At 37.3% G+C, this 144,179-nt stretch overlaps 1 long non-coding RNA gene and 1 pseudogene across 1 annotated transcript; one reads left to right on the forward strand and one right to left on the reverse strand.

Annotated features, from left to right (window-relative positions):
- The first annotated feature begins 29,239 nt into the window (after nt 1-29,239).
- On the forward strand, nt 29,240-106,878 carry LOC148130542 (uncharacterized). Its single transcript, XR_015749867.1, has 3 exons — nt 29,240-29,432; nt 33,322-33,430; nt 106,731-106,878. It is a non-coding gene; the product is annotated as an uncharacterized LOC148130542 (long non-coding RNA).
- A 23,368-nt stretch (nt 106,879-130,246) lies between these two features.
- Nucleotides 130,247-130,338, reverse strand: LOC113411756 (U6 spliceosomal RNA; annotated as a pseudogene).
- Between the last annotated feature and the right edge of the window lie 13,841 nt (nt 130,339-144,179).

Raw genomic sequence — 144,179 nt, forward strand, 5'->3', positions numbered from 1 at the left:
TTGCTTGTAGTAAATAAGCATGGTATATTTAGAACAGAGATGGGGAGTTCTGGGAGTTGAAATCCACAAGTCTTAAAGTTACCAAGAAAGACATGCAGTTTGTTGTTCAAAAAAGGAAAATAGTAGAACAGGGGTGTCAAACTTGATTTCATTGAGGGTCACATCAGGGTTGTGTTTGACTTCAGGGGGCTGGGGTAGCTGTGGTCAGAGTGGGAGAGGCCAACTCGACATCACTCATATTGGGGGCCCCTGTGGTGGCCAAGTGCTAAGGCACAACTTCCCTCAGACCCTCCCTCACTCTCATTATTATCTTTCCTTTCTTCCTTCCCTCCCTTCTTCCTTCCTTTTCTTCTTTTTCCTTCCCTCTTCATTCTCCTTCCTTCTTCCTTCCCCTCTTTCCTTATTTTTCCTTCCTTACCCTCTTCCTCTCTTTCCTTCTTTTTCTTTTTCTTTTCCTTTCTCCTTTCTTGTCCCTTCTTGCATGCTCAAATGCAAAAAGGGAAAGATTTCTCCTTTTGTTTTCTTTTTAGTTTGATTTGCTAGCCCTCTGTTAGCTAAAATAAAGCTGGGAGGCCCTGTGAGCTCTATTTTTGTTGGCAGAGGCATCATGGGTTGGTCCTTTACTGTTTCCAGGGCAGCCCATGGGCCAGATATAAGCATGAAGTGTTATAGAGTGTTATTCCTAAATAAAGGATGCTTATGTCTAAATGTAGAAACCTCTTGCATTGTCATGTTGCACTTAAAGAAAAAGTGCATTAGTTCACGGATTAATGAAATATCTTGATCTGACAAAAGGCATTTTGTTCTTATCAACTTGAAATCATATAACTGAATAGTTTTTAGTATATTTTTTCTCTAATTAGGCAAGTTGTTATTAGAGAAAGCATGACTATGAATCATGATGAATATTTTATTAAATGGTTGCCCCAAAGTTAATGAAAGTGTGCTTAATTGTATCTGAAATGAAGTGAAATAAAATATGTATGTAATGTTCATTTTAAGAGCACAATCAGAATATGCTAGGATGTTCAATCTTTAATCATAATAAAAACTCCATCAGGTGATGATAAATAAATGTGCTCTGAAATAATTATAATGGGATTCTGGAAACTGGCTTGTCTCTTCAGTAGCATTTTATGAATCTATTAAAATATGCCAATAGCATAAAACATAAAAACAAAACATTAAGAAGTTTTACCAAGTGGCTAAAAGTATGTTTGGTCCCAGTGAATTAGATATTCCGATCTGATCTTGCGTATTCAACAAAGTATTAATGTTAAGTACAGCATTCTAAAAGAATTTTAAGAGGATTCAGTTTATTGCACAATAGTATAGCATACTGCAGTATTCTCACATTGGTATAATCGTCTGTAATCATGCAAAATGGGGATTTTACAAACTATAATTCCATACCTCTAAAGGGCACCTGGTGGCCAATCTAAGATAAACAGTTGTGACATATTAATACTAAAAAAATTAAATGCAAATGTAACTTGTGGGACAAGTTATTGCCATTCAACATCTCATCTCTTCCTTACGAAGTATATGCTCATAATTTAATTTGTTTGAAGAGTATTGTCTACTCTTCAGTTAGGGAGACCAATGACTTCATCTCCCACTGTTAAAGTACTGAAGTTTGCGGATGATACAACAGCGATTGGTCTCATTCAAGACGATGATGAATCTGCATACAGATGGGAAGCTGAACAACTAGCCTGGCTGGGACAATCTTGAACTGAACACACTCCAAACTGTAGAAATAATAGTAGATTTTAGGAGAAATCCTCCTATACTACCACCTCTTACAATCAGGGGAGGGATTCTACCGGTTCTGACCAATTCTATAGAACTCCTTGTTAACTTTCTAAGCAGTTCGTAGAACCAGTTGTTAGAAGAAATCTCCTTTTGTTTTTTTTTCACCCTTACTACATTCTTGGCAGTATGCCTAGACTTACTGTCTCCGAAGGAGGTTTTTTTTCTTTCTTGGTACTTTCTTAAAGGGGAAGGATTGTTTTAAGCTTTTTACACTGCTGTTGGGAAGAAATACTCCCTGGAAATACTCCAGCCTGCATGCAATGATCAGCACTTTGAAGAAATAATTGAATAATGAAGCAGAGCTGTGGAAAGAAGTTTTTTAATGACAAGGAACCAAGATGAGCCATTCAGCAAGGCTTCTTGGCTAGCTAGAAAGATTGACATTCAAACATGAGTTTACATACTCTTTCTGAGTTTTGGTCTAAAACTGGTTTTTGGTGAAGTTTAACTCTGTGCTTGGTGATGTTTAATCCTGTGTTTATTGCTGGGATAATTTTCCCTATTCAGCTTTGTTTGGAAGGAAAAAGGTTAATCTCTGTTCCTGAAAAGAAACTGGGTTGAGAAATCTGGCTAGTTCCTGTGTCTATTTGTTCTGGTAACTAGTTTAACAAGCAACAGCTACTAACAGCAATTTGTATTGTGTTTGAATTTTTTCCTGCCTCATGGTTTCTTTTTCTATCTGGGGAGGGGGCCTTCCTTCACTGCTTTAGTGGTATCTGGCACTGTCCTTTTGGGGTATACTTCCAAGAGGCAGGATACAAGGATGGCACTGTTTTTGTGTTTTTTTACTGCCTTTCTGGGGGGCATGTGAGCTTCCACTTTTGAGGTGAGTTTCTGTTTCTGAGTTTCTACTTCTCTTTTTAGGGAAAATATTCTGCCTTATTAGTATATCCTAAAATATTTCATTTTCCTAGGAGAGGGTGGGTGCTAACTTCCTACAAGCAAAGAAGCTTTTTGTATTTTTGTACAGGTAATCCTTGACTTATGAGAGTTCATTTAGTGACCATTCAAAGTTACAATGGCACTGAAAAAAGTGACTTATGAACATTTTTCACACTTATGACTGTTACAGCATCCCCACTGTCTTGAGAGGCCAGGCGAGGAGAAGTGCCCCTGGCGTGAGTGACATCAAGTTGGCCATACCCACCCAGTCACATGACCACCAAGCCATACCCACCAACTAAGCCACACCCACAGAACCAGTTTTTTAAAAAATTGAATCCCACCCCTGCTTACAATACTAGACCGCACAGTATCAATAGTTCAGACCTTCACATTTCTAGATTCTATAAAATCTCAAGACTTAAAATGGACACCTAACACCAAAACATCATCAAAACAGCACAACAAAGAATGTTCTTTCTGTGCCAACTCAGAAAGCTCAAACTGCCCAAGGAGCTGCTGATACAGTTCTACGAGGAATCATTGAGTCTGTCATTTGCACCTCTGTAACTGTCTGGTTTGGCACTGCAACCAAACAAGACAGACACAGTTAGTTTGAACTGCAGAAAAAAATATTCCTACCAGTCTGCCTTCCATTGGGGATCTGTATACTGAGTGAGCCAGAAAGAGAGCTGTGAAAATATCCTGGACATAAACTGTTTCAACCTCTACCATCAAATGATGCTATAGGGCATTGCATGCCAGAATAACTAAACACAAGGACAGTTTTTTCCCCATGCCATCACTCTGCTAAATGACTAATTCCCAAAACACTGTCAAACTATCTTCTTATGATTATAACTTTGTTGCTTGTATGTTATGATTTATATTGTTTTATTTAGTATCCTACTATGATTTATATTGATTGCTTATTTAGGATCCTATGACTGTCACTAAGTGTTGTATCTTGTTATTTATGATTTATGTTGTATCTTATTATAATCATGATTTATCACTTTAATGTATACTGAGAGCTTTTGCACCGAACACAAATTCCTTGTGTGTCCAATCACACTTTTCCAATAAATAATTCTATTCTATTCTATTCTATTCTATTCTATTCTATTCTATTCTATTCTATTCTATTCTATTCTATTCTATTCTATTCTATTCGTAAACTACAGAACAGAAAATATACCTATTATGTGCACCTTTATCTACATACTTCTAAAACTCCCATTGTCATGACCTTTAACTGAGCAGTTTTTGAACCAAGGTACCTCAAATGGGCTAATGTACAGAATGTGACCAAATGCTATGATACCAAGGAAATGAAATTTGGGGAAGTTGTTGCTGTTTCATTGTTACTGACTGTTTTGGAGCTGCTGGACTACTTTTGCAGTCCCATGATCTTCATTTTTAATGCTCTGTGATAGGTTTCAACCAGTCTCCCAATCCCTTATTTTTGCCCTCACCTAGCAGAGGGCACTTACCTGCCTGCTAGGAAGGGCAGGGAAAGGCAGGACAGGGCACAGAAGGGAAGGGAAGGGAAAAGAAGGAAAGAAAAAAGGAAGGAGGAATAGGAAAGAATGAACCACAGTGTACCTTTTCTGGCCCATTACACACACACACCGCACACTTTCCTGATTCATAATGCCTCCCTGTGCACCTTCCCTGACACGTGCAGTCCTTGTGGACTGTCACATGTGCTCTCCTACCTTTGCCATTTCCTGTTATCCTTTTTTATTTATTTTATTTGGTTTGTCAATTGCTTACAAGATAATAGGTATAAGTAAAAACATAGTTTTGAATACATGGGGATGGATAAGATGCTCCCAATTTTGACCATTTGTTGTGTGTTTTACAGGAATGCTTCTATCCAGTTATGCAGGTGTCCAGAGATACCGTAAGATTTTAGTTTTAAGAGTAGTTTGTCATGTACCACTGAATCAAAGGCTTTATAGAAGTCTATGTAAATTGCGTCTATTGCTTTGCCCTGATCGAGTTGTGTAGTCCATATGTTTTTGCAGTGTAAGAGTTGTAGATTGCAGGATAGTTTTTTTCTGAAACCAAATTGTTTGTTAGAGAGTAGGTTGTTTGTCTCTAAGTGGAGGATGGTGGATTGATTAATCATTGATTCCATGACTTTACAGGTGACGCAGCATAAAGAGATCCTCCCCTGATCCACACATCTCTTACACACACATACACACACACTTCACAATCTATGCTCCTCCCTGTGTGCCTTCACCAACTCATACAGCAGCTCTCGGGAATCCCATGCACCCTTCCTGACCCTACCCTTCCCTGTGTGCCTTCCCTAATCCACATAGTGTCACATTGGGCACATCTCCATGTACTTTTCCCAACTCATGTCACTCCCACATGCAACATTCCTGATCTGCATGGTACCTCTCACATATTCTCAAGCACCCTTCCCTTCCTCTACCTCCACATGTGCCCTCCCTGACCTGCTTGGTACTTCTCACACAGCCCCTTGATTTCATGTGCACTTCTTGACCTATATCACCCTCTGCATATCTTGCTCAAGCCACACAGAACCTCTCACACTCCCTGCAAACCTCACACAGTTTTTTCAACCCAAGTTGCCTTGACAAACCATGTTGCCCTATCTGACCACACAGCTTATCTTGAACACATCCACACACGCTTCCTGATTTATGCAGCACTTCTTACTCACCCAATATACAGTAAAATTCCTAACCTGCACTCCAGCATGCCACCTCATTCTCCTCTCCATTCAGCAGCAGCCACTTACCTTTGCCAAGTAAAGCAAATGGGGGAGGCAGCAGGAAAAGGAAGGGAGGAAGGAGGGAGGGAGGGAGGGAAGGAAGGAAGGAAGGAAGGAAGGAAGGAAGGAAGGAAGGAAGGAAGGAAGGAAGGAAGGAAGGAAGGAATGGAGCGTAGATTGTCTAGTAATATGCACTCTTAATAATAATACTTTTGCCATTTGTCCCCTTTCCTCTCCTTCAATGTATTCTGCTCAGGATTGTAAAATATCAAGGCAGTTTTAATAAAGAATTCTTCTTTCATTCAAAAATTGAATCCCTCTGGCATTAAATTACCTAAAGCTATTAATAATTTAGTTCTGGATCTTTAAATAGGCCTTATATATTACACAGAGGCCAAAACGTGGAGTCAAATTATATATAATGAGGGGTTACTTGATTCACAATATTGTGGTATTCATTCTGCTTGATGTCTTTGAACAGAGAAGTAAATTTTAAAAAAATTGTCTGGCGGATATCTTAGTATCAACCTCATAAAATAGTATTCAGTGTAAGATTTAGGAACAGAAGTGTCCATCTAGTCATGTCCCTGTCTCTGTTATCAACCAGCAGGGAATAAGGCATTGAAATTTCTCCTCAACTTGAAGAATTGATATTTATTCTCTGAAATTCATCTGGCCAATTCCCCATTGACAAGGAAATGCTTGGTCAAGTTCATTTATTGTGGAAAACAGTTCAGCCAATTCCTTTTCTGTTTTCAATTGATTTGTGGACAAGAAGAAAATATTGGCAAGGACAGCTGAGCAAATAATTCAGAGTGAAGAATTTATTTGGCCCATTGACCACCTTGCCTTGTTTGTAAAATGCTTACAAATAGCTAACAAATTCCCACAAAATACACTTGGCTTTGGGTATGTCTACATATCCTGTATAATTTTGTTTAAATCAAAGCCATTGCATTGAAAATTGCAAGTATGGAAATGAAATCACAGGACACCAGGAATTGCTTTCTTTAATTTTTCTTCCATTAAAATTATAAGATAACAATGAGTCTTCCAACTCATTAATATGGTAGCATAAGACTTTGAAATATGGGCAAATAAAACAGCACATTTTTGTGTGAACTACTATCATTTTCTGATTCATAATACCTCCCTGTGCAAGTGGTGTGTGTGTGTGTTCTGAAGGTGGTGTGTGTGTGTGTGTGTGTTTGTGTGTGTAAAGTGTATACCAATCAAAATCTTGCTTAGGGAATAATGGTTGGCTAAAATTATTCATGAAGAAATGATTCGTCGAGAAAGTCTATCAATTCAAAATAACACTAACATTTGTATGATAACTCAGAAGAATTGTACCTGCTGCATAAATATTCCAAGATCTCAGTAACTTTGATTAATTAAAAATAAAAGTTACAATAAGTTTACTTTGATTTTGCCTTGGAATTTGAAACAAAATTAACTTACTGCATATAAACAATTATCTTCTATTTTTTCTGTAAATCAATATTCAATCCTGTTTCGGTGGTTTATATACCTACTAATGTTGTATTTGATTAATTAAATTGTGTGTTTGTATTACAGTTTAAATTAAACTAAATGATTTGTTCGCCCATGTCAAATTACTTTTTGCAAGGTGTCCTTTCCCCATTTGTCAAGATCAAAAACCAACCAACAATTATTCAATTGGTATTTTCATTAAACACATTTCTTCGGCAATATTTGTATTCTTTTTATGATCAGCAGATGTGTTAATTTTGGTTGCATGTTATTTGGATTTTTCTTGCATTCCACGTGTGCAGATGTTCAAAGTAACAGAAGGTAATTGTTTATGAGAAAGAGAAAAGAAGTTTTCTTTAAATATAAAAAGGATATACCAAGGAAAGCAGGAATCCCAGGTAAACATAACTGGTAGGTTTTCCAACTCAATTTTGAACATTTTCATTCACTAATTGACATAAGGCAAAAGTCAATCCAAATTCTTTTGTTAATCATATTTGCTTAACCGCTGCCTAATTTCTAGATATAAGAGATCTGTTCAATCCAGGAGTTGATAAAGATTAACAGAACATCAAGGAGCACAGGAAAGGAGAGGTTTTCTTCTGCTTTAATCAAAATTTAAACCAGAATTTTTCAATCGTGGCAATTTCAAGATGGATGGACTTCAGTTCCCAGAATTCCTCAGCCTGCATATCTGGCTGGGAAATTCTGGGAGCTGATATGTTTAAATTGCCAAGCTTGAGAAACACTGATTTAGTCATAGCCATAGCATTTAGACTTATATACCACTTCATAATACTTTATAGTCCTCTCTAAGCAGTTTACAGAGTCAGCATATTGACCCCAACAATGTGGGTCCCCATTTTACTGACCTTGGAAGAATGGAAGGCTAAGTCAACCTTGAGCCCATCAGGAGGAAACTGCTGGCAGTCAACAGAATTAGCCTGCAATACTGCATTCTAACCACCACAGCTCTAGACTTTAACTGTAATGTCTAGTGCATCTCACTTACTGTATAATAGAGTTATTATCCTATTATTTAATTATCTACAATTGTTTGATTTGAAGCATGACAATGCATTGATCTGTAACCAAAGAAATAGGACTTTTGTGTGAAGATGTGTTTTATATATTATGACTGCAATCAGAATCTAAACAAAAAGCAGCTATCTAATTCCAGGCGATCACTTTACATTTTATAAATTATGTAATTCAAAGAAATTGCAGGTTTGTTCAGAGTTTAGTCTCGGGAAACAACAATAAACAATTACCAAGAGTGATAAAAAAAATGTCTGAGTTTTCTATTATACTCTGACTGTATTGTTTAAATGATGGTATTGCAAATATGATCTATCTCAAGCTTTTCAACAGTTTCCCTTATAAATCATTTTAAAGGAATTTTATTTTTCTCATTATAACCTATTATAATTATATTTCATAAAACATGCTTACTATATAGAATCAGTTATTTTATTTGAAGTTGGGTCTACAATCTATTCATATAAAACTGCTCAAATCAGCTAGAAACAGGATAATGAAAAGCACTGCATAGAAGCATGGATTTTAATCCAATGTTGTTTCATCTGCCAATAGAATACAAGCTATGCGTTTCTTTTTTCTTTCTTCTTTCTCTTTCTTTCTTTTCTTCCTTCATTCCTTTCCTCCTCCTCTTTCTTCTTCCCCATTCTTCTTCCTCTTCCTCCTTCTCCTCCTCCTCCTCCTCTTCCTCCTCCTCCTCCTCCTCCTCCTCCTCCTCCTCCTCCTCCTCCTCCTCCTCCTCCTCCTCCTCCTCAATAGCACAGTCAGCACCTTTGAGGCATGGTCCAAACTCAGCATTATACAGTGCTATTAGCTAGACCATTATTTTATATACTTCTGATTTTAGGCAAATTGCAGATCCCTCCAGTGACCTATTTCAACTGCAGCCATGCTGCATTCCCTCTCATGCACACTGTCTCATTAATACCATCATCATTTTCCAGATAGGAACCTAAGTGATGGAATGTTTTGTTTTTACTAGATCTTTGCCACTGACTTGGATGATGGAGTGATTGTATTAGATTCTAGAAACTCAGTCTTGTTGACATTAAGATGCAAACCAAATTGGTTAAGACAGCTGTTCCATGTCTGGACACAATGTTTCAGTTTTTCTCTGGTGGTAACTGTCAGCAGGACATCATCTACAGAGAACAAGGCTCAGGGTGCACTGTGATGTAGATCTTACATGATGTTATCCATGATGACAGTGAACAGCAATGACAATAAGGCTGAGCCTTGGTGCACACCAACTTTCACAGGAAAGCTGTCGGAAAGGCAAGTGACACATAATACACTGCTGCTTCTATTAGCATAAAGCATCTGGGCCCACTTTGTTTTAATATTTCTGTATCCTTACATGTTGTTATAAATATGTAGTATATACCCTTAAATGCCTTTCCATTTCTCTCTTACACACAAACTCACTAATATTGTAAATCATATTTATATTCTGCCCTTGAGGTTGGCTTGATGTGATATAAATGCATCTCAGCTGTATTGGGGTGCCACTGGAAGAAGACAAAAGGTAATCTTAGATAAAGTGTGCATATTGCTACTAAGATGTGGAAGAAGCTGTGTACGAATTAACAGAGAGAAATGCTACAGCATATACAGGGGAAAGGGGCATGGGTGCATGTGAATGCAAGATGATCATGTGGCTGCAGCTCATCGAAGCAATGTGGTAGCACTGAAATAGCCACAATTTTGCCATATTTCCATCAGATGGGAACATGGACACTAGATTTTAGATTCATTGTGTATATAGCATATTTGAGGCAGTCTGGTTCAAAAAAATTGTTGCTCCAAATTGAACATTACAAACAAATAGACACAAGTTTTAATATTATATAGATTACAAACTTTGTCTTCACCAAGTCTTCAGTAGCTGAATATTTTCATTTCAGACCAGATGAATTAACATTAAAAAAGTAAATACACACACAAAGAAGTCTGCGTTCCCATTCTTCTATGTATGTGTTTAAAGATTTGGATCATCTAAGAGAACAATTTCTCCAATATGATTTAAATGATTTATAGCATATTCATAGTATCATGCCATTATTTCAATTATATAAACCCTGCCCTTATTATTGTTACCTTATTGCTGTTATTTTGACAAAATAACTTTTACAGGAGAAATAATCTTTGAATGAGTAGGGTCATGGAGGAGGAAGAGGAGGAGGAGGAGGAAGAGGAAGAGGAGGAGGAGGATTTAACTAGAAAAGAATAATAAAACAAATGGCAAAACCATGAAGTGATAAACAGGATAAAAATAAAATGAACATATATGTTTCCTTTCTGCTTCTCTCTGAATTGTGATTTGATACTAGGTTTGGCACAGTATTAGTAAAAATATGATTGCATTTGCTTGATATATCCAAACTTTAGGGCAATTTGCATGTCGGTTCGTAAATCCCATTATTCTTCATTATAATGACAGAACATTGACATTTTTAGCTTATAGAAAATAATTGCAAATTGCAGTTGGTCTCAGTTGCAATCATACTTTAAATTTACCTTACTATTTATACTCCGGCTAGTAGACAATTTTCATTGGCAATCTGTATTTCTGAATAAATGCATCAATATGCAGTGTAATCATGCAATTTGAACATCCAAAATAAGAAAAGACTCTGAAAATATTTTAGAAATAATATTTTGACTATTTATAATATGTGGGTCATTTTACTGATAGTAATGCCAAAGTAGGGCTATTATTTTTCATAATAAAAATCATTCTACAGTTTTTAACAAAAGTTTTAAAATACCCATAATATGTTTATATAAATAACAAATCACCTTTAGATTTAAGCCCTTTTAAATTAACACATTAGAACAATAAAAAGCCTTAGAATTAAAAATAGAAATCACAAGGCCCCCCCAAAACAGATTTTAGATAAAAAGTGGGAAAGATTATATACTAGCCATATAACTGTATAGGAAGAATAGTTTATAATTGGGCACTTACAGTATATCAAAGAGACCTTGTTGGAAATGTGCCCACTAACTGTTAATGAAGGAAAGGGAGCTCTGAGTTATTAATTGAACATGAGTTTCTAAAGTTAAGGATTGGCATGAATGAATGAATGAATGAATGAATGAATGAATGAATGAATGAATGAATGAATGAATGGAATTCCCTTATCTCCCAGAATTTAAACCTGCCAGAAACCACTATCCTGTGTTCTCTTCATGAGAAGTATATGTCTGAAGCACTTGTAGACAATCTCAAGTCCTCCCTTTGCCCAGGGAAGTAGTAAAAAGGCTGCCTACTTGTTGGTTCTTCATTCACTGTGGTAATTAGCTCCACTTTTTGCAGAGCTGGCTTAAGTCTCTCTTTTCTTTCTCTGGAAGTCTGGACTCAGATTTTTCCTATCTGCCTTGACTGTGATTCTTCTTCCTATTTCTCAAGATTATTCCCCCTGTTCAACAGAAGAGGCGAGACCACATACCAGGCACTGGGACCTATTGAGGTATACTTGCTGCTAAAACAGAACAAAATTCTGGAGACCATCCAGTTTATAGGGCTTAAATTTTGAATCAAAGCTGGGAAATAGAGGTAACATGTATTTTTTCCAGCAAGTTGGGATAGGATAGAGGACAACATCAACCATTTTCACATGCAGAAGTAGAGAATGGCCCATATTCAGAGGTGATATTCAGCAGGTTCTGACCAGCTCTGGAGAACCGGTAGCGGAAATTTTGAGTAGTTCAGAGAACTGGCAAATACCACCTCTGACTGGAGATTTTACAGTATCCTTCTCCTGCCATACCCACCAAGCCATGCCCACAGAACCTGTAGTAAAAAAAAAAATGAATCCCACCACTGCCCATATTGGCAAATGCCAAGCAGAAAATATGGATCTACCCTTTGAGTCTTTTATTATCTGAGAATGCATCTCCTGTTTGGCATGGGAGGAAAATGTATAAATGAATGTAATTGTTATACTGGTGATAGTCCACCTTTGCTATCAGACGCCCTCCCCTTGACTTCATGTAGATATTACACAAGAGAAAGGCTTGACTATAATTTGCATACTTGACCATAATTTCATAACCAACCAACTAGAATTGCTCACTCAAGAAGGATAATCATTATTATGAATCAGTGTCCTCCACTGTCAATTTTAATGTCAGGAGGACACCATGACTAATGCTATTGAAATATCAAAGAGGTTTGCAGAAGGATCAAATTGTTGCATTTTGAGTAACCTACTCTGAGCCACAAGACTTATCAGTGTAGTCTCTGTTCTATGCCCTGCCCTGAAGCCAAACTGAAAGTGTTTCAGACAATTCCCTGCATTCAGGGTTTTATGCAAGGAATTGGATTTCTAAGGGACAAACATTTTTCATGGAAGTACTAATACTAAATCATCAAATCCAATATATTCCTTTTTTAGTATTTCTTTTCCTGTGAAAGAGCACTGCATAGTTCCATAAGCAAACATATTATCAGCAAACATATTATCAAATATCTCTTTCCCAAAGCATTGGTGATTGGAAAACCATTATAAAACAATTAATTATGAGTGAAAGAGAGAGCTCTTAGTGGCAAGACCATACAGCCTTCTTGTGGAACTCTGGAAAGTTCTTTGCTGGGAAAGGGGAAAACATATATCAATTTTCTACAGACACTCAGCCCCTCCAAGTCCTGAAATCAATAATAAGGCTTTGTGAGTGTTTATACCATGCTTCTCTTGAAATCTTGTTTGATTGCTATAACCAGATATTTCCAAACCAATTTGATTTGGTTCATAATTGGGGATTTGATCCAATAGATGGATGGAATTACCATAGATGTCCTAAATGATGTGTTTGATTGTATAAGCTTTGGTGGGGCGTGCGTACAAGAATTGCAGAAATAAACATTTAAAAGAATTTTAAAAAGCAAATCTATAAAACAGGGGTCCTCACCCAATGAGCCACAGCCTACTACCAGGCTACAGCCTGTTCGAAACCAGGTCATGGGAGAGATAGGAAAGCATGTGTGCATGAAGTTCTGCTAGTGTGAGCAGATGACACTTGTGCTTACTCATGAAACTACATTTGCATGAATGGAGCTTTGCATGCAAGCCTCCTCTGCTCAGGGATGGGATATGACAGGATTTACGAGGTTCGGTGATTTATTATGTGCTTCCCTGCATGCTGCAAGCGCGTTCCTGTAAATCGTCATCAGCAGCTGCCTGCAGAGAAGCAGCCTTTGAAACAGTCCTCTTTTCCTGCTTTTTTAACTGCAGCTGTGCCTCGTTCGGCAGCTGAAGTTGAAAAATCAGGAAATAAAGATCAGGTAAGAGCCCAGGTGGGCGGGTGGGCAAAAACATCAGCAGACATAGAACTGGTTCTATGTCTGCTGCTCTTCAGAGCTACCGGTTCTATAGAGGTGGACAGAATTGGTAGAAACCCACCCCTGCCTCTGCTCACACAAGTGGAGCTTCATATGTGACCACAAGCACCCTCTGATCAAACACCCACCACTTGCATGAATGGAGGTCTGCATGCAAATGCAGGCACCCTCTGCTCGTGTGTGAAGCTCTATTCGTGTGCATGGAGGGAGCACATGCCTGCTGCTCGCACAAATGGAGCTGTGTCCATGCGTGCACCTGCAAATCACATGCCTCCCTCCATGCTGGAAAGGTTGGTGACCGCTGCTATATAAAAAATCAGAAAAACTGAAACAATTTAAATGCTATTCAAAAAGAAAAAGAAGATTTTTATTTTTTCTTCCATTCACAGCATCCAACTTTGGAGCTTACATTTCATTTTTTCCCCCCATTATTTAAATCCAATGCTTCTGAGTATAGCTATTGTTATGCTCAAAACAGTGTTTTCTAAATTATAAGAAAACAGATCTTTCCTTCTTGACAAAACAACAGTAACGCACTTTCTATTCTTTGCTAAACAATCTCTTAACACTAACACTGTTTAAATATCCTCTGGCAGATGCTGTCAAACTGATTTCAAAGTGGTTACATTTTCTTTAAAAGATGCATTAGGTTCCATTACTAGTTGGCCACATACAGAATATTGGTGGAGATGTCAAGTTTCCTTCTAAGACTGCCATGTTTAATATTTTTTCCTGTCCTCTGTGTCCAATTATATTTGACATTTCATATAAAATTCAAAGCTGGAATGTTATAATCTTTTGTGAGTTAATGTGAGATGGTGTTAGGAATATGGATTACAAAATAATTTAATACTATCACCTGCATTTCAGATATCATTTTCTTCTGTCTTTTTATGATAGCAACTTCCTGGTGGACGGATATATAATGTATTTGTTTATTGCCTTAAATTTTGTAAAGTTATGTATCAAAGACCATGACATGTGTTGGAAGTTCGTAGCTATAGCATGGGTTATGTGCAATTTTCCCTTTAGACCAAGGGTCTTCAAACTTGGCAAGTTTAAGACTTGTGAACTTCAACTCCCAGAATTCCTGAGCTAACATGACTGGAGGAGGAATTCTGGGAGTTGAAGTCCACAAGTCTTAAAGCTGTCAAGTTTGAAGACCTCTGCTTTAGACTACTAAGAAAATCAACAGTAATGGCAACGAAGACCTTAAAGGAAACCAGCTACTTTTTTTTTTGCCTCCTCTCCATTATATGTAGTTTTATAAATGTCTTTACAAGTCATGTAAAGCTGCATATTCATGTCTGTACAGTTATGCAACATTATGGTGACATTTATGTTGTATCAATTTTGCAGACTCCAAATGACTTAGAAAAGCCCAGAATAAAATCAAACAAAATAACAAAAACAATCACAAGTCAAAAATCAACATCAGCTGGGCTACTCATCCTGGGCTTCTCATCCAGGATATTATAAATTTAATTCCGTTCTTCTGTCCCAAGAGTTTCTTCAACATAACTTATCATAATGGAAAGGTCCAACTTAGCCTAGGAGTAGAATGGGACACACTGTTTCACAGGAGAAAGTTCACCGATTTCCCAACTGGCAGAGAGAGTACTATACATACTAGATTAGATTCTACCTAAAAAGGCAAAAGATACCTAGGCTCGAAGAGATATAGAGCTTTAGATTTTATAACCACCAGCTTGACTTGGAAGTGGATTTGGCAGTCAATGCAATATTAGAAAGCCAGGTGAGTATAGTGGTTAAGGTGCTGGCCTAAAAACCAGGAGAACTGTTAGTTCTACTCCTACCTTAGAAAAGCCAGCTGGGGCAGTCACTGTCTTTCATCCCTAGGAAGGACGCATGATAAACCTGAAATCTTGCCAAGAAAACTATAGGGACATCATGCTTGCAGAGAGAGAGAGGGAGGGAGGGAGGGAGAGAGAGAGAGGGAGGGAGAGAGAGAGAGAAAAAAAAGAGAGAGAGAGATCCTAAAACAAAGGTATCTTTATAGCTAAACACAACTGGTTTTACCCATTATCAGATAAAAATTTCATTCTCCCCCAGGATGGTCTACATGGAATTATGAGTTTAAGAATAGAAATTCCCTTGGTCTCTAACCTTATGTATCTATATTTTTATGTGTTATTAGAGGAGCTCATATACATATTTTCCCCCAAAACAAGTTTTAAAAGACTTGTAGATTCATGCATAGCTCCAGCTCAGTAGAGAGTACCCTCCCTCCTATACAGTCATTTATGAATAGTCAAGACAGACCAAGTTACAGAATAAAGAGAAACATTTCACCAAAAGATAAATTAAGCCCTTGGGCATTTAATTGGAGGAACTCAGGTTCTGCAAACTGTAAATAATAGAAGTGTACAGGACTTAAAAAGCATCCTTTGCTGTGGCAAATATTCAAGTGAAGCTCCAACACCTTCAAAGCATTCTGCATGTTTTTTTAAAAAAAGCCGATTTTTCCAATTGATTATTTTTAAAATATATATATATAATTTGACTGATGCTAGTAGTAATAAGTAACTTAACATTGTAATTACTTGTTCCTATGACCTTTTTCAGATTTCAAATATTCTAACTCCTATAAACCAGGCTACAGCTATTTTTCATCATAAAGCAAAGGGCCACATAGTGATTGGATTAATCTCTTTATAGGATTTATTTATGTGTGTCATTCTTGTTGATTCTAGGTCTATCTCCCACAGAGTTCTAAAAAATAGTTGAGTTGCTGTGTGACTGTACTATTTAACTAGCACATGTGGGAGGTCTTAGGTTATCTCAGCAATGTACACAGTGTTGGGCTAAATCACATGGTTAAATCAAATGGACATTCTTTACTGTATAGTACTGAACTGTACAGTACTGAACTGTACAGTAATAAAATCCAAAAAAAAAAAAACATTTTCCAAAGTTTTCTTTTCTCCAAGTTTTGTCTTGGTTTTGGTTTGTTTTTAAAATTTTCAGTTTCTTTTTCTGATTGGTTTTGAATCAAATTATATTATTGTAAGATGGCAGATGATATGGGATTGTAGGTTCTCTTCCATACATATCTTTCCATGCTTTATAGCCTTCCAGGCTTCTCTGTTTTCTGAACTAAATAAAAATTCCATGGAAAGAGTTATTTTCATGGCATCTTCATTTGAGATTGAACTGAGATTGGTGAAACAAGAAGACTGTGAATCACAAGAATGATTGTACAGTGAAAACAAAACCCTAGCCCCTTGGTCACCATGAAGGCAAATGGAAAACCCTGTATGAGAATGTTGACATTAAAAAAAATCCTCGAAAAAAAAATTCTGTTGAAATAACTGGGACTTATTTCTTAGTAAACATGTACAAAATTGCTCTGTTAATCTTTTTTTTTTTTTTCTTAACGCCACCTGGAAACTGTTGATGGATTTGTGATGTATCTTAATTATTGTTTTTTTTTTTTCTGCTCCTTCTGTGACATCTATGATAGCAGAATGTGACCTTTTCATTATGAAATTTCAAACAGTGTTTTCACAAGAATGCAAACAACATTTGAAGCAATTCTGTTAGATACGGGAGAATAGAAATCTTGCACTAATTGACATTTCAAGTCAAATGTATAACATGTCTAAACTGATCATATAATGTATATCTATTTATGATGTGATAAAGTTTTGCTGAAATGTATTTTGAAATGATTGGTGTCAAGCAATTTAGGACTGTTTATCAATATACTTAATTATCAAGTGAGGCACACAATCCTAGGGTTTGTTTACTCCAGTTACAATTATTATAAAATGACTTAAACTTTGTTTTACATACCTATGTACACACAGAGACACATAAAGAGAAAGAGAGGGACACAGAGAGATGTTTGTCTCTCTATTCACCTTAAAGGAGAAAAAAGTGGAAAGTGGAAGGAAAGAAAAGAGGACAATGGCCAGAAACAAGATGAATGAAATATTTGAAAAAATAGATGGGACTTAGATTCACTAAGTGGACACTAAGAGTTTATATTAACTTCATAGCACCTAATCAATCAAAATGTAAACATTCCACTTTGTTTGTTAAGGCCTTCAGAAATACACTAGCTTTTTTATGTTTCACCCACATATGCTGGCATGATTTCTTTTTTTCCAAGATAGCTAATTTGAGATATGTAATGGGTGTCCTGGATAGTTGAAATGATCTGATATTATTTTCTTATGGGTTTCAGGAGAATGCACTTTTTTCAGTTACTACATACTAGCTACCTTTGTCATACTATTAGCACCAGTGCTACAGGGAATGGAAGAGAGGGACTTTTGTTAAAGGTCAGAGAGACAAGAGTGTTCTTTTGGATTGCCTGAGCAAAAGTGACTAGGCAAAAAGGCAAAAGGGGCAAGACAATGAGAGGCAAAGAAGTATTCCAGACATTTCAATACTGACAAATGAAGTAATGATATCTTATGACTGATGATGAAGAGCAAGAGGAATGTGATGGAAGTTATGAAGGGGTCTTAGACCAAACACACGTGTCCTCTACTTCAAAAGAAAAGACAGATTAGAAATAACAAATATTGCTATACAGATCATAAGATATGATGTTGGTCTATGTGCCACTGCTGCCATTACCACCGCCACCTTCACAGATGCTGGCTTGTTCATCGAAAGGGACAAGAGACTTTGGGTTGACAACAATAAAGTCAAGAGGGCCCAGGGAAAAAATATGATATCCCTAGATCAAGAATTTGATGAACTCTGTAAGAAGGGCGAAACAGAATGCATCTTCTCCAATGGCTGTACGAATGCAACTAAAGTTATGGTGACAGCAAACAGTTTATTTTTATTTATTTATTTATTTATTTTATTTTATTTATTTATTTATTTGATTTGCCAATTGTTTACAAGATAATAAGTATAAGTGTATACATAGTTGTGAATACATGAAATGGGTACATATAAGAAAAATAAAAGAAGAATAAGAGAAACAATAGGACAGGGACGGTAGGCACGTTGGTGCACTTTATGCACGCCCCCTACAGACCTCTTAGGAAAGGGGTGAGGTCAATAGTAGACAGTCTAAGGTTAAAGTTTTTGGGGTTTGGGGAAGAAACTACAGAGTCGGGTAGAGTATTCCAGACATTGACCACTCTATTGCTGAAGTCGTATTTCCTGCAATCAAGTTTGGTGCGGTTAACTTTGAGTTTGTATCTATTGTGTGCTCTTGTGTTGTTATGGTTGAAGCTGAAGTATTCATTGACAGGTAGGACATTGCAATGTATGATTTTATATACCATGCTTAAATCAGACCGAAGACGGCATAATTCAAGGTTTTCTAGTTCTAGAATTTCAAGTCTGGTGGCATAAGGTATTCTACAACGAGTAGAGGAGTGGAGAACTCTTCTTGTGAAATATTTCTGGACTTTCTCAATTGTGCTAATATCAGATACGTAATGTGGGTTCCAGACTGATGAACTGTATTCGAGTATTGGTCTAGCAAATGTTTTGTATGCTCTGGTTAGTAGTGTGATATTACCAGAGAAAAAGCTACGTAGGATTAGGTTAACAACTCTTAATGCCTTTTTGGCTATGTAGTTGCAGTGGGCTCTAGCACTTAGATCATTAGAGGTGAGTATTCCAAGGTCCTTTACAGAGCTTGGGTCATCAACAAGATCTTGACTATTCAGCTTGTATTTTATTTTCTGATTTTTTTTGCCAATATGTAAGACAGAGCATTTATTTGTTGAGATTTGAAGTTGCCATTTGTTTGACCATTCTGATACATAGTCAAGATCTTTTTGTAGGGTAGTAGTATTGTCTGTGGTATTGAACAGCTTTACATCATCAGCGAAAAGAACGCAATTGCTCTTAATATGATCACAGAGGTCATTTATGTAGAGTATGAAGAGAGTTGGTCCTAGAACACTGCCTTGGGGGACACCACTATTGACAGGTACAGAATTTGATAGGACGCTCCCAATTTTGACCATTTGTTGTCTGTTTGCCAGGAATGCTTCTATCCAGTTATTCAGTTGCAAATCAAATCAAATAAATAAATAAATAAATTGATTATTTTTTGCTTAACTAGATAAGATTCATGCACAAAAAAACTTTAATTTTCGTAACAACAAGGTGTAATTTTGGAAAGATAAAGTTAACAGTATTTGGGTTACAAGAAACTTTTGTGTGGTATATGATTACATGTTGAATTACCAAGCTAAATGTAGTACAATTGCAAAAATAAAAGCAGATTTGAATTTTTGATGTAAAAGCACATATTTTTAGATATGTAAAAGCACATTTTTTCAATGAAAAAAATTGCAAAAATTAATTTGTACCCCACTAAATGACATGTCAGTTTAATTTGTACCAATAAAGAAGAATATTTACAGCTCAGGATTGAAATGAGGTATCTTTCTGTTTTCTTGCAGATGTTTCATTACTCAAACTAGGCAACCTTATCTAAGCCAACCAAGGAAAAACCCAAATTATCAAGTAGCCAAACCTTAGTTTTGGATTATGAAAGTATCTATCATCTGTCTGTCTGTCTGTCTGTCTGTCTGTCTGTCTGTCTGTCTATCTATCTATCTATCTATCTATCTATCTATCTATCTATCTATCTATCTATCTATCTATCTATCTATCTATCTATCATCTATCTATCATCTAACAAAAATTGATCTTTACATTTCTTTGTTAAAACGAGTTGTAAAAAAGTAACAAAAATCCAAAACAACCCTAAAAATGTCCAATGTGCTTTAACCATTTGCCTCTACCCTGTTTCTCCAACAATACGGCCCCCCCCAATAGGAAGTCCCAGCATGTTTTATAGGCATGAAATGAAATTAAGCCCCTCCCCCCAAATTAAGGCCTATATTAAAACATGCGAAATGGGGGGAATGGTGGGGGGGGCTTGCCATTAGGAAGTACTTTTGTTGCACACCCAGATATGGTGCTGCCTGCGTTGACCCCGATACGAAGTGCCCCACCAACGCTGAGGTCAACATCCAAGCCGTCGCCGCCTGCCCGAAGATGCAAGGGGGGGGAATTAAGTCACCCCCGAAAAGACGGCCTAGCCATTTTTTCGGGGTTCAAAAAAAAATAAGACCCGGCCTTATTATATGAGAAACATGGTAGGAAGTCACAGATACACTGGTAACCCTACAGTTTGTCAACATGGATGACATCAATCATCTATCTATGAGTAATTAAGTACTAATGGTTATAAGTAGCAATTCTATTCCTCATTGAAACTTATTTATTGATTTATTTATCAAGTTTAGGCACCATCCATCTCACTAAATGATGCTAAACTGACGTTTTAGACATCCTTGCTTGTGAATAGCAATAGCAATAGCACTTAGACTTATATACTCTTCATAGTGCTTTACAGCTCTCTAAACAGTTTATTATGTCAGCATATTGCTCCTAACAATTTGGGTCCTCATTTTACCCATCTCAGAAAGCTGAGTCAACCTTGAGCTTGGTGAGATTCAAACTGCCAAATTGCAAGCAGCTGGCAGTCAGCAGAAGTAGCCTGCAGTACTGCATTCTAACCACTGTGCCACCATGGCTGGTATGTGAGTGACAATTAAATGGATAGTTGCAGTCTCAGCATTCAATATGAGAGTTCTGATTCACTTCACTTTTCTTTTAGGAATCAAATTCATTCTTCAGATCATTGTAGAGCTGTGTAGTGCTTCAGATTTCGTTTAAAAATATGTTTGGCTCTAAAAATGTACAGAAGTGTGCATATATTAATTTCTGCAATTGTTTAATAAAGCTGGTGCATCTTCTCTTTGGAAAAAAATGCTTCTCATGAGATTTTGTGCTTTGTGTTAACCTAATGATAAGGAAATAGAATAAGGGGTATCAACATATGTATGCCAAATAGAGTTACTACAAATAAATTCCATGCATTCTGCAACATATCTTGGAATCAGATCCTTCTGAACTGATATTTCATTTCTTTTCACACTTCTCTTCACTCAAGGAAGTTATATTGGTTTTGTGTGGATACATAGATTTATTATATTTTCTTATTTGTTTATTTGCTGTTTGATTTGTGTTGCTTTGTCTTGGAATTTCTGAGTAGCTGACATATGATTCAGTTGCTGCTTGTTAGTATAGTTTCTTAATTATTACTTATTTGTGTTTTTTACATTGCTTGAAATGCCAGGGGTGGCAAACAATATTTAAAGGCATATACAAATGATTGGTTGGTTGGTTTTGCATTTCAAGTCCTCATTACTTGTGCAGGTTTTACCATAAATCTATCACTCTCCTGTTCAACTGTAATTTTGCTTAATCCCTCCAAATGCTGCCTAAATGTGTGTTTTTTTCAAAGTAGCATGCAAATGCCTCTTTAAGACAGCCAAGAACTGCCTTCCATTTTGGAAAAGAGTGGTGAATAATTTAGTTCTGGACCCAGCACTAAACTTTCTGGGTCACTGCAGCACCAGGTAGATGCTAGGAGCATTTTGGTTTTTCCCCCACACATCTTAAACAGAAGCAGAGCACAATTCTTCACCTATGAATGCATAGCCTGGGGATTATTTTAACATCAGCCAAGGAAATAAGAAAACACAAGCTGGTCAAGAGTACTTCATGCTGTTATAGCAAATTTCTTCAGAAATCAGTTGAGATATGACAAACATTTGCTTCTACATCAAAATTACAAAAGTAACTGGTTTCTACATAACCATGATTTGATTGTTAAGCCCAATTGGAATATTAAGTCTTCTCCTCTGCCTCATGGCTACTGCAAGATTTCACATACTAAAACTACACTGAACCATCAAGAATATTATAAAAATAAAACTCTATATGAGGTTGAGTTGTCTCATATATTTCCTTTCTACCTTTGTCTTCACAATAGTTACATAAGTTGTCATCAGCTTCTACTTTGCCCTTGTGAAATGTTTTTGATGAGAGGAGTTCAAAAACATGAGCAGTACAAGCTACCAATATTCTACTGATATTGAGCTGACTCTAAATTGTTCTTTTAATAACTTTTGAGTGAGAATGCTTTGGCCTTTCAGTCAAGGATATTTCTAATTCTGTTGGATTTACTTGACATTTTCCTAGGATTTTGGGAATTATGAGAAAACTAACTTTGACAATAAAGTAAAGTTTTTGACATTCACATGGTCTCTGATGAAGCAAAGTAATGTTATTCAAGAACAATTTTGTTGAGATTTGCATTCACATGCTTCTGCATGAGTGGGAAAAGTAAAGAGCTGAAATTCACAGTCCATTGTTGTCTAGTCTCCATATCGTGCAAAATAGAAGTTTTCCTAGAAGATGGTGAATCCTTTCTGCCATGCCTAGGGCTACCGTATCTAAATTTTTACAGAGTCAACCATTAAATGACAACCAAGAGATTCAGAAAACTGTAACTTTTTGAAGACCTCTTGTGCTAATTCAGAAGATTGGAATTAATAGGAACTACCCTAACTATGGGAGTACAGGAATTCTGTTTTCTTTCATGACTTTTCCAAACCTTGAATGCATTTTTGTGTATGTTTAATATTTTATACATATTTAGTTGATGTTCTTTTGCATCATGTATGTCTTCCTGTTTTGCTAGATAATTATGAATGTGGTACAAGTTACTTGCTTTAAATTTCTCATCAGGTGGTACTTAGGAAGTGCTCTTCTCTGTAATTTCCCAAGCTCTGTGGAAAACCAGCAGGTCCCATTAATTAATAGAACAGAAGAGTGTCATTAATTTCCCCCTTAATCAATTAATACACTCTTTATTACTGTTACTGTTGTAGTTGACCTGATTTGGAAACCAAAGGTTCTTTCTTATGTGCATTTGAATGCAATGTATGTCATGTTCTTGAAATATCACTCTAAGCCTTGTGTTCAAATACAACATTTTTTTTACATGTACTTGCCATCTTCATAAATGGGGGGGGGAGAACGCGGTAGTGGCTTTTACTTCAATGAAGTTTTGAATATGCAATTTCTTAAAGCAAAATCACAAAGCAAAGACTACTATTAACATTACTAACCACAGAGAAGCAGCTGTTTCACCAACATAATGTGTGTTTGTGGTAGATTGGATTCCCTCAAGATATTCCTTTGCTCTGGCCCAAACTGATTCTAGGCCAGGGGTGTCAAACTCATGTTTTCATGGTGGCATCGCATGATGTATCAGGACTCTCCCCCCCTTTGCTAAACTTTGTCAGCACATGATGCATCTGGCCCATGGGCTGTGAGTTTGACACTCCTGTTCTAGGCCATCAAAACAAGCAGGAATTTGTTCTTCTGAGCATGATTGCAGAATTCATTTGATTTTTGCACTGTGTTTGTCTAATTCTTATAGTAAAGGTATTAATGCATTTACACAATTGGAGAGTTTATCAACTGGCATCTTGAAGATTTTGACACTAAGTGGGTTCCAAGGTCACTTAGTTAGTTCCCCTACCTAACAAGGAACTAGAAACTAAATCTCATTCTACTCAAGCATCTTAATGCAAACAACAAAGTACTATAAGCAAATCCTATTAAAACTTAGTATTTGACTTTCAAACAAAACTTACAACAAAAAACTTATTTAGCAATGTGCAATGCTCCTAAATTAGCAAATATATTGTCCCCTTAATTCACATTTACTGTTGTTAAGATAGTGCTTTAAAACTTCCCTTAGGAAATTATGAAGTAAGTATTCTGAAATATATTTCTGGATTATTACCCATTATGTTGCATAGATATGTTGCTAGAAATCTCACATTCTTACTCCCTACAGTTAAATTTTATAGTTAATATCTACAAGCCAGCAGAGTAACAAACATATTTCTCCAGTTCATGTAATTTTCTATGTCTTTGACATGGTATAAGTATAAGAAGCATAAGATGCATCCAAACAATTTTCACTTTTAATTCAAAGATGGAATTAAAACCAGATGTGGTTGCTATTGATTCAATTATCTCCTAAACTATTGACAAAACAATTTTCATTTGAACTTTTCCTAGCCTATTGTGTACTCAGCAGAGTAGAAAACCTTCCTTTATCTCTTCAATTCATTGCCGCCTCCTTGAAAACAACAAAAATATTTATAGCTAAAAATCTACTTATTACTCAAAGTGAAAGAAAAATAAAATGTCACCTCTCTCATGGAACTCATCAATAACTTTATTTATAGAAGGAAAACAATCTTTGAATTACACCATCAAAGTGCTTAGTCTGGAATACAATGTTGACACAGTTCTTGTGATAATACATTATCTATTTTTTCATAGCATAGGTAATTTTTTGTTTCCATTATCCTATCTTTAAGGACACATTTTCCTCTTTCTTTTCTGCTCCTTCAGATATGATAAGTTGCTTGTAAAAGGAAACTTCATGGCACATTTATGATTATTTTCAAGAAGATAAAACTACTATATAACCTGGTAATTAAAAAAATACAACTGCATTTGCTTAATTCCCCCATTTACCCCCAGTGCTAGATAAACTTTTAGTGCTGTTTTCCAAATATAATGATATATTTTCAAATTTCAATGCATTAGCCCAGTGGTTTTTTTTATCATTGTGGTCATATCATTAAAAGTTTTCCCATTGAAATTTGTGAATTTGTATTGTACATGTATACCTTTTTACTGTAGATAAATATTTGAATTCCTTTCATTGTGAAAAATTTATCACAAGCTCAATAGCAACAGCACTTAGACTTACATATTGCTTCACAGTCGTTTACCCTTTTTCAAGCGATTTACAGAGTCAGCATAGTTCCCCCAACAATCTGGGTCCTCATTTTACCCACCTTGGAAGAATGGAAGGCTGAGTCAACCTTGAGCCTGCCTGGTAAGATTTGAACTGCCAAATTGCAGTCAACTAGCAGTCAACAGAAGTAGCCTGCAGTACAGCATTCTAACCACTGTGCCCCCGTGGCTCTTTAAAGAGTATAACCTCTATGATCATGGTTTAGCTAGCCATATTATCCCTCTCCCCCACTCTTTTTTCTTAAATTATATTTTTATTACTTGAAGAGATATTGGAAATTCTTGAAAGTTTGCATCGATAAGTTTATTTTATAAACTACTCTCTGATGAATGCTTTTTCTTTCTATCATAAAATAACTATTAGTTTCAATTGCAACCATTGAACTATTTATCTGGACTTCATTGCAGGCATCCCATCAATGTAGCAGACCTTATGGGAGTGTACTACAGTGTACTATACTTTCAAGCTGTCACACATGGAAAGAGAACTGGTTGAGACTGAATTTCAAAGGAATATTCAGCCTACAGAGCAGCAGTTAGTCTCAGTATGTGTGTTTGATTGCGCTATTGACTTAGAAGTTAAATCAACAATAATAAAAGAGTTCTTGTTACCCTCGGGCTCTCTGTTTTATCAATACAATAATGCCACATGGTACTTTCAGTAGGTTAAAATAGGAAAAGGGAGGGGAAAACCCAAGACAAAGTATCAAATAAAATAGGATATCTAAAGATTCCTAAAGAGCTGCAATTCTCAGGTAACACGGTAAATCCAGATAAAGTTTAAGCAGAGTTTTGATATTTATATTCTGTCCATGTGTTATACAGCCAAAGAGAATGAACAGAAAATAGCAATTTTCTACAAAGTAGCTGAGAAGGCAGCAGTTTGTGCTTTTAAGGGCAGTCCACTTACTTAAAAAGAAAAGAATTGTGAAACTGTCCTGCAGAAGTTTGCAGGATACTGCATACCAAAACAAGTGAGAGATTTGAGAGCTTGACTCCTAGTTACTAATGGGACCTTATAATCAGGGGTGGGATTCTACCAGTTTGGACCAGTTCTATAGAACTGGTTGTTATTATTCTGTGCATTTCGGAGAACCGGCAAATCACACCACTGGCTGGCCCCTCCTCACCAATCCCACCCAAAAGGCTTCCCTGAGGCCCAGTCAGGGGTGGTATTCAGGGGGTTGTGGGAGGAAGAAGTGGCCTGAGAGCAGAGCTGAACCTTCCTTAGGATTGAAGCTTCTATTTTTCAGTGCAGACTCAGGCAGCAGATTGCAGAAAGGTAGATCTGGGAGTGAAGCTGTGTTTCTGCAAGCAGCTCAATCTGCCTGCCTGCTTTGCATGATTTTGGGTAAAAGTTGCTCTTTTTTAAAAAATAAAAAAATCAATCTTTACATGTATATTTACAATATTTACATACAAGCCACACCCAGCCAGTCACATGACCATCAAGCCACATCCACAAATTAGGCCATGCCCACGGACTCAGTTGTTAAGAAATTTGAATCCCACCCCTGCTTATCATATGCTTTTCTTTGCAATAATACCAACATGATTTGTCATCTTTTGGGAGGTTTTTTTAATCCTCTAGTTTGAATTACAGTGTTAGTCCGTACTTAGGATGTCCTATTCAAATGTTTAAGAGATTTGACTCTCTAAACCCACATAAAGTGAATAAAATGTTACCAGCTGCTAAATTCCATCTGAACCCTTTCTCCCTACCTGGTTCAAGATTGTAGTTTCTTATTGTGAGCTTTTCTGTGGGATGTACTGTCAGATTTTTTATAGAGCCACATGAAAACTTTAGTGCTCCTGTTGAGACTCTCCCCTTCTCCTTCTCCAAGTGCCCATTTCATAAATCACATGCTCTACTGGATGTCAGACATATCACCAATACATTCTAAAATACCCTAGAAGGAGCCTATCCAGCAGAAAAGCTCTGATTGGAGATTGGAGGTTGGGTTTCAGCCTTCTGATAATTCTCTCTTTTGATTGTTACCAAGGAGAAGAGCTGCCTCAAAAAGAATGCTTACCTTTTGTTTTAACTTATAAAAGCTGATAATGCAGCTGAGCTCCTGTGGATAAGGAGCCATTGAAACTACAGCTGAGATCCTGCTACATTGCATCTTCTATTAGGACTCACAGAGTCAATTTATAACACCTCACCTAATAAAATATCTGGGAAATACCGATTTCCTTTTTGTACCACAATGGTGTAGCTTCTCTGAAACTTTTGGTCTATGCAAAATTAGGCAGACTCTGACTGCCTCTGATAACCTATCATCAATTGTAATATATTATTTTGTCTGTCTTTTATTTTTATTTTTTTTCTTATTGTTGTTATTTTTATGCTTTTATTTTAATACTGGTCTGTGACCATAGTAAAAAAAAAAAAATTGAATTTGAGAGAACAGCATCAGAAATGGCTCTCAGATAGAAAGGTGCTTTGGTGGAATTCGTTATTTATATTTTATTTAATAGAGTTATTGCTTGTTTGAATATCAAGGGTGTACTTGTTGGACAAAACTAGTAACAATCTATCCCAATCAAAGGGCAAAATAACAATACTGTATTTGCAAAAACACAAACAGCATGCTATAGGCCTGAGTAGTGCAAACTTATCATATAGTATACCTATATATATAGTAATGGCTATAATAATGTTGCTTAATATTTGACAGAGTGAAGGCAAAAATAAAGAAATTCTTTTCCACATGTTCTAAGCATACCAGAAATGTCTACATGTGTTAATTAAAATTATGGGAATTACAAAATGGTATTAATTATTTACCCAATAGGGAGATTGTTCTAGTTTCCTCAATCAATTTTAAAATTTATTTTAATTAAACTCCAGAACTTTGCATAAGAGCTAAAACTTAAAGTAATAATTTGCATTAGGAGCCTGAATTGCATTTTCTCCACCAAACTTCTCTTGGATTCCTTTTGCTATAGTAAAATAGTAAAAATACACATTACCTAAGTGAAAAATCAAGCTGCAACTTCTTTTTTATATTACCTATGAAGAAGGACATAGATAAATGCTTTGTTTTGTTTTATATTTTAATTTTAGCATGATTCTCTTCTAATTTGTTAAAATTCTAGACCTAGAAAAAGAAATACTTTTGTATGCAGTAGGTAAACCAGAAATAAGTGTGTGTATTAAACTTCTTTTATCTTGACTATACGCTGAACATTCCTATACTGAGAACATCAACTCTCACAAACATTCTGTTTTAGAACAGTAGAAGTATTCATGCTTTGTCCTACCAAAACACAAGACTGTACTCATTACATCAGGCCTAACTCATTTCCTCAAAAAACTTCAACCAGGGGAAAGACATATGATATTATCAGGATGAAAAGTCTAGATATCAATTGCTTCTGAATTTCCAAGAAGCACTGAAGTGATTAAAGTAACAGAAAGTGTTACATTTCCTGGCCTTTGAGCTAATCCTGTAGGATCTCTTTTATATAAGGCAGCTTGTTTATGTCTGGAGTGTTTTATAATTGTTATAACTAATATTATTTCACAGTATCTCACCTTCAAATATTGCTATATATGTATTTTGCTGTTTATGCAATCCTTCAAATATTGCTATTTACTTCTCTGATTTTTTAAAATGTGCCTTCTCCCTGTCGACTTCATATTAAATAGCAAAAAAAGAGATACTTAAAATTAGTGTGACCTTCTCATGGCATGACATACTCATTTTAAAAGGGCAGTTCAGAATTGTTGCCAAAGTCGTTTATAGCCAAAGAGCTGCCTTGGGTTTGACATCAGATACTGTACACAGCCTGAGAAAATGTTTCAGCATCTGCTATGTGGAAACATTTCATGCAACTGATTTTTAATATGACTGTTTTTCCTCAGAAGAGCATTTTTGTTAAGTCGCAGGAATGAGACACAGGACACCAGCATGATTCCAAGTTGTTTTTACTTCTGTCTAGGACTGAGGAGCAAGAAACCGCGGCAGCCCTTCTTATAGTCGGGCTGCTCGCAGCTGTGGCCAGTGATGGCTCTTCGAATTTCCCACTACCACGGACCGACCAATTACAGGTAAGTATGCTAATATATAACACCCCTCCCCACCTGGTCCAGTCCTACCAATCGGAGCCTCACCGGCCATACGTAATCACATAGGTAGGCGGGGCTTTTATGGGTTATACCGGACCTGCACAACTCAGTCTCCATTTGGCTCCTGAGCTGTTCGGACAGATCTGCTGTTCCCCCCGTCCGTCTTTTTGGAACACCCTGGAAGGTTGAGTCGGCCATGCCGCTCCTGCCAGGAATTTCCTGGCTGATTGAGTCAGTCCGGCCGCTCCTGCCAGGGACTGCTTCCCCATTATCCTTCAGGGCCTGTTCCTGTCTTCCAGACCTGCCTTCTTCCCTGGTCTTAGGTACGTGTTTGCATTTCCCGACCGGGGCTAGTGTTAGTATTGGTTGTTGTGTAGTTGTCAGGGTTCTGTTATTTCTGTTCTTCGTGGAGGGTCTCCCCCTCCCTTCCTACTTGTGTTTTGTCTGTTTGAGGGCTCTCGCCCTCTTCTCTGGTTGTGTTTTGTTTGTTTGAGGGGTCTCCCCCCTCTTCCGTGGTTCTGCTTGGGTCACCCTTCGTGATTCTCACTCTGAGCTGGTCAATGTGCCTCCTCCAGCTTCTCCCATCTGTGGTGTCTATCCTGTACAATCGGGGGCCCATTATTTGAGTTACTTTTGCTGGTATCCACAGTGGTTCTCCTATGAGATTTTTTGCATAAAAAATCCCTGTTTTGAATGTGCAGCAATTACTGGAGGAGTCTGCTGGTTTTTCTGGGCTATATTTGGTGTGTAGTCTGTCTAGGGGTAATCTTAGTTTCCTCCCCATTAGTAACTCTGCTGGGCTTTTATTTGTTGTGGCACTGGGTGTCATGTGTTGAATGGTTAGTAACTTATCAATCTTTTCTTGTGTGTCCACAGGCCCCAGCTTTTGTAATGTTTCCTTCATGTAACGTACCATGCATTCTACCCGTCTGTTCATAGGTGTCCCAGCGCTGTTAGTGCATGCCTTATCCCCTGTTGTGCTAGAAATCCCTTGAATGTTGTTGCTGTGAATTGCGGCCCGTTGTCGGATACAATCAAATCCAGCAATCCATGTGTGGCAAAAAGTTTCCTGAGCTGTCTAATGACAGCTTCTGTTGTAGTGGAGTGCATGATGCTTACCTCTAGCCATTTGGAGTAAGCATTTATGACTATTAGAAATGTGTGTCCTTTGGTTGGGCCTGCAAAATCAATGTGTAATCTGGACCATGGTTCCCTTGGTGTTTCCCATTCGTGTTTTGGTGCTGTGTGGGGTGTTGGCCTCTATTCCTGGCAGCTTTTACATGTTGACACCCAATCCCCTATTTCCTTATCCATCCCTGACCACCATACATAACTCCTTGCCAGGGCTTTCATTTTTACAATATCCGGGTGTCCCTCATGTAATAATTTTAGTATGTGTTTCCTTAATCTGTCCGGTATGATCCCCCGATCTCCCCATAGTACACACACCTTAAGCATTGAAAGTTCTGTTTGTCTGATGGTTTCATCGCTCTCTGTTTCTGGCCATCCTTTTCCTACCCAATTTAAAATTCGCGCCAGGATTTTGTCTCTAGCTGTTTCCCTAGCGATGTCTGCTGCTGTTACGGGTAGGTTTTCTAATGTCTCTATTTGAAGGGTCAATGTGGTTGGTGCTGGGTCATCTTCTATGTCAGGTAGAGGGCAACAGCTAAGCGCGTCGGCATGATTTATGTCTTTTCCAGGTCGGTAAATCAGTTTGTAGTTATATGCAGCCAGGAATTCTGACCACCTTGTCATTCGTGGTGACAGTATATTAGGTGTAGCTTTATTTCCTGCAATTATGCCCAGGAGTGGCTTGTGGTCTGTGATTGGTGTGAAAGTTCTCCCTTAGATATATTCGTGGAAACGTTTTATTCCAGTGACAGTGGCCATTGCCTCTTTGTGTAGTTGACTGTAGTTCTGCTCTGGCTTTGACAATGTCTTTGAATAGAAGGCTATAGGTGCTTCTTTCCCATCTGGTAGTACGTGGCTGAGTATTGTGCCGACGCCAAAAGGTGATGCATCACAGGTTAGTGGTTATTGGAAGTGTCTCGCTGTATTGTATTAGTACACGGTCTGATGTGATCAAGTTTTTTTATTTCCTGGAATGCTGTTTCTTCTCGTTGCCCCCAGGACCAGGTTGCTTTCTTGTCAAGCAACCTGTGTAGTGGTTCCGCAATGGTTGCTTTCTGTGGTAGGAATATATTATAAAAGTTCATGAGTCCTAAGAAAGCTTGTAGATCAGTTTTATTTGTGGGTCTGGGGGCTTCCTTGATTGCTCTGACTTTATTTTCAGTGGGGTGGATTCCTTCGCTGTCTATAAGGTATCCTAGGAATTCAACTTTGCTGGCAGCTAATTGGCACTTCTCCTTTTTTACTTTTAATCCTGCCTCCTTGAATTTGCCTAGGACTTCCCTTGGGCAGTCACGTAGTTGTTCTTGGTTCCTGGCTGATAAGTATGGTACCACCCCTTTTATCTCTTGCAATAGGCATTCAATTAAGCTCTGGAATACCCCTGGGGCGACGCTGATGCCAAATTGTAGTCTGTTGCATTTGAATGCCCCCCCTGTGTGTCATGATTGTCTGGGCTTCTGCTGTTTGGGGATCAATGGGCAACTGTTGGTACACCTACACAAGGTCTAGTTTCACAAATATCCCCCCCCAAGGGAATGTAATAGATGCTCTACCACTGAGACCAGGTATGCGCTTTGTTGGAGCACATGGTTAAAGGTCGCTTCGTAGTCCCCCCAGATGCGCACCGACCCACCAAGTTTAATTGGTGTAACAATTGGGGTTTCCCACTTCACGTGGTCAATTGGTTCTAAAACCCCTTGCACAATGAGTTTATCCAATTGCCCATTGATTTTCAGTTTTAGGGCAAAAGGAACCCGCCTCGCCTTTAGTCTTATGGGAGCTATATTTGGGTTTAGATTAAAGGAAATTGGGGACCCCTGCTACTTTCCCAGTTCACCGTCAAATATGTCTCAGAATTCTTCCATCAGATTGTCTTCCCACTCTGTTTCAGTTATGCTGTTTATCCCTATGACTTCGATTCCTAATGGTGCAAACCATTCGAGTCCCAATAGGTTGGGTCAATTCCAGTCGACTATGGTTAGTGGAAGGACTCTGGTGTATTTTTTGAAGGTTACCTTGAACTGACCGGTACCTACTACGGAGATTTTGTTCCCCTGGTAGTCTTTTAGTGTTAGTGTTTGTTTTTTGAGTTCTTCCTGGCTCATGTCTGGTATCAGTCTTTTTATGGTATTCCACAATACCATGGACAAGTGTGAGCCTGAGTCCACTTCCATCCAGCACAGCTGACCTTCTATGGAGACCTGGACATATACTTTCTTGGCATTTGTCATGTTGGAGTGTCCGATGGTCACTGTCTGGTGTGTTTCTTCCCTTCCGTTGCTTGTTTCTTTCCCTTGCCTGCTTCTGTTGTCTTGGTTCCAATGGCTCCCTGTTTGTCTCTCTCTCTCTCAGGGGGGGTGGTGTTCCATCTTTGTCTAGGGCCATAGTTCTTTCTTGCTTGGCATGCCTTAGCAATATGTCCCCGCCATTCACAATGTTTGCAGATTGCATCTAGGAAATGGCACTCGGAACGTGGATGGTTCCCCTCGCAACCGGCACAACGAAAATCTTTCTTTTTTCCATTCCAGTCTCTTCTGCCCTGTTCTGCCCGGAGTTGACTTACACCTTCTTCTTCCTTGTCATCTTCCAATGGGCACTGCATTGCAACAAAATCGCTCTCTCCTTCTTTTTGGTCGCGCCGATAAAATTCATGTCTTCTGATTAGGCAGGAAATGGTTGGTGTGTAGTGAGCCCTCAGTATCTTTCCAGGTCCAGCCAGGCCATCATTTTCATGTCGGTGGGTGCCGCTAATGCTTTGGCCATCTTAAATACTGAGGGACCACAATGGGTGAGAAAGACAGCTCTCTTCCTGTTTTCTGATACATTATGGAGGTTGCTCCCTTCGAAGAACATGAGGAATCAGTCGACGTACGATTCCCAATCTTCGGTTGCTGAATTGAACGGTGCAGGTGGTGTCTTGTTTCCGGCCATTTCACTTGGATGCATTGCCGGTGTTCATCGGTCGCCACGTGCTCACTGGTCCCCTTTGTCTCAGAATCCCACCTTCATCACCAGTGTTAAGTCGTGGGAATGAGACTCAGGACACCAGCATGATTCCAGTTTGTTTTTACTTCCATCTAGGACTGAGGAGCAATAAACTATGGCAGCCCTTCCTATACTCAGGCTGCTCGCGGCTGTGGCCAGTGACGGCTTTTTGAATTTCCTGCTGCCACAGACCGACCAATTACAGGTAAGTATGGAATACATAACAATTTTCATTTTTAAATTTTTAAATAGACTCTATGATACTGTAGGTTTCAGATCTTACTCTGTTTATTTTCTTAAATTTTTTTTATTAAGGATTATAATTATACAGGTTAAAATATATAAATGAAATTAGAAAATGCAGAAAAAAAGAAACATATAAAAGTAAAAATAAAAAATAAAAAGAATATAACAAAGAAAATAAAAATTAAATAACTTTCCCTTTGTCATAACAAATAAAAAGCAATTTTAATAAGTTGTCACTGTTTAAAATGCAACAGTCTCTTCAGCTCATATCACATCTATTATCTATAGACAAATCCTTAAAAACTAATACCACTAAGAGCTACATATTTTAATCTATTTTAATTTCTTAATCAGATAAGCCAACTTTATATTCATTCATTTTAGTTTTAACAATCTAGAATTCTGGGAGTTGAATTTCACCATTCCTAAAGTTGCCACGGTTGAGAAATACTGATCTAGTTCTTCAATCCCTTTAAATATGTCCTAGATTTGTTTTCCTCTTCTTCTTTTTCTTTCTGACTAAGTTTTTAAAACTTTAAATATAGGAAAATCCAATATAGGAAAATTATCGAAGTCACTCTTCTGGTTTGCTATTTATGTATGTCTTTTAATTATTAAAACTTCAACCTGTTTTGTCTGTATATTCAAGACCTCACCTTTTTCCTCATTATTTTTGTAAAGTTTTAAACCCATGTTTAAATTTATTTCCATCTTATCCTGTAAAATTTGTTCTTTTCTCATGACAATTGTATACCCATACAATGTATTTGTGATAACAGACATTCACAAATCTCCTTCACTATATCCAATAATGAAACATTTGCTCCATTCTGTATTAATATATCTAATAGATGTTCTTCTCTTTTAATTATAATCTTTACTTTCTTCTGACATATTCTCGTGTCCAACCTTCAACCATCCTATCATATTTCTTTTCTGGAATTCAGAATATCAACTGTTTCCCACAGAAAAGATTCTTTCAATAAATTTAAAATCCCAATTCAAATCCATTTACACCAGTGGTGCCCAACCTTTGGACACCAGGCACCACTTCTGTGGAGAGCAGTTTGTTGCAGATCGGCAAGTAGGATTTCACATGCTGCCTTAATCTGGTATGAGTGTGCATAGGGCTTTACTCACTTGTGTGGCCCAGTTCCTGGAGGGCCACGGATCGGTGCCAATCTTTGGGCCAGTAGTTGGGGACCCCTGATCTACACTAATCCTTAGAAAAACAAACATCTCAGCATCATGATCTCTATTCCAAAGAAGCATCTTGGTTTATTTTTGAAGGTGTTTTCCTTTTCTGAGCAGTATTTACTCTCTTTTACTTTGTTGCATTGCCAATAAACTTTGATGTTCAAGAGGTATTCGACTTTTTGTTAAAAAAAAAAAAAAGGCAGAATAAAACTCTGCTTCATGTAGGTGCTCTGGTGTAGATGAATAAATGGTCAAGCTATATGAAAATATATCCCAGTCTTGATGTTCCCGGCTTACATTGTTAAATTAATCTCTTCAACCTGATTTGGATTCATCTCCTGGACTGGGACCATAGCAGTGTCTTACAGGTTGCCATAAGTGTTTCATCATTATTTTCATGCATGTATGACATCTATTTGCACACTATTGAAGTACGGGTAGTTCTTGACTTGTGAGCATAATTGAGCCCAAACCTTCTATTGCTAAATGAGAGAGTTTTTAAGTGAGTTTACCCAACTTTATGATCTTTCTTGCCACAGTTGTTAAGTGAATCGCTGAAGTTGATGAAGCTATTAAGTGAATCTGGCTTCGTCACCGATTTCACTTGTCAGAAAGCCACAAAAGGGCCTGGAACACTGCAACCATTGTAAATATGAGTCAGTTGCCAAGCATCTAAATTTTGATCATGAACATAGGGCAGGGGTGGGCAAACTTTTTGGCTCGGGGGCCGCATTGACTTTTAAAATTTGACAGACGGGCGGGTCAGCACAATATTTTTGGGAATCGCCCCCCACCCTTTCCCCCTCTTCTCCTCCTTCCCTCCCCTCAGAGGCCCCCTGAGTCAGGAGTTGCTACCGCCGGCGCGGCTACGCACGGCTCCAGTCCCGCGCTGCCTCGGGAAGGAAAAAGGCAAAAAGGAAGAGCCGCGGCGGTGCTTTGCAATGGCAGCAGCGGCACTGGAGGCTCAGGCTCAGCGGCTCCTGGTTTTGCCTTTTCCTTTCCAAGGCAATGCGGGACTGGAGCACAGGGGCTGCGCCGGCGAGCAACTCCTGACAGCCCCAGCCGGACACCTGAGTGGAGCCCGGGCGGAACTGCCTGTTGCTGCTGCCGGAGCACCGCCGGGTCGCCTCCTCAAGCAGCCCACCCGCCCGCCGGGCTTCCCTCTGCTACGCGGCTTGGGGCTTCAGGCTTAAACTTTGCATAGGGAAAGTTTGCAGGCGGGAGCGTCTTCCCGCCCGAGGAGCGGGAAGGGTTACGCCTGGCAGGCGGGCGGGCGGGCTGCTTGAGGAGGCGACTCGGCGGTGCTCGGGTTTCCCCTCCGCTGTGCAGCTCGGGGCCAGGCGCGAGCGCCCGTGAGGAAAAAGGAAGCCGCAAGTTGCTGGGAAGTTGCTCAGGTGCTGGGAGCAGGCTTTAAAGTGCCGCCCGAGCAGGACCGCCGAGCCGGGAAACGGGGCACCAAGGCAGGGCAAGGCTCACCAGCAATGGCCTAGCTTTAGGTGGCTCCAAGCAGCCCACTCCAAGCAGCCCACCCGCCCGCCGGGGCGGAACCTTCCCGCTCCTCAGCCGGAAGACGCTCCCGCCTGCAAACTTTGCCTCTGCAAAGTTTAAGCCTGAAGCCCGGAAAAAAAAGGGGATCGGGCGGGGACTCACCTTCGGAGAGGTCGCACTCGAAGGTGATTTCGAACTCCCAGCCGAGGCCTTGCAAAGTTCTTATTTTCTTTCCTACCCCGACAGCGCTCCGCACTGTTTTGCAGCTTTGGGGGCCACGCGGCGCAGGGCAATACGCCATGCCCAGCGATTTTTTTTCAGGGGCGGGCCGGATTGGACAGACCAACGGGCCGGATGTGGCCACGGGCCGTAGTTTGCCCACCCCTGACATAGGGGATGCTGAAATAGTTTAAGTGTGATAGAGTCAAGTCTCTTTTTTCAGTGCTGTTGTAATTTTGAATGGTCTCTAAATGAACTGTTGTAAATTGAGGACTATTTGTATTAATTTTTACCCCTTGGATAGCTTTCCTCATTTGTTCAGGATTGTTGATTATGATTAAGCTTGGAATCAGTTAAATGTTATCCCTGTTTCTTTAAGAAATACTTACCCATTCATAAAATCAAAATTTGACAGCATGACTGCAGGAAGATAGAAGGAAAAAACTCTCTTCCATTCCTGATTTTTAGTGTGTTCATAACATATCAGAGGATCGACCCATGGGAAATATAGTTGCTGTTGAAGGGAGCAGAAGTATATTCTGCCTTTGGCTTGTCTTAGAAATTAGCTATTTCTGGCTTTGAAACTAGATTGTATTATTCTTGAAGGTGAGCCTGGGAAAAACTATGAAAATAGTTCATTTGAACTTATATTTTTCTAGTAAATCTTGCACTTTTTAAACTGTACCAAAACAGATTACGTTGTTATATATTTTTGATATTTTATCAGTTCATTTTGACTGTTTTCCCTGTTTCCTAGAAGACTGCAGCAATATTGATTGAATCAAAGAGCTTCTTCATTGCCTACTACATTATTAAACTTAGAAATGTCAGATAAGACCTGTCAAATTGATTTGAAGAATTTCTTACTTGAAGGATTACAGAATTTATGATGCCAACCAGTAAAAAGATGATGATTTGTATATTTGATTGTTTCTTTATATAACTATGTCTTTACTAGCTCTCATTATTAAAGGCATTGCATACAAATAAACAAAAACACTATTTGGTAATTCTCTAATTGTACTTTTGATATTCACTTGCCAACTTATTATTTATATTTATTTATTTATTTATATATATATATATATATATATATATATATATATATATATATATATATATATATCCCAATAATTCATAAACCACAATAAATTCCTGGTTCAAATCTCCCTTCCCTAACAAATACAGTGGAACATGTATTGCCTTAGGCAAACTGTCACATGACTCTGTAGGAAATATTGTGGTTCTTTTGTTGTAAATTCAGTTCCAAATTGAGGAAGATTGATGTATGCCATTTGAGCACTTAAATGCTTCTTAGTTGTCCAAGACTACAATTCTATAAACATTTACTTGAAGTTAATCTGATAAAACTGAATAGGGATTTTATGCTATTCAAAAGAGGATGATATTACTAACAAGCTAACTTTTTAATATTTTCAATAAATATGCCAAAAAAAGTTTAACAAAAGCAGGATGTGGTCCAAGGTTGTGAATATATTCTTTTACACAAGCCAAAATCAGTTATAGTGACAGAACATAACATATGCATACTATATCTACAATTCAAGGCCAAGACTGTTGTGCTATCCATTTCTTTAAAGGAAAATGTCCCAATGAAATGGACACAGCATTCATCTTAAAAATGGATATGATAGTGGTCCAGGAGTGTTTCAGCAAGAACTGAAATAACAACTGCCTATTTACATGAAACCAACTGAATCAGTTGGGTAGTTAGCCTAAGACATGATGCACCATTCCTTCATATCCTCAGTAAAAAGCATCACTTATTCTGAGCTAAGATATTTATATGACCCATTGAGTGTATAAAATGTATTTGCATTTGCTATGAATAACTCATGGGCAATGTTTAAACACATCTCAGTTTGTTTGGAGTACTCTTTCATTGGCACTTATCTTCTAGCACCTGTTGATTTCTATAGGATTTTGGAGAATGTGAAAAATTATATTATTACTCTGAAAAAAAAATACACTACAATATTTTAGAAATTTTCTCAGAAGCAAGTCCTAAGAAACCTAAAATAAACATCCATACAAAATTTGGCTTAATGTAGCAAGAGGACGTTCAAGTTCAGCAAATACCAGGGCACAAATTCCCTATTTTCTTTCAATATAAATATCTCTATTTTTTCAATATAAATATCTCAGCAACATTCCCTTGTATATGGTAGGAAGGCTGCTACTACAGAAATAATCAAATTCTCCAATTTGTTTTTTATGGAATAGGAGAAAGAAGAAAGGTATGCAAAGCATGTAGTATGCTTACAAGTACAGAAATGAAAGCAGCTTGTATATTTCAATATCAACAAAAACTGAAAAGAAAGAAGAGGAATCTGATTCAACATGACCTCTAATACCCCTACAGTTTATTTTGTCAGCAATACTGCTCATATTGTTTCCAAGTTATTAATTTTTGTTTGTTGAAGGAAGAATGTGAAGAAGTAAAGTACACACAGCACACCCAAATATAACACAAACATTTCTGTTTAACCATATACTTGACAAAGAATTTGGTCTTAAGGCTCATTCCTGAAACTGACTTAAAGCTGAATCTGACACCTGAAAAGAATACAGTTGCTTTGTAACTATATCCTTCGCAAAAAGGTAAAGTATGTCTAGTCCTTTTTCCAAACTGCCACAAATATAATGGAAAAAAGCGGGATTTATTTTCCACAACGTGGTCCCAACTGAGAGATATATAAAATTTGTTCCAGCTAGGCCTATATGTGATCCAATTTGGGTTATATCTGTAACATATTTTCTAGGAAATAAGCATTGTTGAATACTGTGGCATATTGGATTCACTTTGAAGGAATATATTTGTAGTTTAGCAGTCCTCCTGAATACAATAGCTCTCAAGATGTGCCCAGCAGTTTCAGTGATAAAAAAGCACCTGCATCTACAGTCTCCTCAGCTGGTCTTTCAAGTACTGTTTCAATATTGGAGTAGCCAATATATTGGAATGTACTGTAGGTAATAACCCAATAATTTCACAACTTCTCAAATAGATTCCTCCAATGAGGTTCCTTCCTACATGAGGTTTTTCCTGATTGTGAAACTACAACTGACACTGAATGAAGCTGCAAGGTTTTAAATAAGACACCAAATAAGATTTCCCATCATTGATGTTGAAAGTATTGTACTGGAAAGTTACTGGACTCAGTTCAAAGAGTTGATTCTAGTGACCAAAGCACTCAATAACTTAAGAATGAAGTATTATAAGAACCCAGTGTCAAAGGACCTAGAAACTGAAATTAACTAAGAATGATTTGCTTATTTTCCTGGACTTTGATTGAAATTGTATTTTTTTCTTGAAAACCAATATAGTAGTACAGTAGTTAAAGTGCTGTCCAGGAACAGCTTACAAGTCCATTGTTGTCTATGGGAATATAAACCAGTCACTATCTCTCAGTTCAATGTGTCTCAGTTTGCTACATTTGTGGTAATAAAATGAAAGGATATCCCATGTAAGCCACATTGGATTTCTGGAAGGAAGATGGCAACTAAATCTAAATTTTTAAATGAATAAATCAAATGTCATAAATCAAATAATATTTCTGCTAGATGCACAAAGGCTGCCATGCATGCTACTCCTGAAATTTCTAATAGTAAGCACCACTGAATTCATTAGAAATTATCTCTGATCAGAGATACAACAAGATGGTATCTGATATTGGAATTCAATATAATACAAACATAAGCAGTATAATATAATCCAGCCAGTGTCTCAATCTTTAAAAGAGCTGATTTTAACAAACTCAGAGAGTGCCTAAGCAAAATTTTGTGGATAAAAATTCTAAAGGGGAAAACAACTCAAGAGGAATGGGAAAGACTGAAAAATATGATCATAAATGCTCAGTCCAAAACAATATCACTGAAAAAGAAAAAAAATCCAAGAAGAAATGTTGCACAAAGATCTCTCTGATAAACTTAAAGACAGTAAGGATAAGTAAAAAATTGGAAAGAAGAATATATAACTAAGGCACAATATCAGCAGATAGCCTGAATCTGCAAAGATGAAGTCAGGAAAGCAAAGGATCAGAATGAACAAAGACTTGCAACAAAAGTCAAAGCTAATAATAAAAAAGTGTCTTTCAACGTATAAATAACAAGTAAAAAGTCAAGGTAAACTAAATGGAGAAGATGGCAAGAAAGTAACAGTAACATGTTCACACAAAAATAAACTCTAGCCCAACCTACCAAAAACATAACTGTAACAGACTAGAAATAAAAATTAAAATAAGCAAGAAAATAGTAACAGAACACCTGTCTGACTTGATGAATATAAATCACTGAGACCTGATGGATTATATCCCAGAGTTCTGAAGGAGCTGGAACATGTTATTTCAGAACCATTGTACCATATCTTTAAAAAATCCTGGAGCACAGAAGAACTACCAGAGGATTCAAAAAGAGCTGTTATGATTCCCATCTTCAAAATAGGCAAAAAACAGACCCATGGAAACTACAGACCAATCAGCTTAATATCAATACATGGGAAGATATTGGAAAAAATAATAAAAAATAGACCTGTGAACATCTAGAAACAAATAAAAGTTATAACTAGCCAGCACGGGTTTGTTAAAAACAGATCATGCCAAACCTATCTAATTTCTTTCTTTGACAAAGTGACTAAATTAGAAGACAAGCAAAATGCTGTGGACATAGCATACTTATACTTCAGTAAGACATTAAACAAACCTACTTCTTGATAAACTAGAAAAATGTGGGATAGATAGCATCACCAACAGATGGATTTATAACTGATTGACAAACCATACTCAATGAGTAGTCCTTAATAGTACTACATCTACATGGAGGGAAGTAAGCAGTGGAGTACCACAAGGTTCTGTCTTAGGCTGAGTAGTTTTCAATAACTTTATAATTCATCAAATTTGCAGAAGACACTAAGCTGACAGGAATATCCAACATCCCAGAAGATAAGCTCAGAATCCAAAAAGATCTTGACAGACTTGAACAATGGGTCCCATCCAATTACATGGAATTTAATGTGGAGAAAAGCAAGGTTTTACACCTAGACAGGAAAAACCAAACACAAAAATACTGAGTAGGTGAAACCTGGATCAAAAACAGAAACTGTGAGAGGGATCTTGGAATCCTAGTGAATGATCACTTAAATATGAGCCAGTAGTATGTGGTAGCAGCCAAAAAGCTAATACAGTTCTTGGCTGTGTAAACAGAGGCATAGAATCAAAGTGTTATAAAGCCTTAGTAAGGCCACCTCTGGAATACTGCATCTAGTTTTGGTCACCATATTACAAAAAAGATGCTGAGATTTTGGAAAAGTACAAAGAAGAGCAACTAATAATATTTGTCTAGAGACAAAAATATATGAAGAATCATTGCAGGAATTGGGTAGAGAAAAGGACTACAGTGACATCAGTGGTGGGTTGCTGCTGGTTCAGACCTGGAATTAAGGAGAACCTTCATAACAATGAGGATAATTAACCAGTGGAACAGTTTGCCTTCAGAAGTTGTAGGGGCTTCATCACTGGAGGTTTTCAAGAAAAGACTGGACAGCCACCTATCTGAAATGGTGTTAAATTCTGGGCATGGGCGCAAGGAACGGAGATGAGGCTGTGAACAGTGAACTTCAACTCTTTATTAACAATCAGGAACAGAGCAAAAACCCTGGGCAGCAGCAGCTCTTTTATAGGGCTGGCTGCTGTCCCATTAACCAATGACTTACGTTAAAACGTTTAATTTGTACCCAATGAGAGGCGTTCCGCTAATAGCCAATCAGGTTGCTCCGTAAGGACCAATCCCAGCTCGCTATCCATGGACCAATCAAAAGTGCAGGATTACGAGCCTGCTTTTCTATCAAGGTTGTTAAGCTTTATTACAATACGTTTATGTTAGTTCATAACAAATGGTGTAGTGCAGGGATGCCAAACTCAAGGCCTGGGGCCAGATCCTGCATGTGGGGTTGTTAGATCTGGCCCGTGGGGCCATCCTGGAAACAGTGAAGGACCGGCTGGCTGTGCCTCTTCCAGCAAAATGGAGCTCAAGGAGGCCAGGCAAGGCCCACCCAGGCTGTTTTCAGCCCTGGCGGCCTCCTGTAATCCTCTGCCAGTGAAAATGGAGCTCGGGGGGCTGCATGCAGCCCAACTGGGCTCTGTTGTTGACTGTGTGTTCTCTTTTTGCTGGCAAAGGGTTGAAGGAGGCTGTCACAGTTGGAAATGGAGCCCCAGAGAGTGACATTGAGCTGGCCATGCCCCTGGCCATGCACCCTGCACCCCTCCCAAGATCAAACACAACCATGATGCAACCCTCAATGAAATTGAATTTGACACCCCTGGTGTAGGGTCTCCTGCTTGAGCAGGGGGTTGAACTAGAAGACCTCTGAAGTCCCTTCCAGCTCTCTATTCTGATTGATAAATGAGTAAAGTTACTATGAACTGCATGTTTCTGCAGTAAGAAGCAGTCATATGTCCTGGAGTATCAAGAGCATATAGGTTTCTTCTGAATTGGTTTGTGTTTGTCCCTTTGGAAATTAGGGATTTAGCTCCACCAGAGGACAGGGGTGTCCTTAGAGATGTAACAAATGTTGAATCCTGACATTCGATTCATTTGCAGTCCTATCACTTTACTAATGTTTTATATTATGCCAGAAACCCAGTATTGTACCTAGAAGGAATATATATAAGGAACCTTTGCTTTTTTACAGCCAGCCATGTCTTTCATTCACAACAGAAATTAGACTGATTTTATGAAGGCAGTTTCTAACTAATGCATTGTTATCAAAAGTATAAAGATATAGTGTCTTATATCATTACATAGCTCACTTGGAGTGCTCTAACTGGATAAAATCCTAAAGTGGCTGTTCTTACGTAGACTGTCCTCTGGCTTTATCCTTGTAAATTGCCATTCAACAGTGCTCAGCTATCTAGTTGCAGCATTGTGCAGGGTCTTGTGGTTCACTTTAATTAAAGCTAATCTCAGCGAGCAAAGCCATTTTGGCAGTGCAGATGATAGCTCTTTTATACAAAAGATCCCTACAAGCACATGAGCAATCTCTGCACCATAATGGCAGAAACAGAACTAAAGTGCAACGATGCAGTGCAGACTTTTGAAGTTAATGCCAATTGACTAAGCTTTGGCATATCGTCTGCACAGCTTTCCAGAAATGGGTAAACGTTACAATGGTTTGCTGTGCACAGTGAACTAAAATGTCAGTTTTTCTGCCTGACTGTACATGAGTGAAGAAGGAAAGGATTTAGACATATAATTAAGCAGGGGCTGTGCAGCTTAAGTGTCTCTTCATTAAGAAATCCACTTCCTCGATAAGCTACTTAGAAAACAGAATGATAGAGTTGGAAGGGACCTTGGAAATCTTCTAGTCAAATACCCTGTTCAAGAAGGAGACCCTACCATATTTCAGACAAGTGGCTGTCCAGTCTCTTCTTAAAAGCTCCCATGATGAAGCACCCACAGTTTCTGAAGGAAAGCCATTCCACTGGTTAATAGTTCTCACTGTTAGGGACTTCTGGTGAAGATGCCAACTGAATACATACCAGAGGTGGCATTAGGAAGGTTCTGACCAGTTCTGGAGAACTGGTAGCGGAAATTTTGAGTAGTTTGTAGAACCGGCAAATACCACCTCTGACTGGAGATTTTACAGTATCCTTCCCCTGCCATGCCCACCAAGCCACGCCCACAAAACCAGTAGTAAAAAAAATTGAATCACACCACTGATACACACCCAGGAAGGGATCCCTGAAGGAGTAGGCATTCTTTCAGTTGATGGGACTCTCCTGGGCTAGGGAAAGTCTTAGAATTACCCTTCAAGAACCTCCAATACAGCTGATGTGTGCAAGTAAATGGCTAAAACTTTCTGATTTTTAAGATATCTGAATACAGGCGTGGGTTTCTACCGGTTCGCACCGGTTCTATAGAACTGGTTGTTAACGTCACCGGTAGTTCTAGTCACCGGTAAAACCGCCCCTTGCTTGACCCCGCCCCTCTCCACTGCTCCTACGGGCAAAAAAACGAATTTTTATTACTGTGCATGTGCTAAAATCCCTTTCTCATTCTCCCACGCCTGCCCCTCCCTTCGCTGCCTTGGCCCCCACCCCTATCCGCCGCTCCAAAGTAAAAAAAATCCATTTTTTAAAAAAATTGGTTGTTTTTTTTACTGCGCATGGGTGAAAATCCCTTTCTAGTTCTCCCCCCGCCCACCTCTCCCTTCACTGCCCTGGCCCCTGCCCCTATCCACCGCTCCAAAGTTAAAATAAAAAAAGTTTTTTTAAAAAAAATGGGTCTTTTTAATTGCGCATGTGTGAAAATCCCTTCCTCATTCTCCCCCACCCTCCCTTTGCTGCCCTGGCCCCCGCCCCTATCTGCCACTCCAAATAAAAAATCCATTTATTTAAAAAAAAAACCAGGTTTTTACTGGACATGTGCAAAAATCCCTTCCTCATTCTCCCCACCCACCTCGCCCCACCCCTACTTGTAGCGCATGTGCGCTAACTACAAAAATTTTCCCACTTGGTGCCATCGCTCACACCAGCAGCAGCAGCAGCCGAGCCAGCCAGCCACCAAGCCAGCGAGCCTTCGCTGCCTGCCTTCTGCCACCCTGCTGAGTGAGTGAGGGCAAGCCACAGCCCCAGTTGCCACCGCTGCTAACCATTCTCACCTGGCCGGCCTGCCTCCCAGGCCCACCTTGTGTCCCGAGTCCGACCTGCCTGACTTACCTTAAAGAAGACGCAAGCCTCGGCCGCTGCCACCACCGCCGCTAGCCATCCTCACCCGCCCTGACTGCCTATCCCGCTGGTCTCCCAAGATGCAGATCAGTAAGTATGACCTCCAACCCGGTTGCCTACCTACCGTCACCAGTCCTGGTCGATTGCCGACTCCCGGGATGCCCACCACCCTTGCTGACGCTCCCTGCCTCGCCTGCTCCCACCTTCCCTCACCCGCCATGGCCCAAGGGTTGCTGCCTTGCCTTCCCACCACCAATTGGTTGTGAGGAGGCAAAGCAGCAGCTCCTGCTGGCCCGGTCCCCTACCTCCTCTTGCTGCTGTCGCCGCCACCAGCCGACTCCCAGGCCCAGCGCTGCTGACTCACCCATATGGCGGCCACCATCTTGGCTAGGCCACCGGCACCAGTCCACCACCTTCCCTTGCCCACCATGGCCCAAGGGTTGCTGCCTTGCCTTCCCACCAACGATTGGTAGTGAGGAAGCAAAGTAGCAAGTCCTGCTAAGCCGGTCCCCTACCTCCTCCTGCTGCCACCACCACCAGCCCGGTCGAGAGCCGAGTCCTGGGCTGGCCAGCCTCGCCACAGCAAGCTAGAAGACTGAGGAGGACCCCGGCATAGTTGGCTAGCCAACTTTCCTGTCTCCTTTTTGGTAAGTTGCTTTTTTATATTTATGTATTTATTTATTTATTTACTATCTGTTTTTGTTTTTATTAATCATAAAAACAAAACAGATACTAAATAAATAAATAAACACATAAATAAAAATTATTTTACTAGTCATCTTGATGTTTCTTTAAGCAAAGCTCACTGCCTTGGTGAGAGCTCTGCTGCCAGGAAGGAGGGCCTGCCTGTCAGCTGCGCTGGGTGCCCAAGGCGAACCTCTTCGCACTCTGCCCGGCGCCAGGCAGGGATAGTGGCTGGGTGCTTCTCCCGGGGTGGGCCGATCCTGCGCTGCAGCCCCAGGAGATTCGCCTCCCCACATGGGGTTGGGCTGCCCTCTCAGGCAGGGGAGGCTTTGTTGTAGTAGGGCGTCGTTTTTAAAATAATTGGCTTTACCTTCGAAGGCAAAGGGAAGGCGGTGACAGGAGCGCCTGAAGCCAAATGTCTCCGCCAGGCTCCGGTTGCAGGGAGGAGCCCTTGCTGGCCGCACATGGCTGCGCCAAATGCCATGGCGTTGCTCTAAATGGCATGGCAGCAAGGGAGAAGGGAAAGCAATGGTGGCGGAAGGTCTCCCGATACGAAGTGCCCCACCAACGCCAAAGTCAATGCAGGCAGTACCATATCTGGATATGCAACAAAACTACTTCCTAACGGCAAGCCCCCACCACCATTCCCCCCATTTTGCATGTTTAATATAGGCCTTAATTTGGGGGGGAGGGGGCTTGATTTGATTTTATGCCGATAAAACATTCTGGGCCTTCCTATTGGTGGAGGCCGTATTGTTGGAGAAACTCGGTATTTTATGTTGCCTTCAAAATTATTTCTGCCTCTTGAAAACTAATATCAAGTTAATAAGATGAAAGGGATTGGAACTGTTATTATTCTCAGTGGGGATACTGAAAAGAATGAATCGGATTAGATTCTTCTGTCTGCTTTCATTATTTACATTGTGCATTGGCTAGTGATGATCAGCTGCTATGTGTTTTTTATTATATTACCTAACATAAATAGTACAGATTCTGTGTTTACTGTAATAAAACAGATTAGTTGATGATAAGAGAAAAAAATGCCAAACAGAAAGCACATCAGAATATTTGAAGAATTTTCCTATCTCCCCCTTTTTTCCTACCCAACCAGATCAGATAGCAGTGACATGCTATAGGTCTTGTCCACTTTGTAGTGCCACCTTGCGACTTCTCCACTGCTATCCCTACTATGTGGAACATTCATCCCTTCCACCCCCAAGATCTATAGAGCTGAGACCGTGCTAGCCCTGAGAATGGACCCGAAGACTTCTGTGAAGATTCTCAGTCATCCAAGTCATAGTTGTATCAAAGGTGCTTTTTCAAAAGGCAACTGGACCTGAGAAAGAAGATGATGTTTCATTTCTCACCCGAGAAGCTTTATCAGTTCTGGGGACAATGATGGGCAGGGAGGAGCGGGTTGGAAGGAATATTATCAAGGACAATAAATTAAAATTAATATAATACTTATCATTATTTCATTCAAATACTTGCTTCAGGGAGTTAATATGATTACTTACTAAAGGAAAGAGGTAAGCATTCTTTAAACTCATGTTTGATGAAGTAAGTTTGGTTTCTTTGCATTGCTTGGGACCAAAGCTGTTGAAGAAGGCCCCTTTCATTTTTGACCCATTGCTTCTGTAAGTCCTTCTTGGACTTTTAGCCCTCCCTGATAGTACAACTGTGGTGAATCTTTGCTTTTAGAAATGTGACTATATTCATATACTTGATGCATCACATAATTGATGTTCTGCGCAGATCTTATCTAAACCAGGATGATTCCGTTTATGGGAGCTAACAATTAAGTGAAACGTATAGCATATGGAAGATGGCTCTTATCATCAAGGAACCATATAGCAAGTATATCTATTTCAGATTCTAGTATATGTGATTATTGTCTCTGTTTTCATGTTTTAAGCACATGTGATTTGCACGGTTTTTCTTTTTTTAAAAAAAATCTTGAAAACTTTTTAATTCCGAATGCTTCTAAACAAGAGTAAGCTGGTAAACCATGACATTGGCTGCTCTTCTTTGTATCATTCTGTTGGAAATGATTTTTAAACTATCTTTGGTGTTCGCCATTCTAAAGAATATCTTCTGTGACAATTATAGTTTTCACATGGAAGTACTCAGAATGGAAGGGAAAAATTTACATCTTCTTAATTAAAATGAAGCCTTGTTATGTTGTTCTGACTCTCAAAGGAGGGGAACAGATTTTTCCCAGCACACATCTCAAGTTCATGAACAGTTAATGGAGATGGAGTTATATTGTTTATTTCATTCTTGCATTTTTGTGTGTGTGTGATCTGTCTGACATGCAAGAGAATATGCCATACACATATAGGTAGTAGCAATATGAATATATAAAGCAGATGCACCAAGGCGGAAAGCTAGGCCAGAGTGAATAAAAAAAATCTTTAGTGTTTCCAAGCTGCCTAATAGTTTCTTATGTTTCCTATTTAATTTCCATTTTCCTGCTTTTACCAGTTGTTTTTATTTCTCCAATTCTGCTTCGAGACTTTTGCAACCAGATCCCTGACACATGCATTTTTAATTTTCAGTTCCTACCAGTTTGCAACAGACTTTTACAATTTTATTTCTTTATTTAAAAGGTATAAATATATTTAATCAATATGTATTGCTTTAAAAAACAAAGAATAAAAGGACAAAGATGGCCTGATATGATGCTGTTTCTATATTTCAATAATCTGAATCAGTGGTAGGATTCAAATTTTTTTACTACTGGTTCTGTGGGTGTGGCTTGGTGGACATGGCAAGGGAAGGATACTGTAAAATCTCCAGTCAGAGGTGGTATTTGCCAGTTCTCTGAACTACTCAAAATTTCCACTACTGGTTCTCCAGAATTGGTCAGAACCTGCTTAATACCACCTCTGATCCGAATCTTATTTCCAATGTATATTTCATTTTTACAACATTGTGTTGCTCTGCTTATAGAAAGTGCTCGTTGGTGTAATGGTGTAAATAATAAAATAAATAGAATAACATTAAAAATATGGATCTTAAAATTCATTTTGACTCCATTTTTATTGCAATTCTGATAAAAAAAAACTTCATATCAGAAAAAATGGCTTACGTCTATTTTATAATGGTCATCTGCACACAAATTAAATGCACTCACACTAGTATCTAACTTTCTAGTTAAAGGGCAGCGAACTCCACTGTACTCCAACCTCTACTCCTTGGTTGTAAGATTTGTATTTCTGTTTACAAGGGATTCCATTCTTTAAGTTTTGTTTGAAGGGTATTGATGTGTGAAATATTATATTATAAATATTGATATTAACTCATCAGTTGAAAAAAAATGTATGGGCAATATGGCTATACTATGGAAATATTATATCAATATTTAAACATTTAATTTAAATATTTCAGATCAAATATTGGTCTGTAAGGGAGCTAAACAACCTTAGATAATGTTGATTTTTGCTTGGCCAGGATGACAGTAATAATGTACTTGAATTGCAGTCTCTACTATCATGAGAGGCTAAATTCAATTAAGCAGATGCTGTTTTGGCTTGGGCTTCAATCTTCAATCTATTATAGTGAAGTACCTTTCTTTTTGGAACCCTACTCACAGATGAATTAGGAATCAGTGTTGCCAGCCTGTTGCTATCATCACTTTCAGAGCAGAACACATTTTCTTCCCTTTTGGAACCATTCCAAAGTCACTGAGTATTGGCTATAGCTATTATTATACCAAAACCATTTGAAGGATCTTCAAGAAGGTCTAAGAACTTTTCTAGACTTCAGTCGCATCAACCATCTTTTGTATGGATGAACCAAATATCCCAAAAATGGAATGTAAAAAAGATTTTTTTAAAACTGATGAACTAGTAAGTCATATAACAGAAATTTATTCTTCTTGCATTTTATTCATTTTATTTATATCTCACATTGCAAATTCATTTGAATAAACAAGAGGGATAAAAGTTAAGGAGTGAAAAGTTTTAAACATGCAGGATGTTAAACTAGCATTGTGGTTCTTCCACAGCAACATTATAAACAATGATCATATTGTATATAAAAGCATAGAATCTTTTTTTCTGGAATAAAGTGTCAATAATGAGTACTGGGGAAAAACACTAACAGGAAATTAGAGAAAGTAGGATTTTGCTGGACGGGTTTGTATGATAAATTATATATCTAGTTCCAACTTAAATCCATTACTCCAAGTACAGTATTTCAGTCTGGAATGGAGATCGTGTTCTCAAGTTCTTCCTCATGACATCCTTCCAGGAATTAATTTATGCATGATTTATGGAACTGAATAGGGAGTGGATAAATAAAGAACATTGACGCTGTGATGTGACATTGCTTTCAATATTTGCCCATCTTAACATCTCTCCCTCCCACTCATACAAAGATATAAATATTTCTGTCTAAAAGGAAAGTGTTGAAATTCCAGTAATAGTTTCATTTTGGACAGAATGGGTTGAAAAGCGCAAGGATGCCAGTCTCTGTCATAGATATTACCTCTGCCAAGTTCTACCTGCACATCTTCAAGGATTATAGGAACCCCACATCACTGAATATCAAGCTGGTAAAAACCATTAGCAAAGCCTAAACTCTTCTAGTTTAGAGAAATGATGGTTTGCTTACAGCTGTACAATGGCATAGTTTTACTTTATGTAAACAGCACATAATTTTCTGAATGCTGGGAGGTATGACATTGCTGGTTAGAAAACTTTGGTGCAATTGGCAACACTTATACCCCCAAACATAAATTTTAGATCAGGTCTTTTCAGTGTTAATCTGTCACCCATAGAATGATTTCCATGAGATTTAAACCTGCCCCAACCATTTAAAAATGACATTTTCAGACTATTGTCAGCTGACCTTAGCTCCCAATTGTGTTGGTCACTAATAAAATTAACATACCTCACTAATGAAATGAACATACTTTTGGTCGTTATTTACTTTATTAACTCTCAGCTTATTTCATGTAGCCATTTACAAGTGAAAATTTTCACTAATGAAATTAACATTTCATTAGTGAAAATGTTTACTTGTAGATGGCTACATTTCATGTAGAAAATGTTTACTTGTAGATGGCTACATTTCATGCAGCCAGTTACAAGTGAAAATTTTCACTAATGAAATTAACATTGCATTAGTGAAAATGTTTACTTGTAGATGGCTACATGAAATAAACTGAGAGTTAATAAAGTGAATAAAGATCAAAAATATGTTAGTCTTGTCAATTCAAAGAATGCAAAAAGTTTAAGATACAAAAATAGTCTTAGAAAATTCATCACAGTATTCAAGCTACCCATAGGTGATTTATATATAAGGAAGTTTAGTTTTAGCATAGTATATTATTTATAATAAATAAATTAAAAGAAAAAGAAAAAGCAATCATCGGATTTGATGTACTTCACTTACCTGTAAAAGCTATGATCAATCAATCAGAATAGATCTGGAAGGGACCTTGGAGGTCTTCTAGTCCAATCCCTGCTCAAGCAGGAGACCCTGTACCATTTCGGACAAGAGTCTCTTCTTAAAAATTTCCAGGGATGAAGCACCCACAACTTCTGATAGCAAACTGTTCCATTGGTTAATTGTCCCAACTGTTAGGAAAGTTTCTCCTTAGTTCCAGGTTGCTTCTCTCCTTGATTAGTTTTCATCCATTCTTTCTGGTCCTGCCCTCTGGTGCTTTGGAAAATAAGGTGACCTCCTACTCTTTGTGGCAGCCTCTCAAATATGGAATATGGCTATCGTGTCTCCCCAGTCCTTCTATGAAATGGCCATGAAGTGCTTTGGTATCCCTTAATTGAATGATTAATTGAAGCATCAAAAAATCAATGTACCTATTCAAACATCTAAACAGTGCTAGAATACCGTTCTCAGGATAGAACCTGATTAATGCTGATTAAAGTGGAACTACTACTACCTGTGAAACTAAAATTTCATTGCATTTACCTTTTTATTCAGTAACTAATTCATGTTGAGTCATATAGTTTTCAATCAGTTATTATTTGAAGATCTTTTATGTGCATATTTAATCAAGTGAGGTATTTTTATATGTAGATTTAAGTCTTTGCATTAGAATTTGATAAATTTAATTGTTGTTGTTTTCAAGCCATTTCTTTATTCTTTTGCTATAATTTTGAAATTTCTTCCTTACTTTAATGGTCTTAGTACTCTACCTCATTTTGGCTCAAACAACAAATCTGACAGACAATCTGTCAAACTCTTTCTCACTCAAGATTTAAAATGTTAAAAAGTACACAGCAAATAGCTCATTCCGGTTCCATGAATAATTATTTATTAATGTATTTATTAAATTTGTACAACATTCCACCTCAATTATATAATTCTGGGAGGATAACAATGATTGAAAACAAAATAAAACTTTATAACAAACAAATAACATAAATGGAAGACAAGAAGAAAAATAAATAAAAAATAAACATCCAAGACAACAATTAGGATAACCATAATCCTAGCTCAAACATACACTCAGGGCCTATTCTCAATAACAAAGCTATGTCTTTATCTTACAGAAGGGCAACAAAATTGGGGCAAGTCTAATATCTGTAGAGATGATGTTATAGAGGGCAGGCATCACAAAAGAAATTGCAGTTTGCTATTGAGTCCTGGTTGGGAAGCCTGACTTAGATTGTTGTATAGCAATACAAATTAAACTTTACTTCTTATCAAGGAACACAGTACACAAAAAGACATTTTGATATCTAGATTCTGTGATTCCATATATTCCTTAATTTTATCATTCCCTCATCATTTCATTGAACAGGTTGGTTTATTTTTCACCCAGTTTAGTTTCTCATATAAGCACTTTTTAATCTGCCTGAGTATTATCATTTTTTATGTTTGGTTGATAGAACATTTGTTATTACTTACTAAGAAACCATGCTTACCAAGAAGCCATGATAGAAAAAAAAAGTCCGTAAACTTAAAATAAATGTCACTTATAAGATAGGTCTTTATACATGACAAGCTGCAATAAAAAGATTTTGTTTCACAGTTTGAAAAAAAATTAATGTGTTTTAGAATCCATCCAGTCAAAACCAAAATTAGCAGAAGTGCTGGAGAGTTGAAATTGCATCTCAATATATCTATCCAACTGTACAAACCATTAAAATAATACTTCAGAGTCTCATTGGTATGAAAAAATCTAAAAATAAGAGCAGGAACATTAAAATGAATTGCTAACTATATTTCTGTTTCTTACTGAAACAGGGAAGATGAAAAAGGATAATTAATAAAACGGGTCAATCTGCACTATTTTCTGCCAAAATGCTATAATATAACATAGAATTATCGCATCTTTGTCAGAATTTTTTTTTTTGGGGGGGGGTACCTCAAATAAATATTTATAATGTTTTCAGATTTTACTGAATCCATTTAGCACAAATAAAATTCATCTGAGAATACTGAGAAAGGTAGATGAATGTACTATATATTCAGTTAGTAACTTGAGTTCATTTTTTAAGTAGAAGCTATGAGGTATCTTTCACAACCAGCTCCTTGCCTGATTTATAATCATACCTATTTTTTAAAAGGGAGACCCTAGTCTAGTAGAAAATCACAGACCAATCTCACTGTGTTGCATCACCTTTAAAGTAATGGAATCAATTATAAATCGATCCATCACCCTCCACTTAGAAACAACCAAACTACTTTCTAACAATCAGTATGGTTTCAGGAAAAATTTGTCCTGTAATCTGCAACTCCTACACTGCAGAAATATTTGGACCACACAACTGGACCAAGGTGAAGCAATAGACTCAATTTACATAGACTTCTGCAAAGTCTTTGATTCAGTGGTGCATGACAAACTCCGGACCCCTGCACAAGTGGATAGCCACGTTCCTGTCAAACAGGCAACAAATTGTCAAAATAGGGAAGGCCCTATCAAATCAACCACCAGTTAATAATGGTGTCCCCAAGGCAGTGTCTTAGGACCCACACTCTTTCTGCTTTACATCAATCACCTATGTGACAACATTAAAAGCAGCTGCGTCCTCTTCGCTGATGACATAAAATTGTTTAACACCACTGACAATGCTGCTGCCCTACAAAGAGACCTTGACTGGTCCGAATGGTCACGAAATTGGTAAATTTCAACTAACAAAAGCTCTGTCCTATGCATTGGCAAAAAACAACAACAACCAGAACACCAAATACAAGTTAGGCAGAAGCGATCTTGTAGACGACCCACACTCTGTAAAGGATCTAGGAGTACTTATCTCAAATTATCTAAGCCCCAGAGCTCATTGTAACAGCATTACCAAAAGGGCTTTAAGATTTGTTAACCTTATTTTGCGAAGCTTCTTCTGTGGCAACATTGAATTGTTAAATAGGGCATACAAAACCTTTGCCAGACCAATTCCCGAATACAGCTGGTCTGCCTGGAACCCGCATTGTATATCGGACATTTACACAATTGTGTGGGTTCAGAGGTATTTCTCAAGAAAAGTACTCTACTCCTCCACTCACAGTATAATTCCTTATGCCTCCAGGCTCGACATTTTGGGCCCGGACAATCTGGAACCGCACCACCTGCAGTCCAATCTAAGCATAGTTCACAAAATTGTCCACTATAACATCTTGCCTGCCAACAACTTTTTCAGCTTCAACAACAATAATACATGGGCAAACAATCAATACAAATTCAAGCTAAACCACTTCTAACTCGATTGCAGAAAATATGACTTCAGAAACAGAGTGGTCAACACCTGGAATGCTCTCCTGGCTCCGTTGTTACAGCCTCAAACCCTCGCAGCTTCAATCTTAAGCTGTCTACCATGGAACTCACCCCATTCCTAAGAGGTCCATAAAGGGGGCGTGCCTACCGTCCCTGTCTTATTGTCCCCATTTATCTATATTTACTTCCTTTGTTCATGTTTATGTTCATACTTATACTTATTATCTTGTACATGTTTGACAAACAAATAAAATAAAATAAATAAATTTTGAACTATGTCTTCATTAACTAACATAGTCTTTTCCAACATAGTTGCAACAGCTTGCTGGCCTGGTTGACTCTAAAATACTAAATAAAGTCAAAGCTAGTTAAAACTTCAATTGTTGACCAACTTAAAATGTCAGGATTAAAGATTTGTGTGGAAAGTTTAAAAAAATAGCAAACCATTTGTATTCATGAAGTTTCCAGAAGCTAAGCTCAACTCAAACAAAATTGGGAATTTTTATATGATTTGTGATTGAAATTCCCAGAATTCTCAAGCAAGTGCAAATCTAAGATGTCTGGCAATTATTAAAAAGGAAAAAGCTGTGTTAGACTGAAGGACAACTGTAAAATACTTTAATTTTTTTTAAAAAAAGATAATAAGATTTGGAGGGAAGGAATTTATGTTTGACTTTCATATCTTCCAAACAGAACTTAGGAACAGGGGCAATGAATTTAATAATTTAATAATTTAATTTAGTTTAATTTAATTTACCACTAGACGTTAGGCAGCTGTCAGTCTTTAAGTCTTAAACACTGGATCCAAGTCAGAATAAAATAGTAAATTAGAGTACATGATATGAAAGTACAAAATTATGGAAAGTTATACAATTCTATCCTCAAATACCTTTCTGAAAACCACATTTTCATCTGTTTCCAGAAGTCCATTAGGGTGGAGACCATCCAGACTTCAAAGGGACAGCCATTCCAGAGAAGGGAAGACTTTAAATGTAAACTTAGTATGAATTACATAGATTTAATTCAGATGTATATGATTATTTCTTGTGTCTTTAATATGATTATATCCCATTGTATTCTACCTTTTTGTTAAAATAAACTGCAGTTTTGGTAGTAATTTTTAGGAGATTCTGAGTCTTTGATGGGCCTTCTGTGGCAACCGTGGTCCCTTACCTGTGCCTTTCTGTGGTAACCATTAGTCAAAAATATGCAAATAAATGGCATTGAAGCTTTCTTGAAATAGACATTTGCATGAATAAAAGATGTCTTATGGATTAGTTACCCATTCTTAGTCTATTCATAAGCCAGTTGTTTCCCATACAATCCAAGGAGCATTTAATCATTTTCTCACTTTGCTTGCCATGTTATTAACCTCACAAAAGAGAAGGAATAGGGGAAGAGCTTATTGGTCCCTACCCTAGGCCTCTATCACCTTATGAATAATTTCATCTCTCAAAAATTAAGATAAATTGGATCTCTCTTTATTTTATTTATTTATTTTTGTCAATTGTAAACACATAGTTATGAATACATGGATACATATAAGAAAAATAAAATAAAAATAAAATAAAATAAACAATAGGACAGGGACGGTAGGCACGTTGGTGCGCTTATGCACATCCCCTACAGACCTCTTAGGAAAGGGGTGAGGTCAATAGTAGACAGTCTAAGGTTAAAGTTTTTGGGGTTTGAGGAAGAAACCACAGAGTCAGGTAGAGTATTCCAGACATTGACCACTCTGTTGTTGTTGTTGTTGTTGTTGTCACTTCAATAGCTTCCAACTACCTCAGGAAATGCCAGTCTCAAGTTCAATGTAGGCTCGGTACATTCTAATGCTGACAAGGAAAAATCTCTGTATGTAACAAGCATTTTTAATAAAGGAGCAGCATGGCAGTGACAGGAAATACAATCATTTTGGTTTCATGTGTTATCTGTCAAATGAGATGAAGAAATGGAATGGGGAGAAATGATTTGTTTCTTCTTGACTATAACCAGGGAAGGTTGTGTTGTTAAGTCACAGCCACAACTTTAAAGCCTCTATGGAATAAAAACCAACTTTCCAGCTTCCCCTCTCCCTTCTCTTTTCCACCGGCATCTTTTTTATATCACACACTGACACAAGAGTGCCTCTTCAGTCCCTGAGGAAATCATTCAGCTTGACAGTTTCTTTGGGTAGGGAAAAGAAGAACAATTACAGAGCTTTTATCATATACATTTCAAAATACATCTCTACAAAATTCAATCATGCAAGTCTCTGATAAACACAAGGTGGCTTAGGACCTTCTGACTGTATCAAACAACCTATTTTGGAATTTGCCCTTATTCTGAAAGCACAATATATTAGCTAAGAATATTTGGATTTATCCAGATTTCCAGCCATGGAACTCTATGAGTTAAGATTCTAATTCCCCAAATTTCCCAACCAGAATTTTTTGGCTCTTACATTCATATCATTTTTTATGTCAAAAATAGCTAATCCAGTAGTAATTCTTTAACCTCTTTTAGAAATTTCAAAAATTAAGCTTTCATATTTATACAATTAAATATTAATATAAATTTAGGTCAAAAATTTATTTTATCTTAATGGGATACAAGCTGTTTACATAAAAATATAGCATGTTATTTGTAAAAAAATGTATAAAATACTTTTTTTAAAAAAAAGAAAAATCTTCTGCAAAGTAAATCAGAGGCTGACTATTCAAATTTATTTACTTGAATGCTAGTGCAGATTGTCTTTTAAAATAGAACACAGAGAACCTATGCATGGAAGGATGATTGGAAATAGTTAAGGAAAATAATTTCCCAAGCATACATGCTGTGCTCTCCAGAGAGAGGTATTGTAATGACCTGGGGCACAACACAGAAGCAACACAGTTAGCTGACAGTTCAAACCGCCCCTTTATTGCTCCAAATGTTCCCCAAATGCTCCCATGTTTCTGGCAAGTCCCAGAGCAAAGTAATCTCTCTCTCTCTCTCTCTCTCTCTCTCTCTCTCTCTCTCTCTCTCTCACACACACACACACACACACACACACACACACCTCCAGCAGCCCCTAGCTGCAAGTACTCCAGCACAACGTTGTGAGCATAATGGCTGCAAAACAATCCAGCAGGGCAAGGGAATAAGTCAATTAGTCCAGGAAGCAAAGAAACAAGGCAATTAATTCGGGAAGCAAGTAATAAAATAAGAAGTCCAGGAAAAGTCCAACATCAGCAATGGCACACAACACTTCATGAATTCAGCATTTGCCAACAAATGCCCCTCCCCACATTATCTCCTTAAGTCTCAGTCCCCAGGTGTGCCTTGTGGATAGGGATGGGGCACTCTCCTCCCAAGTAGTCGGGTCAGCCTGAGCTGTTCCTACCTTCTCTCCACTCTCCATGCTCGAGGATCAGGAGCGGGGTAGTCCTTGCTCATCACCCGAGTTCTGTCTCTCATGTTCACTGCTTAGCCTCTCTTGGTCATCCTGCCCCCATTCCTTCCTGTCTACAAGCCATCCCAATCCTGGAAGGCCCTGGCCTTACTCGGCCTGCTCCTCCCCATATTCCTCTGAAGCCAACGATACCACCACCTTGATCTCTGTCAGCTCCAGTTCCAGCTCATCTTCCTTTGCAGATTCAGGCTCTGACAGAGGCATGCCAGGTATGTAATCAGAAGCAAAATTGGTTAGGTAGACAAATAGAGCACAAGACATATAAAATTTGTATGATTGTAGAAGAAACTTTGTGAGGAACTGATAAGTTAGTTATTATTTTTTAAGACTTGCAAGATTCTGTTACTGTAATCTTACAGTAAAGGTAGTGTTGGAATCATGGTGCTTCTTGTCTCAAGGCTGACATCTTACAATCATTAAAAAAGGGAAATTGACAAATATTTTATTAAGCACATACTTTTTAAATCATTATGACTTGTTTATATTCCATGATGGTTTCAGGTTGTATAGAAAATTTCAGATAGTCAAACAAACCAAATACAGAAAGTCATACAAGTGCAGGAACCCACCTACTGTTGATGAGAAACTAGCCCAATCCATACAATTCACTTTATCCATTATTTAGATTTGATCATATTTCTTACTTTTTGTCTGAAGAAGACTAGCAGCAATATGACATTCGCCACAGTGAGCTCTCATACATTATTTAACTGCATTTCTTAGTTACACTAAGGAAATGTTTTCTTCTACAAAGCAAATATCAATTTAACCCTTAAATTGATTTAAATTTAACCCAAACCTGGCAACATTAAGACTTGTGGACTTGTAGAACTCTGGGAGTTGAAGTTCAAATTCCCAGACATTGTGAGAGGAGCCGCTGGCTGCTTGTGAAGGAAGCAGAGGGTGAATAGAAAAGAGAAAAGCAGTTTGAATTGCTTCCATTGCATATAATTCCCAGAGGTTGTGGGAGGAGCTGCTGGCTGCTTGTGAAGGAAGCAGAGAGTGAGTAGAAAGGAGAACGATAGCGGCCCACACGCCTAACGGTGTGCGAATCATATAACTATAAACCAAGAAGCAGTACTCTTTTCAAACTTGGATACTGTCCTCTCTGTAAAAAAAAATTACCAGTCTACATGGACAGATTACCTATTTAGAATCTCTAATCTGTGCTCTCCAAGCAGAAATTAGGTGCCCAATCCAGCCATCTATTGAGCTGCCATGCTACCAGCCCCCACTACCACAAAGTTCCTACAGGAAAAGGGCAGTATGGACAACCATGGGATCTGGCAGGGTGAGAGCTGTGGACCATAAACGCAAAGCTTTTGCTGTGTCCCAGCATAACAGATACAGTGCCCTTGCTGACCTTAATAGGGACGCTAAAGTGACAGGTCAAGTTAGTTGTGATAATGATCTCAAGTAAGCTGGGGATCATGGTCCTAGAAGAAGAACTTACTTTGGAAAGGAGAAAGTGTGAATCAGGTATTACGCACCAGTCACACAAGAAGAGCAAGACATCCAAAAAGAGAAGCCACCTTCTGGTTGGGGACTCAATTGTAAGGGATGTAAATTTAGGAAAGGATACTGAGGTTTTGAAAGAGGTCAGGTGTCTACCAGGTGCTACTGCCAGCAGAGACAAGAAGCGTATTCTTAAGATAGTCAAGAATGCCAGCAAGGACTGTGATGTTGATGCTATTATACATCTTGGTACAAATGATCTATCCCAGAAGGATGTATTTTCTGTTCAGAAAGACTTCCAGAGCTTGGGGTATGAACTTAGTAATATGGGCTGTAGGCTTATCTTTTCAGAGGTTCTACCAGTATACAAGGAACAAAAAGGGAAAGGGCAGTGTGTAGCAGAGTTTAATGTGTGGCGAAAGGAGTGGTGTAAAAGGGAAGGCTTTGGTTTTATTAGTCATGTTGTCTGCAGCTGGTCCAATGAAAAACTGTACAAAAGAGATGGTTTGCATCTCCCATCAAAGAAAGGGACTGAGTTACTTGGCATTAAATTCACAGATTTCCTGGATAAACATTTAAACTGAACAGCGGGGACAGAGAATTAATGGATTCAGAACATTTCTGTCCCCAGCAACCTAAAACTAATAAGGATACCAGTGCATCCAAAATAGATGTTTGTGCAGGTAAGATTATCAACCTTGATGCCAACCAAAACCAAGCATTTAATAGTGAGTGCCATACCAAGTGCATTAATCAAACAGGTGGCAAGAAAGTAGGGCAGGCAGGCACAACACAGGTTATGTAGACAGTAAACACAGTGTCAGATATAAAGATCTCAAGTGCCTATATACAAATGCACAAAGTCTGGGGAACAAACAGGGTGAACTCGAACTATGAATACATGAAGGTAAATATGATATAGTTGGAATAACAGAAACTTGGTGGGATGAAACCCATGACTGGAACATACTGATAGAAGGATACAAACTATTAAAAATAAAAAAGAACAGACCCCATAAAAGAGGAGGTGGAGTTGCACTGTATGTAAAGGACCACTATATTGCTACAGAAATGCATGAAACCACGGATGAAAACCTCCTAGAATGCATATGGATCAATATAAAAGAAAAAAAGAATGACATGGCCATAGGTGTATATTATAGGCCACCCAATCAAGCAGAAAAAAAGAGATGTCCTTTTTGCCAGCCAACTAACAAACATATGCAGGAAACACACAACAATAGTAATGGGAGACTTCAATTATCCTGATACCAATTGGAAAACTAATTCTGCACCAAGTGAGAAATCAAATAAGTTCCTAACCAACCTAGCTGACAACTTTGTTGTCCAAAAGGTAGAGGATGGAACCAGAGGAACAGCCATACTGGACTTAATTCTTACAGAGAAGTGATAGAGGGAGTTGAAACTGCAGGAACCTTGGGTGAGAGTGACCATGTCATATTATAATTCAACATAACACAAACACAAGCAACACCAGAGTCTTGGATTTTAAAAGAGGTGATTTCAATAAACTCAGAGAGAACTTGGGATGAAAATCCTAAAGGGGAAAACAACTCAAGAATCTTGGGAAACTCTGAAAAGTATGATCATAGAAGCCCAGACCAGCATGATACCACTGAGAAAGAAAAACAAGAAATCCAAGAAGAAACCAGCATGGCTGCACAAAGATCTCTCTGGCAAATTGAAAGAAAAAAGGACAAGTACAAAAAATGGAAAGAAGGACATACAACTAAGGCAGAATATCAGCAGATAGCCAGAATCTGCAAAGACGAAGTAAGGATAGCAAAGGCTCAGAACGAACAAAGACTTGCAACAAAAGTCAAAGATAATTAAAAAAAGTTTCTTCCAACATATAAATAACAAGAAAAAAATCAAGGAAACAGTCGGTCCACTAAAGAGAGAAGATGGAAAGGAAGTAACAGGCAACAGAGAGAAAGCAGAACTGCTTAACTCATTCTTTGCATCCATCTTCACAGAAAAAGAAACTATAGCTCAACCCACAAAAAAACTTTAAAAGACAGACCAGAAATAAAAGTTAAAATAAGCAAAAAAAATAGTAAGAGAACACCTGTCTGATCTTGATGAAAACAAATCACCGGGGCCTGATGGATTACATCCCAGAGTTTTAAAGGAGCTGGCAGAGGTCATCTCAGAACCATTGCACCATATCTTTCAAAAATGCTGGAGCACCGGGGAACTACCAGAGGACTTGAAAAGAGCTGATGTGGTTCCCATCTTCCACAAGGGGAAAAAAAGCAGACCCAGGAAACTATAGACCAATCAGCCTAACACCAATACCCAGGAAGATACTGGAAAAGATAATTAAAAAAACCAGATCTGCCAACATTTGGAAACAAGTAAAGTAATAACTAGCCGTCAGCACGGGTTTGTTAAAAACAGATCATGCCAAACCAATCTTTTTTTAAAAAAACAAGTTTTATTAATTTTAAAAAACAATACACAAACAAGCAAAACGTAGAATAATAACATAGGACATCTTTTCTAAAAAAACAAAAACAAATAAAACATCTTATTTAAAGACAGGATAATTCCAAATTATCACATTTCCATACCAACACAGTTTAATATGTATATTCATCTTATCTGTTCAACTTCATATCTTTTCCCAACTTCTCTTTATTTCTCCCTTTCCTTCTATTCAATTATATTTCTTTTGCCTTAAATTCATTATATTCATTATATATTGAATTATATCCATCTGTCTTATTTAAAATTTCATTGTTCTCTTCCAACAGTCTTCTAATGTTTCGATAAACAAACAAAACACAAAACATAAATACATAAAACTTCTTTTTGGAAAGCGGCTTACCCCGAGTAACATCTTTTTGTACAGACATAAATCAAATTCATGCTCACTAACATACTATTTCATATCTTATTTAACATTCTACATTTTCTATGTATTTTCTCTCTTCATTCACTCTCTTAATTCTATTTTATTTCATCTCAATTTAAATAATTATACTTGCATCTTTTGTCCGTTCTCTTTCAATTATCTATTTTTCTTTTCTTTCTAATACAATATTTTTCCTGTAATGACTGGTTGAAGTATGACAACTTTTTATCTTTCCCCTAAATTTAACACTTAAAATAATACATACTTTCCATACTGATTCTGCTTAGTACATTCTAAGTATCACATTTTAGAATAATAAAAAAAAGAAAAAAAGAGAATTAAGTTTATATAATAGTAAAGACAATATTCCATAAAAAACTTATTTTAAGATTGTATTTAAACACTTTTATACGTTCCCTTTAATGCATTATTAACTCATATAATATTTCAGTTTTCTAACTCAATTTCAAATACTAATATCTACAATACTTTATGTACAAATAGCTGATGGAACTGAAAATCTGCTACCCAAGAAGAAAAACCTGAAATTTAAAAGCCAAGTGGATGAAAGATTTCTGAATACAATTTGTTTGATTTGGAAGAGCTTTATGACTTTTTTAAGATTTTTGAAGGAGACTATTTTTATAAATCAGGCACTTCTAAAAATTTATTTGGAACTGTGTAACTGAATTCTACCCCAAGAAGGAAAAAAAAAAGAAGCAAGTGCAAATGAAACAATTTGTTTTGATTTGGATTGCTCATTTTTGTATGAAAGACTAAAAACATTTGGGTTGTTTTCAAATGGCAATCAGTTGAAGAATTACAAATGGAATTTCAAAAGCTAAAAGAGGAGGAACAAGAAGGCAAGGGCTCTTCTGGGTCTATTTTCATTTTTTAGAAATGGCGATTTCTACCTACCAAGAAATACAACAACAAGAAAGCTGGGATGAAGGAGAAGAAGCCATTTTTAATGGACAGACTATTTCACTTGAAGAAGAGAGAAATGGGGAAAAGAAAATGGAGAATTCAGAACTTAAAAAAGCAACCAAGAAAGGGAAAAATAAGATGAAAAATCGATACAATGTCAGAAAGCAACAGAAAAGAGAAATACAACAAAGAGGGAAGATTAAGAGAGTGGAGTTTGAGAGAAGGGGGGGGGGTAAAAAGGCTAGAATTGATAAGAAAGGAAGGGAAAAGGGAAAGAGAAGTCATAAAGGTTTAAAACAAGATGTTATAAAACAGGTTTTTTTCAGAGATAAAGGGTAAACAATAATTCCAAACCAATCTTATTTCATTCTTCAACACAGTGACTAAATTTAGTAGGCCAGCAAAATACTGTGGACATAATATATTTAGATTTCAGCAAGGCATTCGACAAAGTAGACCACAACCTACTTCTTAGTAAGCTAGAAAAATGTGGAATAGATAGTACCACCACTAGATGGACTCGCAACTGTCTGGCAAACTGTACTCAATGAGTAGTCCTCAATGGGTCTAAGTCTACATGAAGTAAGCAGTGGGGTGCCACAAGGTTCCGTCTTAGGCCCAGTACTCTTCAATATCTTCATTAATGACTTATATGAGGGAATAGAAGGGGAACTTACCAAATTTACAGATGATACTAAGCTGGCAGGAATAGCAAACACCCAAGAAGATAGGCTCAAGATCCACATGGATCTTGACAGACTAGAACACTGGGCCATATCTAAGTAAATGAAATTCAATATAGAGATAAGTAAAGTCCTACACTTAGGCAAGAAAAACCAAAAGTACACATATAGACTGAGTGAAACCAGGCTCAATAACTGTAACTGTGAGAGGGATCTTGAAGTCTTAGTGGACAACCAGCTAAATATGAGCCAGCAATCTACAGCAGCAGCCCAAAAAGCTAATGCAATCCTAAATTGTATTAACAGAAGGATACAATCAAGATCAAGGGAAGTACTAATTACCACTCTATAAAGCCTTAGTAAGACCACACCTAGAGTACTGCATCCAGTTTTGTTCACCACATTATTAAAAAGGTGTTGAGACTCTAGAAAAAGGACATAGAAGAGCAACCAGGATGATTAGGGGATTGGAGGCTAAAACATACAACGAATGGTTGCAGGAACTGGGCTTGGCTAGTCTCGTAAAGAGAAGGACCAGGGGAGACATGATAGCATTCTTCCAATATTTGAGGGGCTGCCACAGGGAGGATGGGGTCAAGCTATTTTCTAAAGTGCCTGTAGGCCAGACAAGGAATAATGGATGGAAACTGAACAAGGAGAGATTTAACCTGGAAACAAGGAGAAACTTTCTGACAGTGAGAACAATCAACCAATGGAACACCTTGCCCTCAGAAGTTGTGGGAGCGCCATCACTTGAGACTTTCAAGAAGAGATTGGACTGCCATTTGTCAGAAATGGTGTAGGGTCTCCCACTTGGGCTGGGGGTTGGACTAGATGACCTACAAGGTCCCTTCCAACTCTGATTATCTGTTAAATCTGTTAAGTCCACAAGTATTAAAGTTGCCAAGTTTGGGGACCCCTGCTTTAGAGTTTGTAATTGGGCAGAAGAAAAATACATTTGCACTATGCTTATGACACACAATGTCCCTATTTCTGTTCCTGATATATTAATATATATGTAGCCAGTTATCATATTCTCTAAAGGCCTCTATATTTTTCATTTCTACAATTATAATTACTTGAGAATCATCATGATGATGAAGAAATAGTTTCTCAAGTATCTAGTTCTCACGTGTTTAGTTCGACCCTTCATATAATAGTCATAGAAGTGGACAACATCTCATAACTGAGTAGTACAAGTGATTGGGCTTTTGTTAAAGAAAACCTTTCAAGGTTGAGCATTTTACATAGTTAGAAATTTATCTTCATTTGATTAGTCCAAGTTTCTTTCCTTCTTTTATTTTTGCTTTTCTTGTTTTGTTTTTGTTTTTGCAATGTAAGCATAACATTACATGTCCCACTTTCTCTACTAAAAATAAACTGGAAGGATTTTCTCTCTCTTTAATAAAAGAAAAAGACCACAGTGTACTCAATGATTGACTAATCAGATGAACATATAATGTTAGTCAACAGCTTCCTATTTCCTATAATAGACTCTTGTGAAACCATCTTAGGAAAAAGTTTCAAAGTGAAATACTATTGATATTTATTTTCTGGATTGATGGAAAAGCACTTTTTGGTTGGACTGGAGGTATTTCCGTCTGGTTGGGTTTTTTTTAATGGTCTGTCTTATTTATTTGTTTCTTGCATATTTTCAGCTATTTTTATTGTTGGGGAGAGACTGCTTCATTATTTTTTCTGATACTTACATTTCTTTTCTCATGCTTTTTCCAAAGGTGGATTTTTATTTTGTGTGAACTGACAAGATTTGTGCCATTATTTATTAAAATTTAGTAAATTAATTAAATTAACTAATAATGAAGAATTCCATAGCCTTTTTGAAGGGAGAAACTAATAAATTATTTTAAAGGGGTTGGTTTTGCATGTAATGCCTTATTGTAGTATAATTGTAGTATAATGGTTTATTATTGTAACTTGCAATTTTAGAAGCTACCTCGAGATTTTTTTTCTTTCTCTGTCAAAGAAGTATGAATGACTTTAATTAATCAAGTGTGTCTTTAAGTAATCAAGAATAATAGTGCAACCAATTCACACTCATAATGTAACAGCTTAAGTGGAAATGAAATGAGATAATGTCCTTGTGGTAACATCAGTAAGTCTTAATAAGTCACTCCTAGTCTTTCTTTACCTGAAAATTGTACTTTAGAAGAAAAAGAGTATTCCAATGGAAAGGGATAAAATGGCTCAGTAAACCAACATGCAGTATCTTCAACAAAAGGAAAACATTTTTTTAATACCCCCCCCCCCCCCGTCAATTTGCTTTGTAAAGGCATATTTGTGCCTATGTGAGCCTGGACCACCAAGATTTTCTGGAAGACAGGAAGGATAAAGTCATCTACTCACCTTAAGACCATTTTCCTTGAACTGTTTAATTTTTTTGAGACTTTTTCTTCATCCCTTAATTCTTAACTGTTGCCATAAGTTTATATATAAATATACAACATTTATTGACTTAACAAAACCCTGCCTTATCCAATTCTTTTTAATTGAACCTGCTTTTTCTTCATTATGTTTTTACAATGCCAGATGGATCAGATTTTAATGTTATCTGTGACAGCTAATTTGAAATTGGGAAACAAAAGTGGAAGGTTAACAGGATGGGTGCATATATCAGATGACGAGGAGCTATATGGAAGATATAGATCACCCAGAATTGTTTGTCATTTGAGGGGTCCTTGGTGCTTTTTGACATTGGTAATTTTAATATAGACATTTCATTGCCTAAACTAGGTAATATCATCAGTGCAGTTTGCTCTCAGTTTATATACTAGAGCAGGGGCCTTTAAACTTGACAGCTTTAAGACTTCAACTCCCAGAATTCCTCCTCCAGTCATGTTAGCTCAGGAATTCAGGGAGCTGAAGTCCACAAACTTGCCAAGTTTGAAAACCCTTGTACTAGAGTCTTGCTCTGTCAGTGTTAGTGGGAGCGATTGTTTGTTACTTGCACTTAGATACCACTGATTTCTTCATCTGAACGTGAATAATTATGTCAAGCTGTTTTTGCATAAATGTCTCATATACATATCTCTAAACATTTGATGGGTTTGATACCATCACATATGCTTCAGTATACATAAGTTGATTTATGGGGAAATCCTTAAATGTTAAAGGTGTGAATAATGTGATGCTGAATTACATCCCAAAAGTTTGGATACTAACTGTATTTGAGAAATTATGGCTGTATTGGGCATGGGGGTAGCTAATATAATCATTTTGAAAACTGATAAAATATTATTCCATACATTGACTAAGTTTTAGAAATCTGTAATTTAATTTTGGAAAAGGCAATAATTTGAGCTAATTAGAAAATGAAGCAATATGGTCTTCTTTGGTATAGATTTCATTATAGATTATAGCTTTATAATATAGTAGCATTCTTCAGTAATGCTATTTGTTGTAAGTTATTTCTATATGGTTAATATATATGCTTCTTATGTTGATTGAGCAATGCATGAATTATTGTTTGCTGGAATATTGAGTCAAACACCTTTTTGTAGTCAATGAAAGCCATGCACAGAGGCATTGTGTACTCATTGTGTCTTTCAATTACATACTGAACAACCTGGATGTAATCCATTGTGTTGTAGCCACTTCTGAACCCTGCCTGCTCCTTTGGCTGTGCATTATTTAGTGTTTTCAATATTCTTTTTGCTATTATCTTGGTGAAAACCTTCTAGATAACTAAAAGAAGGCTAATTGGGTAATAGTTTTTAAAATCATCTTGGGCCCATTTCTTGTCTGTAAAAACCACTTTAGCAGTTTTCCTTGCATTCGGAATTTTTCCTTCTCTGAGGAATCTTGAATATAGTTTTACTAGTATCTCATCTAAACTGTGATCAGCAGCTTTCAGCATTTCAACTGCAACCAGGTATTGTTCTTCCTATTCTTGCATTAAAGTTACTATTAGTATTTTATATTGGGATTTTTCTTTGTCTTGAAGGTGGGCCACATCACCATAAAACTTTTTCACCTCATCATCAATATAGCTTATTGATGGTGGGTAAGCTTGGAAGATTTGAAGCTTGTATTGTTTGTTTAGTTGAATGATGCTTTAAGCTACTCTGTCTGATATACATACTTTCAAATTTTACTCGAGAGTCTTTCAGCATTTGGTTGACGAGAAAACACAATTCTGTCACATTGTCTATCTTTGGTATCTCTAGTGTAGAGTAAATGCACAATTCTATCAAGTTCAACAAAATTTTCACCTTTTTGTCATGTTTTACATAATCAGCAGTTCTTCTAGTTGAGTATTCATTTCATTGTTTGAATGACTGTTAACTGTTCTTATGTCCAAATCCAAAGGCAGCCTGATTTAACCTGGTGATTCTTAGCACCCTCTGCTTTTGGGAAGGTCTTCCCATTGCCATGGGTAGTTGCCCTAGGGTCTCTGGGAAACTAGGGCCATTTTTGCAGTTGTATTGGCATGTGGAAGGAATCGATCATAATCATAATCTGCCATGCTGGTCCAATGCAGGTAGATGTGATTGGTGTTAGTCTGGGCGGAGAATATTTCATTGCCATTAAGAATATAGAGAATGGTCATTCTGAAAGCAGTCCTTAAAAATATTTTCAAAAGTAAGTAACATTCATCATCCCTATCACAACTTTTAAATAAACTACCAAATATATGCCTGGATATTTAAATTCTAGACATCAGCCTGGTCAAGCATTCTTGCCATGTATTGGGCAGTAAAACAGACTGACTTTACACTAATATAATTTTTATTTATATATATTCTTGTTATTTGTACATGTTCAAAAATTAGAAAATTAGAAAATCATATTGAAAAGATCCAGAAGAATGTACTTTATTACCTTATACAAGCTAATTTCAGAGAGAATAGATAAATTTGCTTATACATTCACTTCTGTTTACCTTTATGTTCAGCCAAGTATCTATGCCAATTTTGAGATGACTTTCTAAATGGGACCATGAGTATATAAGGTTGTCATAGTATGGCAATGAATTTCCACTTTTGGCATTCAGAAATGATTGCACTTGGATATCAGTTCTTAGTATATGTTGTTTCCATGAGTTTCAAAGTGATAAATATTCTGCAGAAAAACACAACTAGGCCGTTTATTAATGAATACTTAAAATGTTAGACCTTCTGTTGGCAGAGATAAAAGGAAGAATAGATAAAAATAGTTATATGGCAAACAGAATATTAGAAGGCAGAATTAATCAGGAGAGTACCAAATGTATTTATTAACTCCTGAGAAACTATGCAATTTCCAAACAAAAGAAACACTTATAACCTTTTGCATTATCTTTTTCCTAGTTTCATACAATTTAAAGAACATGAAAAAGGAAATTATGTTTTATTCATTAAAAAAGAAAAGAAAACACAGGAATACACCCTTGTTAAATTACATGAACTTGGAGGTGGCAATGTGTGTGTATGTGTTTGTTTGTATTTGTGTGCTTGTAAAAGAGAGTGACAGAGCAAGAGAGAGGGAAGGAGAGAGAACATGTGTGTGTGCAGATAGATAAATAGTGGCAGAAATAGAGATCAAAAATCTCATATATCTTTATCATCGTAAAGGTATAAACTTTGACAAAGCTAATTAATTAAACATCATTTTAAATATAATTTTTCTAGAAAGGAAAAATATTAAACTGCAAAAAATAGATCTTTTTCCATAATCAATTATTAAAACTATAAAAAATTGGTTTCTGTATTTTTTTTTGTTTTACTTCTGTATTCAAAGACAACTACTTCCATTGTTCACATAAAAACAAAGCAGCTTTTCTCAGAAATGCTCTTAGTTGAACTTTTTTGTTTTCCCAATACAGCAATGAATATGCATAAAGAAGCAAAACAACACAAAATAAGCAACTTGCTCAATGCTAATTAAAACTATGGAATCTATGGCTAGAATATTGCAAAGCCTTCAGGGAGTGTAATATGTCATTATGAGGTGTTTGTTTTGTTTTATGCACACTGCATATACTTTCTCTAAGAAGTATAGAGCCAAGAGGATTAAAAGCTAAAAGGTATCATTGGCATATGTTATCCCCCCAAATTCTTGCACCAGAGAATTAATATAAATTCACTAATGGTGGAAATAGTATTACAATGGTGCAAAACTTGCAGAGACTGCACTACTCATTAATCACTAACCTCAAAGTTCATTACCCTCTCTATCATAATCTGAAACTTTGATCCTTATCCTCCCTCTTATCCCATAATTCCTTCCCTATAGCTTATGATAATAATTCATATTTCCATTGGATTTTCAAATTTTGGCTATTGCTGTAACAAAGATTGTGGGGAAAGAATTTAATAAGTTGAACTTTCCTGCAGAAGTGGGAATTCATTATGTCATATTTTTGCTGCTTCTGCTGATGCCAACCACGTCAGCTTACTTGTTCATAAATAACATATGCAAAGCATTCTGCCTATTGGCTATCCACTTCTTTTGGGATCTATCAATCTTTTTTTCTATTACTTTTTTATTAGGTATTTTCCCAATCTTTTCAAAAGAAATCATCCTCTATGTAGTCTGATTTTTTTTTAATTGTATTGTTCCTTCTAATCTCTCATTTAAAATGTGTCATAGTCTCTTGACTAACATTGTAATTTGTATTCTTCCATATACATTGGATCTTGACCTTTTCCTAAGGTTTGTTTTATTCCACTTATACTTTCATGGGTAGTTCGTCAAATATTTCATTTAGTCAGATCTGAAAACTCATAATGTCGAAAGCTTCTCTTGGGAATGATAGAATGCTGATTCTCTGAACATTCATTCCATTTCAAAACTTCAATTGCAAATTATTTTTGGTGCCTATGTTTTTCACTATTGAACTATTCTTCAAACCAACAATTTATTCTTATTCTGTAATTCTGTTATATGATTCTATGGGCAGCATAATTTTTTTTTACATGGAATTTTCAAAAAAACAAAGTGGTGAAAAAGAAAATAGTTAAAATGCCTTAAAAATAACCATATGACTTACCTTGTGATCTCAACACAAGGTAACAATAATTTTATGGAGATCAAGTGCAGCATAAGAATATGAAGAAATATTCATCCCAAAGCATTCTATGGCAGGATTATGGTATTTTAATTGAATCTTATGGGCCAGAATCCATCATGCTGATGCAGGTTGCTAGATAGAAACTTTTCAATTTATCAGTCTAGAGAGCCAACAGGAAGAATTTCTGTGACTAAGTAAACTAGAAACTTGGGTTTTTTTTGTCTTAGTCTAGTATTCTAGCATTTTAACCAATGCATCATACTCACTCTCTCATTCTTTCTTTTTTTCCTCTCTTCAGCTGCAACTAAGATATCTCTTACTTTCTATGTGAATCAGCCTAATTAGTTATAAATGTGAAATTTATCATTCAAACAGTGAAGATCAGCATTCCAAAGTTCATGACAAGCTTTTAAAGTTGATTTAAAATATAGTTAAAATATGTCTATAAATTATAATAAGAAAGAATTACAATATATTCAGTGGATTCATCTTTTTTGAAGCACTTTTAAGAGTTAGCAGGAGTGAGGACAAGACAGCAAAGCAGCCTCAAATTGTCTATAGACAATTCAAAATTAAGTTTGGACCAGAGAATACATGTTAGAGTCTGTTCAGCTTTGATCCTATTTTGAGTGTGCTAAAAGCTATATACTCAAAGGCATTGGAAAAGCAAAATATCAAGGTTATGTTGCATTGGCACAAGACACCACATAAATAAGGCTTTTTGTTGATCACCTTAAAAAAACTGAGAGATGAACATAGTTGAAGCCAAAGCAATATTGGTCTTGCATCCCTACAGAGCTATTATAAACAAAGATTTTAATTAAATGAAAAAGTTAGAAATCAGTTACTTTTGTCAAAGTCAAAGAAATCATTATACCACTCAAATCCCATTTCACTTTGTATATAGAAGAGAAGTTGCATCATTTTGTATTGTCTTTAACAACTCTAGAACAGCAGAAAAGTCATTGACTCTGTTGTGTTTTTCACGACTGCAAAGCACTTTACAACCATCTGTTTTCGTCTGTGACATCAAGTCAAATCTCTCCTTTAATTAGAAAGTCTGCTTTTATAGGCTGTTTTGATTGACATTCCATTGCATTGATGTGCTCTTTCAGAGCTTAACAAATCTCTAATGCATATACTTCTGAACTCCACAAACACCATAGATTTTAAGAAGAGTCCTATTCTGAGCAAGAGTTCTTTAATGCATTTGCCATCAAACTAAGTCTATTAATGATCACATTTTCAACTGGTATGAGTATTGAAAATAAAATAAATAAATTTAAATTTCTTATACCTAAAACAGATGGGCATTCAAATAAATAATTTCAACACTAAAATTGTACAGAATTATTTTCATCATAAATCATATCATTTAATACAACAAAAATATTTTGGTTGTATTGCTGTTTAAAAGCACATGTTTTGAAGACAAGCATAACTTAGAATATCTAGTAGAAGTTAGTACTTTCTACAAAATTTCTTTTAAAAAACAATAGTGGAAATTATTGACCTTAATTATGAATGCAAGACACAATGGACAGTTTCTTTTTAAGGAAAATTTAGTATACGTTCTTGAAAAACTCAACATGTACATCTTATTTCATCTAGCACTTTAAAAAGTGAAAATGATTAATTTAAACCTTGAAAATTTTCTATCTTGGTCACTGTTCTCTAGGCAGATCCATCCATCCATCAAGATCCATCCAAAAGTACTGTTGTTTAAAAATCTCTAAGACATGCATTCAGACATGTTCAATATTGCAGCTAGGAAAACAAAGGTCTAGTGAGAAGACACTTTGTATAGAAGTCAGAGGATGACTGCTAAGAAGAGTAAGGAGGATGAGCTTGGCAGAGATATGCAAGTTCCATTATTAAAGATTAAGTAGTAGACCAGACTAGGAAATCAACCTCAAAAAGAACAAAACTGGAGTATTGTTCTTCCTGCAACACTCAAAAGATCTAAGCTATTCACTCCTTCATGATTTATGCATTCAACCACCATATATTTCTGGTCATCTTACAGCTCATGGCCATTACTTTTCAGGCATGATGAAGCCATTAAAATGGTTCAATATATGTAATTTATAGATCCAATTGTTTTTCAGAAATAATTTGTGGAATTTCCCAGCAATCTGTTGTGCAATTTAATAGGGTGCCCATTGAAACCCTAGAATACAGAAGTGCTTGACAGAGTTAGGCAGCCTCTTCTTAATGTAAATCAAGGTGTGCTCCTTGCATTTCTTAAGAATTTTGTAAAATAAAATGCCTGAAGAAATGACTTAAAAGATGGAGGAAAATACAGAATGCAGTCTGGTCATGGGTATGACTTTAGGTTCAAGTTTACACTGTGTGGGTAAAGACAGTGACGTATTTCTCCATTTTTAATGCAGATGCAGAAAGCTGTCCAGTTCTTAACATAATCTGTTTCTTGGTGGGAATTGCTAGACTACTTTGATAAGTATTTTGAGAAAAAAAAACCATAATCTTTTGAAGTCAAAAATCATATGTGTAGAATGCATCAGAGGTAATATAATCTGAGATTCTTTCAAGCCTGGGACACTGGATGACAACTGAGGATAAGGTTCTTTGTGGAATGAGATCTACAACATATAAATTATGTCCATGCTCCTCCTGGTTGCTGTAAACTGCCAGAGAAAGGATAAGGAATTAACTTTGGAAGATGATAAAATATCCTTGACAGAGAGTTTCATGCTAAAGGTCTTGAAAGACATGGTGTTTATCCTCCTCAAAAAACCCATAACATGACCCATTTGTACAAGATAACTATTGCTCCATATCCAAATTCTCTTTTTTAAGGGTAAGATCAGTGGTGGGATTCAAATTTTTTTACTACCGGTTCTGTGGGTGTGGCTTGGTGGGCGTGGCAGGGGAAGGATACTGTAAAATCTCCAGTCAGAGGTGGTATTTGCCAGTTCTGCGAACTACTCAAAATTTCTGCTACCCGTTCTCCAGAACTGGTCAGAACCTGCTGAATACCACCTCTGGGTAAGATGTAGAGAAGATATTTGAGCAACAACGACAGAAGGTTTTGAACAAATATGATTGTCTGGATGCCTTCCAGTCAGGGTTCAGGCCTAAGCATGGGATATAAAATGCAATAGATATCTATGCAAAGAAGACTTGGATGAGGGGCTGACTGCTTCCTAGCCTATTAGATGTTTTGGTGATATTCAATATCATTGACTGGGTATCCTGCAGATTTCCAGAGATGGGCTGGGATTGCAAGACATTGTTCTGCTATGGTTGTTTAAATTATTGTTTGAGAGATTGAGCCAAGGACATTTCAATGTGGCTTCCTCCAGAGCTTATTGTTTTCACTGGTATTTTTTAAATCCACATAAAACAATTGGAAGAGCTTACTTAAAATTTTAGGATATGGTGTAATCAACATGTTTAAAAAAGCAGGTGTGCAATTTAAATCTGGCCTCCCTTCTTTTTAAAAAACAATTATAGTATAATGACAATATAAAAATATTTTGAAAGAATGTCTTACTAATTCTGTTAAAATATATGCAGAAAATTGCATTGAAAGACAAAATGAACTTAACTTCAAACTACCTTCTAGTCAGTAGCCCATGATGATCTCCTATTCCAGTCTACATTTACCAAATAGCTAACATTTGTAATTAGCAAAATTACAGTACCTTTCAATTAAATTTTTATTTTATTTCTAAGGGGGTTCATTGATTATTTATGAAAAAAAACATTGGAACGTTGTAAGACCATCGGATAATTAATTATATATCTTTAACAACTCATTACCCTAAAAATATTTGATCTAAAGTTCTAATTAAGCAGCATTACATTTGACTTTGGTCACAGGAAAGAAATATCAAGAGTTTTAGGAGACGCTAAGGAAACAATTATGTCATATTTTAATGAATTTAACAAAAATACAATTAATACATTAAAATCATCAATCTTTTATAATATATAATGTATAATACATTTTATAAAATAATTAAACTATTACAGTATTTCCTTCAACACTGGTGGCATTTTCATGCTTTAACTTTGCATAGTTCATAGGGTTTTTCTAATTTACATGGTACATATTTCATGTACAAATTATTGTAAACAATTGTAAGGGCTGAGTCTGATGAGATGGGAACCAGTGATTTTAAGACTAAAGAAACCTGTTGCATAAAACATGGATATCAAGAAAGAGACAGTATTGCTCCATCTGAGGCTGAGAGTGAGTTTTGATAAGTGTAGGGTGGGGTGAGATTACTAGTAAGTAGAAGAAATAGAAATACTTCCTGCCACCCTTGATGGGTGTCAGGCTGGTGGGTTATAAAGCTGAATTTCTCATTCCGAGCTGGAGAGCACTGTTATATAAACATATGTAACTTCCAAAGGACAGCAAATGACCCACAAAATATTTCTTAGTTTGGATATTCTGAAAGAAGGAAATGTGTGTGGGGGGAGCAGTATTAAATATCTAAAACATATGCATTAACCATGATTATTAAATCCAACCCAACTTTGATTATAATTAAATTAAGTCATAACTAGCTTTTCAATGAGTGGAATATTTTCTCCATATCATGATCAAATGAACCAAGAACCAAGACGAATGACGGTCTACCAGCATCCATTTTGTGGCATCCAGATCCCACTAGAATGGGTGTAGACAAAATATTTGGGCTGTAGATATTTTGGGAGGAGGGGAATTTGTGGGAAAGTGTAGCTATCTGTTTAACATTTAGTGTATTTAAAGTGAAGAGCAGTGTTTCTCAATTTGAAGAAGTCCGGAATGCTGTCTGGGCAATTTTGGGAGTTGAAGTTCACATAATCTTAAAATTGCTGGAGTTGAAAACACTGGATAGGCAAAGGGTTTCTTAGCACTTACATATGTTTAGTGCAATCCTGACTCTATATATATATGACAAATCTTTACTGGACACAGACCACTTAACACTGGTTAAATGAGAGTTACAATACCCCAAAATATAATCATTTTACTGCCAGAAAGAACTTAAAAGTTTTCAATAGCAAACTTTGAAAACTTATTATTAGAAAGCACCAATGATTCATTTTTTTGAGACTGATAATTCTTCACATGAAACATTCAGGGAGAACCAGATTTATAGTAATTAATTAAGCTTACAGTATTAATATTAGTTCAATATTCAGTTAACTGACATTGCCAGTTCTACAACTGTATTTTGTCAAAATAGATTTCTGATTCTGAGTTTCTATTCTCCAGAATTTTATGGGCGGAAAGTGGGATGGAGGAGGAGGAGGTAATAGGGAGGAGATTCGTGCTTTTATAGTCTGCCTTTAGGTTTTCCATTTAGTCTTCCACTTCAGCTGTAAAAAGATACTAGCTCAGACAAATCCTAGCTTAATCCCCCAGGATTATACCCTGCAATATGGGGTCTTCTAGATAAGCATAATATAAGCGCTCATGGATGCCACATTAGTGTGCGATAATTGCATCTCACACCCTTCCTTTTAAGTGCATACATTCTTCCTTTTTCAGCAGTTTTGACTTTAGCAAAGCAAATTATAAGGCTTTAACAGTTCCAAGTCCTCATATACCTTTTTTGAATTTTGACTATTTCTGCCTAGATAATTTAGTTATCCCCAAAGAAATGGATCATATACTATTTTATTTTATTTATGTAAGTCTACAGGGAGTTTGTAGGACTTGCATATTTAATTTTAACTTTAAAAAATAGCAATCTCAAAAGACATTCTCTAGATTTGCTTTTTCTATCAAAAATATGTTCTTTAAAAAAGTAATACTTTTTACCAAAAGCTTTCTTTATACTTAATACTGATTTTGCTATGTAATTTTTATATATGATTAAAAACTACTGCTTAACTGCACTATTTCTGTATTACAGTGATAATAAAATTTTAAGGTTTAAGGGATTTCATTTTGCAAGTTATTAAAATTTTTGGCATATAATATTGTCATGTATGTATGCTAAAAAGCACCAGAGCTCACAAAATTATTGTTTTAATTATTGAAGGTCGTAATTTCAAAAAGATGGACATTAGCTCATGTTAACAGTGGAACATTTGGGTAACAGAACCTATATAAGAATGAATCCATTAATAAGTTGACACCTAGTTCATATTAATATTATTTACTTTAATTTTCTACCATTTACATCATTTTCAAAATAGTATTACTTAATTATTTTTAAACTGATATGTTTTATCTGATTTACACCACAATTGCTGAAACACAACTTCCAATATATACTTAAAATAAAAACAATATTTCATATACCGTATTTGCCGGCGTATAAGACGACTGGGCGTATAAGACGACCCCCAACATTTCCACTCAAAATATAGAGTTTGTTATATACTCGCCGTATAAGACTACCCCCTTCCGCACACCTTCCACTTTTGCACTTTTTTTTTTTGGAGGCACTTTTGTGCACCGTGGAAACGAATCCTGTGAAGCCGAAAGGAGCAGCCAGCCTTCAGGCCGATGTAGGCGGGCCTCCTTCTCCCAGCTCCCAAGGAAACGAGGCGCTCAGCGGCCTCCGCCGCACCGCCCGGCCTCAGCTGCAACAAACCAGAGAAGGCATCCCCTCATTGGGCTCCAGCTCTTTTTTTTTTTTTAACATGCAAGGCTTGGGAAAAGAGTTTCCTGGTAGAGTGGTTTATTATTTCTGAGTTGCCCAATAATATCTTGTCTTATTTTTTTGAAGCATCATCCATATTTTAGTCCCCATCAGAGAAAGGTAAATAGTCCTAATTTCAGAACTGCCCCGCGCAGAGCGCCACGCCAGGGGGTCGGCTCCCTGAGGACACCCGATGGCCGAAGAGGCCAGCGAGGACGCGAGGGTGCGCCCCTTCCCCCCCTCCCCCCAGGGGTGGCCCCCCGCCACCGCCCCCCCCCCCCCGAGCGCGGGCGCGGCCCCGCCCCACCGCCACCCTGACACCGCCCGAGACCCACCGCACGGACAAGGGGGGGCCCCTTGACCCCCCCCGCCCCGGGACCCTGAGGAAAGGTGGGCCGCGGCCCCACCACCCGGGCGGGACGGGAGGGGGGGCCACACCAGCGCCCACCCGGCACCACACCCAGGGTCGGAGGGGGGGGCCCGCACCCCCCCCCCTCCGGCGGTCGCCCAGGCCCCACCCCATTCCCGTGCCCCCCTTGGGGCAGTTTGGCAAAACCGCCGTATATGAATGACTAATCTTTAGCATATTCTATTTGAAAAAAATCTGCAAACAAAACTTGGGTGAGTGATGGATAGTAGAAGACTTTTCCTACTGCTATATTTAGACAGAGTGTATATGTTACTTTCTGAGACATCATAGAATTTAAATCTCTTCTGTAATGTATCCTATTTGAAAATACCATCATTGTGTACAGCAAGTAGAGTTATACTGCTATTACTTATTCATATTAGCCCATTCCCTAGATTTCTACATAGAAACTCCTAGTTTGAACAGGTATATTTATATACACTGTACATTTCATGCTGATATTTCCAAATAATGAAGAATTTGATATACTAAGTCACTCTAGCTATGTGGCAAGTCTATGCGTAGATGAATGGATGCATGATCTTCATCACCCTTTATTGAAGCTTATTACTAGTAACTGATCTAGTCAGAGGTGGAATTCAGCAGGTTCTGACTAGTTCTGGAGAACCGGTAGTGGAAGTTTTGAGTAGTTCAGAGAACAGGTAAATATCACCTCTGAGTGGAGATTTAAACACTATCCTTCCCGTCATGCCCACCAAGCCATGCCCACAGAACTGGTAGTAAAAAATTTGAATCCCACCACTGGATCTAGTGCTATAAGACAATGATCAATCCAAAGCCATCTAGTTGGTCTTCTCTCCAATGCCTTATACACCAAATTTTCCAAAAAGCCAACAAATACATGGCTCTTGCATATATTTGTGTGAGTGGGACAGAGAGAGTTATGCACAAGAACGAATGAAAATAATGATTGGTGAATATTTTTTGGGGGAGGGAGTTTCCTTGAATATGTGGTTTAGGTATTACTCTATTCATGCATGCACAGAAGAAAAAAAATATAAATATGTAAAGATAATTCTTTGTTTATTGTTTATTTGGTGAAAACTGAAATGCGGAGATGCTGAAAGGTGTGCTTTAAATGAGGACTGTAGTAATATGTTGAAGAATGGATGTGAAAATAATGTTATAAATGTTAATAACCAAGAAAAAGGCAGTTATAGAGTAAATACTGTAATAATTATAATGGTACAACTGCAGCTATAGAATTACATCCAAAACAAAAATTAGTGTACAACTTGAGAAGATAGAGACCATTAAACTTGTGGTTTGATGGAAGTGATGAAATTCACAAAAGGGAAGGGTAAAAAAAAACAGTAATGCTTGAAGCAGTGAACAATTATAATAAACACATGAATGGTTACAGAATAGTATGGATAATTATAATGAATGGTGTTTGTCTAAATTACATTTAACATGTCCACTTATCTCTAAATGATGTAAACAAGGATATATGGTTTACATACTTGAATCAATCATTTCCTATCTTCTTAAGCACAATATTTTCCAGAACAAATAGATCACATCTGTGAGTCATCAAATCATCATTGTTAGCAAAATGTCATCACCTAATATTTTGCATAATAGATTACTTGTCTGTTTCTTTTATAGTCTCCTTTCTCTATGTGTATCTCAACTTTTTCTTTATTGCTCTTTTTCTTCTAACAAGCTTGACACTGATTAGTCAAGATAAGCTTCATCAGACCAACAGGGTATACAAAGCAGAGTATACAACAGAGTATTCTGCCAATTCTTAATTAATCAATCCAATTATCATATTGAGTAGTGAGATCTATGTCTTGAAGAAAGTTGCAATTGATTTAAAAGTTATAAATTGACTCTAAAAGAAGTCAGCTTCCATAGCACATATAAGCTGATCACATGTAAAGGAATAGGGGACTCAGGCAATTAATTGAAGACTGCAAACAAAAAAAATGCAGGCATGGATGTAGAGTTGACCTGTGGGCACTCACAGTCTGTTACCTCTCAGTTCCTGAGCCATGTGAGTTCCCAAGTTACAGGAAGATGGCTCTACTTAAAAGATGGTCACCTAAAATTTGAATGTTAGGTTGGATAACAGTGTGTTTTGATATAAGGTAATAGAAATATTACTATATGTGGAAAAAATAACCTACATTATCTGGCATCCATCCACACCTCAATTAAAATTAGGTGTATGTGGGCCACACTGTCATTGTTTACAGTAGTATATTTATTAGACAAGAAGCTAAATGCGTCTTTCCAGCATAAATATTTTGCCAGTTGCTACTTCAACTGCTAATATTCATACAGCCAGAAAATAAATTACAGGTTGGTCTTGTGTGATTTAAATGCAGCATGAGATCTGCCACAAACAAAAGAAATGTTTCTCTGTTGGATTTCTTTCTGCATCATTTACTCCCTGCAGTTTAGAGCAGATTAATGTGCTTATAGACTGATTGCCATAATTACTCTGCCCTGCTGCTCCACTATATTATGCAAACAAATGCTCAAGATAGGTCAGAAGAGAGAAGATTCCAGACTGGCACTATTTAGCTTGTCTTTGTGAACTCTTATACTTGGGGGGTGGGGGGCAAATCTTCAGGCACCACTTGAGAAAAGTCATAGCTTCTTAACATCTCTTTTTTACGGAATTAAAAGTTGGGCTCAGCACTGTAGTATACAAATTGAATACAATTATATTCAGTTTAGGGAGAAGAGAAACAAGATACACACTGTTTCCATGACAAAATGACTTCCCTCAGCCTAATGGGGAAGGAGGAGTAATTCTCCCACTTCTTTGCAGTTTTCCACATGTTCCCAACCTTGACTCTGGAGAGCTGGAAACTCGTGGCAACAGATTTGTGGGTGTTCTGGGGGTTATAAAGAAGGGGGATAAATGGAGAGGAAAGTCCTATTGTGGAAGCAGACATCTGCTGGTATGACACTGAATTTTGTTCTTCTATGATAGAGCTGTTCCCATATAGTGGAGCAAATTAAACCTGGAGTAAAGGCTTAGAAAGATGAATGACATGATCATAAGAACAGAGGTGTGTGCAAATAATTTAATTACTTCTACGGTAAGAACACTTCCTCACCACCTTTATCTAAAATACTGCCATCCAACACCCTTTCGTTACTGCATTTGGAGAAATTAACCTTGCCCTGATCCAGTATCTTGCTATTGTTAGACAGCTGCTTTCTATTTCCATTAGCTACAGTTTAAATAAGTCTGGTTAGGCTAATGATAACGATGTCTTCTGGGCCTCTTTCAGCAAAATTGAGTGCCCAATTAGGAGACATGGACTTTCATGTTCTGTTCTTAACTTTGTGTACATTTTAACATTGAAAAACAATTAAGAAAAACTTGAAATTCAATTGTTCAATGTTAAAATGTACAAGATTAAGAGGAAATTACAAAATTTAACTAGTTTTTGTACTCAGTTAAGTGACAATCATGTTATGTTTTCTTTATCATATTGCAATTGCAATGAGTGGATACAATATTCAGTATACTAAATTGCTGAATATAAAGAGAATAGGAAATGGGTTATGATGAAAGAGCTATTTGGTTAGCTTCTAGTCCATGACCCCCTTCATGAAGGAGATCACTGAACATTGAGCCCATTCTCTAGAATATTAGGGTGTTTTATGGTCACTAGTATGTTGGGTTATTTTACTTTATTATGATTAGTGACCAGAATTCAAACAGGTTCATAGTACATGAAATAAAACAGAATAATTTCCAAAATCACTAATGCAATTACAATGCGTTTGGCTCTACAAACAGTATATCATAATTAGACAATGTTCACAGGAACTGCATCATTGTTTGTAGCTAATTTTTAGTCAAACCAATGAACTGATGTACGCTACAGCTGCTATAATCCTGGAATTGCTTGGCTGAACAATCAAGAACAGTAAATATGTCCATTTCCCTCCAGAAAAAATTAAGTTGACAACAGTTGTGGGATTCAAAAATATTTACTACTGTTTCTGGGGGCGTGGCTTGGTGGATGGTATTTTGCCAGTTCTCCGAACAACTCAAAATTTTAGCTACCAGTTCTCCAGAACTGGTCAGAACCTACTGAATACCACACCTGGTTTAGAACTGACATCAATTCAATTCAGTTCAAAGAGATTAGTCAGTTGGTGAAATTACAGAAAGGTATGAAGATCAAGAATAAGATTGGTTCCGGTTTGCAGGGCTTCGGCGGCAGGCAGGAATCCGCGATCGTGCACGGTTTCTGCCTGGGCTCGCTGCTGGAGCGTCTCGAGCCACTCGGCTTTGGAGCTAAGCCACCCTGTAGAGGTGTGCGAAGAGGGGGGAGATCCCAGCAGGCTTGAGGGAAGCCACATCTTTCCTCCCCAGCTGGCTAAACTCCCTTTCCCGAAGGCGGTAAGAGCGGCGGTCAGAAATGGCTGCCTCAAAGAAGCACTCAGCTGGAAAAGAAAGTGCAGGAGGAAGTTAAGAAGTGAAAGTTTTGGCTGACCGGGATAAGAAGCAACAACTGAGATACCCTGGAATTTAAATCTTATAAAAGATACATCGCTCCCAAAGAAGATTTGGAAGCAGCGAATGAAAGTGAAAAGGGAAAGTTTTTTTTTCCTCACTCTCCTTCCTTACGTTGACAGCAGATGAATGAGAAATCGGAAAAATCTACTTTGGCACCAACAGGTAATTAAACTGGATTAAATGCCAAGGGGACAATAAAGATTTCTGAACACTTTAAAAACTTTTTTTTGCTGTAAGTGGGAAGGGAGAGGAAAAGAATAAGAGCAAGATTTGGCTGGAGGAGGCCGCTTGGAATTTAAAAGAATCTAAAGTTAAATCATAACAAGACTTCTAAAAGATACATTTTAACTGGAACTTTGTAACTAAATAGTAACCCCAGGAAGAGAAAGTGAAAAAAGAAGAAAGTGTTAAATGAAACAGCTTGTGTGTATTTGGATTGTTTGGTGACTTTGGGACTTCTGGAAATTATATTTGAATGATTAAAAACAATTGGGTGGTTGTTTAATTTTTTTTTTACAATAGCATCACTTGTGGATGAACTGAAAATGGAATTTAAAAAATGTAAAGAAGAGGAACAAGAAGGGAAGGACTCTTTTGGCTCCGTTTTTCATTTCTTAGAAATGGTGATCTGTACCTATGAGAAACTACAAGAAAAGACTGCGCAATAAGAAGATTGGGACAAAAAAGAAGCCATCTTTAATGAACAAGTAACTTTATCTGGGGAAGAAAGGGGAAAGGGGGGGAAAGAAAATGGAGAATTTAAGACCTAAAAAAACAACCAAAAAAGGGAAAAATAAGGTGAAAAGTGGATATAATGTTAGAAAGCAACAGAAAAGGGGAATACAGAAGAGGGAAATAGAGGTGGAGAGACAAGTGGGTAAAAAAGGTAGAGTGAAGAAACAAGGGAGGAAGGAAGGGAAGAGAAGTTACAAAGATTTGGAGCAAGATGTAAAGAAACAGGACTTATTCAGAGATAATGGGTAAAAATATAACTGAAAATGAGATTCTGCAAAGGTACATAAGATTGTATTGTTATACTTGTATTAGAAATAATGTTAGAAAATTGGAACAATATACGATTAAAAATGGGATAAAATACTTAGTGTAATTTAGTGAAATTTTTTTGAACAAAATAAATGAAATGAAATAAATGAGAGAATTGAATTAGGAAGGAATGGGAACATTTTAATTACACAATATTTTAAAATATAAGTGAAATGGGGGGGAAGTAACTACACAAAATTTATAAGTGTTCCCGTAGAAGCATGATACTTATTTGAAAAGTAATGTGTAAAATGTTTAAGATTTAAATGAATATTAATTTTAACGATAGAGTTTATTTATTTTATTTATTTATTTATTTGATTTGCCAATTGTTTACAAGATAATAAGTATAAGTGTATACATAGTTGTGAATACATGAAATGGGTACATATAAGAAAAATAAAAGAATAAGAGAAACAATAGGACAGGGACGGTAGGCACGTTGGTGTGCTTATGCACGCCCCCTACAGACCTCTTAGGAAAGGGGTGAGGTCAATAGTAGACAGTCTAAGGTTAAAGTTTTTGGGGTTTGGGGAAGAGACTACAGAGTCGGGTAGAGTATTCCAGACATTGACCACTCTATTGCTGAAGTCGTATTTCCTGCAATCAAGTTTGGTGCGGTTTACTTTGAGTTTGTATCTATTGTGTGCTCTTGTGTTGTTATGAGTTGAACTGTTATGAGTTGAACTGGCATGGATTGTTGTTTTAATTATATTATACATTTATAATTTCTTCTTTTCTTAAAATATAGTGTGTAGCTTTAGAATGTACTAAGCAGAATCTGAATGAAAGTTATGTATTATATTAAGTGTTATAAATTTAGGGGAAAGATATAAAGGCGTCATACTCCAATCAGTGATTACAGGAGAAATTTTGTTTTAATGAGAAAAGATAATAGACAGCTGAAACAGGACAGACAAAGGATATAAGTATAATGATTTAAATTGAGATGAAATAAATAAAATAGAATTAAGAGAGTTAAAAGAGGGGAGAAGCTATATAGAAAATGTAGAATGGTAATAAGATATGGAACGGTATATAAAAATGAGCATGAACTTGAATTTGTGTCTGTACGAAGAGATGTAACCTGCGATCAAGCTGCTTTCAAAAAAGATGTTTTATGTTTTCATGTTTTGTGTTTTCTTTGTTTATGTTTGTTTTTTAAAAAAATCAATAAAATTTTTGAAAAAAAAAAAGGTTGAGCTACTAAAAAAATCTACCTGACTCTGTGGTTTCTTCCCCAAAACCCCAAAAACTTTAACCTTAAACTGTCTACTATTGACCTCACCCCTTTCTTAAGGACCTCACCCCTTTCTTCCCCAAACCCATTTTTTCTGTAGGGGGTGTGCATAAGCGCACCAATGTGCCTACTGTCCTATTGTTTCTTTTATTTTTTTATTTTTCTTATATGTATCCATGTGTTCATAACTATGTTTTTACTTATACCTATTATCTTGTAAGCAATTGACAAACCAAAATAAATATAAATAAATAAATAAATAAATAAATAAATAAATAAATAAATAAATAAATAAATAAATAAATAAATAAAAAATACAAGGGCCTGACTCACCTGAAGACCTGAAGACTGCTAAACAAAGGGTCATGGCACTACCAACCAGGTCAAGGAGATACGATAGAGAAGAAAATAAATGTCCTGTTCTCCCAAAAAACCATCCAAAGTGTACTCCCAATTGAAGTGCAATAATATTCTGTTGCAGTAACAGCAGAGCCACCAACTGCAGAAACTGAACAGTACTGGTAGGACATATGGGAGAAAGAGTGAAAAGGGGCTGTAGGACCTGAGAGAAGACAACAACTTTTCTGAACAAAAACCAGTCACTATCACAGTAGCAGACATCCAGCAGTTGGTTAAATACATGAAGAGCTGGATGGCACCCAGCCCAGACATGAAATTAACGGTGTGTATGAATGTCTAGCAGCACAGATGAACCACTGCTAGTAGCAGATTCCCATGCACATTGTAAGCTCATGGAAGTACAGTGCTGATAATGAAAGACCCCCAAATTGAACAGCGCCAGCCAACTAATATACCTGCCTCCCCACAACATGAAAAACCCTATAAGGCATCATAGCCACCAAGCTACAAGACCATGTATATACATGAGCACAGCTGAGAAGGACATTGGGAACAACAGCAGATGTTTATAGATAGAGCAGTTGCCCAAAACTCAAGATGTAGGCAACTCATTCTGAACATAGACTGGATTGAGCACAAGGAAGCCTATGACTCAATGCCACACATGGATCTGTGAATGCCTGGCATTATACAAAGTCAACATGACACCAAGAACTTTCCTCAAGAACTCAATGGGACTGTGAAAGACAACATAGAACTCAAGACAGTTCACACAAGCATCCACCAAGGTAATGCACTATCCTTGTTGCTGTTCTGCATTGGTTTGAACTGCATCAGGCAGATAATAACCAATACTGGATATGGATTCAAATTCAAGAATGGAATTACTATCAGCCAGGACCTCTACATCATCTTGTATACAAAGAAGGAACAAGGCATCAACTCACTGATACACCTGATCCGACATGAAACTACAGTGAGGACACCAGGTTGTCATTCAGACTAGAGAAGTGTAGCTGCATGGTAGTGAAGACAGTAAAGAAGTTAAGACTGAAGGGGTAGAATTACTAGGGTCACACAGAAGATATATAGACCAGTTACAAGTACTTTGACATCTGACAGTCACATGGGAACCATGATAAGGAGGCAAGGAAGATAATAACATCCAAGTACCACCAAAGGATCATACAAATCCTGAAAAGCTAGCTCAATGGGAAGCATGTTTTATCAGTCATAAGATACCCTGCCAGTAAAATGAGCTGGCTAAAGAAGGACATGGAAGCTGCCAATGTGAAGACTGGGAAGCTCCTCATAATGTGCAAAGGTTTTCACCCGAAGTCCAGAGACTATATACCAGATGAAAAGTCAAAGCCACTGTCATGGATGAAACACAGAGCATCCAGGAGTACATCAGTAAGATGGCATGAAAAGATGACTTCCTGAGAGTTTGCCTTAGGTTACAGCAGATGTGAGAGAAAGATCAAGCAGAGGAAGTTCCATGAAAAGACAAGATCCTGCATAGGATGTACCATTGACAGAGAGCTGAAGAGGTGTACATTGGTACACCTCAAGGTTAACAATAGGTGTATTTGTATTTGGCTGGACTAAAAGACAACACTGAGACACTGATCATAGCAGCACAAGAACAGGCAATAAGCACTAGGTCTACTCTATAGAAACAAGGTGCAGATTATGCAGAAAGGCATCAGAGATATTCCAACACTTAGTGTCAGAGTATAATATGTAGGCAGGGACAACATGCATTGAATGACACAACTAAGAAGCTGTATTGTGTACAAGAACATCTGTACAGAATATGAGCTAGATAGGACATCCCACAGAAGGGATGGAAAAGAAGATAACTAACCTCTTGTGGGATTTCTAAATCCAGACAGACAGGCATATAATAGTCAAGCAACCAGGTACCATGATAATAGAAAAAACTAGAAGGCAACGATTATGATAATAATCTGTCAGAAATGACAGAAACATTAGGAACAAGGAGTAGGAGAAAATGGAGAAGAACCAGAGTCTGGAAAGGATGTGGAAATTAAAGGCCAAAGTGGATCCAGTAGTGGTAGGGCAATGATTCCATCCATCCATCCATCTTGAAGACAATTACATAGTGTGACTAGTATGCTAGTTTAAAGAAAGGGGGTGATTGTGAGATGGACAATGGTCTTGTAGGTGCTGACAAATAAATGACATTCAATATTGATTTAGCTGCAGTATTAATTCCTTGCCATGATAAGATAGGAATGAACGAACACATGTAGATTAGAAGAACAGCATCACTGGCTGCCTGTATATCTTGAAATTCTCAGAGCAAAGAATCAAGGTTAACAATAGGTGTATTTGTTATTAAAGTTCTGGTCTCTTTGTTTATAGCTAATGTTTCCCACTTTTTTATTTCATTTCCTCATGCAATATATTGTTATCAAATTGACTGCACATTGGGCATGAAATGCAAAGGCCACATGCCAGTTCATTATTTCTGTCTTTCAGGTTAGATGCTATGAATACACTCTTCACACATGGTAAATGCCAGAAATAATCCTTGTGTTCAATCTATCTCCTGTTTTATTCATAGTCTTTGGTTTTATATTTATGAAGTAGAGGAATAAAACTACCACAAATACTTCTGCTACTTAGAAGTATCATCCAAGATAGTATAATGTCTTTTATTAAGAATTATATTTCTTGAATTATGTAATTCGATTAATTATGAAAGATTTATGCTTAGAGTAAATTAATATGTTTTAAAAGCAAAACACATTTTCCTTAAATTTATATTAAATTATTCAGGTTACATTTCCCCCCAGTCACATATGCACAAACTATAAGGCAACCAACTATGCTGAGAGAAAGTTGCAAGGTTTTACCTATACCCCATAAGTTACTCTGAAGTTATTCTTTTACAGTTACTGCTCAGGTTAGAGCCTTTCTATGCGGAATGCTCACCCCACCCAAATACTTCAACATTTCAATAATTCCCAGAATTTACCATTCAATATGTGAGTTGAAGTCTTAAAAATGCCACTTTGAAAAATACTGACTTACATCTTTATAAGTAGCTTTGAGATGTCTTGTACTTATGCATATTGATTAAAGGAGGGAAGGGGTACTGAAATCCAATGGACAGTGTACAATTCTATGCATTCTACGGCACTAAAATTTACATTTGAATAAACATGCATAAGTTTGTACAGTTGCTGTTAAGATTCTAAATTCTGAGTACATTGTAAATAAGTACTTCTCTTGAACAGTAACTATAATTTTCTGCTCTACATCCATATAATACATCTATTTTAAAATTGAAATGAGTTTTGAGAAATAGCTATGCTTTAATATACACATAAAGTGCCAAGAGAATTGGATTCAGTGGCTTACCAGGCTTTTATGAATATCCAAGCCAGTGGGAAAATGGTAGGAGATAATAGTTTGTCAGGTCTCTAGTTCTATAAAGATTGAGCAGGAAATGTCTATGGAGATTCTTAGTCATCCAGGTCATGGTTGTCCCAAAGGTGCTTTTTCAAGAAGCAACTGGACTTTCTGGTTTTTCTTTGAGGATGTTTCACTTCTCATCATCCTCTGACTGGATGGTGTGGAATAGAATGATTCATATTCCTTGCAGACAGATGGTCATTTGCATTCTTTTAACAAGTCATTAAGGTCACCTGGAGGTTTATTTGTGTCATCAGGGTCACTGAGTGTTGAAAATGGGTGTGGAGCCTTCTTGGAACTGTTGAAAGGACGGTGTTGTAGACTGGAGATAGATGATGTCAAAGAAATCATTGTATCAAAGGTGTCTTCAAAGAAAAATCAGAAAGTCCAGTTGCCTCTTGAAAAAGCACCCTTTGGGATTGGGCAGGAAAGAAAAAAGTCTTTCATGTTACTAGGATGGCAAGAAAGATGGCAACTTTCCAATAAGATGTTCCCATGTAACCAACCACCTTTTTAGATTTAGCAATTAACTAATATATAAATAACATAGGCTAATATGACACTATGTGTTCATTGCATTGAGATTTCCTGGTTTATTCATATTTTAAGAATGAAGGAGTTGTGTTTGTGTGTGCCTTTTAGAAATGTTTATTTTCATTAGACAGAAAAAGTTATTAATAGGGAGCACTGGTGCAGGAAAGTAAAGCACAAAGAAAAAAAGTTTTGTTAGAAATAGCTTTGATGCATAAAAGTAAGGTCTTTGTTTCAATTTCTTCTTTATTCCCATGCACATATTATTTTCAAATCATGAGTACAGAGAGTTATTCATATTACTCTGAATATCCACACAATGACATCCACACAATGGGACATTTGCTAACCTTTAGCCAGAATTTGATTGGGTGATCCTAGCCAAAGTATCAAGGGAATGGCTCATCAGAAAGAAAATTACATTCTGGAATACTTGGCTTTTTTTCTTTCTTTTAGTTTGATAACCTGATAAACTAATCAAAACTGTATGCATTTTAACAGAAATCAAGAATGAATGAAATCAAAGGAAAGATGAAATACAAAAATAGTCGTGACTTGCCCATAATCTCCCTCTGCATCTCCCTCCGCTGTCAAAATAGTCCTCATTTAGTTTTGTGAAACCCCTGAATTACTCTATACCACTTTCTCTTCTTTTAAAAAAGTATCTAAACTAACAAAAAGGAGGAATAGCCATGGAAAAAATAGAAAGCTGAAAATAAGATACAAGTTAGAGAAGAAAAAGAAATACAGCTGGTCAAATCATTATTATTTTTGTCTAAAAATGCCTGCAAATGGTATTATACTGTCACATAATAAAAGCCCAACAATGCTAGTTCATGTTCTAAAAATGAATTCAATCCTTATTTTGGACTATAATTATAAATGTAAGTGGCATTATTCCTTATAGGTGGTCCATAAGACAGATATATTGGAACACTTTTTGGTATTTATGAAAATAAGTGATTTTTTTCTTTTGTATTTATTATACTTTAATATAATTTTAAAACTCATCACACCTATACATTTAGTCATGCGTTACACTTAGTCATGCAATCCAGATTTTAAAACTCCATAGTATGAAGGCTTTATGGTTCAGGAATATTGTAACAATATTTATAAAATTGAATAGGGAAGTTATTCTCTTTCAATAGCATCCTTTCCAATCTCTAAACAAGTGGTCAAGCTCCTGCAGGAGAAAATGTTTATAACTGGGGTAAGTGTTTTCTAAGCTTGGCTTTCCTTGTGTAAACATTTTATTACCAGACTAGATAACATTAGTGAGAAAGTTAAGTTCATTTGCTGTCTCTATATAACAGCTGGTCTTTGTACCAGTGGCTTTAATTGGAAATATTGTTTTTCCTCAATTACCATGCAATTACCTGGTGATAATTGTGGTGATTAACTGTTAGTTCTTGCTTATTTGGGAGATGGTTAAAATCAGAGGTAGAATATATTCAGGGACACATAGAAATAGTCCCTATTTATAAATCATTCATAAGGAACGCTAAAGTTCAAAGAAAGAGGTAAACAGCTCTGAGTATGTACCGCAGGATAGTAGCATCACCTTCTCTCCAGCAACAACTTTACCGTACTTCCCCAGGACTGTGGTTATTTTCTTGACTGAAGATGCAACTTGGGAAGGGACCAAGACACCAAAATCAGGTCTTTTACAGAATGAGTTTGCATCCAGTAGCACTACTGATTTGAACAATGTACTGAAACATATGCAGAAGTATTTCTTTAGAGTCATTATGAAAGACCTTAAAATAGATTGCACGGCTTTAATTTAATTGGCCTATCTGAGCAAAAGCGGTGCTCAGCATTGTAGATGTCTGGCAATGTGGGCTGGCAGTTTTTCCGTTACCATCTGCAGCAGCCTCTGCTCTGCTGTAAGAGAAACACAATTCACCTAGTGAGGACATTTTTTTTTTCTTCATGCCTTCTGTTACTTCTGGAGCACATAATGGATGGCCAGACAGTGGACTCCCCTTGGGTCGACAGTTTTGTAATTCTTAATAATAATTTGAACTTCATTTTCTGAAGCATGGACAAAAATATGGCTATCTAAATAATTCTGAGCCATACTATCTAGCTGCCTGTGAAGAATGGAATATAACTGCCAAAAATCACAATATTGCAAAGAAAAGGGCAATGTGCAGCATACAAAACCACTTTTCAGAAGTCAGAGTCTGCCAATCCAAAATCAAATAATAGGTTTGGTGGTCCTGACCTTACTATATAACCTCAAACCTAACAATGTTCCTTCCATGTTTGACTCACAATTTGTTAGCTATTATGTGGTTTCTAGAACTTCAGATTATGCATATATATTCTGTGTGTATGTGCATGTGCATGTATGTGCATGTATGTGAATATGTATACACAACTATAAATATGTATACAAATATAGTACGGCCGGAATAAATGCTAGCCTTTATGGTATACAGGATTTTGTTACTGTTCTGAAGTTTTGTTCAAATGGTGATTTCATGGTGTGATATTACTACTTGTAATACGGATCTTTGGGCATCCTATGGCAATACCCTGCAGTCTTAAGCTGCTTCTATCCAGATGCATTCAACTCAGGGTCTGCTGCAAAAGCAGTCCAAATGAAACAACAAAGGCTACCATATATTAGGCATGTGCAAAATGTTTTAAGCTCAGTTCATTTTAAATTCAAAACACCCCCATCTGGAATTCACAAGCAGCTGTTTCCCAGTTGAACACAAATTACTTTCCATGACTGTTTCAGTTTTTCTGGAAGTGCTTCAGGCTCCGAATAAAGCTGTTCCATACTTGAAAGGGGCCATTTAGAATTGAAACAGTAGTTTTTGTTTGAAATGGGATATTTCAAATTCAAACCAGGTCCCATTTGAAATATTTTGGATGCCAAAATATTGGCATATCAATTCATTCATAATGCACCAGGAGAGAATGAGCCCTTCTTTCAGTGGTGGTATTCTACCAGTTCAGCCCAGTTCTGCAGAGCTGGCAGCAGTGATGAGCAGCTGAACCAGTACTCTCCACCACTCTGCTGTTGGGCCCACCTGCCCACCCGAGCTCCCATACTCATCCTTATCCTCTGAATTTGAAGCGCAGCTGCTTTGCACGGCACAGAAGAGTGCCGAGCGGCAGCTGCTGAAGCAACTGGGATCATGCAGGCTTGCAGGAGATGAGTTAGAACACCTCTGCACCCGTGCAAACGCCTCTGCGCCTGTGCAAAGTGCGCATTTGGCACACGCATGCACACAAAGTATGTGCACATGCACAAAGCATGCCCACCAAGCCCCGCCCACCAAACTGGTGGTAAAAATATTTGAATCCCACCACTGCCTTCTTTATATTGCACTTGCACTGATGAGATTGAGTAAAGCATTTAGTTATTTTTATGAGATATGAATGAACTGAAAGTCTCTTGTAGTTAGTATATACCATGTGACTACTCAGTTATATAGCCATGCTCCCCAGATCATTTTGCTTATATTACTAATCTACTAGCTTCTACTCAGGAATTCTTAATTTAATACACAATAAATAGATATCTTATTAAAATACCTTTTACAGTTTTTTATCATTTTATAAATAAGTCACCAAACATACATAATAGTCTTCCTCTTCTCTTATTCCCCACAACAATGACTATGAGATGTGACTTGAGCTAAAAGAGTTACTGGCCCAAAGTCAACCAGCTGACTTTCATATCTAAGTTGGGCCTAGAACTCACCATTTCCTGGGTGCTAACCTGGTGCCTTAACCAGTAGTGACTGTCAACCAGCTTTCAAACAAACTGCTTTTTTTAATGTAGAATAGAATGATAAATGCTTTATCCCTCTAGAACAGGGGTGTTAAATTCCTTCCTGTGGGCCGGAAGTTTGACAGCCCTGCCCTAGAGGTTTGAGCAACTGGGGAAAGAAAAAAATTCTAACATTGTCTGGACAGAGAGAAATCTCCCTATACAAACATTAGGCACATGATAGACTTCCTTATGTGACTCATCGGTAGAAAAAGCAATTGTTTTCTGACAAGCACAAAGTCCACTGAATGACCAAATATTAAAATATACTAATTATTATGATTAAATAATTAGTAATCAGTAATAATTAATATGAGTGTAGGAGGAAGCATTAATGGCTAATAGTGAAATGTGAGTCATGGCAAAAACGTTTTCCCTTTTATGCTTCCATGGCAACATTGCACTAAAATGTTTAGGACCACAATATCAAGAAGCACATGTCATATTTTGATGTAATCTTGGCAAATACTAGTATAATGAAGCCAAATGTAATGCTTGAAGCTGCAAATTTTAGGACTAATACCAAAAAGATAGAATTACTTTAAAACAAACAGTTTTCCTATATAAAGTCATAGAACCAAGTCAAGATTAACATACTTTGAATCAAAACTAAAATTCATTCAGCATAACCATTGAAAATGGGTATTAAAGTTAAATACAGTGTACTGATTACATATAACCTCTGTTTGTACCTGCCTTTGACATTCAGAATAGAAGTAGTGTTGAAAAAGTAAATTTAGAAGCTAGCCATCACTCTATATAATTGATTCTCAGAAGGTTTATCTTCAAAAGCTTGGGAGAAGGGTCCAACTTTTTTGTGATCTCATTCAAATCCCATTGAAGGTAGTGAAAGACATTTTATTTCTAGATTTCAAAACAAAGTTCTCGCTAGAGCTTTGACTTAATCTTTTCTTTTTTCTTTTTCTTTTTTTGAAACAGACCTTGGAAACCTGAAAGAGGGAATGACAAAATATGATTCTGACTGATTGAATTCAAATAGATTTATACTATATGAGATTAAAATAAAGATACATTCTGAGAACATGGTAGTATAAAATGTTACGTGAGATAAAGATCTTGTACTCACGGTGAAGAAACAATTGTAATATCCTTTCACAGTAGGAACAGGTGCACTCACATTTTTTTCCCATTTCCCCATCAAAAATTGCTGTTGTTTGCAGATTTCTCCCCACCTTCAAAATCAATGCTATTTTTAACAACTATAGTTTAGCTGTAGTTACATTGCAGATTTTATATTCATGGTGTCTATTATTCTTACTACTGGTAATACTAGTAAAATATCTTTGTAATGTAACATAAATATCACACTCACGTTTTATTTTTCATTTACTTGCCACTATGTATGAACCTAAACTCCCAGAATCCCCAGCCAGCGTGCTGGATGGGAATTTCTGGGAATTGAAGTCCATGTATCTAAAAGTTGCCAAGTTTGAAAAACTTTGCACTATGCCACGGGTGTCAAACTCACATCATCATGGTGGCATCACATGATGTATTGGGACTTTTTCCACCTTTGCTAAATTGGGCATGGGCATGGGTGTGGCCAGAGCATGATGCATCCTGCCCATGGGCCAGGAGTGTGACAGCCCTACACTATACCTTTTAATATTCAGCAGATTGTAACAACCTATCAAAATGCTGGTGTTTAAGTGACTTTGCTACTCAGTTCTGGCACTTATGTGCATTTAATTCTGCTTTATCCTTCACATTTGTCAAGAACGCAGATTTTTAAAAACATTTTATTCCCCTCCCCCTCCCTAATATGCACAATTTTCCTTGCTTGCTCTTTTATATGTTACCAGTTTTTCTTGAAGAACAAAACAATAGTTCTTCAATCAATTTAGTCAGGTTGAAATTGAAACTTTGATGGTATACTTTGCTGAATTAATTGCAATACTAAATCTGAATTTAATGAAAATTAAATTGGCTTCCAAAAGCTGAAAATGTACTCACAAATAAATATAAATATAACTCACAAATAAATATATCCAAAAGGTTTGCATTTACTTGAACAATATGTGATACAGTTTGGAGAATCCGAATATATAGTAATTATTTGGAAGAAACTATATGTATAGTTATATATAGTTACATATAGAAACTATATGTAAACTATATGTATTGAAAAGAACATTTTCTAATTTAAAAACAATATTTAGAAATATGTCTTGATATTGATTAAAATGCATTAATCTAAAATTGAAAGTTTCTACAAAATTGCATTTGATAAAAACTCTTGGACATAAAAAATAGTAATTTACCAGTTGCCATAAAATTCCCTTGATAATGGCATGAACTCAGCAAAAGAATAATACTTTCAGTGCATTTTTTGATAGAATTTCTCTTCCAGACCCTTCAACTGAAAAGTTGAAATGAACCCCACTTAGAAATCTCATTTAAGAACCTCTGTAAAGTCCTTCAGTCCATCTCCATTAGGCTAAGAGTTCAGGAATCCTATTGATTTACTGTGATAGTAGCAGGGATACAAAGGAATAAGAAGCAATCCATTTACTTGTAACACTTTCAACAGAATAAAGCACAATCTAAACTAAATAGAATTGTCAATTAAATTGGAATACAAACTTTTTCTATTGCTCTATAAAGTATGTCAATAGTAGTTTTGCTTTTAGCACAATTTTGTTACTTTCTTTGAATCCTAATACACATCCAAAGATTCAATATTTTTCTTTAATTAGATAAAATTAATATATATATAAATTGATTAAATAAATATATCTCTGCAATTTCTATAGTTTTAACCAATGAATAAGGAAGTATTACCCAGAGCATTCCATTCGAAGGGGAAGATTTGGTTTGATTCTGTTTTAAGAGGAGACAGAGAGAAGTGAACATATCCCAATACAATGTTAATCAGATTGACAATTCTTTCCTGAATCACATTCTCACTATTAATCATTCAATAGAGAACTGCAATCAAGAATGGCATTTTTAGCTTCCTTGCATTTTCATTTGCATTCCAGGAAGGCTTTACCCCACCCCCACCCCCACACATTTTTTTTCCCACTTTTAGGAAATTTATCCTTAGTTCTAGGTTGCTTCTCTCTTTGATCAGTTTCATTTCATTGTTTCTTATCTTGCTGTCTGATGCTTTGGAAAATACGTTTAACCCCCTCTTCTTTCTGGTAGTTCCTCAAATATTGAAATACTGTTTCCTCTTGTCCTTCTTTTCACTAGAGCAGCCATACACAATATATTGTGTAATACTGTGAAAAATATTATGGTAAAGTTAAATGATATTGTAAAATTGCCTATTTGATTACATACTAATGTTACTGGGCTAATTAGTAAGATCAAGGGAAAGTGAGAGGAAACAAAAGGCAAAAAAACAATATTACTGAGAAGTAAAGGGGAGATGATTTTGAATACTGACAAATGTTTTTGAAATAATTGAATTGTTTTGGCTTAAGCTATAAACTTGCTTCTATCACCTTCCTGATTTTACAATATCCACATTTTAAAATTTTATCACCAAGTAAGACTACTAGCAAACTCTGTTATTATGAAATGCAATGGCTTATTAGATTTGCTTTGAAATTTAGCAACATTGTACATTTCAAGCTAGTGTTATCTATTGCTTTAAGAATATGTTATCTTCTGCTCACCTATGTACCAATAAACACATTTCCTGAATTAACGCTTTTTGTGGGGAATTAATGGTTTTGGATTTGTGTGTGTGTGCTATAGTCTTGTCTGTAATGGGAACACAAATACAGCTGATTTAAGAAATCCCTTTCTAGAGTACATCCCCTTCCTGGGTTTTAGCCCCAGTGATGGTGGAATGATTTTCCTGGTTTTAATTTTCCTAGTTCCTGTTAGATGGATATTGTTAGGTATAACATTGATACCAAATATGGTTTGGGTGAATAAATATATAAAACTTAGATATCATGGTTTAAGTGCTTATCACTTTAAGCACAATGCAGCAGGCAATTAGCCGATTAAGGGTGCGGTTAGAAGTTACAATATAAGGAAGCATTAGAAGCTGGAAAGCTGTCTGTCTGATCTGGCTGTAACTGTCTGTAACTGTGTGCCGGCTGTAACTGTGTGCTGCCGCGACTAACTGTGATTACTGACTGTGAGTGCCTGTGACTGAACTGTTATTGTTTGCTACTGTTTGCTGAATATCCAGCGTTTGTTTCTCTGGAGAGTGAAACCGGAGGAGTAGAAGATATCTTTATCGGCTGATAAAGATATTGCAAGGACTCTTAACTTGGACTATACTAGTGAGTCTTACTGGATGGAAATACTGTGAATGACTTAATGGACTGAATGACAATGCTTAAACTCTAACTGGATTAAAAACTATTTAAACTACAAACAGTGTTTGTGTTCAGTGTGTGTATACTCTGGGGCCCTTCCGCTCTTCTTTGGTTGCCTGGTTTGACTACTGCTGCAATACTCTGCTAGGGTTAATCCTCAAACCCTAACATTGGTTATGGGCCCAGCAGCATAGTCTAACTAACCAGGATATAGCAGAGAGAGTTGGTGTGAGTTGCACATTACTGTAAAAACAAACTGTTTTAATTAGTTTAAAATAGTCAAAATATCTGAAGAGTAATGGCACAAGTAAATTTGTCACAACTGTCCATGATATCCAGGCTGGATGGAACAAACTATGTTTCATGGTCAATGAAATGTAGTTTACTTCTACGAGAGAAGGTTTGTGGGACATTATAGCAAACCCACCAGATGTGAGTAGCTGGGATCCTGCTAATGATGATGATAAAGAAAAGTTACAAGACTTTAAACTGAAGAATGAGCAGGCTTTATGCATCATAGGACTGACTCTCTGTGATCAGCAGCTTGTCCATATTCGTGGAGAAGAAAATGCTGCAAACTGCTGGGAGAACCTCAGGAAGATTTATGTTCGGGACAGTGTAGGAGCACATATAAATCTTACACGGAAGCTTTTTCGAACGCATCTTCAGAGGAATGGAGATATGTTAGTTCATTTAAACTGTATGAAGAGCATTTTTCAAGATTTGCAAGAAAAAGAGCTTATATTTAATGAACTGCAACAAGTCTACATAATATTATCTTCATTAGATCAAAGCTATGATGACTATGTGACTTCGTTGGAAGTATTGCCAAAAGAAAGCCTCTCATTAACCGAGATTACAGGCAGGCTACTAGAAGAAGCCAGAAGAAGGCGTGAGCGTGACGAGCTGAGAGAAAGATAAGAAAGAAGAGAAATTATCTTCAAAGCTTGAAAGAAACCAGCAAAGCAAAGTAAAGCACCTGGAAGAAGAGAATTTATCTTCGACGGCATACACAATTAAAAGTGTTTTAATTGTGGAGGCAGAGGACATTTGGCAAGATTCTGCAAAAAGAGAAAAAGCCAGAATGTAAAAAGCCAAAGAAAGCATTTGAACTAGCCATGTTTAGCAACTCTGATGTGAAGAATAATTTATGGGTGGTTGACAGTGGCGCATCCCACTGCATCACAAGAGATAAGACAAAATTTATAAAAATGTCTACAAGTTCTCAACATATATCACTTGCAAATGGCTGGAAACTGAAAGCAAAAGGTCAAGGTTTTGCACGTTGTCCGTACATAAACCAGGATATAAAAATGTTGTATGTACCGCAACTAAAGTTTAATTTGCTTTCAGTTAGGTATTAGATAAATTAGGTTATGTAATTACTTTTAAGGATAATAATTGCATAATTGAAAAAGATAACAAAAGGGTAACTGCAGCTTTAAATGGAACATTATATGTCTTAGATAATAGTAAGAAAGGGGAGGCTCAAACTGTATTTAATAATATAAAGCCTCATGAAGAATGTATCCATTTATTGCATAGGCGTTGGGGCATGTAAATTTTAAAATGCTAAAAACGTACAGTTGAGTTATCTGAAGGAATAAGGTTAAAACCTTGTGATAAATATTTGCGTTGTAATGTTTGCTGTGAAGATAAGAGCAAAGTATTGCCTGCAAATAGGCTAAATGGTTTCAAAACAAAAGAACCTTTAGAAGTAGTATTTGCAGACATAATAGGTCCAAAGAAACCCAGTATGGGGGTGCTAGATATATACTGAGCATTATGGATCATTATTCTAGATATGGGTTTTGCTATTTAATGAAAAGCAAAACTGAAACATATCAACATTTTTTTAATTGGCTTAGGTTTGCTGAAAGAAAGTCTAAACGGCAACTGATAACCCTGGTGACAGATAATGGTACGGAATTTATTAATAACAAATTCCAGAACAGACTTAAGGTAGCTGGAATAGAGCATAAGAAGTCTGCTCCATACAGGCCAGAACATAATGCTTTTATTGAAAGAAGAGGCCAAACACTACAGGCAATGGTTAGAACAATGTTAAATGATTCTGGGTTACCTGATTCTTTGTGGGGAGGCGACAATGTGTGCTAATAACATATTGAACAACGTTGTTAATTCAACAACAGGTGAAATACCATTTACCAGATGGCATGGCAGGAAACCTGATCTAAGTTACCTGCACACATTTGGTGCACCAGCATGGGTGCATATTCCTGCACAACTCAGAAAAAAAAGGGCAACATAGAGCTAAAAGATTTTTCTTCGTTGGTTATCAGGCAAACCATAGGGCATATAGATTTTGGGAGAAAGGCACATCTAAAGTGTTATGTAGTGCTAGTGCCCAATTTCTAGAACATGAAGGATGGGAGAAATTAGAACAGGATGCCAATAAAGATGTAATTATTGAATCCTATAGAAATCCCATTAGTTATCCCTGTAACTTTAAAAATAAAGTAAAGAGACAAATACAGGATGAAATAGTGCCCATAAAGGAAGAAACAGATTCAATAGCTGAACAGGATGAGGAAGATGAACAGGTAGTAGTTCAACAAAGTCCTCCTGTAAGCCCTGTAATTCCCAGAAGAACTACACGTGTATCTAGACCGCCTGATAGGTACCAGGCTAACACAGTGTGCCAGATTAATGAAGTTCCTAATTCTGTAGAAGAAATTAAAAAGTATCCTACTAAGGAAAAAGAAAATGGTATGCAGCAATGAATAAGGAACTGAATTCATTAAGAGATATGAAAGTGTATGAGAATGCCAAATTACCTGCAGGAAAGAAATCCATTGGCTGCAAATGGATATTTAAGGTAAAAACAGATAAGGATGGTAATTTAATCCATAAGGCAAGGTTAGTAGCCCAAGGTTTTAGGCAGAATGCTAATGACTATGATGAGGTGTTTGCACCTAGTCTTAAGGCAGCAACCTTGAGGGCAGCTTTAGTGTGGGCAGCTAGTAAAAACTATATAGTTAACCATCTAGATGTGGAAACTGCTTACTTGCACGCCCCATTAAAACATATTATTTATATGAAAAACCTGTTGGTATTAAAAGTGAAAATAAGGATAATAATGATTGTTGGTTGTTAAAGAAAAGTCTCTATGGTCTTAAACAATCAGGCTATGAATGGAACCAGTATATTGTAAAGGAACTAGACAATATAGGATTTAAAGCTGGTTTAGCCGATCCATGTCTGTTTAAGAGGGAGACAAATGGGAAAGTATCATTATTATTACTATTCACAGATGATATTGCTTTGATAACTGAAACTAATGATGAAGCAAATAAAATAATAGCATCATTAGGAAAGAGAATAAAGATCACAATTAGGGAGATAAAGAAGTATCTCGGTTTGAATATAAAGAAAACACGGAAAGGTTTTAAGATATCTCAGGAAGATAAGATAACCAAATTGCTAAAAGATTACAAGATGGAGCTTTGTAAGCCAGCTAAGACTCCAATGAGTCAGGAGTTTAGCAACACTGATGAACAAAGCCCTGAGTTTGATAAGGTGATTTATCAATCTTTAATTGGTAGTTTGAGTTATATTAGTAATTGGTCTAGACCAGATATATCGTACCGTGTGAATCAGTTGGCTAGATTCAATTCTGCACCATGAAAGACACTGGATTGCAGCTAAGAGGATATTAAGATATCTTAAAAAGACAATGAATTATTCATTGTATTTAGAACCAAAGGGTGATTTAATTTGTGTGCTTATGCAGATGCTAGCTTTGCATCTGAAAGAGACACTAGAAAGTCGACTTCAGGAACAGCCATAATGCTGGGTAAGACATTAATAGGCTGGAAGTCAATAAGACAACAGCATATAAGTTTGTCTACTATGGAGGCAGAATTCTCCTGTTTATCATTGTTATGTACAGAGTTAATAATGTATAAACAAATGTTAATTGATATAGGTATAACAGTAGATTATCCTATAATTATTCATGAAGATAATCAGGCAGCAATTCAAATGGCCACAAATATTGGAGTAAAAACAAGGAGCAAACATACAGATCTAAGATATCTAAACGTGAGACAATCTGTAAGAAGTAAGATGATTCAGCTAGAGTACTGTATGTCGGAGGACAATTTAGCTGATAATTTTACTAAAGCCCAAGGTGCCAGTAAGCACCAGGAGAGTTGTGAAAATATGGGATAAGATTGTAAGGTATTATATATTTATTTCACCCAAAAGGGGAGTATGTTAGGTATAACATTGATACCAAATATGGTTTGGGTGAATAAATATATAAAACTTAGATATCATGGTTTAAGCGCTTATCACTTTAAGCACAATGCAGCAGGCAATTAGCCGATTAAGGGTGCGGTTAGAAGTTACAATATAAGGAAGCATTAGAAGCTGGAAAGCTGTCTGTCTGATCTGGCTGTAACTGTCTGTAACTGTGTGCCGGCTGTAACTGTGTGCTGCTGCGACTAACTGTGATTACTGACTGTGAGTGCCTGTGACTGAACTGTTATTGTTTGCTACTGTTTGCTGAATATCCAGCGTTTGTTTCTCTGGAGAGTGAAACCGAGGAGGAGAAGATATCTTTATCGGCTGATAAAGATATTGCAAGGACTCTTAACTTGGACTATACTAGTGAGTCTTACTGGATGGAAATACTGTGAATGACTTAATGGACTGAATGACAATGCTTAAACTCTAACTGGATTAAAAACTATTTAAACTACAAACAGTGTTTGTGTTCAGTGTGTGTATACTCTGGGGCCCTTCCGCTCTTCTTTGGTTGCCTGGTTTGACTACTGCTGCAATACTCTGCTAGGGGTTAATCCTCAAACCCTAACAGATATCCTTGCTTTTTTATACTTCTTTGTCTTGTAAAAAAGACATGGCAAGAAAAAAAGACAGGACAAGACCACCACTTTGCCATGTTCTCTTTCACTTAAGCTAGAAAGGGAAAGTGGCAGAAGTTTTATCAACTTCACTTTTCTTATTGTCTAGCACTGTCTCAATCAACTGAACATCTTTTTTTAAAAAAAGATGCAGATTTTTACCCTTCCAATAGTCAACATTTAAAAAACATACGGGAGAGCAATCAGTGAAAGAATTAAAAGACATTCCTTCTCAGCATGCAATCGCCAGAGAGTTAGAATCATGTACCTACAATGAAATGAAGCACAGCAGCTAAACAGTACAACATCACTTGAAATGACACAAGTCAGAAAACACAATTTCCAGTGCATAGCAGAAAAATACAGTTAAAGGTTAAATTCCAGGTAGGTTAGGTGTAGATATAAGACGACATCATATATTGCTGCCTTGAAAAAATAGTGAGTGTTCTGGATTCATGCTGGGACAAAATAGCCATTTAGATTTTTCAAGAACGAAAAACACCCCCCAAAATAATTTCATTTTTGCACCTATATTAACTATTTTCTCTGAGACAGTGTCTTCAATTTTCACAGTGCTTTCTAAAATTCACCCTCTTTTGTGAACTGTTTAGAACAGAGATTCTCAGAGGAGTAAAAGGTTGTTTAAGATACCTTCAGGGACAATATATTTTTTTCCAATTACATTTTTCTCTTTTTTATTGGCAAGCACAAAACACACTAAATTTAAGTATTTCCATAATTTCATTTGGGAATTACAGAAATAGAAAGGATTCAAACTATTTTGTTGGCAGAAAGTAATACAATGCAAAATACAAAAGAAACAATAAATTGCAATTAGATTATATCAACTCCTAAACTAAGCATTATTTTCATGAACATCCATGAAGTGAAGGGAAAATAGGAGAAATGGCAATGCATACTTTGTAGAAGCTTATTTTCTGTTGTTAAACAATGCAGGCCAAAAATTAAACAAGGAGCATTAAAAAAATAAGAACACACTTTTGTTTCAAGGGAATTGACTTTGAAAAACAGTGGAAGATCCAATTTGGAGACAGAAAAGAACATTCATGATTACCTTTGCTAAGGAACTTGTTGGATCAATCTAGAGAGTTGTTGCAGAACAGAAATGACCTGGATCTAAATCTCAGAACAAAAGAAATTATTCAAATGAAAGTAACTGCAGGCCTACAAAGATATGGGATCCATTTTCTTGTCCTTCCTTAACTATGATCTCACTACTATAACATGCATTTGGGTTTAGCCCATCAGAAACTGCTTCTCAAGTCTATGCCATCAGCCAAGCTTACAGTATTTCTCTATCCAGGAAGAAGAGGCTTAGTAAGTTGAAGCAACAAATAACTGTGGCTTGGTCAGTTTTCCTGCAAAATTTGGCAGAAATTCCAAGACACTTGACTTGGTATGGCTCACCTTGACTGTTAGTCTTAAACTTGTCTAGAGACTTCCAAAGAAATGACCCAGCATGGACAATTTTTTCCATGTATGTGAGAATGAAGGTATATATAAAACAATTGATTATCAGAGCAAATGTGCCAAGTTCCTCTTAAACTCACAGCAATTCATTGTCTTTCCTCTATGTATTGATGGGTATTGATGTTAGGCTGATTGGACTGTAGTTTCCTGGAACTGTTTCCCCCCCCCCTTTTTTTTTTTTTTTTGAAGATGAGAACCACATCAGCTTTTTTTCCAGTCCTCTGGTAGTTCCCTGGTGCTTCAGAATTTTTTTGTTGGCAAGCTTAGAGAAGAAGAAATGAAAGGTTGGGGTCATAGACAGGTTGGGAAGAGATTGTGAGTGAAGGCCAACCTGCTGGTTTGGAACGATGGAACTAGTCAGGAGGAAACAAATATATCTTGGCTGGCTTTTTTTAAAAAAAAACATTTACTCATTTATTTATACAGAACAGAAAAGGAAAATAATACTAAAAAACAAGTGAGAGGAAATGTATGTCCACACAAAACAGTAACAGTAGATCTGCAGATCTGTCAACAAAGGAAACAAAAGCCACTTTATTGGTTTTATTCTACCAATCAAAGGTGACAAAGCAGGATCATAATTATGCAAAATAGTTTTCCTTAGTTTGATGTACGCATTAAATGGAAAATCCATTATTAACACAAGATCAGAATTGTCGATAAAACTCATGTGATAAAGCAGAATAGCTATCTGACACCTGGAAGTAAACTTACTTTACTTGAGAATTTGGGAAAAAATACTTTTATTTCCCAGAATAAAAATAATTGTATGAACATTTTTGGTATTTTGAATGTGTTTTGAATGTATTTTGGTATGGGAAAAGAAATTCTATAATTTACAGAAAGTGCATCATTTGCACCCTAGATCCCCCTATTGAATATTCTGGCTAGAAAGAAAATATTCAGCAACACAACCAAATTAGAAAACTGTACAGTATTCATGCTGTATACCACCTTTTTCTCTTCTCAGTCTCTTCTGTTGCATGTAGCATTCAGAGTGACCATTTGACCTTCTGAGATCTGGTCCTGAATGTCACTACATCACTACATTAAACAAACAACTTCCTGCTATCACAATAGCAAAACTAGACCTCTGATATTTTTCTTTATCTAATCGCTTTCAAAGGTCACTCTCAGAATGTAAATAGTGTAGCTACAAATAAATGCACACTTTTTCTTCACTGAATGAAGAAAAGGGATTTGGTGATTTCATGATACTTATTTTGATGGTCCTCTCTGTTCCAGGGTTCATTATTAATAACAAACAAAATGTTTAATTAAACATAGAAGAGAATGCTTGAAATTTTTGCTGAAATTATTTAAATGTTCTTAGAATTCTTAGATTTCTTCATACATATACCAAGCTGTTTGAAGCAGGATCACACAGGGTTTTCCCCCGGTATATTACAAAAGTTCTAAACTAAAGGTATTCCAGGTTCTGATAAGGCACAATTGAAATAAATAGACTCAAGGTAAAGGTAAGAGAGTCAACATCAGTATAAGCCAAGTCCACATCAGAGGTGGTATTCAGCAGGTTCTGACCCGTTCTGGAGAACTGGTAGCAGAAATTTTGAGTAGTTCAGAGAACCAGCAAATACCACCTCTGACTGCAGATTTTACAGTATCCTTCCCCTGCCACGCCCACCAAGCCACACTCACAGAACCAGTAGTAAAAAAATAATAATCCCACCATTGGTCCACATTATCAGTTTTTCTTCTCATACTTCTCTATGTATTTAACTGAAAGCAAACTACAAGTTCAGCATTTGATTCTTTATATTTTGTATACTTTTATACTTATTTTATATCTGAATAAGGTGGTATCTAAAAAATTTATGTAAGCCTAGAAAAGAGTTTTGTTATGCTCTGCCATCTGTCACCCAATCTGATCAAGTGCTTTTTCTGCCAGATCACATTATCATTCATGCAAAATACATTTCTATAATCATTGTTACATTATTCATATCCCACTTTCAGACTTTGGACAGATTACCCTAGTCAACATTAAATCCTACCTTTGATTTTGGGAATATATATGAAACAATCCTACATAGCATATTATGTCAGTCACCTGATACAATTAATTCACTATGATACTGCCATATGTAATGTGGGCATATAGTTTTAGACTGATACTTAAAATAATAAAATTTAACAGACTAATAAAAAAGGAAATAAGGGGGTGTGTGTGTCTGTGTGCGCGCCTCTGAGTATATATATTTGAATGTGTTTGTAAAAGCAAATGAAAAGAAAACTAAGTATATTTATTGTATTTATTGGAGTGTGTGTGTATCTAACTAAAATTCTTGTGAATATAATTTTTAACTAGATGAAAGAAGTCCATCAAAGGGCAATTTTTTTTAAAATTCAGGTGTTCAAATGGGCTCATTTGCAGAATGTGTCCAAAATCCAAGGCCCATGACTCTTGTTGAATTAAATTTGGCAAATTAGTGGTATACCTGATGCTACCATGTCATTGCCTAAAGATTCAATAGACCAGTTTCTTACTAGACCTCCAGTGGCTGAGTAAACTGTGGCTGTATTCATATGATCAGGGTTAAAATAGATCTGTTGTTTTTCCTGGTAATCTTTAATGGGCTTTTGCTGGTCATGACTGAAATGAAAGGGGAAGAAGAGATCATTTGTTGTATTTTAAGACAAGGTGATAATTTACTAAAACCTTTTATATTTTTTATGATGAAATGGAAAATCATTTTTTTATATAGTTGTCTTTTTTTTACAGTATTCTGATTTTTTCTTTTCATGTTTCTTTCTATTTTTCTTCTTTTCTTTTCTATACTTTCTATTTTCTATTCTTTTATTTCTTTAGTTTGCATTATTTTTATTCTTATTTGTAATCTTTAATAAAATTATGAAAAATGTATGTGTGTCTCTGTGCATGGATGAATCAACCCTTTAAAATCTTGCAAATGTAACTGCAGAAGTGTAACAACAAAATGTTTTTGCTGTTTTATACTAACTTCTAGGTTTTACCTGTTCAATTTGAAGGTGTTATTTAGCAACAAGACAGTGGAATTCACACTTCAGCAGCTACTTCAGTTTAATTCATTTGCTTGAGTGAGCAGAATAGTCAGAAAGTGAGATATTTGTGTGAACAACAGCAAAAACAGTTTGTTATTTATGACAGGACTCTTTTCTTTTTTAAGAATGTTGAAATTATTCAATCAAACCTTTTCATATTTTGAAAAATGAGAAATGTTTTTATTTTGCAGAAATGTTTATCTGCTGTGTAGACACTTCGTCAGTTCCAAGTGTATTATGATGATCTTCAATGACACTCAGACCTCAGAAATATTCATTGCAACACTACAATGATCTCTTCTGTTCACGTTAGATGGCAATTACAATCTCAAGTGAATGCATTGATAAGTATCACACATTTCTTTCGGTGAGGCGCATACTCTGCCCAAAGCTACATGCTATTCATGATTATTTTAGTTCCTATTTTTTTCAATTCTTTCCTATCCAAAGCTATTAAATTGTAAAGTTTGCCTGCTTATCATGGGATCTGCCATTAGTACATCCTTCGTTTTTTAAAGTTTTACATTAAAAGCAATAACATCTTTGATGTCATATCTAATTTGTGTCTCCTTAGAGCAAGTCCTGCAAACAATTAAAAGCCTGTACCCATTTCAAGCATAACTTTGTTTTTTGCATTTGTTATTTTGGCAGGACAGGGTTAATTTCTGTTTAGCTCAGGGGTGTCAAACTCACATTATCATGGCAGCATCACGTGACATATTGGGTCTTTTTAACCTTTGCTAAACCGGGCATGGGCGTGGCCAGCACGTGACACATCCAGCCCGTGGGCTGAGAGTTTGACAGCCCCGGTTTAGCTATTCTATGGGTAAATTTGGCAACCCTGACCTTGCTGGTCAAAGTAGGTGCAGGGTGTTCCCTTCATAAGGAAGTGTTCAGGGATTATTGCTTACTTCCCCTTTTCTATCTTGTCACTTCCTGTGGTACAGGCATTGATGAGAGAAAGGAAGTGAAGCCATTCCAGCCTCCATCTTGCATCCAGAGAAGCTACTCACATTTTTTCAGGTACAGTCTCAGTTCATCTGGGGGTATCCCAGGTGAACAGAGTATCCTTACACAGCTTTAGGCAGTTTAGGCCTTGGGGAGGGTGTGGGTTATAGTTTTGACCTAGATAGTAAGTAATTATAGTAGTTATGTTATACTTAGGAGAACATGCTTATGTCTCCTATATTGAATGGCAATAAAGGTTAACTGCCTGGATAGCTTTCCATAGAGCACGGATGTCAAACTTGTGGTGTCACGTTGCTGTCATGTGATGTTTCATGGTGTTTTTTCCCATCACAGAGCTGGGGTGAGCATGGCCTGCACATGACGCCTCCAGCCTGCAGGCCACCAGTTTGACACCCATGCCATAGAGCCACAAGATTATGGATTATTGAGTCCATGATAGCTACTTTATGGCTCCTCTTTCTGGAAAGCCTTTCTATGCAATATTACGTTAAAAGAAAAATTCTCCTGCTTTGCAAGAAATACATTCACAACCTCTCAAAATAAAATCTAGTAGTTAATATGCTACAATAAGCATTAGGGTTTACTGATTTGCACCAATTTGAATACCCAATTCAATTTCAAAAATTGAGTCAAGAAGTCAAGCTGAAGAATCAGTTTAAAGAATATGTACCAGTCTGTAAATTCAATTTTAAACTTGACTCGGTTGACAAATACAGCTAAATCTTTAAATCTAATATGCAAATATATGAATGTTTGCACAATCTTTCTAGAGTGTTCTGGGAGGAGAAAAAACACTGATATTTCCTGATCAGGTACAAATACAGAAGCAAATCTTTGATTGCATTATTTAGGTTAGTCAGAATGGGTAAATTTTTCACTTGATTTAACAGATTGGCTAGATCAGTGTGCTGGAATTTTTGTCACTGAAATACATTCAATAAATTCATAAACTCACTTGCATTTTAAATATCATTAATCCCATTGAAGTGTACCTAATATAGATACAGTACCAAATGGGTAAATGCCTTATGAATGAGGATTTTGAAGTCTTTTAAAAAATCCTCATTGATATATGCTACCTGTTGGGAATTTATGGAAACAACACAAATTAAAATGTTTAGCTGCCTCTTTGAAATGCTGACATACCACCTTTTCATTCGCTTAGGCATTTGAAAGTACTGTACTGAAATATCTAATTTACATTGTAGCTTTTATGTTAATGTTATTCTAGATTTGTTTGTTTGCTTAAAATAAATTTAATGAATTGTTTTGCAGTATAGTCTTTTTCATTTCCTTACCCTACTTGTGTCTTAGGTGAAAAATAAGATGAAAACAGTTACAATCAATAACACATTTTAAAAGCTTGGCAGAGATTTTGTTTGTTCATTCATTTTACTAGATGGCAGACATTTATAAATAATATACCACAATTGCACTTCGAAATGATCTACTCTGTCATCTTATGAAGACTTAAAGAGAATGTGTGAGATATGTTCATAGCAACTATAGTAATATTCCACTTTAAAATATGGCACATAAACTAAAAAGAATAACTTCCATGTCTTGTCTTTAATAAAAGTTCTGCAAATGCAGGTCCAACAAGGATTACTAGCACTATTTTTCTTCCTCTTACTTCTACACTTATAGTATATAGTTGGGTGATACAACTCTTGATCAGAGTAGCAATTTCAGAATGTGTCCTTTATGTCTTTCCCTTTGCAATTGTACCTCTCAGGAATTGAAGCTATTGTGCTGGGTTCTCCAAAAATAATTGGTTAAATGTCAGATGCTGAAATCATGCTATTAAGCTGAACATCTATTTTCTTGTTTCTACAGTCTTTGCTCTTGATTTTATTAGATGCCAGCCCACACTTTGGAAATAATTTCAGGGTGCTTGTCTCTTCTTTTTCCATTTAACAAATGTACCTTCCATCTATCAGAGTTTGTCTACAAAAGCTTCTTAAATTCAGAGATTTCTTGTTTTTTGTTTTATTTGTTTGGTGTTGAAAAAAAAAATACTTTCTTTTCTTTGCAAGTGGAAGTTCTCAATCTGATTATTAGGATTTATGGAAAACTAAGCAATAGACCAGGGATCTCAAAAACAATGAACTAATTATCCGCCTAAAGGAACTATCTCAGCTTTACCTGCAATTGAAATTTATGAAAATATATAGATTTAACTATTGATTTGAAAATTCAATTCAACTTTTTCTCTGCCCGCCAACTCTCCCTTCTATTTTCTCTCTTGTTTGAAACTATGAGCCTTGTAGGTTTTACAACAAACTTTTCTTTTATAATTTTCTATGGCAACAAAATATTTCATAAACAAATAATCAGATTCTAATTGAAAGTATTATCTTGCATATGTGGTGTGTGAAGTGGCTAAATATGAATATCAAGCAATGCTATTTATTTCTCTTCATTAAACCCATTAATGGAAAGTCAATACAAATTATTTTATTATTTTATTCATATTATTTTAATAGTATTAATAAATACTGAGTTTAGTGATTCTGAAAAAATGCATGTTTACAAGATGAATTTCTTTTGACTAGAATTTTGACATTCCTTTTTTATTATTAGTGCAAAATGTGACAGTTCAGTATGACTGTAAATATTTTTCATATGTATGCAGATGTAGAAAAGTTAACATTTGAACCTGATAAACACCAATCTTTTTACATACAATTGCTGTTATCAGATGTAGTTTCTTTGAAGGTAGCTAAATTTTATTACATTGTCCACAAAATTTAAGCAGACTTTGCCCATTGACTATCCATTACTAATTGTAATATATTATCTTGTCATTATCATCATTACCATTATTATTGTTGTTGTTTCTTATTTGTAATGCTGGTTAGTGATCATAATAAAAAAATTACCATTTTAAACATTTGGTTTTAATTGCAAACATAGCTGAACTTCAAGAAATAAAATGAATAAAAGAATGAACTAAAATTATTTATTGTCTCTGTCTTCATGAAAAAATAAGCAATACAATTTTGTGGGCTTCAATGGATTCTAGCAATCCAAAAATGGGCGATCATTATACTTGGTAATCTTGAAGATGTTATAAGATTCTGCAACTGTTTAATTGCACAATTGGCAACATGATGTAGTGGTCATCTCTGTGATTTGAAAATGAATAAATACTTGAAAAAGTGACTAAAGCAGGGGAAATATGAATATTAAAATTAAACTCCCATGGATTGGATTGTTCTAATCAGATATAAATCCTAAAAATCAGATTTTTTGTGTGTCCTTGTGCTTGTCTTTAGAACTATGGACTTACATCCTCCAGGTAATTCACACAGGTAAATCTGGAGTTCTGTTATTTCCACGGTTGTGAACTTTGTGGATGCTAGTGGGAATTAAATTCCACAACAGCAGTGTGTGGTTTTGAGGGCTGCTTGTCCAGTGGGGCATGTCAAATTTTCTGCCTCAGCTATCTGTATAAATCTGTCAGAGAAAGGTATCCTAACTAAAACAGGTAAAGCTCTCACACTTCTATGAATGAGTAATTTGCTACTCAAAGAGCTGGCAGATTTTTTTTAACTGTTGGCAACTCTTCTGTTCTGGAATCATTCTTTCACAGATGGATTTATCCATATTTCAAGCTGAATATTTTTATTCATGCAGGGTAAACTCTAAAGAAATAAGGCACAGAGAAAAATTGATATGTATAAAAGTACATTGATTTCATTTAAAAAAATATATGCATAAGCCAGATTTATGTTTTCAGTTTTGTTTTCAGTGCCATTATATGTATTTCTAAGTTTGAACAATCATGCATTTTATTATTTGAATTTCAGTTCTTTCTGAAAAACCTGAAAGCATATGATTTAGCCTTCGTTTTTGCCTAAGCCTAAAAAAAATACAGTGGTACCTCAGCATGCATTGTTAATTGGTTCCAGGAGGCACAATGAGTACCAAAAAACAATGACTAACAAACATTTTTCCCCAGAAGGAATAATGTAGTGAGTCACAAGCCAACACAGCAAAGTTCAAGCTTGTGTGTTGGGTATGAACACACAATGAACATAAGGGCAAAATTTTCACATCAAAATGCATTGAGTGCCAAATTTGATGAGCTTCAAAGCAGTTGAGTACTAAGATACCACTGTACATTAGATTAAGTAAATAAAAAGTGTTTTAATCCTTTAAGAATAGTACCTAAATACATGGATTCAAAGACTATGAGAACATGTTTTTTTTTTATTTGTATGACATGATAAACCATGATGCAATTATAATAGAATGTACCAAAGAAGAGAATATTTGTAGCTTAGGGTTGAACTGTGGGGTCCTTGGTGTTTTCTTGCAAATGTTTCATTACCAAACTAGGTAATATAATCTGTGATATTGTTACTTAATTTGGTAATGAAACATCTGCAAGAAAAAAACCAAGTTCCGAAAGCACCAAGGAACCCTATATGGACTGTACTACACAAAAACCTAAAATGTGGTTTGTATAAACTGATAATCATGAATTAACCAAACACTTGTTGTTCATAATAAATTAGGATTCTGTGCTATTATTATGGGGTATATCTATAAAGATTAAATAAAATGTAAAATCTTTTCCAAGGATGTTTTCATTGTCAGTTTCTATAGCAACAAGTTTAGAATTACCACTGTTTCAAGGATCCAGTTGTATTTAACCAATACTTATAGCCTTATTCCCAATCTTTCTTTTTTATTTGATGAAGGTGCCTTATTTCCTTTCATTCTCAAGTCATTGCAAGTTTACAGTTCACATAAATTCACACTTCAGCAGCAGTATTGAGAAATGTAGCTCAAAGAGACCGCAGGTTCCTTAGATCTGATACTGATGTGATGATTTTCTTGTCTTTTTAAAAAGTTGTCATTAAGGTGTCTAATCCAGAGGTGGTATTCAGTAGGTTCTGACCAGTTCTAAGAACTGATAGCGAAAATTTTGAGTAGTTCGGAGAACCGGCAAATACCACCTCTGACTGGAGATTTTACACTATCCTTCCCCTGCCATGCCCACCAAGCCATGCCCCCAGAACCGGTAGTAAAACATTTTGAATCCTTTCACTTGTCCAATTTAAACTTTAAAAGAGGCAAGTGCACCCTTAATTATCAATAGAATGATACAATGATTTTATGGATTTTTTTTATTTTTAAAGTTGTTTCTTTTCCTAATTCACTGACTGTAACTTGAGCTAAGTAGGGGATATTAATATGTTGTTCCTTTTATTTTTCAAGGAACAACATACTCATTATTTGACATTTATATAGTAATTTAGGATAAGCTGCTAAAACAGGAAAAGGAATGTCAATCAGACTTGAAAACCAGACTGTTTCATTTCTAGCAACATACACAATTGGAACATCATTTAATAAGGTTTTAATAGATTTTAGCACATGGATTAATAACTGATTGTTATAATAATGTATAATTAATATACCCAGTATATCACAACTCAGATTATCTGAACATAAGTTTACATGTGTTTGTTGATCTTATAAAGATCTACCCAGATCTGGTAAGGATCAGAAAATTTTGGTGCAAGCAACAAAGTGAGTATAAGGACAAGGGGAAAGCAAAATCTATAACCAAGTAAATGTATATTCATTTGAAATAATGGCCTACTCTTAAGGAGGAATCAAAGGCAGAATGGTAATTGTTCTCTAACAGAGGCAGAAAAAGATGAAGGGAGACAAACCGAAGGAACAAGAAATGTCACCCAAGTCTTTAGCCTTGAAGGGAGCTGAGACACTTGTGTAAAAGTGCATGCCACTTGTCTATGTCCTCTTTAATTACAATATACTTCCCCAACAGAATTACCTCAAAGTTCCTAAAATAGTTTAAGATTCAAAAAAACAAAGGCTCAACAAACTAAATATAAAGAAGAATAAATGGATTTTGAAACTACATAATTATCTTTAAAATTTTACCTTTGTTAAAATGACAAAACTTATTAAACCTCCAGGTTTCAGGGCTATGGACTTTTGTGTTGCATTGAATTCAAAATACCTGTGTCAAATTGATACATTTCCTTGAAAAGAACTTGTAAGGAAAATGCTCTTGAGTAATTCTCCATTGATTATCTCTGATCTCTTTAGGAGTTGTAATCAGGGGTGGGTTTCTACTGGTTCTGTCCACCTCTGTAGAACCGGTAGCTCTGAAGAGCAGCAGACATAGAACCAGTTCTATGTCTGCTGATGTTTTTGCTCACCCGCTCACCCGGGCTCTTACCTGATCTTTATTTCCTGATTTTTCAACTTCAGCTGCTGAACGAAACACAGCTGCAATTAAAAAAACAAGAAAAGAGGGCTGTTTCAAAGGCTGTTTCTTAACAAGCAGCGTGCTAATGACGATTAACAGGCACGTGGCTCACAGCAGGCAGGGAAGCTTGTAAATTCTGATCTGGTAGTTAACCCTGTCGTATCCCACCCCTGGTTGTAATCCAAATTTGAAAAATGTTATCATATGTATCAAGTCAATGGTGTTACTTCGCCAAGACAGTTCTCTTTTCTAGTCATATTCAGAGATAAAATCAATTGCTTGGCAAATCTGTAACATTTAACATTTCCTCCTATTTTGAAATTTTATGGATATTGAAAATATTTATGCCTTTCTAAAGCATACCACTTGTACCTCTTGAATAGTAGCCTTGAGTGTTTACACAAACAGAATAACAGCACATGAATTCAGTCTTTGTCTTTTCTTCTGTTCAGTCATGTCCAATTTTCAGAAAGTGCCTGGAGAAGTCGCTACGGTTTACTTTGCAAGGTTTTTCCGAAGTGCCTTGCTATTGCCTTCTTCCTGGGGCTGAAAAAAACAACAACTGGCACAAGGCCACCCAGCTGCTTTGGGCCTTAGACAGGACTTTTAACCACTACACCAAATTGGCTCTCCGTCTTCTGATATGGTGACATTCATATCTGAAATAGGCATCTCAAGTATTGAATGTAAAATTATATGTTTAATATTCTCCCAAGTGCTGAAGAACAGTTTGTTCAATCCATGTACCCTGGCAGCAGGCAAAGCTGAGATCAGGATTTCTTATGGCAGAATAATTTATCATTTGTAATGAATAACCATTTCATAAAACTGTTTTCACTCATTCTGTTTCAGCTTCTGCTCCACAGCTTCTATGGTTTTTACTTGAGAGAAAAACAAAATGGATGCTGGGCTGGGACAGAAAAATAAGTAAATAAAGTGTTGTGATATATGGCATGACTATAAGTTTCTGACTCTATTTCTGATTGTAATATGTTAGTAGAAAGGGAACTGGTGCATTCTAGAATTCATTTGTGATCATGAAATAGTTAAACCTCTTAAGATACCTCCGAGCTAGAATTCATTTGTGATCATGAAATAGTTAAACCTCTTAAGATACCTCCGAGCTTCATGAATATTCTGTGCAAAATGAAAATACTAGTCTTATTAAAGAAATTGGGGTTGTACTATTTTTAAGCCCTAGAAAATATTTTACATTTTCTGTCTTAGAGAACTGATTTCTTGCAAACAGTTCTTTGTTGTCAGCATTAAAGAAATAGCATTTCTTTCTTACACTATTTTCAGATTATTGTAGAGAACAGCATAAACAAAAGAAGCAAAAAACCATAAACAAATTGACTGCTTCACCGTGATTCCTGAGACAGAAAGAATAACTTTGAAGAATGCAAAATAATTTAAAATTGAGGCTTAAAGGTTATTTACAGTTTCATTGAGCATTCACAAAGTTGAAGTACATTCTGAATTAATATAAATTTTGAGTACAGGTAGTCCTCAACTTACAACTTTTTGTTTAGTGACCATTCAAAATTACAACAGCATTGAAAAAAGTGACTTATGACCATTTTTCACACTGTTGCAGCTTTCCTTTAGTCATGTGGTCAAAATTCAGATGCTTGACAACTGGTTCATATTTGTGGTATCCCAGGATCATGTGATCACCTTTTGTGATCTTCTGTCAAGTGAAGTCAATGGGGAAACCAGATTTACTTAACAACTTAACAATTGCAGTTATTCGCTTAACAACTGTGGCAAGAAAGGTTATAAAACTTACTTACCAAATGTGTTATTTAGCAAGAAGAGAAGGGCCAGGGGAGACATGATAGCATTCTTCCAATATTTGAGGGGCTGCCACAGAGAGGAAGGGGTCAAGCTATTTTCTAAAGTGCCTGTAGGCCAGACAAGAAATAATGGATGGAAACTGAACAAGGAGAGATTTAACCTGGAAATAAGGAGAAACTTTCTGACAGTGAGAATAATCAACCAATGGAACAGCTTGCCCTCAAAAGTTGTGGGAGCACCATCACTTGAGACCTTCAAGAAGAGATTGGACTGCCATTTATCAGAAATGGTGTAGGGTCTCCCACTTGGGCGGGGGGTTGGACTAGATGACCTACAAGGTCCCTTCCAACTCTGATTATCTGTTAACATGTTGGGTTCAACTGTGGTTGTTAGTTGAGGACTACCTGTATTTGTGTTCCTACAATTTATACATCATAATTGTTAAGTATGGAGAGTAACGGAGACCAGACATCTGACCAGTGACTTCAACTCTTTAATAAAGTAATAGAACATAACAGAGCAACGCTATGGGCAGCAGTAACCCTTTTATAGGGTTAGCTGCTGCCTTATTAACCAATGAAAATGTGCAACAAGTTCAAACTACTAACCAATAAGAAAAGTCCCAAAAGTGGCCAATCAGGGACTAGTTCTGGCCCAATCCCAAGTTGTTGTATAAGGACCAATCAAGTGTGCAGGTTTTCAACCCCTAATTTGCATTTAGGTTATTCACTTTTATTGATTCACAACACCCCTCCCCCTTGGGTTCTGTTTGAGGGGAGCTGTAATAAAATCCTCAAGATAGGCAGGCCGTTTGGTCTGCCTGGATGATTTCCGAGGCTCCACCGGAGTTTGTATAATGTCCGGTTCCGGTGGAGCGTTTGGATGACCTTTGTTAACTTCTATTTCACTGCACGGCGATTCCGTGCTGCATTCACTGTGGTTGTCTCTGCTACTCCGTGTTTCTTCGGGGTTTTGCAGTTCGTTTTCCCCCGTATTAAAGTTCCCTGAAAACGTCAACTCCCTCCCCGCTTCACGTTCCGGTGCTTCGCTGGGCTGTAGGGCTCCCGTTGACCTGCTATTAGTTGTATCAAAGTCAATTCCTCGATACTTCCTCCCCCTTGAGTTGGTGAACCGGGAAGTCATGGCCACTGGGTGGTAATCTCGATCGGAGCTGGTCTATGTGGCGTTTCCACACCCTCCCATCGTCTGTTAGCAGGCGGTAAGATCTAGGCCCGGTGAGGTGGGTAACGGTTGCGGGTATCCATAACGGGTCGCCGGAAAAGTTTTTGGCAAAGATTAAATCGCCTACCTTAAATTCCCGGCATTTGCTGCTGGAGCCGAAAGGTTTTTCGGTGCGAAAGCGGGGTGGAGCCGGTCAAGGTGCGATCGTATTTTCCGCCCCATAAGAAGTTCAGCGGGTGTTTTGTTGGTCACGCTGTGGGGCGTGATGTGCTGCAACAAAAGAATTCGATTGATTTTCTCGTCGATGTTGCCAAATTCCATTTTGTGAAGGGTCTTTTTTACAAATTGTACCATGCGTTCTGCACGTCCATTCACCGCAGGGTGCGCGGGCGAGGTTAGCGCATGGCGGATGCCCCGATCAGCAAGATATTGTTCAAAGGGCAATGCAGTGAACTGTGGGCCGTTGTCCGAGACCAACACGTCCGGAAACCCGTGTGTGGCAAATAGTCTGTTTAATTTATTAATAACTGAGTCTGTTGTAGTTGTGTGCATTCGATGAATCTCGAGCCAGTTAGAATAGGCATCGACAGTAATCAGGAAAGTGTGACCTTTGGTAGGCCCCGCAAAGTCAATATGAATACGGGACCACGGTCCCCTCGGCGTTTCCCATTCGGTTGGGCTTGCTTTAGGTGGGGCGTTGCTGACGTCCTGGCAACGTTGGCACGTAGCGACCCAGGCCTCGATTCTTTTGTCGATTCCCGGCCACCAAGCATAGCTGCGTGCGAGTGATTTCATCCGCACAATACCCGGATGTCCCTCATGCAATACCGCCAAAACAGTCTGTTGCAATTTGCCAGGGATTACGACTCGATCGCCCCACAAGATACAGCCTTTTTGGGAAAACAGCTCGGTTTGGCGGGCTTTGAAGGGCGCCCATTCAGGTGCTATTTGGTCCGTCGGCCACCCCCGTTCAACCCAGCGTAGTATGTGTAGCAGAACTGGGTCACATTTTGTTTCAAAAGCAATGTCTCTAGCCGTCAAGGGTGGTGCATGTAGAGCTTCGATCTGTAGTGTTGAGAGGGTTGGAGCTGGATCCACAACAGCGTCTGGGAGCGGTGTTCTGCTCAATGCATCGGCGTGGAGAATCGATTTCCCCGGGCGGTGTTGCAAGGTGTAGTTGTAGGCCGCCAGGAATTCAGACCAATGGGTCATTCTGGGGGACAATATATACGGGGTTGGTTTATTACCCGCAATGATCCCCATTAGCGGTTTATGATCAGTGATTATTGTAAAGGCACAGCCATAAACATATTCATGAAATCTTTTAACTGCAGCAACAATAGCTAAAGCTTCTTTGTCCAGCTGACTATAATTTCGTTCAGCTTTAGCTAAGGTTCGCGAAAAAAACGCGATGGGGGCCTCCGCTCCGTTTGGTAACACGTGGCCCAGAATTGCCCCAACCCCAAAAGGTGATGCATCGCACGTGATAGTGAGCGGCAGAGTCTCGTTGTACTGCATAAGTACTGAATCAGAAGTTAGCAATTTCTTTACTTGTTGGAAAGCATGTTGTTCCCATTGCCCCCAAACCCACGTTGCTTTTTTGTCTAATAGTCTATGCAATGGTTCAGCTACTGTTGCTTTGTGGGGTAAAAACACATTATAGAAATTGATAAGTCCAAGGAACGCCTGTAGGTCTGCCTTGTTCCTTGGAGTGGGTGCCTTTTTAATTGCTCGTAATTTGTCTTCGGTGGGATGAATTCCTTGGCCGTCCAGGAGATATCCCAAAAATTCTACTTTTTCGGTACATAACTGGCATTTATCTTTTTTTACTCTGAGGCCTGCATTTTGGAATCTTCATAAAACCTCTCTGAGTCATTTTTCTAGGATGTCTTTGTTAGGTGCGGTGATGAGTACATCGTCGAAATATGGGACAACGCCTTTTATTCCTTGTAACAACCTTTCCATTAAACTCTGGAAGATTCCAGGGGCGACGCTTAACCCGAATTGGAGCCGGTTGCATTTAAATGCGCCCCTATGTGTTACGATCGTTTGCGCCTCGGCTGTGGTTGGGTCTACAGGCAATTGTTGATACGCCTGGGCTAGATCTAGTTTGGCGAAAACTTTCCCGCTGCCCAGGGAATGGAGTAAATGTTGCACTACCGGTACTGGATAAGCACTTTGCTGCAGTGCGTGGTTTAATGTGGCCCGGTAGTCTCCGCAAATTCTTAGGGACCCATCAGGCTTGATAGGCGTCACTATCGGGGTTTCCCAACGGGCGTGGTCGGTGGGTTCCAGTACGCCCTGCGCTATTAGTTTATCGAGTTGTTCGTCGATTTTAGGCTTCAAGGCGAACGGCACCCGACGCGGCTTAAGGCGGATGGGTGCTATCTCAGGGTTCAAGTTAAGCGAGATTGGGGTCCCCTTATACTTGCCTAGTCCGTTCGCGAAAACGTCTTGGAATTCTTGCACGAGTGCTTCCTCCCAATCGACGCTCTCGGCCTTGTGGACTCCGGCTACAGTGATCCCGAGCGGCCTGAACCATTGAAGGCCTAGAAGACTAGGCCTGTCTCGATCCACGACCGTTAGTGGTAGTGCGACGGAGGCGGTCTTTGAATGAGACCTGGAATTTGCGGGACCCGACAACGGGAATTCTGTTACCCTGATAGTCTTTGAGTATAACCCTTTGAGGGTTAAGGTCTTGGCGGCGGATCGTGGGAATGAGCTGTTGGAGCGTTTTCCACGATACCATCGAGAGGGAAGATCCCGAGTCTATCTCCATCACGCAAGGTTTGTTTTCGATGGCGACCTTTACTCGGATTTTCCTGGCATCAAGGGATGTAGCGTGGCCTATGGTGATTGTTTGGTGGGTCTCTTCACGCCTGGTGGAAGTGGTGGACGGTTTGTTTCTGTAGGAGTGGTTTACTTTTTCTCGGTGTGTGCCGAAGAATCCTGAAGATTGGCATTCGGCCTGTCGGGGTTTGGAGTTTTGTTTGCTTCTGCAAACCTTTGCGATGTGACCTCGTCTTCTGCAATTTCGACAGAGTGCGTCGAGGAATTTGCAGCCGGATCGTGGGTGATTGGATCCACAACCGGCACACGGTCGAAAGGAGTGTTGTGTGGACTGGTCTCGCTCCGTTCGCAGTCGGTTGACCTCTTCCCCATCGCTGTTGGACGGGGACTCTAGGTCTTCGTGGTGAGTTGATACCGGGTGTCTCTCTGTGCGAGGCGAGGTATCAGTGGCGAGTTTACGTAGCGGTGCGTTGGTGCGGCGCATTCGGGCTGCCGACTTCTTGGTCGCCTCTGCTGCCGAGGCTTCTTTAAGGGCATCGGTGAGGCTGATGTCCCCCTTAGCCATAATTTTGCTCTGGATAGCGCCGTCTTCTAGGCCCAGAACCAGGCGGTCCCGGAGGGCTTCTTCTAAGTCTGCGAACCCGCAGAGGCCTCCTAGGTTCCGGAGGTCCGTGATGTAATTGGCAAGGCTTTCGCCCTTCCGTTGGTCCCTCTGGTAATATTCGTGTCTTCTTACTAGGGTTGGCACGGTGGGCGCGTAGTGAGCCCGTAGTAACGGCTCGAGGACGTCCCAGTCCATTTCTTTTACCTCTGCTGCCTTGGCAAGCGACTTTGCCATTTTAAACACGGTTGGCCCACAATGAGTTAGAAAGATACCTCTTTTTTTGCCGGTTGTCGCATCTTTCAAATTGTTGGTCTCCAGAAACATCTGGAACCGATCCATGTAGGCCTCCCAGTCTTCGGTTTCTGGGTTGAATGGAGCGGATGGTACGACACCGCTGGCCATGTTGCCGTTGATGGTGCGTGTTCAACCACGTGCTCTGTTAGTTGCTCTGTAGGTTAGTCAGCTCTTCGGTCTCTGGATCCCACCCTCGTCGCCAGTGTTAAGTATGGAGAGTAACGGAGACCAGACATCTGACCAGTGACTTCAACTCTTTAATAAAGTAATAGAACATAACAGAGCAACGCTATGGGCAGCAGTAACCCTTTTATAGGGTTAGCTGCTGCCTTATTAACCAATGAAAATGTGCAACAAGTTCAAACTACTGACCAATAAGAAAAGTCCCAAAAGTGGCCAATCAGGGACTAGTTCTGGCCCAATCCCAAGTTGTTGTATAAGGACCAATCAAGTGTGCAGGTTTTCAACCCCTAATTTGCATTTAGGTTATTCACTTTTATTGATTCACAACAATAATAGCTTGTAGGAGTAGCATTGGGAGGGAGTCAAAAATAGTTAAAATGGTGATCATAACCATGCCATTGAAATATGCATACACAGAGAGAAAGAGAAAGAGAGAAGGGAGAGGGCAGATAGGCAGGCAGAGACAGAGACAGACAGAGAAAGAGAGAGAGAGGCAGATAGGCAGACAGAGACAGAGACAGAGAGACACAGAGACAGAGAGTAGGGAGGGAGAGAGAGACAGAGATTTAACACTGGGACTTTGCATGGTCATTGTATTTCTTTTATATTATTATTATTTTGTTGAAGATACCTTCAGCTGCTTGATTATTCATAATTAAAGTTTATAGAGAGTGAAGATTCTCCAGGAATTCTTAAGTTGGAGGAAGATGAACTATGTAAAGCAGCAACTATATCACCAAGTATTTGTTGAAATTTAACTTTGTTTATTTTTTTTTAAAGTCTTATTTAAAAAAATTGCATTCTTATGCTTTTCTTCCACAAAATAAGGCATTAATCTAAATTCAAGAGTACAGCTTTCCTGCTGTGACATTTTTTTTTCAAGAATCAGTCACCACTTTTAGTTGAGAATCAAAGCAAAAAGTAACAGTATTGAATAGGCCAGTGGTTCCCAAAGTGGGTGGTACCGCCCCCTGGGGGGCAGTGGGATGACTTAGGGGGGTGCTAAGAGATGGCAGGGGAGCATTCAAGGCACCAGCCCTGCAGGTTCACTAATTGACTGTAGCACTGCTCCAGAGCTGGCGCCTCCAATGTAGAAGCGGTGGCACGTTACGTGCCACCATGGCTGCGTTCAATGTGCCGCCCCCTGCTGCCTCTTAGCACCCCTCTGCTGGCCCCCTTGGGGATGCTAAGAGGCAGCAGGGGGGCATTCGAGGCGCTGGTCCTGCAGGTTCACCTATTGTAGCACCGCTCCGGATCCGGCACCACCAATGCAGAAGCAGTGGCACGTTATGTGCTGCCGTGGCAGCGTTTAATGCACCGTCCCCCTGCCACCTCTTAGTGTCCCCAAGGGGGCCAGCAGAAGGGCGCTAAGAGGTGGCATGGGGGCAGCGCATCGAACGCGGCCGTGGTGGCATGTAACGTGCCACTGCTTCCACATTGGAGGCACCGGCTCCGGAGCAGTGCTAGTCAATGGGTGAACCTGCAGAGCCGGCCAGCACCACGAACGCCCCCCTGCCACCTCTTAGCATCCCCAAGGGGGGCAGCAGAAGGGCGCTAAGAGGCAGCAGGGGGGCAGCACATTGAACGTGGCCGTGGCGGCATGTAACATGCCATTGCTTCTGCATTGGAGGCGCCGGCTCCGGAGCAGTGCTAGTCAATGGGTGAAACTGCAGGGCCGGCCGGTGTCTCAAACGCCCCCCCTGCTGCCTCTTAGCCCCCCCTCTGCCAGCCCCCTTGGGTATGCTAAGAGGTGGCAGGGGGGCGTTCGAGGCGCCGGCCCTGCAGGTTCACCCATTAGCTGTAGTAATGCTCCAGAACCGGTGCCTAGAATGCGGCAGCACGTTGGGAAAAGCCACTGCCACCGCTTTCCCAAAGTGCCACCGCTGTCGCATTCTGTCTGTCTGTCCGTCCATCCATCCATCCATCCATCCATCCATCCATCCATCCATCCATCCATCCATCCAAAAGGTCTATCTGTTTGCCTGCCTGCCTTCTTGCGTATCTACCTGCCTGCCTGCCTGTTTCTCTCTGTCTCTCTGTCTCTCTGTCTCTCTCTCTCTCTCTCTCTCCATTCATCCATCCATCCATGTTCGAAGTGCCGGCCCCACAGGCAAATCGGGAAAGTAGAGCAAAGCCAGTCTGAGAGGGAGAGAGGGAAGGAGGAAGGGAAGGAAGGAAGGAGGGAGAGAGAGAGAGAGAAAGAGAGAGACCTGATGCATCAGATTGAATGAGGCCTAATTTAGACTGAGGCCCTTTTCCACATTGAAATATCTTTGCCAGCACATTGAAATCTCTTTGGTTTTGTGGATGAAACATGGTCAAGACTATCAGGAAGCTCTCCCATTTTGTTGAGGCTTTAAACAGGATCGATTGGACCAGATCTCCACCCTAAAAATTACTTTTCCTCAATGTATTACAGTGCCAATTCTGAAGAAGGCAAAACCAAAATGTACTGGTAAATTACAATGAGAACACACACACACACACACTCCCTTCTAACCCTGCTGGAGCAGGTGATTGGACTAGAATAGATATCTCATTATCTTTCTCCTCCCTCCTTCCCTCCTTCTTTATTTCTTTTTCTTTCTGTCCCTTCCAGCTCCCCCTCTTTCTTTGTCCCCTTCCCCCCCCCTTTTCTCTTTCTTTTCTCTCTTTCTTTCCCTCTCTCAGGCTTATCCCTTTGGATCAGGGGTCGTCAAACTTTTGGACCTCAGGGACCACCAAACTCATAATTTTAAATCCCGGAGACCACTAATATGAATTTCGACTGATGGTGGCTTTCTGGCATTGGTGGGAGAGAGAGAGAGAGAGATCTGATCCAACTTCTCTCTCTCCCTCTTTCTCACACACACAGGCAGGGGTGGGATTTAGACCCCTGATCTAAAGCTGTCAAAACCCCAAAAACTGGTCAAGTAGCTCTGGGGAGGCCAGTCATAAATTAGAACACTGGCTAAACAACCAGTCATTAAGTGAGGACCACTTGTATTTGGTTTGCCAGTCACCTGGCCATGCCCACCCAGTCACATGACCAGAAAGCCACGCCCACCCAGTCATGTGACCAGAAAACCACACCCTCAAATTAGGCCACACCCACAGAAATTTGAATCCCACCCCTGGGTGGGGGGCACCGAGGATGAGTTTGTAGCACCAAGGGGGCAGTGGACTGAAAAAGTTTGGGAAACACTGGAATAGACAATTACAATAATATTCCAGACATAACAAAGTGAAAAATGTAATTTTGTATCTATTTCATACTTTGATTTATGAAACACTATACTGTTTTTTTTTAAAAAAAATGTTTGAAAGCATTAAGCCTATTTTAATCAGTTTCTTTAGCTGTAGCTAGCTTTACTTTACCTTCTCAATTTTATAAACATCTGTAATAGAACAAGGACCAAAAATAGCTTCTGTTATAACTCCCAAGTGTGATTTAAACAAAATGTAAGATTGATACTGACAAATGGAATGCAAGATTTATAATGGCATTTTCTTTTGTTGGGGCATTTCTCATGCTGAGAAATGATACCCTACTTTTAAAATAGCAGTGGGTTTGTGATTCCTCCCTTACTGTAATGGATCTACCCACCTGTGAATAATTGTTCATGAGAGGGAGTGACTGTGTAATAAATCAGCTATTCTCCTGAGTCAGTTGTATTAAAGCCTCTGTGTTGTAATGAATACAATTGAGAGCAAAAGTAGAAGGGAAATTTCAGCCAGCCACTAACAATTTTCTCTGCACAATCCTGGGAAACAAGGAAGGTAGAAATGTGCCCTGATTGTGGAGTTCAATGAGTTAGCAGAGCTGAAGTGCTTCATGATGGATGCCACCTGAACCACCATTAGGTTGATATCGTGAGTTCTCAGTGATAACAAGAGGCCAGATAGAATATGTTAATAAATATTGCCTAGACTAGGTACATTTGAAATAGATTCATTGAGGCTGATCGCTTGTAAGGTGTTTCAGATTACAATCTTTGAACAAAGATCAATTTCAATTTAAAAAAAAACATTGAGATGAAGTCGGAGCCAAGAACTGATATTCACATTCTGACTCAAATATTCAACACCATGGATTTGCTTAACTCAAAAATACTGTTTAACTTTCCTTTCTTTAATGCCAGCTTATTAACAGACAGAATTGTGTTTGCAATAAGAACAGTATGTTATACAGAGGAACAAAATATTCCATTATCTGTGATTTTTGGTAAGCATGGTCTCTGTTTGCTAGGGTTTAAATTCCTAATGCTTTAGATAAACCAATGTGTTATCCTGTGTTTTAGCATTATAATGGATCAAGTTAGTTAGAAATTCTTAAATCTGAATTCTTATCCTGAGTAAGGACTGAAGTCATGTTACCCAATGCCTCTTCCAGCCTTTACATTGTGCTTGTAGCCAGTGGTGGGATTCAAATAATTTAACATCCGGCTCTTTGCCCTAATGATTTCGTCCAACAACCAGTTTTACCAAACTGCTCAGAAAGTTAACAACTGGTTCTCCCGAACTGGTGCAAACTGGCTGAATCCCACCACTGCTTGTAGTGCATGCTGAACCACAATCTCTTATTTTAGCCTAGCAAATCTGCAAAACCAGCCCTGGGATCATGAAAATCATATAAACTCAGTAATTGGATTCATTCAGTAAATTATGGCTAAGTTAACATGGATAAATGTGTTGTGTTGCTTTGCGAGTATTGATATGCATTCTAGGATTAGGGGATGCTCAGAGTTGCTCATATTGTTCTTTTCATGGTAAAATCAAAAGATGAAGAACATTCCCAAATTGTTGATGTCATATCAAAAAGTTACCTTATAAACGTTATTTTGACTAAGGAAATCAAAGTGGAATGATGGATGTGATGTAGGAATGCTGGATATATATACATGAGTGGTCCCAATGTTGGAATTCATAATTATCCACCCACGCACTCTTTATAATAATCCACTATAGATTTTATTATTAAAGTAAGATAAAAGAAATTAAGAAAATATTTAGTATGCATGATCTGTTTTTCTTGTTTTACATAATTAAGTATTATAATTGTCCAAATAAAAACTAATACAAACTACAAAAAGTAACAGAAATAGAAAACAAAAGTAAAAAATGCAGATCAGATTATAAAAATGCAGATTTAGATTATTCATCATTATTATTTACAAACAATCAAAGAGCTACATACTTCATTTATAAATGTGTGGCCTTTCCATAAAAAGATAAACTGGGGCTTTATCTTGAGTATCTGGGGAACAATAGAGACTCCTAGGAGCAATCTCGTGAACGTACCATCTCACAAATGAGTGCTTCATAACTCCGGATTGGCAATGCCCATTGCAGTATCTATATTGTGAGCAAGCATGAACCCATAACAACTGTATTCTTAGACCACATGTGACATGTTCTCAAAATGTTAAATGTGTCCATGACTTACAAAATCGGGAGTATGTCATATATTAAACTTATGAGCAATGTAATTTATCAAAAAGTCTTGGCAATGCTTTGAATTTTATTTGGAAGAAATGGTTTTATTTTTTATTTATTTATTTTATTTTATTTGGCTTGTCAACTGCTTACAAGATAATAGGTATAAGTAAAAACATAGTTATGAATACATGGATACATATAAGAAAAATAAAAGAAACAATAGGACAGGGACGGTAGGCACATTGGTGCACTTATGCACACCCCCTACAGACCTCTTAGGAAAGGGGGGAAGTCAATAGTAGAAAGTCTAAGGTTAAAGTTTTTTGGGTTTGGGGAAGAAACCACAGAGTCAGGTAGAGTATTCCAGACATTGACCACTCTGTTGCTGAAGTCGTATTTCCTGCAATCAAGTTTGGTGCGATTAACCTTGAGTTTGTATCTATTGTTTGCTCTTGTATTGTTATGGTTGAAGCTGAAGTATTCATTGACAGGTAAGTCATTGCAATGTATGATTTTATATACCATACTTAGATCAGACCGAAAATGGTGTAATTTTAGGTTTTCTAGGTCTAGAATTTCAAGTCTGGTGGCATAAGGTATTCTGCAACGAATAGAGGAGTGGAGAACTCTTCTTGAGAAATATTTCTGGACTTTCTCAACTGTGTTAATATCAGATACGTAATGCGGGTTCCAGACTGATGAGCTGTATTTGAGTATTGGTCTAGCAAATATTTTATATGCTCTAGTTAGTAGTGTAATATTACCAGAGAAAAAGCTATGTAAGATTAGGTTAACAGCTCTTAATGCCTTTTTGGCTATGTAGTTACAGTGGGCTCTAGCACTTAGATCATATGAGATGAGTACTCCTTGACAGAGTTTGGATCATCAACAAGGTCTTGACTATTCAGCCTGTATTTTATTTTCTGATTTTTTTGGCCAATATGTAAGACAAAGCATTTATTTGTTGAGATTTGAAGTTGCCATTTGATTGACCATTCTGATACATAGTCGAGGTCTTTTTAAAGGGTAGCAGTATTATCTGTGGTGTTGAATAGCTTTACATCGTCAGCAAAGAGAATGCAGTTGCTCTTAATATGATCACAGAGGTCATTAATATAGAGTAGGAAGAGAGTTGGTCCTAGAACACTGCCTTGGGGGACACCACTGTTGACAGGTACAGGATTTGATAGGACGTTCCCAATTTTTACCATTTGTTGCTTGTTTGATAGGAATGCTTCTATCCAGTTATGCAGGTATACAGAGATACCATAAGACCTTAGTTTTAGGAGTAGTTTGTCATGTACCACTGAATCAAAGGCTTTACAGAAGTCTACGTAGATTGTGTCTATTGCCCTGATCGAGTTGTGTAGTCCATATGTTTTTATAGTGCAAGAGTTGCAGGTTCCAGGCCAGTTTCCTTCTGAAACCAAACTGTTTGTTAGAGAGTAGGTTGTTTGTCTCTAAGTGGAGGATAAAGGATTGGTTAATAATTGATTCCATAACTTTACAGGTGATGCAGCATAAAGAGATTGCTCTGTAATTTTCCACTAGGCTGGGCTCTCCCTTTTTGAAGATGGGAATGACTGTGGCTTGTGACCATAGTTTTGGCAAGGAGCTGGTCCTGAAAGATTTTTCTAAGATTATGCTTAGGCGATGGCAGTGGATAGCTTTTTTAAGAAGTAGGCACATATTCTGTCCGGTCCAATAGATAGAGATGGTTTTAGATTGCATAGTGCTTTTTCAACATTGTCTTCTGTAAAATTGATATGTATTAGATCAGGGGTCCCCAACCGCCGGTCCACGGACCGGTACCGGGCCGCGGAACAAGTCTTACCGGGCCGCTCGTTGCTGGGCACCGCCATCTTTTTGATAAAAAGTGCTTCCGGTGAGCTTTTCGGGCAGAAAGCTCACCGAAGCACTTTTTCATCAAAAAGATGGGCCAGCGCTTTCGGTGAGCTTTTCCGGGTGAAAGCCATTTCTACCGAAAAAGCTCACCGGAGCGCTGCGCCGCCATCTTTTTTTTTTTTAAGCAAGTTTTATTAATTTCAAAAATAAACAAATCATCATCAACCATTACATATTTGAACCTTTTTCCATCATAAATTTTACAAGTCAGATAAAACCTTATCTTATACAATACAATTCTATTTTAAACCATTTCCATATGAGCATAAAAATATCTCTTATCCAATTTCTCTTTACTTCTCCTCACTCCTATCCAATTTCACCACCATTATTTCATCTATTTCTTTCTGACTAGATTATCGTCATTCTCTTTCTGTATTTCTAAAAGGTTTCACCAATGCTTCTCAAAAACATAAACAGACACAAACAAACATATAAAAATCCTTTAGTAAAGTAACTTGGCCCCCAGTACCTCTCTTTATATGGGCTTTAATTATATTCATGCTCATCTTACAGATCATTACCTATTTTGTTTACCATTCTATATCTTCTATATATACTTCTCCACACATTTCACTCTTCATAATTCTATCTTATTCAATCCATCTTAATTTAATTCATTATATTTGTATCTTTTGCCCATCCTTCACTATCCCTCTATCTCATTCCTTATAATGAAAAAAAAAAAGAATTTCTCCTGAAATCACTAATCAGAGTATGATGCCTTTCTATCCTCTCCCTAAATATTAGATTAACATTTAAAATAACATCTAATACCCAATCTGATTCTGCTTGGTACATTCTATCTATTAATTTTTACTTTTAATAACAATAAAAACAGAGTAATAAATCAAAAATGTTTAAATACATAGTATCCTCCTAAATACGTAGTTAAATAATAAATCTAAATAATAAATCTTATAACATACATTTTAAAAATCAATCATTATTAAACATTTCAACATTTTAATTTCTTATTAACTCTTAAGCCATTCTAATTTTTTATTTCTAATACAAATGTTACAATACCATCTTATGTACCTTGCAAAATCTTTTTTAAGAAAATTTATACTTTACCCTTTATCCCTAAAAAGATTCCTCTTTTCCCATCCAATTTTAAAACTTTGTGGCTTTTCTCCGCCTTTCCCCTTTCTTTCTTCCCCCACCAGATCTTCCTACCCCCACTTCTTCTAACCTCTGTCTTGCTGGCATCCCTTCTCTGTTGTATTCCTTTTTCTCTTGTTTACTATCATTGTATTTATTTTGCATCATATTTTTCTCTTTCTTAAATGTTTTTAGATCTTAAGTCCTTCATTTTCCTCGCTTTCTTCCTTCCTTCTTTCTTAGATAAGTTTTTGGATTCATTAAAGATGGTGTCTTCGTCTTCTTCTTGTTGTTGTTCCATCTGTCGCATTGTCTGTTCATAGTTAACCAGCGCCATTTCTAAAAATAGAAAAGCTTTTTCCATGCCATCTTTACAGGCTGCTTTTGTTTGCTCATATTCATCCCTCAATTCCTCAAAGGAGAAAGCCATTATAAATCTTTTCTTTTCTTTTTCCCCTCTTTCTTCTTAATCCAACCAAAATATTCCAAAAAGAAGGGAAGACAATCCCACAGTCCACAATCCTCAATCAATCCAAGCCAAGCCAAAATTTCCCCTTTCTCTTCCAGGGGTAGTGTCAGACAAAGGAAAAAGAAAATCCAAATCTGTATTTTGAAGCCTTATTAAAATTTTATTTCTGTCTCTAAATCCTTAAGGCATCTCCTCCAACAAAATCCAACCAGATAAATATATTTTTTTTGTCCTCTCCCTTCCGACTTATCCCATAAAGCTAGTTTTACCTGAAAAAAAAACAGGTTTCTCAATATCCGTTTGTTAATTCCGTCGGGAGGGAGAGTAAACTTTCCTTTCAGCACCTCAAAATTGCCGCTTGCTTTCTTTTGTGGAAAGAATCATCCAAAAAGCCATCACTTCCAGGAATTAAAGTAAATATATCTCAGAGTCCTGGATCGACCAAGAAGACTTTCACTTTTAAAAACTTTCTCCTCTTCCTCCTGCGCATACTTGCCCAGCTGCCGGCTTCTTTGTGGCGGCCATTACGGACCGCCGCTACACCGTCTTGGTAAAAGGGGTTCTGCCAGCCAGGGAGGGGGTCTGCAACACCCCCAAACCCTTTTCCGGATCCCCCTACCTTCAGCTGCCCCTGCAGGGCAGCCTTGCTCCGCACCCTTTCAGATCGGAGCCCCAAAAGCGGCTAAGCGCAGCGGCAGGGATCGCGCAGCTTCGCGAATCCCTACCGCTCGCAAAGCCGACAAACCAGAAATCCTTTTCTTGCGCAGGGGCCATGCTAATCTTCTCTGTATCGTTCCAATTTTAGTATATGTGCTGCCGAAGTGAGGTCACCGGAAGCACTTTTTCGTCAAAAAAAGATGGCGGCGCCCAGTTGATGCCGGTACCGGGCCGCGGCGCCCAGCTGATGCCGGTACCGGGCCGCGGCATAAAAACGGTTGGGGATCACTGTATTAGATCATAGTAGTTGTCTGTGGTTCAACTAGGAAATACTGGGCATGACCCATTACTGTTTACAAATACTGAGCCAAAGAATATGTTAAAGAGGTTGGCTTTAATAGTGTCGTCGTTGCAGTCTTTACCATTCAGGGGTGGGATGGACCTTGAGTCTTTTAGTTTGTTGTTTACAAAATTGTAGAAAGCACAGATGTAATTGGTGCATAGAAGGTTTTCCTCTTGTTTAATGTGATAATTGGTGCATTCAGTCTTTATCTGGTGGCATAAATTTTTGTATCAGCTTTTGAAGTTGACAACGTGACCAGATTTGTTTTTCTGCCAAAGTGATCTCTTTTTGGATTGAAGCTTCCTTATTGTTATGGGTAATTTATTTTTTTTCTGGTTTTTGGAGTTGTTATTGGTACATATTACATATACGCATATTGGAATGCACAAGATTATATAACATCCATGCCGAATACGGTCATGCAACTATTGAAAATAGTCACAGCTAGGAACAAGCATATCTGCTTTTATGATTTCCAGGCTGCATTTGCACGTTTGCATGTTCTGAAGTACCTTTTCCAAAACAAATGAAACATATTGTACAACTCTGTTTTATGATATGTGAAACATTTTGGAAGTCTCCACTAAGGATGCTATCTTCAAATACATTGAAAGTTAGACCTTGCATATTCCTAAACTCCTATCATAGGACCCTAGTGATTTTTAGAATGTATCATGTATTTGGATATTCAGAAGTAAGTCACATCAAATTCAATGTGAATTCTTTGCAATAAAATGCATAGAATATTATATCCTGAATTCTCTAAAGGGGTCAGGCTAGCTTAACACAATCCAGAATGCATTAAACATCAGAACTTTGCCAACACTGTCCTTTTAAACTTCTTTTTTTTTCTTTTATTTTACAGGAGTTTTTCAGAAAGAAAATGTTATAACAGTTGTTTAAAGATAGAGAACTGTTTCTTTTTTCTCTCTTTTTTTTAAAAAAACAAAGGCTTTGTTATTGTCTGCTGCTATTTGTACAAATAGCATCAACAACATCTCTGTTGGTAACCTGGCCACCATGGTGAAGATTACTTCACCAAGATTACTTCACTATGGTGAAGATTACTTAGAAAAAAATTACACAGTGTTCATGCTGTAAAAAAATAGGGAAAAGAAAAATTTGGGGCACTTTTTTCCCCCCGATTAATCTGTAGAACAAATAGGAAAGTAAGGAATATATGTCTATATTATGGTATTAAACTGCAGTAATCCAAAGAAATTGACTGGCAGCTTAGACAAATAATATATTTTGCATAAATCATATTCAGCATATACAATTGATTATATTAAAAATGTACTGGGGACATAGAATCTCTTCTTTAAATTCCAGTGCTGGAGCATTTTCAACTTCTGGAGGCAAGTTGTTCCACTGTCAGTTCTAACTATCAGGAAATTTCTCCTTAGTTCTAGGTTGCTTCTCTCCTTGATTAGTTTCCATCCGTTGCTTCTTGTCCTGCCTTCATGTGCTTTGGAGAATAGCTTGACTCTCTCTTCTTTGTGGCAACCCCTGAGATATTGGAACACTGCTATCATGTCACCCTTAGTCCTTCTTTTCATTAAACTAGACATACCCAATTCCAGCAGCTATTCTTTATATGATTTAGCCTCCAGTCCGCTCATCATCTTTGTTGGTCTTTTCTGCACTCTAGAGTCTCAACATCTTTTTTACATCGTGGTGACCAAAACTATTCTACATATGGTCTTACCAAAGCATTATAAAGTGGTATTAACACTTCATGTGATCTTGATTTTATCCCTCTATCTATGCAGATATCTACCTATCTGTTGAATGAAAGAATAACAGAACCTCCTACTCTGATTTTATCAAATACTAGGACAAGTAATAAAAATATTTTTAAAAAATTAATGGGTTGGGACTTCCTGCAAGTCTTTCTGTTATGATTTGAGCAACATGGCTATTCCCTCATTTGCCAGACCACTGCCAGAGACCACTGTTTTGCAGCTTTCTTGTGAGGAGCAACTTTTTGAACCATTTATGGGCAATTTCAAATCTTCTCCTTGTCCAGAGAAGAATTATGAGGAGCTGGTTTACTCACTAGCTCCTCCTTCTACCACAGTCGTTGGTTTCTAACAAAGCCATTTTCAGTTTGCCATTTCTTCTCAGGAAATCCCAACACATCAAAATTATTAGTTGCTGTGATACTTACTATTATTTATTTCATGTATAACTTGAATCCACATAACGAACTTGTTTGCCTGATGCTTCACCAGCCCACCATCTGAATCCAATTTAAATCATACATCACCCCAGTCATTTCATGCATCTGATGAAGTGAACTGTAGTTCACAAAAGCACATGACTGATAGCAACATATATTAGTTAGACTGGATGCTACATTTGAGTTTTTTGCTACTATGGACTATCACAGTCCTCCTGCAGTTTCTGAAAGGGAAACGGAAAAGTCATCAAGATATTATTGCTCTCTTACATTTGAATATTTGAAAAATGAATATTCCACACAGTCTGCAAAGTTTTGCAAAGCTTCGGTATTTCAGAAATACTGCTTTACAGTAGCACAACAACTGGAAATAATGGATTTCAGCATAGCAAACAGCACAAGAACATAAAAGTTCAGAACAAATTTTGGAATATTTAAATGTCCCAATGTATAAGTGCTCTGTGACTAGTTTGTTTCAAATTAAATTGATGCTTCTAATTTGGTTATACTGAGAAACAAGAATAGTTTTTAAATTTTATCTGTGGATGTAAGCATGACAAAACATAGATATTTGAGCTATGCAGGAAAAATACCAATTATTTCCTCCCCCTTCATGGAATTCATTCATACCTCATTAATAACCGATCCTTTAGGTACATATCTCCAAAACTAATTTAATTTTTCTAAGCCTCTCTAGAGTCACTATTATTTTTCTGGCTGTGTGTATTACAATCACCTATGTGTGATTTATTTGTCCACATGTGCAATTTAACATTTGTTAAAGCAAAGCAGAGTGAATTTTAAAGGTGCTTGTGATTAATGATATTAATATATAAAGTGCATGAGGGGAAAAAAATCTACTCCTTAAAATAATTACATTCAAATTGGTTAGAAGAAGGCAATGGAACTTTAAAAAACCTCCCAGAAAACCCTAAAATTAACCGGGAGGTTTACATATTGCAATACACAAGGCTCTATGATTTTGTGCTAGTCCCCTCAAAAATCCAGTTGTCAAAGTGTACACCCCAATAATTGATACAACAAAAATTGAGATTTGTATGTCAGCATTAAAAAAGCTCTTAAGTAAACACCTTAAAAAGACACGGTTTACATACCAGATTATTTCAATGTGACACTTGGCAGTCAAGCAGAAACAAGAATCACTGGTATCTTTGGATTTGGGGAGATGAATGATGCAGGTGACTGTTGGGTTCAATCTTGCCATGAAAATCTATTTTGAATCATGAATATCTGGTTCAAACACAACAAGCATTGTTTATACACTTGAACCCACCATATAAACTGCAGCATAATCCTATTGATTATGCTCCATGCAGCCATCAATGGTTCAAATCAGTCCTTGTCAAGACATGCCCAGGTCCAATGTTCAGTTGTTTATTTAGTTATATGATTAGAAACTGTCAAATTTCTAATGACTCTGGGTGGCATATATTAAAATACAGAAATAGAAAAAAATGAGGACATTAATAAAGAACATTTAGGAATTGTACTCATTATTTGTGCATTTATTTCCCTATATGAAATGTTTAAATTCTCTTATATTTTATTCCTTATATTTTGGGGTGTGCTTGTGTGTTTTTATTTCTGAAGAATGTTTTTTTTTTAAAGCCAACAATTCAAAACAAATTAATAATAATCTATGTTCTTAAAAAAGAAATTTTGAGAACTTAATGAGAGCCAGAATTATGTAGAAGTTGAAATGTCAAGCTATGATTTGAACTGTGGCTGTCACCAGTCTTTTCAGACATGATGTTTTAACTTCCAATCCTAACCCTGCTTCTTGAGTTATGGCAAAAATAGATCAGGGAAAAGGAAGCTGAGGAAATTGTGTATTTACCCTTGACCCCATGGCTTGAGTCAGCCTTACCAGTAACCAGATGAAGAATCAATACCACAGTAAGGCTGGCTACTTTTTATTAAGGTAGGCTGCATTCACAGAGGGTTAGAAAAGATCACATGAAGTGTTAATACCACTTTATAATGGTTTGGTAAGACCAAATTCAGAGTAAGGTATTTAATTTTGGTCACCATGATGTAAAAAGGATGTTGAGACTCTAGAAAGAGTGCAGAGAAAAGCAACAAAGATGATTAGTGAACTGGAGTCTAAAACATAAAAAGAATGGTTGCTGGAATTGGTTATGTCTAGTTTAATGAAAAGGAGTACAGGTGACATGATAGCAGTGTACCAATATCTCAGGGGTTGCCACAAAGAAGAGGGAGTCAATCTATTCTCCAAAAAACCTGAAGGTAGGATAAGAACCAATGGATGGAAACTAATAAAGGAGAGAAGTAACCTAGAACTAAGGAAAATTTTCCAGACAGTTCCTGACAGTGGAACAACTTACTTCCAGATGTTGTTAATGCTCTAACACTGGCAGTTTTTAAGAAGAGATTGGACAACCATTTGTCTGAAATGGTATAGGGCCATGATGGTGAACCTATGTGTCGGCTTCTGTCAGGTACTGGATACATTCCACAACAAACTACATTACTCACAAATAAAGTTGTGTGAAGTTAGAGTTTATTGCAGTTCCTCCAATTACGATCAGCAACAACAATGGCACTCCATGCAAAGTCAGCGTTGAGAGCAACTGCCTCTCAATGCTATTTATCTCCACCCCTCCCAACTAACCTAACATCTGCCCATTAACTACTCCTCCATGCCCCGCCCCATGCCTAATCAATTATGCCTATTGTCAGCTCCTCTTCTTACTCCTATCCCATGCAAACCACCCCCCCCATCTGGTTACATCCCATCCTATATCCCTACCCCACCCCGTCCAATGCTGTATCTGCAGCAAGAAGGAAACATCAAGTGAAAAACAATCCAAAACAATCCAGCAGCCCCTGTGCAACAGCTGATTGAACCACCCACACCCTCCCATGCAAGAACAATAATCCTAAATTTATATATTTCATTGACAAATACATCCAATTTCCAACTGCGAATGAAGGTTGTTCAGACCGTTGTGTTTTTTTTTTGTCTGCATACTTTTTATATGTCTCAGCTGATTTGGTTAGTGCTATATTTATTGTTTTCCAGCAATTTTTATACTGTCGGTCTATTTCATGGTGGTGGCCAATTCACTCCCTAAGTAGCATTACAAGAAATCTTTCCCATGAACTATCAAACACTAGTTCCTATAACATATGAAATGAGGTGGGATCAGAAATCATTCTTGACTTCACATGTTCTTTAAACCAATGTACAAAAACATCTTATAGTATAGATAGGACAGCGAGAGAAAGTTTAGCACTCTCAAGATATTATTAAACATAAATTCCCATCAACACTATCGGATTATAATCTTGGTCAAGAAGGATGGGAGTTGTAATCAATAGCAGGTGTGGCACAGATTCAACAATACAGTGCAACAATTATGGTTTCAACTACATACATTTGATTTAAAGAAAATGAAAAAAATACTACAATGAGACTAGAGCATTCAATCTGGAGACTAAAGTATTAAGTTGATTTAACAATATTTTCAAATCAAAGCTATTATTAAGTTAAGCAGCAGGGATTCTTTCATAAATTCATACAGTCAACAAACATGGTTAAAAAACGGGTTAGGTTTAAAAAGTCATGAACATTGAAATGAAGCAATCAACAAAGAAAAGTTTCAGTCTTACTGGTACATTAAGTAAGAAACAAGGAAAAATAAAATAGGAAGAGAAAAAGTTAAATGATACTGAATTTCACAGCATTCAGTGATGCAAATAATTACAGCACCCTTAAATCAGCAAATTACACTTACAATCTATAGTCCACAGAATTAATGCATCAAACCAAAATAATATTATTTCTTTAATTACAATCTCCACTCTTACATACTTTCAACATGGTAATTTAACACATAAAACTAAAAAAGAAACCAGAAACAAAACCAGAAAGGATTGTGCAAAGTGTTTGAATTTAATTATGTAATCATGTGGTTATTTCTACAAGCAAAGTGTTACATATATATCTTTAGTTGTACTTCTCCGATAATACCTTTAAAAATAGAATTTTATTGCAATGCCAATGAGTGCTTATTTATGACTAACTGTAGATGTTAATGGTTAGTAGAGTCAAGGATAAGTAATATAGCATCTTTATCTCTTTGCTTCCTTCCTCAAAACATTATAGAGTCAGCACCTTAGAATAACAATTAGAGCCTTGGTACTCTTGTATATCAAAACTATGTTGCCTTTCAAAGAATATATCTAATGTTCTCAAAAAACAACAACAACCCCAACCCTGAAAGATATCCCTGTCTTCTTTGAGGTTATCTTGCTTCCTTGTCAGCTGTAAAGCAATTGGGACTTTATAATGGTGAATATACATGCTTAAACTGTCTTTAATCAATATTCAATATTGTGATTCTTGTTCTTGGATGTAAGAGACCAGTGACTCACTTTCACCTGCTGAAAAGTGAAATCATAACACAACAACACTTAGAATTGGAATGGATCTTGGAGGTCTTCTAGTCCAACCCCCTGCTTAGGCAGGAAACCCTATATCATTTCAGACAAATAATTGTCCAATCTCTTCTTTAAAACTCCAATGATGAAGCACCTACAATTTCTGGAGGAAGAATTTCCACTGATTTATTGTTCTGTCAGGAAATTACTCCTTATTTCTAGGTTGCTTCTCTCCTTAATTAGTTTCCATCCATTGCTTCTTGTTCTGTTTTCAGTTGCTTTGGAGAATATATTGACTCCATCTTCTTAGAATTGGAAAACTACTATCACATCACTCTTAGTCCTTCTCTTAATAAGACTAGACAAACACAATTCCTGAAACCATTCTTCATATGTTTTTGTTCCAGTCCTCCAGCAATCATCTTTATTGCTCTTCTCTGAATTCTTTCTAGAGTCTCAATATCTTTTTAATATCATAGTGACCAAAATTGGATGCAATATTGCAAGTGTGATCTTAGCAAGGCACTATAAAGTGGTATTAACACTTCACGTGATCTTGATTGTATCCCTTTGTTAATGCAACCTAGGATTGCATTAGCTTTTTAATAGTAGTTTAATAATTTAATGCTTTAGATTCTCTTTAACTGTTACATTTCTCCTAGCAAATTGTCCACAATACATCATCTATGATTCTGTAAACATGAGAAAAAAACAGAAAAATCTTTGAACTTCAGTCATCAGGACAATACTGTACATAGTGATCAACATTTGCTTCTTTCTGAAAATGTGATGCTTTACATTGATGGAAGTATAGGACTGCCACATTATGTGAAATAGCCCTTCTAGTGTTTTCTCAGAAGAAAACTGGTTTGGGCACATATTCACCATCCTACTTCTTTCAGTGAAATCAAAAGATGCAAAAGGAATGTATATATCTTTACAAAGCTACTTTGAAGGGGAGGGGGCATGTAAACTTTACTAAAGTGAAATATCAGCACAAGCAGCTGCACTAGTCTTTCCTTTTCCTTTTCTTTTTATACATGCTCATCTTCTTTAGGATCAGACATCTTTTCCTCTTCTGGAATTTTGTTCCCCACAGCCAATTCAAGACTCCTGCCATTATATCTGAGGCCTGCAGCTTTTAAAACAGCAAACCATTTCTTGCCAGCTCTAGATTCTGCCTAGTTCACTTTTGCCTTTTTTCCCTCTCCTATGTAGTAAGACTACTATGCTGGCCCATTCCTTCCTTCCTACCTATGCCTTTCCACTCTTTTTTTTGTCTCTTTTACAGGAAGAATTAGCAGGTGATCCTTGATTTACAACCATTTGTTTAGAAACCATTCAAAGTTACAATGGAACTGAAAAAAGTGATTTATGACTGGTCCTCCCACTTATGACCATCACAACATTCCCACAATCATGTGATCAAAATTTGGACACTTGGCATGTATCTATAACTTTAGAGTTATAGCACCCCAAGTGATTATCATTTGCAACCTTTCCAGGCAGTTTCTGATAAACAAGTCAATGGGGGAAAGCCAGATTCATTTAACAATCTTGTGATTCACTTACCAGCTGCCATGATTTGCTTAACCATTGGGAAAAAAGTCATTGTATTGGTCACAATTTGCTTAACAATTGCTTTGTTTAGCAACAGAAATTCTGGTCCCAACTGTGGTCATAAGTTGACAACTATCTGTATAGATTTTCATTGTCAATCTTTTCATTACTTTGTATAATGAAAGTAAGCTTCCTCTAGAAATATAGTTTGTCATGCAAACTTTGAAAATGTCAGATTGTTTCACAGTTTAGGATAATAATAGGTCCCTATGGTTAGCAATTTTCTTAACAAATATTGGCTATCCTGATAGGAAACTTACACTGTTTCTGCCAACCATTGCCTATTTAGTATTCGTCTTGATAAGTCTCCATACAGACAGATGATGCTCTTGTAATTATTAGCTGTGAAATTTCAAGTGGGGAAGAGGTATTATTATCATACCAATTATAAAACTGGTTATCTAGAAACAAGACCTGCAGAACTTCTCAGAGCCCAGATTACTGCTTTACTGCTTAAAAATGTGTCTCTGTAGGTAATGACTAAAATAATAGTGCTAAAGCCTGCCTTTTATTCTTACTGAAATAAACAATATACTTCTAGTAGACAAATCATGGTCAAAAAGGCTATATTTAAGCAACTTAATACAAATCCAATATTATTTAATGATTTAAGTGGTATAAAGCATATTCCTCTCTACTGTACATTGATAGACTTAGGTCCTTAGATGCTTAAAAGACTAGATTTCTTTTTTAATTAAATGTGGGATTTCAAATTTCTCTTTCCAGAGAACTAACTGCACTTTTCTCACTATTTTATAAACTAGAAGTGTCTGTTTTATAGGACATGTTTATAAATAAGAATATATGTAAACAGTTGGTTATATTTTTTCTCCCTTGAATTACTATGTAAATCTACATTTTTAAAGATTTTTAATAACAAGTAGATACGAAGGTAACCCAAGGACTTAGTAGAAACACAAATGAGGCTGGATTTTCAAAACAACATATTTTTTTCATATACATTGATACACATCCTGACAGTTATGCAGGTTACTTCAAAAAACCATCAACAGCCTTCATGCATTAGCCCACATACAATCTTTTAAAAATAAGCACTACAGAAGTGCAATTCATCAAACAGTTGACAATTCATAGTATTTCTGTGGAGGCGGGTAGGTCTAGAAGGGAAAAAGATTTTTACTGCTGCAGGGACATGCTTAATCTCTTCCTCTGCACTTGTCATAAGGTGAAGGGAAGGGAATGTAATACAAGTGGGAATAGTATGACAAAGCCCCACTTCATTAGTCAATAATTGCTCATTGAAGTAAAAAATATGAACAGGAAAGTCCAGGCAGTAAAGAGGGGAAAATAAAGTCAATGCCTTACCAAGTCTTAGTAAGGAAGAAACTAGAAATTACAAGAGATGTGAGCTGGAAACTAAGGCTAATCCACAGCAATTAGGAAAAACAAGATCTAAGCACTTCAATAACATATTTGTTATTCTGTATAACTAGGTTTGTTTAACTAAGTCACAGTCATCTATAAAGGAAAATAGTTTTGTTGTTTGCACTAAAAATATAGTACAAAAATTGCAGCACTGCAGCTTTGTAAGTACCAGGAAAACATGTCATAAAATGAGAAAAAAAGTTCATGTCTTGTTACAACTTTAAATTGATCACCTGCATCTTTGGAAATGAGAAGGGAAAGGAACTAACTGAATATAAAATGCATGCTTAATTCATAATTGGAAAATATGCCTAGACCTGAACTATTTATTTAGTGCTGCAGGATGGCTCCCTATTATTACTCATTCAATTTGAGAATAAAGCAAACAAATATAATCCAAGAACAGGATATAAAGTGGGTATAAAAAGTCTACACACCTTTATTAAAACACCAGCTGAATTTTATATGGACCTGACCAGAATCACTTTAATTAATAGCACGTATGTACTAACTACCATTTGACATTAGTTTGAATGTGTTTTGTTAATTCTGAACTCAGGCTCATCCCTACTTATAAGAGGGTATGGACACATATGTAATCATGTCATTCTATGGTTTTTTATTGTTAAAATATTATTTATTCCCCCTAAAATATTTCAGTTTGTTTTTTAATTGAATAGCATAGTTTATATGCTATGCTAAAGGTGGAAAAGATTCCGAAGTGATTTATCTGGTTTTTTTTTTTACAAAATCCTTAAAATAAGTGTGTAGATTTTCTATATCCACTGTACAATTAAAAATAACACCAATAACATCCAATAAGTAGTTAAATCTGCTAGTTTTCAGCATTCCTCTTCAAGAATGAGCTTTTGTCAAACTCCATAACTATTTGTTGTCTATGTGTCTTATTTTATTTACTTATTTATTTTGACTCAGAAAAAAGGCAAGGGAATAAAATTATGATAAATAGGATCATACTATAGAAAAGCTCAGGAAAAATAATAGACTACACATTTTACCTCTTAACTAGACAGTTGAAGTCTTGGAGTTTTATGATATATTTCTGCACCTATGGACATGTATCAATATCTGAATAGGTGATTAAACTGTTCCACAATTATACATATTATATTTCTATATAAACTTTTGATGGAATTCAGAAGGACAAAAAAAATTGTAACTTCATTTTTAAAAGTTATCTTTTTTTGGCATGAAAGAATATAAAGGTCTGGATAAACTATAGTGGTTTTTAAGAAGCTAGCCACTTTTCAGTAATAATATAATCTGTCTCCTTCACAATAAGAACATCACACTGCAAATTACTCTCTTGATTTAAGTTGTCCTCAGGGAACGTTCTACAGAGAACAAACTTTTCCTTACAGGAATTATTTGACTAATAAACCTGATAAATTTACTAGTCAGCATTTATCTCATATGAAGGAGCATGAAATACCATATAGTAAAATTTCCCTCTCGCAATTGCTTTTGGATCGTTACATTGGAGCGAAGCCTCAAGTGCCATTTCAAACAGCGGGACGTTTTTGACAGGAAAGGATCCATCCAGGACCTGTATAGCTGGTTTCCCTTGTTGGGGACCAGGGATCCTGAATATTTCTTGCTTGGAGCACTTGGGGGGTTTCCCTTGCTGGGGACCCTTAGATACTGTTTCCCATATATATGGGCTTATATATAGATATAGGCATATGTATATATATGTGTGTTTGTTTATAGATATATAGATATATATAGACTTACACTCCTGGAGAAGCGCTCTACTTTCAACCACAGGGGTAGGCACCACCCCTAAGTACAAATAACAATAACAATAGCAATAACAATAATAATGTTTAAAAAAAATAAAGTTAGAGACACGAGATTCAGTCTTCCACAATGGAAGGTGACAACGTCTTCCACTCCAAGACAAATAAGTCCTGAGATAAGTCAGTGGGCCCCAAAAAGGCCTCTAAGGCGGAGGATAAGGATGCCCATAGACGGCACCAAGCCTTGGAAAGGCAGTGGCAGAAACGGGCCAGTGAGGCAGACAAGATGGCTATGACACAACAATCAGATCAGGAGCCAAGTACATTGTTGGGGACCTTGGACTTATCTACCCAGCCCAGACAGGGTATTTCTGGACAGCCTCCCATAGGCATATCTCCTCCAATGAGCACTGCCTGGCGAATCCCAGAGGCAACCTTCACCCCTACGGCCGCCGGTTTAAGACAGGAGGAGGGATTACCTGAGACTATTCCCATCGAAATGAGGCAATGGATGGAGATGGCCATACAAAAAAGCATTGTGGCTGGAGTTCAGCAATCCATCCGGACCAGACACTTTTGGTTACTTCGGAAGTGGGATCCATGTCTGCTCAATCCTTTGCGCATATGGGACATCATCAAACTCAGGTATTCCCCAATATCCCTGACATACCAGTCCAGGGTCTTTGGGAGGAGGTGGAATTAGATGACCAGGATGTTCCCATGGAGGTGGGGTCGATTCATCAGATGGACTTGGGGTTGTCAGAGGCTGACCCACTAGAACGAGGAATGTCAGATGACGAAGGCCTCATTCCAGACCAACCTACCTTTTCCGGCCTTTTTCATCCACACCTCTTTAAATCTTTACTGTTCAAAGCAAAGAACACCGCTAAACTAAGCACATCAAGCCCTCATCCATTGTCAACAGGGTCTCAGGATGAATCCAAGGATCTAATATTCTCACAACCGGCTAATGAGGCGGAAACTATTCCTGTCCCTCGTATGTTTGCTGAATTAGTACAAAATCAATGGGCATCAGCAGCATCCTACCCAGCCCCAACAGGGTACGATAAACAATATTATAATTTGGCACCAGAGTTTTCAAATTTTCTCAAAACGCCAGAGGTGGATGAGCCCATTGTGGCACTGGCCTCTTCTTCAACCTTTCCCAACGAGGCTGAGGAAGCCCTGAGACTGGAGGAAAAGAGAGCAGAGTTGGCACTCCGTCGGCCGCATGTTTCTGATGCCTGGGCCATTAGGGCAGCTACAGCTGCGTCCTTTTTTACACGGTCCTCCCTACAATGGCTCTTCCACTTGAGGGATATATTGCCAGCATCAAATGTCAGAGCCCACCAGGACATTGCTAAGATTATTGCAGCGGCAGAATTCTCCGCCAACGCCACATTTAATGCAGTCAAATTCTCGTCTAGAGCCATAGCATCTCACGTATCAGCATGGAGACTGCTATGGCTCAGACATTGGCAGGCAGATACCAAGCATAAATGCAAGCTGGCATCAGCCCCAATATCGGGGGATAAATTATTTGGCAGTGTCTTGGAGCCCCTGCTTATTGAAAATAGAAACAAGAAAAAAAGTGCTTCCCCCTCTTTTTCGGAGGTCTGAAAACAGAACGCCCCAGTCGTTTCGAAGGGGTTCCTTCTATCTACTATCTACTATCTGACCTGATACTATCTGATTCTGACCTACTATCAAGGCCCATACTTTCCCAGATCACAAAGAACATCAGGCTACAGACCCAGTTTTAGACAGGATAGGTCAGAATCTTCCGACAGAGGTCAGTGGGGAGGCCGAAACAGAAGAAACCCCAGAGGTACTGGAGGCCGATTTTTTTCGTCACCCCAAGTGAGTCCTTGACAGCAGCTCCCATTGGAGGGCAGCTAAAATTGTTTGCTGATCAATGGGACAGCTCCACCTCTGATGCATGGGTCAGGGACTCTGTTAGGTTTGGTTTGGCGCTAGAGTTTCAATCCTCCCCTCCGAACTTTTTCATTAGGAGCCCTAGGTCTACAGACCACTTTAAGAGAGTGTTGATGCAGGAGGCTATCAATCATCTTCTGCATATTCGGGCCATTAGAGAGGTCCCATCTGAACAACGGGATCAAGGTTGTTACTCTCTATTGTTTGTGGTCCCAAAGAGTTCGGGGGGCTGGAGGGCAATTCTGGACCTCAAACGTCTGAACAGATCATTGGTTTATCAAAAATTCAAAATGATTACTCTCCAGTCCATTCTGCTCAGCATCAGAGAGAACGATGTCCTGACCTCTATAGATCTGACAGAGGC

The sequence above is a fragment of the Notechis scutatus genome, chromosome 5, assembly GCF_049901735.1.
Source record: "Notechis scutatus isolate UNSWTSFEM ecotype Mainland chromosome 5, rNotScu1.2, whole genome shotgun sequence".
NCBI lineage: Eukaryota > Metazoa > Chordata > Lepidosauria > Squamata > Elapidae > Notechis > Notechis scutatus.